The sequence below is a fragment of the Mytilus edulis genome, chromosome 13, assembly GCF_963676685.1.
Source record: "Mytilus edulis chromosome 13, xbMytEdul2.2, whole genome shotgun sequence".
NCBI lineage: Eukaryota > Metazoa > Mollusca > Bivalvia > Mytilida > Mytilidae > Mytilus > Mytilus edulis.
In genome coordinates this window covers 4,249,204-4,371,099 of record NC_092356.1, presented here as the reverse complement: position 1 = coordinate 4,371,099, position 121,896 = coordinate 4,249,204, and the positions used below count along the sequence as shown (strand labels likewise).

General features: G+C 31.8%; 2 protein-coding genes and 1 long non-coding RNA gene across 3 annotated transcripts; all 3 read left to right on the top strand.

Annotated features, from left to right (window-relative positions):
* The first annotated feature begins 14,555 nt into the window (after positions 1–14,555).
* LOC139500652 (cyclic GMP-AMP synthase-like receptor) lies at positions 14,556–64,293 on the top strand. Its single transcript, XM_071289408.1, has 2 exons — positions 14,556–14,682; positions 61,109–64,293. The coding sequence occupies exons 1-2, from the start codon at positions 14,676–14,678 to the stop codon at positions 62,284–62,286; spliced, it is 1,185 nt and encodes a 394-aa protein (XP_071145509.1). The 5' UTR covers positions 14,556–14,675; the 3' UTR covers positions 62,287–64,293.
* On the top strand, positions 52,543–55,784 carry LOC139502178 (uncharacterized). The gene is made up of 3 exons (XR_011658745.1): positions 52,543–52,585; positions 53,714–53,801; positions 55,099–55,784. It is a non-coding gene; the product is annotated as an uncharacterized lncRNA (long non-coding RNA).
* A 27,998-nt stretch (positions 64,294–92,291) lies between the features above and the next one.
* Positions 92,292–92,768, top strand: LOC139501970 (single Ig IL-1-related receptor-like). The gene has a single exon (XM_071291279.1). The coding sequence runs from the start codon at positions 92,292–92,294 to the stop codon at positions 92,766–92,768; it is 477 nt and encodes a 158-aa protein (XP_071147380.1).
* The last annotated feature ends 29,128 nt before the right edge of the window (positions 92,769–121,896 follow it).

Genomic DNA, 121,896 nt, shown 5'->3' with positions numbered 1-121,896 from the left:
ACCAGAAAAAAAATCAATGTGTATGTGCTATGTGGCTATCCACACAAAAAAACGGCTACTTTTTCGGAAAATTGCTAAATTTATCTGTTGCCGGTTAATTTCGCCATTTTCCGGGCAAAGTTGACAATTTTATCCAACGTGTAACAAATATGCAACAACAATTTGTAAACACTGTAATTAACGCAAGTTTTTATGCTGATTGTATATCCGTGTTCAAACACTTCATAATATACCAAATATAGCAATACGAACTCCGCAATTACATGTGACGTACTCACTTCTGTGACTCGTTCAAAATGTTTTTCCGCAGGAAACCCTGCTCACCAAGCGCCAGTGATGTGATTTCCGAGTATTATCACTTAATACTAATATCAGTAATACAATGCAATGCTCCTAATTGTACTAACTCTTCTACTATATCGCTGGTTAAGTCTTAGTACTTGTACTATACTCCCGCCAATACGCCAACTCTCGTTACCTGGTAACTATCCGAGATCTTATCCTGAGTTGGGTAGTTATCAATGGATCATCCCGGGAACCGGACTACGCGGTATATCTAACTACCGTTCTGTCTACATAGTAATGTCACGTCCATTATACTATATTACACAACAGTATGTTTTCGACTTATTAGTCTATATATTTGATTTTGGTGTCTTTCGCCTCTCTTGTTAGTTTAAGTTCAAAATATCTCGGGCTCCATTTTTAAGTCTCTATCGTATTGAAAAATTGCAGTTTTAATGTGCAAACACCTCTGCATAAAAAATTTGGATATGTTTATCAAAAGATTCGTTGAATACACAAGCAATGCTATTTGTTCCTTGGTAAGGACATAATTGATTTGGATATCACTTGACACATATAGTAAATCAAAATCAAATCATAACTTGGAGTTGAGATCTCCACATAGTTTATCATATATTTCCATTTCCCTAATTTATAGAGAAGATGTCATTTTTTACATTCATTGTCGCATATCGAGCTTTTTGCTAAATTGGTTTACATGTTCCTGCCATGTCGTTTGTTGATGTGGTTCATAAGTGTTTCTCGATTCTTGTTTTTTATAGAGATTGTACCGTAGTGTTTCCCGTCTGAATGGTTTTACTTTATTAAGTATTTTTTTGGGTCTTTTTTAGCTTGCGGTTCGTTGTGAGCCAAACCTCCGTGTAGAAGACCGTACTTTGAAATCGAACGGTTAACTTTAAAACTGTTTACAAAACTTTTGAGATTTTGAAATACTAAGACTTTTTGACCTCAGTAATATACTGCACAGTACCTAAGCTGTATTTCGCAAAACTTTTAGCAATTTTGGTACTCAACGTTCTTCAACTTCGTACTTAATTTGACCTTTTTAACTTTTTCGTGTATCCTGGTCAATACAGATGAATGGTCAATGGCACTGTCTCGAAGGATACGTTTTGTTTTAACCTCCTGTCGCCAAAATAAGACATATTGTACATTTACTTTATAACCTTTGTTTCGAAAAAATTATTTGAATTTTCCGTCTTTAACAACGTTCTACACAGACAGAGAGCTTGAAACTATTATAATCACATCGAAACTAACAACAAATTACCACATTGACAATCAATCTATATAAAGGAATCTGCTCTTCTATTTTCGTTCTAGTATCTACAACCGGTAAATTATAAAAGAATATTGAACAATACAAACGGATAGCTATGCAACTCAATATGCATTTCGTTTGCTGTTATATCACATCTTTTATTAGTCAAATACATATATTTAAATCAATTTGATTTTATCTAGTAGGTACATCATTATTTCGGCAGTTCAACTGAATTGACAGATCTCGTATTCAATCCAGTAACAACATTCTCCTCGTGGCAGAGTTGTACGTTTCATACAGGATTAATTATACAGACTGTTAGAATACTTCGGGTAAGGAGTCCTTGCCGCCCAATATTTCTAAATAAAGGCAACAGTAGTATACCGCTGTTTAAAACTCATAAGTCGATAGAAAAAAAAATCAAATCCGGGTTACAAACTAAAAAAGAGAGAAACGCATGAAATATTGGAGAAGGAGGAGAACAACGACACAACAATAAAATGTTCCACACAGAGAAACGAAGTAAGCACTTCCCAATAAAGTTTACTAAAAACCTTCTTCTGTAACCAGTTGTAGACCCTCATGAGAATCCTGATATTGTCTTACATTATTGACATGATAATGAGAAATACAAAGAAATAAATAAACATGCAAGTTGGATGAAAAAACCCTGATATATTCTATCCCTCCCCCTCCAAAGTTCGTCTGGTATTACTCTTATGAGATCTACCCACAATTATTTAGCAGATTAACAACACTCTTCTCTTGGAATGATGCAATTTAAGTGGTTGTAAATGGATATTAATGACATAAACTTGTATCGGTGAACTTTCACGGGAGCACATATTGATTTAAAAAAGCTGATGATGTTTAAAGTTTTATTGTATTTTTTTGTCTTAACAAAAAGATGCTACTTTTAGTCTTAGAAGCTTTTTACTTCCTGTTAATGTCTATGAACTAGCTGTCAATAACTGCGACTTCTGTTAGATCTGTACTGAGTAATCATTTTGTTCCATTCTCAATTTTGTATTGATTTGCTTTTTGCCAATGAGTATACATGCATCTTCAGTTCCTCACTTGTATTTGGTCTTTCACAGCCTTAACGGCGCTCGCGTGTATACATTCATATTTTTTTAAATATAGGATTTTACTATATTTTATATAAATGAACTTTATCATATGCTTAGTAGAAAAATAAAATAAAGTAGTGGAGTCACCGTTCATTTAAGCCCATGATCTGCCTTCGAAATAGCTTGCATTTTTGTGCAGGTATTCTTTTGCTATTGAGCTTATAGGCAAAATAGAGGTATTATCGAAATAAAAAAAGAACTCAATTACAGAAATCGTTAAAGTTTTACATTTGATTAGTTTAAGTACAGCATGTACAGCTTATTTGATAAAAAAAAAATAAAAAAAATATAGGTCACCGATGAGTTAAAAAGATATTTGAATTTTAATGTAAAAAAAAATACATTTTTGCACCAAAGGGAGATCCTTTAGAGCTTTTTCGATGATAAAAACAGAAATCTGTGCAATGCAAAAAAATGAATAGTATCAATTGAAAAAAAGCTATAACGACACTGTCCTTCATTATCGTTTCATGGCGTGATCCAAACATTTCCAGAAAATGTTATTTTCATTTAATATGTCTGTTTTACGAATGTGGTCGTTGGCGTCCAATGACATCATTTGAAGAACACATTGCGGTATTTCTGTTTTGGTTATATTTTCCAGGTTTATAACAATTATTCTTGCTTGTAATCCCATGAAATGTTCAATTCCAACAGTCGCTTCATAGTAAGCCCAATCATTGTTCACAAACTCTTTTGAAATCACTAAGATTATCTTTTTGCATTTTGGAATTGAATTGTTTAAGGCAAAAAGTCTATGTTCTCCAGCAAGGACATCCCCTCTGTCTAACAACAGAAGTTTATAATTTCGTCTCTCTTCGAGAAATATGCGCAAAGGTCCATATACAGCTACTGAACCACTCAAGTTTCCCGTTTTTCCGTTTTTGCTCCATGTTTCATTCGTTCCGTTTGCGTGTTTCGTACATTCCGTTTACGTGTCATTCATTCCATTCATTTCGTTCATTCCATTGCGTGTTCCATTCCGTGTTCCATTCCGTTTATACACGACATAGCATGATAACTAGCGTGTTGTTCGGTAAATTGTGAAGCTAATCATTTCGTTTTAGAACGTTTACAGCGTGTGTGAACGATTATATCATTCTAAAACGAAAGGTAATTGGGTTCGTTTCACAGATAAATTTCGTATTTTATAATCACATCATCACATGTATTTTTTTTTATTAAAAAAAAACGATAATCATCACATGATGGTCACTGGCTCAGGTCTGAATTTTAATTAAATGATGTGAAATTTTGTTAAAACTTTTTTGTTCGCAGTATATATAGTCATTAAAAACTTGTTGAGACATGGAAATATTATATTTTACTTTCATGCTGAGATTAAATGTATTCACAGGTTCATTATTTATTTTTTGTAAAAAGGATGTTTAAGAATATCCCTATATTAAAGTGTACTCTACACATGGCTTACTGGATATACCGAGTTGCAAATATCTACATGTAACTAATTTACAATAAAACGAATGTAGAAAATTGTAGTACGGTAGTTTGTAAATACATGTAGTCTTCTTTCTATTTTAAATGATTAAAAGTAAATGCTGAATAAAATGTATCTACGATTGCTTAAAACATAGGGACAATATTTCAGTAAGTCTGTGTTTCATTTAATTTGATTTAACAAGCTTTGTAGATTTATATTTTTTTAATACAGCTACTGTAATCTTAGTATTATAGGAAAATATTTTTTTTATTTGCATATCATAAATACAATGAAATATCATGCATATGAAACATGTATATGCAGCCTTGTGTTTTAGATTAGTGGACTATTGACAATAACATATTTCTGTAAAGCTAAAAAGACATTTTATTGCAACAGATGTGTATTAATTAAAGTGGTGACAACGTTTTCGAGGATTTCATACATTGTTTAATCAATCCAAATAACCAGCGGGCGTACTCTGCAGGACATCTTTTGAAAACTTGCCAGACATTTCACACTTAGCTTAGTTGTTTAACAGATAATTATTCTACTGCCAATCATCAAATGGAACTTTTATTTTTGTTATTTTTAGCAAATGAGACTAATAAAGATATTTATATATTTACATTGATCTTGATTTTTTTTGGTGTTTAAAATTTGTTCAGAAATATAATTCAGTATTTTTATTTCCTTTATTTGAAATGTTTACGCTTTCAGCTAATCTGACAATAACAGTGTAGTTATAACGTGATACCTATTAAGAGAATGATAAACGAAAAAAAAAGTCACGGGAAAAAGATCACAAAGTCCCTAGAAAATAAAGTCACCGGAAAAAAAGCCACAAGAATAAAAATCACAAGAAAATAATCACAGGGAGCTGACAATGCGGTATGGAAGGCCGTGCGGTGACCTTTATATATAAATTTGTTAAAATTTCTGTGTCATTTGATCTCTTGTGGAGAGTTATCGCATTGCAATCATACCACATCTTCTTTTTTTATATATGTGTTGTGCAAAAAAAAACACAAAACCATTACAAGTTGTCGATTTATTCATTGACAGTTGCTTTTTCAGTTAGTGAAACCGTTAATAAAAACAGTCACGTACTTTGACGTTTAAAATTAATTTGAATAAGCATAGCATACTTTGTAGGCCCTTTATAGCTTGTTGTTCGGTGTGAACCAAGGCTTCGTGTTGAAGGCCGTACTTTGACCTATAATGGTTTACTTTTTTCAAATTGTTAAGAGAGTTGTCTCATTGGCACTCACACCACATCTTCCTATATATATCTAAGGGCTGTATAGCCAGTCAAAGTCTTTGAAAACTTCCATCATCATCATCAATGGCTTTTTTTTGGGGGGGGGGGGGTAAAATTATAGATTATGATGATATTTCTAAAATCTTGTGATCTTTTTACAAATTTCCATTAACTAGAAATTAATATTCAGCCCTAAACGTTGCCGATGAGAGCATTTTAGAAAACCATAAATAATATAGTGTAGATATTTCAGCTTTGTCTTAAAATTTGCAATAAAAAAAGTACCTTCAAATATTGAATCAAAACTCTTTTGTAACAAAGACATTTGTCCAGATATATACATGTTGTATAAAGAATATATTTTCCGTGTTCTATTCCGTTTATGCACGACATAGAATTTTCCTTTCCTAATCAATTGTACTCATGACTTAAAGTAACGTGAAATTTTACAATAAATCATCTACAAAATTGTACTTTAGTGTAGGTAAGGACAAAAAGTCATATTTAGTGTAAAGTGCAAAGTCCAAAAAATGTAGTTAGAGTTATGAATTTTCGTTAATTCATATATATCACATTTTATAAGAAATATTAACATTAAACCGGGATAAAAAAAAAATCTCAATTATACTAAGAAAAGAATATTCAATGAATATGCTTCGTCGCAAATTCGTGTAAAACCTTAGACAAATAGTATAGTTGCATTTTATCGACTGGTCAGTGTTCGGAACTTATGATAACAAATAGTTATAGCGTATTAAGGACGAGAAAACGAATAAACAGCTATGTTTCGCAAGACACAAATATCCACCAGAGACAAAATGACTTATAGATGTTAAACTGGTCCGCCGTTCCATCTATACATGTAGCTTTGCACTTCGAGGTGAACACAACAGGGGTCCAGTTTGTATAGATGTGAATTATTAAAGGTCATCGTCTCAAAATCCTATGCACGTTTGAGTTTCAATCCCGCGATAATTACAAGGGTACATCAAAGTGACATATAATTAATATTCGTTAATTTTATATACTCAGAATGAATAGCTTGATCGTTTATACAGAGAATAACATAAATTTAAAATAAAAAATTATTTGGTATGATTGCAAACTAGACAACTATTAACCAGAGTAGATGACAGATGAAAGCAACCATAAGTAACCTATAGAAAATCCATACCGAATAGTAAGCTCTAAGAAGGTTCCAAAACAAAACAATTAAAACCAGGAAATAAGTAATCCTGTTGCTGTAAAGACTTTATAACAGTTGTGTTTATGAATGAAATGGTTAAAGAAAGCATCAATCTGTCGATTGCTTTCTTTTGTTTACTGCGCTACATTGATGAGTGTCAATTTCATTTTTCGCGAAAACAGAAATATTTTGTTAAAAAGAAAAAACAACCTAAACATCAGAGATACATTTAATTTTAGTTCTGTTCCTGTATCAATTCGCAGTTTTTCTTAAATATTTTTTTCTTATATATGATGAAAGGGATTTATCGACAACACAAAATGCAGGAAATAGTTGTGTACAAGAATTGAACCACGCTGAAGTACATCCATTATTCATAGTTCATTATCTATTAACTAATCAAATGGTCGCCTAGTTACAGTAACTCTAAGTAGAAAAGGGTATAAATTTACATCTGCATGGATAGTCAGGCCCAAGACCACAATTAATGACCCCGCTTTTCGTTAGTTCCTTTCAATTAGAGTGTGTTTTTCCTTATTTTTTTTTCTTTCCCTTCCTCACTCATTTCTTAGATTTTTTTTGGTGGAAATGAAAGAAGAGAGGTTAAATAAATTTTTGGATGTTGTATTTTAACTTATTTTGATTTGGAATGAGTGATTAGGCCAAGTGCAAAAAGGTTATATTTACAGTTTTCGGAACATCTCTTGACTTGTCAATAGGGGTATGGATGTGTATTGGCTAAACTTGTAAAAGTGATTGCTACAATCTTTCTGAATTTTGGATATATATTTGGACTAGGACTATACATTACACACACAAAAAATTGGACAAAAGTGCATGGTGCAATTTTTTTAATGATGCAAAAGGTTATAAAGAACTGATAGAGGAATTAATTGTGGTCTGTGGCCGTCAGATTGTACAAGTAAAAAGTAAAACACTGAGTATTCCACATGCCTTAGGTGTTAATTGACTTCTTAATTTATGACTTAATAGTATTATATTATGTAAACGAATTGAGAATCTGATTTATTCTTCCCGTAAAGTGGACAACCTTAGCGTGAATACAAGTACTTCTTCGTGACAATTACAGCTAATTTCTTTATTCATGCAGGGTAAGACTTTGGTAAGTTTGATTGCTTTGTTTGTATATTGACAATTGGAATGGGGATAACTTTCAATCAAATTTTAATTTAACATATACTTGTTTAAATAATGCCTGTCTATATTGTTTGCAGAAGTCGATCTTTATAATAGTGCACGAACTAACGTTAATACAAACAAAGCAAGCAAGCCAACTGAAGTTTTACTCTACAAGCATTAGGAAATTAGCTGTAATGGTACAATTAAAGCCAGGAGCATTTGAGATCGTAAATAAATTACTGCAACCTAAAACACAGTCGTAGTCCGTTTTAAAATCGTTTAATGTGTCATTGTAAATAACGTTGTCTTGTCAATATAATTTTTATTTCTTTTATTTTAATGATTCTCATATTGCTTGTTCATGTGAACTTAAACACTTAATCGGGAGAGTGTGTGTCTATGTCTGCGTGGTCACTGCTTATCAATCGTAATCCTCAACAATTTAGTGAACTTTCAGGAATTATCGCGTGATTTAATAGCTCGGATTTTTAGATTAGATATGCGCCTCTCAAATGTGAAACTGATCTTACAAGGATCATTTTTAGAATAAAAGTGCCTTAACCTTTGTTAAGTTATCGCATGCACGTGAGTAACTTACTTAAAAAGTACATGATTTCGTCTTCGCCGTTTTACTAAACATACAGCTTTTTAGTAATCACGATACTGCATATAAGATATATACATGTACCCCCCCCCCCCCCCCCGAAAAAAAGAACAAACAAAAAACAACAACACACCAGTACATCATCGTGGATATATTGCGCTTAAAAAGAGGGGCAAAAGATGGCAGATATCAGAGGGACATTCAAACTCATAAATCGAAAATAAACTGACATAGCCATGGATAATAAAGAAATAGATAAACAGACAAAAAATAGTTCACAGAACACAACATAGGAAACAAGGACTGAGCAACACAAACCCCACCAAAAACTTGGGTGATCTCAAGTGTTCCGGAAGGGAAAGCATATCCTGTTCCACATGTGGCACGCGTTGTGTTCTCATATTACCCATAATACCAATTTGATTTGATAGCTTTGTTTTAATTTCTGTTTCAGACGCGAATTATTCAGTTTTTGGTTAAAATGCACACCATTGATTTTTTTTTACAAAAATGTTTTTGAGGAGAATAAAATTATTAACTCGCATGCAAAAATTCTTAAAACATATGAAACATGGCATTATATTATAAACAAATTAAGAATGGAAATGGGGAATGTTTCAACAACAACAACACGACCTTGGAACAGACAGCAGCAGAAGAACACCAACAGGTCTGCAATGCAGCGAACAATTCTTTCAGACTATCATACGTCATGATATTATTATGTAGCTAGTTACTAAAAGGTATCAATACTTAACCAATTCAAATATAAAAGTAATCGAATAGAAGATAACACAAAAAAAGATTTAAAAAAATATTGTTATGGAGAAAACTTGACCAATCAGTGTAACAACCTTTTGACATACTATATCATGTTTATGCAAGCCCCCTTCACTGAACTCAACTTAAGTATTTTGAAATAAATAACGAGCGCTTATTTGTTCCATCCACACGAGCACAGGAAACTGAACAACTATGTGATAATAAAAAAAAAACCAAAATCATTATGTTGACACTGATTTTGCCTGTTATGATTGTTACAATTCAGACAAAGTGTATAAGATGGACGAAAGATACCACATAAAAAGTAAAATTCGTAGCGTTACCTTACAGTAGAATGTCATTTCTTTTATGTGCTTATTGATTATCAACTGATTGAATATCTTTGAATATCTAATAAAATTTAGAATTGAAAACGGGAAATCTTTTTGTTATTGAATTAATCATAAATAAAACCAAATTATTGTAAAATAATTAAATCCTCGTACATCAATTTCTAAAGCCCTACAAAAAGAAATGTTACAACTACAAACTGAATCAACATCTTCGAGCAGTTAAGGTATGAGATAAGTAGACCTGGTGTTTCAACTTTCTTGTTTTTAGTAAACCATATAAACATAAAATTGAATTGAAATTGTTTGGAATTGCAAATTAGTCTAGAAGAATCGAGAATATTCTTTGAAACAATTTGACAAATAACGTATATCTTAGAACCTCAAGTTTTAAAAGCAGTGCAAATACAATAACACCAACACAAAGTATAGATCTTTAAGAAACTCCAATTACTTAAAGGTGGTTTAAAGTCAAACATCTAATAATAAACAATGCATCCTAGGCCAAAATACCAATCAGCCCATAAGTAATAAATAAAGTTAAAGTCTTTTTATTGTTACGTCTGAAAAAAAAAAATTTTATGCAATTTCAAGTATATCACTGTATATTAGGACAAAACAAATGTAGAATCATTTAAATGCTCATAGCTGTACATCGAAATTTTATTATTTTTGAATCCATGAATAACAATTTCTATCTTTTTACCAAAATAAAACAATTTCAAAATTCCACCTACAGAGTTGCAAAACAAAATTATTAAAAGTATCGATAGCTTGGAACATCTCGATAAAGCCTAAGGTGTATATCTTGTTCGTAATAAGTCTTCTAAAGGAAAAGGCAAACTTCCAAACCACAATTTTGATCAATGAAAGTTTTTATCAAGGTTTTAATTCAATTGTGGTAACAAATTAAAATCGGTGAAAGGATATTTAATCAGTAGAATATATAACGTAATCAAATACACGGACAGTTGAATTTATTTGTTAATTACGCATCTCTACTAATAATAAGTCCGGAAGTTTCGTTTTTTTTTTGGATTAAGAACAGGTTGTCAGAGATATATTTAATCACAAGCTTTTATTATAATCTCTATGGAAGAATTCGCAATGTGATGGTAGAATCTTACAGAAGAGGAGCAAAATGTAACGAATTGTACCAAAGGGATCCTCAACTCATAAGTCATGTAATTTGAAAAACGAATTTATAGTTAAATGCCAATGGAACAAATTAAAATCAAATTAAAAGCACAAAGCCCACATAGAAAACTATCGACCGAGCGAGAAAACTTACACAAAAATCGAGAATGATGTCATGAGTTTTTGATAGGTGAGCCGATCCTGCACTATATCTGCCAACCTTTGTTTTGCTCCGATAGAATACGTTTGTATTTTGGCAGTTCAATATGAACCACGTCTGTCTTGATTAATATTGTTAAATCTGTAAACAGTACTGACATGAGAAATCAAAAAGTAGCAACAAAAACACGAAAATCTTAAGCAAAAAATGACATGCTCCCCTTTAGAAAATACTTGAGTTAATATCAGGTGCTACTCAAATAGAGGTTTTAGTGTCAACATTATCATTGAATTACTAGAAGTTACTGAAATGTCAGCTTCAGACGACATCATTTCATCTGAATAATTATATCATTATTTTCAAAATCAACCGTAATCCTTCCCCATACAGGTCGTGTATAATGCCATCAGACATCATTTGAGAAGCACATGCAAAAAAAATTTTGGGTTTTTTATATTCGATGCAAAAACCATATGAAGGAATACATATTAAGTCTTCAAATTCTGTGGTTGATATAGAATCTAACAATAGAAGAAAGGTTATTAAGTACATGAACGAATAAGATGTTTGCATGTTAATTTATATTTACAAATAATGTTATAGATCTTGTATTGATTATAAAAGTAAAACAAAAAGATACGTTGTTATATTAAAACAATGTCAACCCTTTTGTTTTTGCTTATTGTTATAGCATATTTATGGCAATATAATTAAATGTTTGAATATTATTTAACATTTGAGCATGTCTGTAATATCGAACTTTTTCCTAGCGAATTCTATGTATGATATGTTTTCTTTATATACGTTTAATTGAGGTCTTAATATGACATTTAAGTAACTACTAGTCGTCCCAATTCTGTTTATGTTGATCTTTGTCGTTCGACTTAGTTTTTTTTCTGTTAGCTATTGGAACATGGAGATTTCTGATAAACTTCTGTCTGCCATAACTGTTTAGACATACAGTTTGAACATATTTTAAACAATAGAGTAGACGGATACATGTCAAAAATACAGAGCCGTGTTGACCAAAGCCAGTGCTACGCACAAAGTACACAGTGAGGTCACATTTGAATTCTAAAACGAGTTCCCAAAATTAAAAAAGAATTTGGATTAAATTCAAGATTAGATTTGTATGACTTATCTGACTATAATTAGTGAAAATTACAATTCTATTTAATATATAATTGTAGTTCTGAAGTAATTAGCTATGTCGGTGTTTTTTTTATAAACAATTGAGATATAATGCGAAATTATGTAGATACATGTTTTAAATACAGAAAATATCTTAAAATGGAAAGAATTCCATGTATGCGTGTTTAAAAATGGTGGCATTCATTTTAACCTGTTGTTAGTATTTTATAACCTGATATATAAAGTAATGATTTACAAGTTAGATATGGATATATGTAAGTAGTATTTAAATGGGATAAATACAAAGAAACGCGTTTAACTTCACCTATTCTATTGAGCTTATATTGTATGCAATGTAATAACGTCCTTTTAAAATGTTTAATCTATATATAATCCTTTATATAAACAGAAGCATATGTTTTGTATTTTACAATAAAGCATGTCTGTCGTGTAAAATGATCTGATACATGTTTCCATAATATAAACTTTAACAACTAATGTATTAAGAGATTTATAAATAAAAGTATATCTTTTCAAATAGGTTGTGGTCTAAGTATTTTTATAGAGATACCTTAATTAGAAAGACCTAATTTTCAAGACGAAGTATATAAGATAAGAGCAAAAAAATATATCTTGCATCAATAGTAAGTTTTTTCGAGGTTTTCAAAATTATGATAATTACATTGTACTGGTTAATATGATATCGACATCTTTGAACAGAAAATAATCTGTTATCTTGGTGATGTCACCTTATAAATATCGAAATTAATCTTTTTGACTGTCAATACTATTTCATGAATATTTTCTGCTTAAATTGTATATAAGTACTTTATCGACAGCGATATGTCTTACATACTAGCATACCTTGTAAAACTACATTTTGTGATACATGTTTTGCTATGGTAAAATTGTTCCCTACTACTTTGATACAAGATATATTCAGAATTTCAAGATGTTTAATCCCATCTATCTTTACTTTATTTGTATTATTGTTATCAGATAGATCAATATTACCACGTGTATGTTTAATCCCATCTATCTTTACTTTATTTTTATTATTGTTATCAGATAGATCATTATTACCACTTGTATGTTTAATCCCATCTATCTTTACCTTATTTTTATTATTGTTATCAGATATATCATAATTACCACGTGTATGTTTAATCCCATCTATCTTTACTTTATTTTTATTATTGATATCAGATAGATCATTATTACCACGTGTATGTTTAATCCCATTTATCTTTACTTAATTTTTATTATTGTTATCAGATAGATCATTATTTCCACGTGTATGTTTAATCCCATCTATCTTAACTTTATTTTGATTAAATTGATTGTTGTTATCCGACATGTCTAATCTCCTCAGATGTTTAAACATATCGAAAAACCATATTGTTAACAACTGGTGAAAATCATAGTCATTGTTAATTAGCTGCCAACTCTCTAGACAGTATTTGTATTTCATCTTTCATCTTTTACATGTTTTGTGTTAAATGTTACATGGGGTTTTCAGTTGCTCCCTTCTTTTATATGACATATTCTTTTTGTTTTGTTCAACATGTTTTTTTTTACATAAACTCGAAGAAAAAAATTCTGTCCGGACTCCACACTCGGTGTTTGTTTTTGTTATATATTTCTTTTTCTCTGTAATGATCTGATGAGGTAAGCACTTTTTAGTCTTTTTTAAAATATTTGCAAACTTAGTGATATTCAGATATTTGGAACTCAGCATCACTGACGAGACAATAATTTTCGAAAGGTGCATCTTCCAAATCGGTATTGTTTTTCTTATATTCCAGAATAGATAAAGGAAGTTCAGTTTATCCCTTTCTAAGACAAAATATTTGTACCTACATTTGATTTAATCAGTTTGATAACTTATATGTAATCATTAGTTCGAAAGAAAAAGTGTTATCATCAAAATTAACAATTATTTATCTGTTTAAACCCACTTACTGCCTTCTCTACATTGTACTGATAAAAAGCTTAGCTAGTTTCAATTTGCAGCAAATGTTTACAGCCAACTCTTAATGTATTTATTCTTCTTTTTATGTAGTTTTTATGCCTATCAATCATAAGTACACTACGAAAAACTTTTAATTATTGATGATTTGTTTTAATTTACCTACTTCACACTCGAAACAAATTGAATATACGAAAAATAGCTAGTACCAAATAAAAGAAAATGCTCAAAGCATATTTTTAATGTTTTTATCCACATTCTACGTCGTTTTTTGTTCAGTTGAATAATATACTACGAATAGTTATAAAAAGTGCTGCTTATGTTACAAATAAAATAAAAATATGAAAAGAAACAAAAACAAAAACAAAATCAATTTACAACCAAAATCATTACGTGTCTACACTTTTTTATGGTACTATTTTACTATGTACCTTGGGGTTTTAAAGGAAATTATAAAAAAAAATGTGTAGATGATATAAGAACGTGTAATTTAATTGAAAAAGAAAGTTATTATTCCGGAATACAAGTTTCATATCAAAGGCAAAGAGGGTGACCTTTAATTGATTAAAATATTAAATCTTTAATATATTGTGATGTAATATTAGTAGAAACACACATTATATCGATTTACTATTTACATAATCTAATAGGCACTGTGTGTACACATTTTGTTATTAGACCTTATGTTTAATTTTTACCATGTTTAATTTACCAAGGTTTTTAAATGCAAATAATAAAGTATTGCGTAGGTGTTATAACTACGAGTAATTCAAATAAAAACGAAAGTTGATTTTACGGAAATACACATTTCATATTAAATTCTATAACAGGAGGATGGCAGGTAAACAATTTAATGTTAATTTACATAGAAAATATGATTAATATTGTGATAGAATAGTTACCAACTGCTGTTTTTCAAATGTAAAACATTGCAAACGTGTTAAATGTTATTTTAATTAAAACGAAAGCAAATATTACAGAAAGTCCAAACTTTAAAACAGACAAAGAGAATGACAGGTAAACCATAAAAAAAATTTCATATGCAAATATAATTTCATTTTATCTTTAAGTTGTCTGTTCTCGCAGAGAACAAAACCACGAAAATGATAAACACATCATGCACATGAACAATCTGGAATACATCATTATTTCAACCAGTCCTCTTTCTTTAATTGTGATATCAGCTAATTAGACTATACCTTCTAAGCTTATACCCAAACTTGTACTAAAAAAATATATAAACATAACGATTGGTACACATGTATTATGTTCTACTTAGGCCGTGTGCACACCAAACACCGTGTACAGTAAACATGTTTACAATTAGTTTAATGTAATGTACACTAGTTTCACATTAAAGTTGTTCACATCTATACACCTTGTTTAATTACCTGTACATAAGATTTGTTCACACTTGTAAACTGTCATTGTGTTATTCGATGTCGTTGTGCTATGGTAAATTTTAGTATTCTTGTTTTTCGTTGTGGCTGGTGTGCTTTATTTATATGCCTTTTTGTGTTTCTTTGATGACATGTTTGTTTGTTCTTACAGTTATACAGATTATAACATAATGTTGACTGATATACCCCTATTTCTGACATTTTCAGCTTATATATCTCTTCGTTTGTTCACACATCGTTGACACAATATTGTCATCTTTCATAAAAGTGACAAGTTTGGGTAGTTATAAAACTAGTTTTAATCCATCATTTTCTACATAAGAAAATATCTGTTCAATTCAGGAATATGACAATTAATATCTATATGTTCGATGTGTTTGAGGTTTTGATTTTGCATTTTGATTATGGACTTTCCGTTTTGAATTTCCGTCGGAGTTCTAGATAGGTCTGTGAATGTATTATATGAACATTAAAGCACATCTAAACTATGTTTTTATTCACTTTCGAATGGTTTTGTATACAGAAAGATAGTATGTATGGTACTTTATATTTCATATAAAAGAGAACTCGATTTTATATCTACAACTTTACAGTATTAAGATGATAACACAATATTGACTGCTGTACCCTTATTTTTGACATTTTAACTCTTTGAGTATGTTTGTTTTGTTAATGCATCGTTGACAATGTTATGGAATTCGACGCGACTGTCATAAAAATGAGAGGTTTAGCTAGCTATAAAACCAGGTTCAATCCACCATTTTCTACATTAGAAAATGCCTGTACCAAGTCAGGAATATGACAGTTGTTATCCATTCGTTTGATGTGTTTGGACTTCTGATTTTGAATTTTCCTCAGAGTTCAGTATTTGTGTGCTTTTACTGTTTACATATGAATTACCATGTATTTAAACACAATTATTTATATCTTCAGTTAGTTTGAAAAATACTCCATTTGCAATGTTTCTGGCCATTTATAACCAAATTACAAAGTATATTGCGTATTCTGAATTATCAGTACGTCTGTTTAAAATAGGAACGAACATAGATTTTACAGAAAACTACACATATCGCACCTAGATAAAAACGGGCTTTTGAAATTGTAGTTAAGCAACAACTTTAATTTGTTTATTCTTTCAAACTTTCAACTGAGTATGAGCAACATTTTATTTTATACTATTCTGTGTTCACATAGAAAATATTATTTAAAGGAAATTTCATCACCATAGCTTACAAATGACTTATTTATATTGTAAACAAAATATTAACAGGTTATGCTATTTTGAGATGATTTAACTATTAATTACGATGTTTGATTGTATGATAGCATTGATTAATAAGGTTTAGTTCTTTGCTTAAATCTGTAAATATTTTGACAGATTGGCAAACAATGTTTGACACAGTTTTTTAAACAATGAAACACAAGTGTTTTATGCAATATTTAAACTAGTATACTAATTAACAAAAGAAATGTTAGACGAATAAATTTATCAAAAAGTATAAAATATGAAACAAATTGAGATACACCATTTTAAAAAGCTTTCATTTGCAATGTATTTTCATTTGCAAGGCTTGGCATGCCACATAACCACGTTCAACCCACCATTGTTTTCTTTAAAAAATGTCCTGTACCCAGTCAGGAATATGGTCATGGTTATCTTATAGTTCGTTTCTGTGTGTGTTACATTTTAACGTTGTGTTTCTTGTGTGTCGTTTGTTTCCTCTTATATTTGAGTGTGAATTCACATTTTCATAAAATGTGTCACGGTAATTTTCTATCCCAAATTCATGTATTTAGTTTTGATTTTAAATTTATTATTCGCATCGGATTTTGTCTAATGCTTAGTTCGTTTCTGTGTGTATTACATTTTAATGTTGTGTCGTCATTTTCTTGTATTTAATGCGTTTCCCTCGGTTTTGGTTTATGACCCATATTTGTTTTTTCTATCGATTTATGAGTTTTGAATATCGGTATACTACTGTTGCCTTTATTCATGCACATACGATAATGACAATTGTAACCTGTCGGAAAGTAACTAAATTCCGTGTAAATGATCATAGGGTGCAAATTATTTTTGCGGAAAGTTGGATTAAAAATCGACACACAATTTTCTAAGTACTAAATGAATTTTCAAATTTGTTTAAAAATGTTCAATATGCTATTCAAGTTATGTTCATGTTGTAAAAAAAAAGTTAAAATAATGTTGTTTTTTTTAATTTTTGGTAAAAAAAGAGTTTTTTTGAAATCTCAAAAAATGAAAAAAAAAAAAAAAAAATCGCCTCAAATCAATGCTTTAGATATGAAAACAACACACTATAAATTTGGAACCATTCGGATTAGTTTTAAGATTGAAACCGTTTTTTGAATTTCACTTTACACATACTGTCCATGGTAAATCATTTGATAATGTATGCATTTTAACGATTTCTAAACAAATAAACGAAAAAAATGTATGATTTGAAAAAAAGTATAGATGGCACACATTGTCTTTACTTTCAATATGAGAATGGCATCATTGGTTGGAACTTCTGTTTTTCAAATTGTCGTTTTATGAAAATTTTGTCAAAAAGTTTAAATTTCGCCAAGTGACGTCATGAAAGCAAAACAAAATTTGCTTTAAACAGATTTGTATTACCATGGTCATTAAATATTTCTACCTTCAATATTGGTCCTATAAAAGGAAAACTGTATCTTTGATTTGAAAAAAAAATCGTGTGTCGTTTCTTTTATAGTACTAGTATATAAAAAAAAACTACAGATATTTGGTTTTAAAAAAAAATACTTCCAACTTAGCAATTCAGGGAGAGATTACTTTAAAACAAAATTTTATAAAAAAATTCAATCAAAGTAGGTCAATTTTTGCACGACTTTAAGTATAAAAATAAAAGGGTCATAAATACTTTTATAGGAGTTATGAAAAAAAGAATGGTAAAATCAATATAAGAGAAAAGCAGGAATCAAAAAAGTTTTTTACTGTACGAAAGAATAAATAAATTTTCAAACATTCCGTTTTATTCATGTCTCTAATTAATTCATGTCAATGTATTAGTCCTCTTATGTATTTAAGAGTTTTTCCCTGATCAATTTCAATTATTTTGAACTTTACTTTACTAATAAGTGTATAATACATCATCTGCATATTAATATCTCGTTTGATTTAAGTTTAACGTTCAAAAAAAATAATTGTTTATACTGTGGAGAACTTAACTGTCAATAAAACTAATGAAGGCATCATAACTGTAAAGTTTTCGATGATATATACCTTGAACAAAATTATGTTCTTACCATGTTTGTTTTAATTTTCTAATTACAGATATTATAACACCAAACATATCACAAGCTCTTTACCGCTATTTATGTCAAAATATCGTAGGAACGGAAAAGCATGTTAAAACAATCAGATTAATGAACATGATGAGAGATAATGTGTCGAATAACAAGGTGAAAACAGTAATAACAAGTGGAAGCATTGGAGAAGGACTTGAGATGCGAGGAAGTGATTTGGATATTATGTTTGTGAGCAAATTCTTTGAGGTTATTGAGAATGTACAACCTGACTTTGATACACGTAGAACTTATTTGTCCATGGATACCGACGATGTAAAGCCTGGTTTTACTTTATTAAGACTAGACTATAGCAGAGATCAGTTTCGTTTTTTTCATTTATGTAGAGAACATTATGGTAAACGTTATTTTTCTAGTGCATTATGTAAGGGAAGCATGTTATTGGTAATGAAACAAGGCAACCACATTCATGGACCGTGTATATCTGACAGTATGGGAATTTTTGATTATGCCTTTTCTTTACATGGTAAAACGTGGATATCTTCTGCTGTAAATTGGATAACAAGATCAAGTAGCTCATGGCCGAGTCATAACGTCACACAGAGTATTATAAATCACGGAGTACTTTTTGTACCGATCGGAGTTCACGGATCACCAAAGGAAGATCTAGAATGGCGAGTATCTTTTTCAGTGGCTGAAAAACTTCTAATTAATACATTTACTCACACCCAATTAATGTGCTATGCTCTCTTAAAAATAATTTTGAAAGATGTTATAGCAAATGATTCTGATTGTAAAGATTTACTCTGTTCATATTATCTTAAAACAATTATTTTCTGGATATCTGAAGAACTACCATCATCTGTATGGAAGCCTGATAATCTTATACATTGTTTTATGCGATGTTTCAGCAGGTTAGTCTATTGTGTCGAGCATTCAGTTTGTTCACATTACTTCATTCCAGAAAACAACATGTTCGAGAACAAAATAGAGGGCCGTGCTCGTGATGTACTTTTAAGAAAATTAAATACGTTACACTGCTATGGTTGGCGATGCATTTTATTTTCAGATCAAATATTTAACTTTGCTGTATCGATGTGGAATTTTCCAATTGAACCATTTTCATTATATATAAATGACGTTAAGAAAATAGTGAAATCTAATATTTTGTTTGCTGCAAATAATTTTTTAGAAACGTTTGATATATTCAACGCAGAATTATGGTGTCATCAATTTTCAGTAAAACACTTGTATGCATACTACATATCACAGAGGTGCAGTCAACTAGCTCAGCATTTACCACTTGATGGTGCCATTATCAATAATAAATACCAATACAAACAGTACAAATCCTGTTTAAGTACTCTTCTAACAAATGTCTATCATGACGCTGTTTCTGGATGGCTTATGGTTGCTTCAGTGTTTTACAAAACAAAGCAATACAGAAAAGCTTTACACATCATTAGGTATTCTATATCGAAATGTACTCCCGATAAACTATACAGAGGAATAACAATGTCAGATATCAACTACCAATCACTTAAACTGCAAACATTTGCCAAGAAAAATGTTGCTTATCTGCTGAAAATTATGTTCGTAGGTGATATTCGATTAACGGATGATTCAATTGTAACACCAGATGAACTTTCAATGAAGGGAAGGAATATTATGCAGTTTTTTCCATCTACAGCGTATGCATACTTCCTTAGTTTTCTTTGTCATCATCACCTCAATAATGTTAGACAGTGTCAGGATTCCTTAGAAGGTCTAGAACTTGTTATAGGAGAAAGTTATTTGATACCAAATTGGAATGCATCAGAAGCCTACACTTTATTAGGGATTGCTTTAGAATTACATGGCGACAAAGAATCCGCACGACAAGCATTTTTACAATCTGTCGAATTATGCTTCGATAAATCACACACTTTTGCCGCATGGAGACTTTTGTCTTTGAATTGAATAATTCATTTGTGCATTTATTGATCTGTCAAACTGATGTTTGTGTAGTTTTGTACCTACAATATACTAAACAATACCACATGAGTTAGAATATGCTAAAGATATGTATGTTGCTGATAAATTTATTCAAATGCTCAGCTCCTTCCTTTATCTTATGGAACATGAAATAGCTGTTGCAAAATGAAAATAAAAGCACATTTTGTTTACATAGTTTTAATTGTAAAATTAATTCTGTCTCAGTAATTTTAATACATGTAATATGAAATGAAAAAAAAATCGACATTTCTATCTATCATTCTCTCTTATTTCATATTTCATATTTTAGTTTTATAGATATCTTTTTCTAGACAAAACAAAATTAAAACAAATCGTACTTATCGAAGGACTTCAACAGTCCGTTCAATTGTATTACATGCAAATGAATCAGTTTTGTATATAGATCTCGATATAAAATGTATCAAAATATTAGAACATTTCTATATCATTTGTAAAGTCTGATAATTGCTATTCTCTGGCGCAAACGGAACCTCTTCTTCAGTAAATTGAGGGGTGCATGATTACGAGTCTAGTCAATGATGAAGTCGGGGAATTAAAACATACAATCAACGATGTGGCCCTGTTAATGAAATGTTTGAATTTGATTTTAAGAAAATGCATGTATAAAGCAAAAATTGATGCACATAATCCGATTAGCAGACACATTGCTGATTTGTATGCAACATTTTTTAATCAATTAACATCTTACATTTCATTATTGTAGTATTAAACCAATTTTTATGACGCTTCGGTCTTTGCCTTCTTCAGTTTCTTTATTTTTGTTATCTAAACTACATGGCAGATATTTGTTTTTCTTTTTCAAGTGATGGTGTTCGTCATTAAAGGAATTCAACGATGATAACTCTTTCAAGATGTAGGCTATTACAAAATATTAAAAGATCAACATCAGGTTTTACTTCCTTTTTTTTTAGAAAAAAAAGATGAAAAAAGATAGAAAACATAATGAAATTATTTAAACAAATATTCTAATGCAACCAAATATCATTAACGATACAGCTGTCTCTCAAGGTTTTGTTTGTCAAAAGCCATAGTCCTTTGCCAAACGTATTTCACTCGTACTATTGCATTAATATTGCGATTTAAAATGAAAACATTTTTAATTTGTTTATAAACCTTTCACGATTGAATTTTGTAATATCGGAATAAACCAAACATCAATTAAGGAATACTTTAAACTTCAACTAACAAGACAGGTGAACACCAAGTTTTTTTAGACGTATAAGTGGGAAACAAACTAATAATGCCAGGACATAGAAAAATAACCAATGGCCTAATAGAATAGACAGCAGAATGAGCCAAACCAAAACCCGGGGATGATCTCAGATGCTCTGTAGATCAAGCTTCATACGTGATGTTCAAATAAAGAAATACTTTTGCAAACAGTATTTTCTTTATAAAATGACTATATAATAGAAATACATGATCAAACCAAATCAAGCATATCTGTTTGACAAAATTATCTAATACATTTTTCCAAAAAATAAACAGTAACATTTTGTTAATGAAAAGTTTTATTAATGAAAGTAAAAGTTTTAAAATAGGTTGCGTCAGAAGTATTTCTCTGAAAATACATTAATCGGAAACACCAATTTTCAAAAGGAAGGGAAAAGAAAAGAGCAAAACAATTTGATATTAATATTAAGTTCACTCAAGGTTTTCAAAATTATGATAATTTTATTGAACTGGTTAATATAATCTCGACATCTTTGAACAGAAAGTAATCTGTAATCGTGGTGATGTCACTTTATAAGTACCGAAATTCACGTATTTGACCGTCAATGCCATTCCATTAATATTTTTTAGTTAAATTGTATATATGCACTTTATCGACAACGATATTTCACACATACTATTATACTTTGTAAAAGTACTTTTTGTGATACATTTTTTTTGCACATACTTGCGAGCATATCTAGTCTGATCGAATATTATCAGTTTCGTTTATTCCTTTGGTGAATATAGTGGGCATCATATTTACAGTTCGACCGTGCAGGTTTTATAGTTTTACTATAACTGCATATGCTTCTGACTGACAAAGCAATTGTGCGAGGTAAAAATTTTATTTTGAAATTGTCGAATAGTATCAATTAAAAAGAGCCATAACAACACTGTCCTTCATTAACGTTTCATTGCTTGATCAAGACATTTCCAGAAAATGTTATCTTCATTTAATGTGTCTGTTTTGCAAATGTGTTCGTTGGCGTCCAATGATATCATTTGCAGAACAAATTGGGGTATTTTTGTTTTGGTTTTATTTTGTAGGTTTATAACATTTATTCTTGCTTGCAATCCCAGGAAATGTTCAATTTCAACATTAGCTTCATAGTATGCCCAATCATTGTTTACAAACTCTTTTAAAATCACTAAGATTATATTTTTGCATTTTGGAATTGAATTGTTTGAAGCAAAAAACTGTATGTTCTCCAGCAAGGACATCTCCTCTATCTAACAAAAGAAGTTTATAATTCCGTCTCCCTTCGAGAAATATACGCAAAGGTTCATATACCCATTTATAGTCGCCATCGCAATAAGCTACATATGCATCATATGCAACTGCTTCTTCCTTTGACTTTCGGAAAAGTGGATTCGCCATTCCGATAAACAAACAAAAGTATTGTAAGTGCAACTTGTAACGATATCCAACTAGAATGAATGAATAAAAGAAACACACCAAATAATGTTGCAGAAAAAATAACCCATACTGTCGTGATACATCATAATTCGCAAGTGATTGCAATCTGCATTAGTTGTTGTTATATTTGCATTGTTTTCAACACACGAATAACTACCATTGCTGTCAAGTTTCACTTTAGTAGTAAGTAACCATTTTACAAAGTCCAATGAAGCACAAGAACACACAGGAGAATTTTTCTTTTATCAGACTGTCATTCTTCTATTTGATTTTACAAAAAGCACGTCGATGGCGTCAATCTACTGTATAGTTAAATAAGCCATCTTGTTGTTTCTCAGGTTAAGGAGACTAAGTCGATTAAAGTCTTTTAGGTTTAATGGAATACTTGTGAATAAATTTCCTTCAAGTATCAAAGATTTCAAACTATCAAGTTGACTTTTAAATGTTGAAATTCTGAATCAGTCTTCAAATGCATTTCTTGAAAAGTCTATATACTGCAGACGTTTGAGTCTTGAGAGGAATTTACTGCGGTGGATCATCATATAGACCGATACTAAGTAAAGAGCTTTAAATTAACAACTGTTCCAAATTGACGGCAGATTGAAGAAGGTTGTTATTTAGAATTCCACATTTGAAATGTGAAATATTAAGTATTACCACGTTCTGAAGACCATTTATTGTGTAACTGCAGTCAAACAATGCAGAGTATGCTAAATCAAGTATTTGCAAGTCCGCGGTTCTTTTCAATGTCAGGCTGTTGATTGGGTTCCCTACTACGTTGATACAAGATATATTCAGGATTCCCTACTACGTTGATACAAGATGTATTCAGGATTACCTACTACGTTGATACAAGATATATTCAGGATTACCTACTACGTTGATGCAAGATATATTCAGGATTACCTACTACGTTGATACAAGATATATTCAGGATTACCTACTACGTTGATACAAGATATATTCAGGATTACCTACTACGTTGATACAAGATATATTCAGGATTACCTACTACGTTGATACAAGATATATTCAGGATAACCTACTACGTTGATACAAGATATATTCAGGATTACCTAATACGTTGATACAAGATATATTCAGGATTACCTACTACGTTGATACAAGATATATTCAGGATTCCCTACTACGTTGATACAAGATATATTCAGGATTACCTACTACGTTGATACAAGATATATTCAGGAGTTCCTACTACGTTGATACAAGATATATTCAGGATTACCTACTTCTTTGATACAAGATATATTCAGGAGTTCCTACTACGTTGATACAAGATATATTCAGGATTACCTACTACTTTGATACAAGATATATTCAGATTCCCTACTACGTTGATACAAGATATATTCAAGATTACCTACTAGGTTGATACAAGATATATTCAGGATTATCTATTACGTTGATACAAGATATATTCAGGATTACCTACTACGTTGATACAAGATATATTCAGGATTTTAAGTGTCGAAGGAAACCATAATACAATATCAGAAGGATAAAATGGATTTGTTATCAGATAGATCAGCATTATTACGTGTATGTTTTATTACATCTATATTAACTTTATTTTGATTAAATTGATTGTTGTTATCCGACATGTATAATCGCCTTATATGTGTAAACAAATTGATATACCATATGGTGTAAAGCTGGTGAAAATCAAAGTTATTGTTACTTAAGTTTAAACTCTCCAGACAATGTTTGTTTTCCATCTTCTGAACAGCGTCTGTATTGATAATTTTTATGCCATTGAAGGTCAAAGATAATTTCTTTACACAAATGTTACCAAAATTATTGTTTAAATTTAGTTCATCCATTTGTCGATTTTTAAACACGTGCACAGCTGGCAAAGTATTTGATAGTTTTAGGAAACGTGCATTTGAAATTACAAGACTGGACAGAAATGCTATCGTCATTAATTTGCCGTTTATCTCTAGATATTTTAATGGCGTTTCTGCAAAGGCATGAAACGTACAGCTACGTAGAACATAAATTTGAATATGACTATGTAAATACTTCAGATTTTTCATCACAGAAAATATCTCTGCAAACGACCCATTTGACGGTCCACCATAACTAAACACTATTGTTATATTATGAAAATCCGACCACGACTCTTTTATATACGTTGACAGCAAGTCATGTGATATCTGAAGTACTTGTAGGTCATCTAGTGGTGTAAATATACTTCCTATGAAAGTGTTCATTGGATTAGCGAATAAATTCAGTTCTTTTAAATGTGATAAATTATCAAACGCTGATTGGTCGATTACTGTCACATGACAATCACTTATATCCAGATATCTAAGCTCTGCATTTTTCCTTGATATAATGTCCAGATTATTATTAGACAAATATAAATTTGTTATGTTTGATGGACAATGTGTTGGTATAAGTGTTAAATTCATTGAGCTGCAGTTACATCTTACTTCCTATTTATTGAATTTTATATCACAATGTTTCGGTCACACATCAGAACTGACAAATATAATCCAAAGAAACAATAACAACTGACAGAAAATCATTTCGAAAAAATCTTGGATGATCACTGTCAACTTATTAAATTAATAAGGATATACCAAATGTTTAAAGTTGTATTCAAATACAAACGAGTCATGTGAATTATTATAAAACATATATCTCAAGTTTCTTATAAAGGAAGTAAACAATAAAACAATTGTAGTACAACATATAAACACTTTAAAAAAGAAATTTCGTAAAGATAACAATTACTACTTTTTTACAATTCACATAGCATCTGACTACAAAAAATAGATGAAATACTTCCTGTCCATACGAGCCTTGATAACAAAACGAAAATGACTTCTTTTTACCTTTTCAAATAATTAAATCTACAGTTCATATCGACTGCGACAGATGAGATATGAGGGGTCGTTTTAGAACTGAAAAAATAGCATTGATTATTTTGGTAGCCAATGAGACAAATATTCTACATGACCATGATGACGTACATTTTTCTACAATTTCTGTTAATTTTAACTTCGGATGACTCAGTAGTACTACTTATTACTTTATTTCTGTTTAATTGACCAATTTGATGTTCAACTTCAAATCGATATACAGCGACAATGCGATTTAAATTTCGACTATTTTCTTCTGAACAAACGGCAACTAGATGTTGTTGCTGACCAGAGATAGGAGGAATCTGGTAAAATGCCTCGCCCTAATGATGTACGGCCACAACTAACTCAATGCAAGAAAGCGCCCATAATGAATTTCATCAGCTAGAGTACAATATATTCATATCAAATAGATATTAAGATTTCGAAAGGTCTCTAGCGGACGGACAAGAGTTCGGGTTCAATGTGTCTTCCGCAAATTCCATAAATTGCATTACGAAAACGAATTAATCGGTATCGGCACGTGGAACAATCTGCGTTGACAGACATTCGTATCTAAATACTCACCCAATCATAAAATTAGAGGAGAAAAAGAGGCATATTACGATGAGAATAAATAATTAAAGTTCTCAAACATGAAGGTAATGAATTACATATAATATGATATACAAACAACACAAATAACTTTTCAACTATAGTTATGTTTAATGCTAATGTGTGTTGTATCTGTAATTTGTATTTTTCCGTAGAAATACCTACAAGTATTGGTTAGGAAAATCAGTTCTGTCGAACATAGTACTTGCTTATCCTTTTTATTTTCAACATTCGTCCTGTTTGAAAATTTATCGATGACAAAATCTGATCCAATTTTCGTATTTTAAAAAACTAATACATAAACGATTTGTTTAAGTACTATTATAACAGCATACGTTTTGTGTGCATGCAATGAATAAAATAAAGAACTAAAATTTATTCTCGTTAGCACTATAGTTTACCTGTAGTCCGCTTAATGTTCTAATGTTCTGATCTGGATTTAGGAATTAAAATCAATGACGTAGAAATCGATCTAAAGTTCGTAAATATATGTGAAGTCTTGCAATCAAATTTCTATATAGCCTCTGGCCTTTGTTAGTCTTGTATTATTTTAATTTTAGTTTCTTGTGTACAATTTGGAAATTAGTATGGCGTTCATTATCACTGAACTAGTATATATTTGTTTAGGGGCCAGTTGAAGGACGCCTCCGGGTGCGGGAATTTCTCGCTACATTGAAGACCTGTTGGTGACCTTCTGCTGTTGTTTTTTTCTATGGTCGGGTTGTTGTCTCTTTGGCACATTCCCCATTTCCATTTTCAATTGTATTAAAGTACAGCTCTGTGCTCCCGCAAAAATGTGCACGAAAAAACATGCATGATCCGACATCAATAACATGTAAATAAAAAAAAAACCGTGAGCATTATCTTTATACATAAGTCTGGTATTGACGACGTCCTCCTATCCAAAGCAATTTAGTGTATCACCTTAGTGGCGTCACAACCAAACGATCTCCAGCGCGTGCCACCTAAAATTAAATATATGTTTTCATATTTACCAAAAGAATAAGAGATCACAAATATCCATGGAGGTCAGTAGAAAGTAAATTAACAAAAATATTGAATTCCGAGGAAAATTTATAACGAAAAGTCCTTAATCCAATGGCAAAATTAAAAGCTAAAACACATCAAATGAAAGAACAACTGTCACATTACTGACTTGGTCCTGACACTGGTCTGTCCCGATTTCCTTTAAATGCAAAATCTAACAAAATGCAAACACGAGTAAATAAGACACGAATTCCGGAACCTTTTGAAAAATGAGCAAAATCAGCTGGCCTCTGAAATAAAAAGGTGTACGATTTCATTGTAAATGTATGTATGTCATAACAAACTCCAAAACCTATGAATGAACTCAATTTACAATTCATACAAGCCGAACAAAAGCAAATATCATTTTTATAGATTAATTTACACCCCAAAAAAAAACATGTTTAACACAACATAAAGGAAGTCAAACATCAAAGAAGTGAGAAACTGAAAACATCTGTCACAATCGACATAAAACATGTTTTTTGACGTATATTAATCTATAAAAACAATAAACTGCACGGACTCCTAATCCGGGCTGTGCTTTTATTAGATTTTTTTTCTTCAACATTGTAGTGATATGATTAGTTGGGCACTTTTAAATCTTAAATCTTTGCAAACTTAGTGATATTCAGATATTTTGAACTCTGTGACGAGACATTAAATTTTGAAATGTTCATCATTCAAATTGTTATCGTTTATCTTATTTGAGAGACTATAAACATGATAAACGAAGTGACATTTTTAAAAAATGTTCAAATTATTTCTTCCCAAGGCAATATATGTGTACCTACGTTTGACATTATCACTTAAAGTACTTGTCAAGTAATCAATGGGTTTGATCAAAAAATTAACTTCATCATCAAAGTTAACAATTACTGATCTTTTCTAATTCACCGACTTCCTTCTCTGAACTGTAATTAAAAGAACGCTAGAAAATATCAATTTAAAGCAATTTTTTAAATCCAACTATAAAATGTCTTATTCACATTCTTAGGTAGGTATTAAGGCATTTCAATTATTAGTATACTACGAATATAAATCAACTGCCACCTATCTAAAAAACTATCCTAACAATTCGTAATCTCTGTTCGAATTTACCGACGTCTTTCTCTAAACTTATTACTTATAAGGAACCAAGCTAGCATCAAATTCGTGCAAATGTTCAAAAGTAACTGTTAATGTTTTATCCACATTCTTTGTAGGTTTAATTCATTTTAATCCTTAATATACTAAGAATAGATATGAACTGCTGTCTATGTTATAAAATATTGAGTAGTATCAGATGAAAATATGAAAAGAAACATTCACCAGATTAACCTTATCTACACCGTGTGTACACATTTCCTTATGATATGCTAGTTTTTACTGTCACCATGTTAAATGTACCTGAGTTCTTCATTTTAAGAGTAAACCTTATTCATAATGTGATAAAAATTGTTACATACTGCTGTCTATGTATACACACGTATCTAAATAGTATCAAAGTTTGATATAAAAAAATACAAACATACCCTTGATCAATTTACTATCTAGTTTGCTACTTGTGTACACAATTTCGTATTATATCTAAGTTATCATTTCAACGGTGTTTAATAGTTACAGTTTTTGAATGTAAAATATTGCGTACGTGTTTTATGTACATGTTATTTTAATTGGCAACACAAAGCAAATTTTACGAAAGTTCCTGTTTCAGACCCAACTATAACAGAATAACAGGATGACAGGTAAACTTTCTAATTTCATTTCATACAAAAAGTAATTTCATTTTATTTTTAAGTTCTACTGGTTTTCTTCGTTGCCCAAATTTAAAATCCAAATGATCATTTCATCACCTTAAGTGATTATTACTGATTTATATTCTAGCTAAACTGGTAAGCTTACGAAGATAACTAAAAGAAAACATTGAAATTATATTTGCAGAAAAAGAACAAGTTAAAACTTTAAAAAGATGTTCTGACAAGATTTTTTGTTTTGCTTTTTTTATGGCCGTTCTTATTCTGTTTGTGTATGTTTTATTATTGTACACAAGTTTTAGTATACAGATGATTAATTTTGTTTTCTGGTTTTCGTGGATTTTTTATGGCATGCCGTGTATATACTCTTCTGTTTTCATTTTTATTTCTATTTTGGGAATTGAATCTTAAATATGTATTTTTACTATTAGTTTTGTTTGTGCTGTAGCAGTCATACTTTCAACACGAACACACAAAACTTGATTGATCGAATGCACCTTTATATTGCAACATTGACCTAAACCATCCTTTATTCGTTTTATATTGATGAAGGATGTGTGGATATAATAGATTTAAAAAACATTTAGTATATCCACACATCCTGTATTTTAATACTAAACTTGTCTCATCTCATTCACTGTAAAATCATTTATCAAACGCTAATTTCGTCGTGAAATACTTTGAACACTTTCCACTGAAAAAAATAATCATCCAATAACCAATCAATCAAATGGAAAACAGACGTTCTTTTTAGATTGGTAAGGGAGATAAATCGAACGCATATATACGACATGTAAACAAACAAAACTCAACGTAATAATACGTTATATTCACATAACAGAAAATAAATTGGAACACATATGTCTAACCACCAAAATTAAATGCAAGGTTGCAAAAACACTATGAAATTGTTAACTGTTCTCTTTTAACACACTGCAATATCGTTAGAAATTTATCGTGGATTTTATTATAACAAAATTACTGCTCCTTAACGATACGTTCGTAAAGTTTCGTCCGTGCTTAATATGTTAAGAAACCTCAAATTAGACTTATCACCGAACTTGTACTAACAAATATCAACATAAAAACTGGCACATGTGTATCAGTTTCTGATTTCCCTGAGATAAAAAAGGACGAAAGATACCAGAGGGACAGTCAATCTCATAAATCGAAAATAAACTTACAACGCCATGGCTAAAAATGAAAAGGACAAAAAGACAAACAATAGTACACATGACACAACATAGAAAACTAAAGAATAAGCAACACGAACCCCACCAAAAATAGGGTTTATCTCAGGTGCTCCGGAAGGGTAAGCAGATGCTGCTCCACGTGTGGCACCCGTCGTGTTGCTTATGTGATAATAAATCCGGTAAATAGTCTAATTCATTATGTCTCATTCATTAAAGGGATAAACTAAGTGCCGATTTTCCTGTTTTGCAATTGTATTGTTAGTTTCTATCAAATTCAGGAATGTTTCCAGGTGATTATTTACTACTTTTAAATAGTACACGATGGTTTTGAAGTAAAGAATATAAGTACTGACGTAGTTTATCACCTCAATAACGTGTTATAGTATTCTTTTATTTGTATTTGTGTATATTATTTTTACTGTTAAGCCTTTTTTTTGTGGTTATAACAATTTAACGTGGTCCAATGCACCCTGTCCTTGTGTTATTATGCTATGGTAAAGTTTTGTATACTTGTCTTTCATTTTTGCTGGTGACTTGTCTTTATGCGTTTTGAGTTTTTATGTTGACGAAGATGTTCGTTTTATTAGTAAATAAGACTATAACACGATATTTACTGTTGTACCCCTACTTTGTCATTTTCACCTATTTTGTCTTTTTTTTCGCATATCGTTGTCAATATGATTGTATTTTATGAACCAATATTTTCTACATAAGAAAACCAAGTCATTTGAGTTTTTGATTTATGCTTTGAATATGGACTTTGCATCGGAGTACTACATGGATCTGTGAATGTATTTACGTCTAAACGAATCTTTTTATTCTATTTCAAATAATTTTGTATATGGAAATCGTGTGAATGTCTGGTTAATCTCAAACATGTGTATGGTATATTAGGCTGCATATAAAAAAATGACTCATGTTACATGTACTTATATATGCATAACTTAACATTTTGATAAACCACGTGTAACGCGTTCTATTTGAAAAAGAGAATATCTATTTTATTCTCTTTTTAGTGTGGTTTCAAATTCGGTAAACAAAAAGATTGTCAACGTTTATTGTAAAAAACATCTTTGTTTGAAGAAGGCAAGGCGATTCAGTTGCTAAAAATTAGTGAACATTTATCCAGAATAACACCTCATGTTAACTTTATATTCATGCAGGAACAAAGAATGATGAAACTCCTTGCTATAACATACATTAAATGTAAACATTGAAATTATTCCTCATCTATGCTCATAATGAATTATTGAAAATGGGAAAATATCCCCGGAATAAAAAGACCTTTAGACTGGGGAAATATCCCCATAAAAAAAGACCTTCAGACTGGGGAAATATCCCCACTTTTCTTCAAATATAATTTTAAGTTTAAGAAGTGTGTGTAAGTAATTGTAATTAACATCATCCATAAAGTGGGGAAATATCCCTACATTAAATATGACTTTCAATATGGTGATAAAAGAATACGAAATGGGGAAATTTCCCCATTAAATTACAAGTAGTGGGAAACATCCATACAGGAAGACAACACATACGTGAACACTAAACAATAGTGTGGAAATTTCCCCACATGAAAATAATCTTTAAAACAGGCTGTGTAATTGGTCATTTTCTATGTCGAAGAAATAAACAATATACACAGAATGGGGAAATGTCCCCATTATGTGTATTTATCCATTTCTACAGCATTTTGCAAAGATTTACCTTCCGTCTAAAAACGCCAATCTTGAATATAAAAATGACGAACATTTATCAGGTGAAGCATGGAAAAGCAGTGTGATTCTTAATGCACTTTTTGACTGAGTTTTTTTTTATTGCAAACAAGTAAAGCTAGTGAAAATACTGCTTTAAATTATTTTGCAAAGTTAGATAGCGGGCCTTAGATTTGAAGGTCATACTTAACACTAACTAATGTACATATACAAGTCTTTAAATGACTTTGAAACATTCAAATACGAAATAAAAGAGGAATCTTGGTGATTATGTTTGCTCCGCACTGTCCAGCGGTAAATAAATATGCATATTCAGGACAAGAACATTTAACAAGCTAATTCATAAAGGAGGAGTAAAAGATACCAGAGGGACATTCAAACTCATAAATCGAAAGTAAACTAACGCCATGGCTACAAAAGAAAAGACAAACAATAGTGAAGAAAAAACGTCAAAGAAATTAAAACCTACAAGCAACACGAATGCCACCAAAAGCTGGGGGTGATCTCGGCAACTCCGAAAGGGAAGAGAATACTGTTTCACCTGTGACAACCGTCATGTTGTTCATAAGATAACAGTCCATCGAAACGGACATAGCATTATCACTTCGAGCCAATCAATCCTTTAATCAAACTCCTTCATGCTGCGTGCTAAGCGGAGAAGCAACAAATACAAATTATAAAATCTCTGTTTTCATCCAGCCTGGTTTCAACCTAGGACCTCTCGCACTCGGGATGATCACGCTATCACGTATTCGTGAATCCATCAAATTAAAGGAAAGTAAACGAGATAGAAATCAATTATTTTTTCAAGAGAAAACATAACTACAAACTGTTTAATGTCAGTACAGCACAGGTAGAAAATTTAAATTCTTGAAAATTACATATTAAAGCATGCACATTATTTTGAATAAAACATAATTGTACTGTTGCTGTTGAAACCATATGTAACAGTTGTTCAACTGCTAGGTAAAATAGCCACAACAAATATGATAACTCATGTAAATAACAAATCAACTCATAAAAGAAAATGATTTCTTTTAATTCCTGTATTATAAAATAAAATATCTGTTTCTTTTGACATATATAGCCATATACATATGAGCTATATATGGTGCGTCTAGTTGTCATGTTCTTCGTATTTCCTAAAAATACAAAAAAAACGATTGATTTCGACTTTAAATGTTGTTGGTTGATGATCAAAGAAAAACAAATAAATATTATAAAGACTAAAAGTAGTCAATTACCAATTCCATGTTGAGTTTGCTAATAAAACGTCCAGATGTTTTGCTCAAATGAAAAATATTTGATTTGAAATGAAGAAAAATGTTTAGTTTTCACAGTAATATGAGCAAGCAAAGACAACGCGTTTGACTTACTTATTAAAAATACTTTTAAATCAGTTGAACTAAAACAATTCTATAAACAATATACCATATGCCAACCCCCTCCCCCTATGAATATTTTGAATATTCAAACAAACTAAAATATGTCCGGTTTTTTTTTGTAATAACAAACAGTGGTAATGATTGCCACCGGTAACGACATTGAACAAAATCGTCATTGCTCCTCCAAATGACACTGTAACAACAACTGTACAATAGCGTACCTTTTTTGCCTTTCTTCTGCTTTTTTAATTCAGGTCTGGTTTTGTCCTGTCCACTTTGTTTCCTTTTTCTTTTCTGTGTAATCTGTATCTATGATAGAAAAATACTAATGTTCTACTAGTATATAAGGTGTAAACAGATCAATGGCAAAGGTATTATTGCATACGAGAAATCATTTTTTTTATTAATATTAATTAACCATTAATATTTGACTTGAAGTGTATATTTCTGAATGTTTTATTACTAAATTTAAAAATTATGACGAAACTAGGGTTTACACTTCTCCAGGAAAAAGAATAAATGAACAACAAAATGAACAAGCGTTAGCCTTTTGAAAAGGCTATTCGACTCTTAGCTGATAAAAATGGAAAGCACTCTCGCTTTGTAGATTAATTCCTTTACTAGAATAGCCACGTGCATCAATCAACAAATTTTACAACACACGTGAGGTCACACGCTATGAAGTAGTATCGTTTAACGTTGTTTTTTAATCAAGAAGATTCGACTTTTTATAAATAAAGGTTACCTGTGTAAAATCTAATTGCTAAAATAGAGAGGACAAATCCGATACTCTACGAGATTGAAGGACATTTACTTAGTTTGGATTGTCCTAACCAATCAATAAACTTTGATTATTCACGTCTCGTAATATCTTCCAATCAGGTAGCATGACAAATTCACGCCCTAACTGTCCATCGTTCAATTCTTAATCTCGACTTAGAAATCGAGAACTAGGAGTCGAGAATAACAAATATATCAACAAACGACAAACACTGAATTAAATATGTTAGCGGGATCCGCTCCCTAACTTGGGACAGTGGACAGTAGTGTAACAGTACAACATAGGGAATGAACTATAATAACAATCAGTTGAATGAGGCTTAACTTTTCAGATGAATACAAGTAGAAAAACATTAAACAAAAACACAGAGTTAACGTGGCTGAGTACTTGTACATTCCGACAACATAAAGACACTAAGAACGGACCTGAGAGTAACTCTTTATCGCTCTAAGTCTGTATGTCATTGTATTCTACTCAAGTACTGAAAAATAAAAGTACCTAAATATTACAATAATTCTAAAGTAAAGAAATAGTACTAAATATTAAAAGTAAATTTCCAGTACTACAGATTTAAAGTAAAGAAAAAGTACCTATGCAATAGTAGCTGTGTAAGTCAGGAATCTGATGTACAGTAGTTCTCGTTCGTTTATGTAATTTATACGTGTTTCTCGTTTCTCGTTTTTTTTATATAGACAACGTAGGTTTTCCCGTTTGAATGGTTTTACACTATATAAAAAAGAAGATGTGGTATGATTGGCAATGAGACAACTATCCACAAAAGACCATTTTGGGGCCCCTTATAGCTTGTTGTTCTGTGTGAGCAGAGGCTCCGTGTTGAAGACCGTACATTGACCTATAATGGTTTACCTTTTTTTATTTTTAAATTGTTGTTTGGATGGAGAGTTGTCTCATTGGCACTCATACCACATTTTTCTATATCTATATAGCATGTATAGTATATATTTGACATTTACACACTGTAAGGTAAAATATCTTTGTGGTTTTAATCAGAATCGGCTCAGTAAAAGGTCTAATACGAGTTGCATTTACATTCTTTTTAAATGTATCTGTAAAACTCACGCAACTCTATTTTTTTTCTCGCGAAAATGTAATGTCCGTTAATTTCTAATTCCGTACAAACGTGACACACCCAAACATGCATATTCGATTAGCAATAATCAAGAATTATAATCATATAGCTCATTGCGGCAATTTGAGCTAATTTTAAACATATTTTCCTAAAGATATATATTAATTGTGAGTTCTATAACACACCAGAAACTATTTTAGAATTTCCAATGTTTCTGTTGTTCTTATCGGTTAGTTCAAACATAAAAAAAACAAGAATGTGTCCAAAGTACACGGATGCCCCACTGGCACTATTATTTTCCATGTTCCATGGACCGTGAAATTGGGTCAAAAATTTAATTTGGCTTTAGAATTAAAAAGGTCATAATCATAAGCATCAAGTGTACTAAGTTTCAAGTTGATTAGACTACATCTTCATCAAAAACAACCTTGACCAAAAACTTTAACCTGAAACTCACACTTTCATTTTCTATGTTCAGTGGACCGTAAAATTGGGGTCAAAAGTCTAATTTGGCTTTAAAATTAAAAAGATCATATCATAAGCAACAAGTGAACTAATGTGCGGGAATTTCTCGCTACATTGAAGACCTGTTGGTGACCTTCTGCTGTTGTTTTTTTCTACGGTCGGGTTGTTGTCTCTTTGTCACATTCTCAATTTTAAGTTTCAAGTTGATTGGACTTCAGCTTCATCAAAAACTACCTTGATCAAAAACTTTAACCTGTGGACGAACGAACGAACGAACGAACGAATGGACGAACGAACGAATGGACGGAGCCACAGACCAGAAAAGATAATGCCCCTCTACTATCGTAGGTGGGGCATGAATATATATTCAATAAATAAAAAGTTAATAAACAGTATTTATATAAGTAAACAATCATGAGACACATGACATTAAGCTTCAGTCTATAATGCGGTCAGTCAAGTTTACCTCACAACGTCCTTTTAAGATCTTTTAACACATTGGATAGTTTAAACATCAAATTAGAATCTGCATGTAGGAAACACATTTTGATTAACTCTTAATTCATAAAATAGATATCGTTTTCGATAATAAAAATTATCAATATTCTTTTTTTTTAACTGACCACGAATTAGAATATGAACCACTTTTTTTTTTTAATTGGAAAAGTCATTCCCGACTACTTATAAACTTTGAAAGATCAAATTAAAGTTAAACATGCTTACCTCTTCTCCATCCATATTGTCATTTTGTTGGAATTGATTGTCTAAGCTTGGTGCTGTTGATAGTTTTATGCAAACCATCGTAATTAAGAATAATTTGAAATGAAAAATTTCAAAATAACACTTTTGATTGAACACAACTCTCATTTAAAGAAAGAAAGCGCGCGTTTTCCGGCTCCAAGTTTCCTACTAGGGTGTGCGATTTTTCACATTGATTTACTTCACAGTTCAAAAGAATTCGCACAGACTTGAAAGGATATCGTGTTACATTTAACAAATTATCTTTACCGTTGGAATTTCATCTAATTAGACTTTAACCATGCAGAGATCCTGGACATTAATATCTGATAAGAATATTTACATAACAGCGTATTTACTTTCAGATCTGTAAATGTTACGTTATTTCTTGTCTGTTAGGTTTTGAAGTTCTTTCGGATTTAAGCATGCCACATGTTTCATTCAAAATTAACAGAAAAATAAAATTTTGGTCACACAAAGAATGTTATATATGCCGATTAAAAAACACATGAAATTATTTTTTTTCAAATGCGATGTTAAAAATAACAAACAATTTTTAACAAGACTGTATAAAATTTCCCTATGCAAAAAACATCATTATATATTGTACTATTCTTTTGCTACTGAGGCTGTGTGCTGTTATCTCCTCGAGAGGGAGGAGGCAGACACTTACTATATAATTAGTGGTAGGGATGAGCCGCTGTAATAGGTCACTTTTACATGCTCTATGATATATGAAAAGGGTGAGAAATTCAGATTCAATATATCAATAAGTTGATATTATCACTTGCTTGATTCTATCATAAGTATCTGAAGTTAATCAGATGTCCGTATTTATTTTTGATGCGGTTAAACCACAGTCGTAAATGCATCAGTTATTTGTCAAACCAATTAAACTCTTTTTATTCTGATGTGGTTTTTCCACTGATGCCAGTGATAGATGCAATAAATCCAACCATTTTGACATTTGCACCTATTTAACATTAAAGGGTTTGTATACTAAAACATAATAACAATAATTTAGAGAAATTCCATTATGACAGTGTCCTTGAAGAGAGAACGGCAATGTAACTTTTAATTAGTTTTTAATTATTATTGAACATGTTAAAATCAGTGAAAGTATTACTCTCTAGGGTGATATTAAATTTATCTGATCATAGATGTTATACCATCTATGATCTGACCAAACGTCTTTTACATGTATTGTATTTTGGAATTGAATGTCTTTTATATTAAAGGGGGCAATAAGAAGACAGTGTTTAAAATTAGACGAATTTATTGAAAAGGAAGGTTATATTATTGCGCTACTACGTTGCTTAATAACAATGAACGTGATGATGAGCGGGACAAACAAATTTATACTAATGTACCAGAAGATGAAAAATATTCAAATATATCTATAGGTCTTATTTTTGTTAATTGATATATAACAAGGTAGGTATATATTTTTGATAAACAAAAAATATGAAAAGGGTGGGGTACTCGATGTCCCAGCTGCTCACCCCTACCAAAAACAAAATTGAAGTGCCCCCCCCCCCCCCCGAGGTTTTCTCTAGAAAACCTTCTTTAATTAATAGTTTGTTTATATGCATCAGGAAATTCACACAGCTACACATACATTCGAAATAAAAATAAATTAATTGATAAGCATGATTCGTATTTAAAAAAAAAAGCCAATTGTACACACTTTGGACAAGCATAACATAATTTACTTTTCAGGCTTTATCAGGGAGATATAATTTTTTTTTTTATCAAATATCTGATGCATTTACGTCGCATCTGGTGATCTTGGTGCCAATGAATGGTCCCTTTCACCATCCCCGAAAGAACGAGAGCAATGTTTTATATTAATATGCATAATTTCGTTGTTACTAGTGGTTTGTAATAAATCTAGCTATTTATAACAGCCTTTGCCAGGTGTGAAAACGTAAAATATTGTTGCATATGATAAAAGATTCAGAATTGCGACTTGTTATCTGGATAAAGACACTGTTGATATAGAAATGCACAAAAAAAAAGAGAATATGATTCAGCAATCGATGGACAAACAAAAAAAGACATAAAGATTCAACAATTAGTCTTCAAGAATCTGTAAAATAGAAACAACAGAAGATGTTGCATGATTGGCAATAAGTCAACTCTTCACCAGAGACCAAATGTAAGAAGTCGGAAGCATATTGTTCAGTGGTTGTCGTTTGTTGTTCTGAATCATACATGTATATTGTTTCTCGTTACTCAATATTTATATGTATTAGACCGTTGGTTTTCCTGGATGATTTCAAGTTGAAAAAAAAAAAATCAGCTTCTCCTTTTCGTGTGTAGTTTAGACTAAATGTTTTATATTATTATTATTATTAGCATGATTTCCAAAAAACTCCATCAGGTCATACTATACAGATACGGGTGACATACAGACTAAGAGATAAAATCGAATAATAATTTCATTTCTTAGAGCTGATTTTTTAAATTTATTATAATCATCCATATCCTAAATATATAAACAAAATCATAGAATTTCAAGTGGGTTAATGTATCAAATACTAGTACTATATATATGTCAAAATATTCAACACAATCTTCCTAAAATGCTGCAGTGAGAAAACAAGGATCCAAAAAGAAAGATTTTGAAAGCAGAGAATACTGTACACCTTTAATATATGATCAGCACGACTATATCAAATGAAAATACGAAAACTAAGAATTCAGACTACAAATTGGGCTTAGGAACTTTAATAAGTCTCTAAACCGTGATGTCGCCTATGTGTTTTGAATTTTCTCGATGTGATGAAGACTCATTAGTGCATGGCCTTTGGCAGTCCAGACCTGTTCTTTGTCGAGTTGTTGTCTTTTTGACTACTTTCCCATTTTCATTCTCAATTTTATCTAGTATTATATTCTATATAATCATTTCCGCAACTCATCAAATCGATTTCAGTCATAAATATTTTAAGTCATTCGACTATTACGTCTATAATCAGGCACCTTGCCATTAAGTAACATTGCATATCTTGAATTTTTATTTGAAATAACTGTATCACGTATTATGTTTACAGCGGATGACCTTAAGGGCACTCCGGTGTATTGCTATCGCCTTGATTTCCATTACGTAATATTCGTTTTGGTTTAAGTTTTAACCGATCTATAAACATGATAAGTACGTAAACATTCCTCGCTTGTTGAAATTCATTTCTTCAATGAATACTCACCAAATACTTTTAAGAAGATAAATTAATAATATTAAAATGTTTTGTTGTAAAAAAAATCATAAATATCTATGCACACGCTTGCGGAAAAATATATCAAGAACGTTTGCAACTCAAGGAACGATAACTGCATGGATAATTAAACAGTGTTTGCGGGTAAAATACGACATTGTAAACGAAATCCGGAAAACTATCATGGTTTTCCCAAGTCCGAGTCCGTAATTAGTTTCAAAAACCGGAAGTCGGTCATTTGCAATGTTTTTGAAGCACCTGCTGTGCAATTTTCTTGGATTTTAACCTATTAAAATACCTTTTCACATTAATAAAATGTTTTACTGAATTTCTGTGTTAGTAGAAGCAAGTTAGATAAATTATTATGTCGATTAACAGAAGCCTTTGTCAAAAAACAGGGTCGGTTGATATTTTTTTTTTTTTTTTGAAGATCCAATAAAAAAATTAGGGTCGGGGCTTAAAAAAAACCAGGGTCGATCGGGTTACAGGAAACTCAAATTCTTTTTTTCTCGGCCCTACTCAAATCCATTCTATAAGAAAAATCGGAATTATTACAGAACAGTGTCCACCATGCACTTGCACAGGTAGTTGCACTATTATTGATAAAGTAGAATAGAATGTTATACAAAAGCATGAAAATAATATATACATGTAACTGTAATGTACAATTATTAATATAACAATAAACCAGTCTAAGAGTATACTGATTTGTATCACTACAATATAGTAGTCATTACGGTGAGGTTGAATTCCCTGTCATTTATTTATCATCCATGCACGAACTTGTCTCATATTTTTTTATATCTGAACATTTACATCACTTTCAGGTATAGAGACGTGAGTTTTTCAAATGAAATATTCAAGTTTATATATCCATAAATAAACACATGAAAAATGCCGATGAATCTTTATCCACTTAGTTTTTCACAGACGTACTGATAATCCTTCAAATGTCTTGTTGTGTCGTTGGGTTTTTGTCTCAATGACGTTAACATCGGATCTATCTCCTTTCATTGGTACGGTTAAACACCACATTCACGGTCAATCGTGCCACTTAATATATTAAATAATATACTCTTGAAACCAAAATTCAGGTCAATATCAACCATTGTCAACAAGATAAATGGAACATAAAAGACAGATTTATTTTTTAAGCTTTGTTCAAATTGATGAACATTGGTTGCTTCATATACGGTATCCTGTTACGGAGTGGCCGAGGCCCCATGCCACTTAAAATTGGTTGCTTCATATACGGTATCCTTTTACGGAGTGGCTGAGGCCCCATGTCACTTAAAATAGTATATAAAATGTTTATGCTACTGGTATATCAAACACATTGGAAATATAGGTACAATGTATACAACTGTAAAAACATTTTTGTACAATTATGTAGAACCTGCGTCATTTCGTGGCGGAACAGAGATTTGACATTCATTCATTCCGTCGTAGATGTCGGTAATATTTAAGTGCAGTCTATTGTAAAAAAGTTGGACATCGATAAATTTGTCAAACCGTCATTTTATGATCAAAAGACAATATTCAGAGAACATGTTTGGAAATATTTCTTTTTTTTCATAAACTAGTTATACTTCTAAAGAGACTTAATATGTTTTAATTAACATTAAGATACATTTTGAGATTAACGTTTTAAGACTTCCATAAACTTTAATGACGCCTTGGTATAGAAGCATGTTTATGATTTATACGGACTGATTGATTGTTGGTTTCATAAAGTTCAGTGGCAAATATTAAAATTGAGAATGGAATTCGGGAATGTGCCAAACAGACAATAATCCGACAAGAGAGCAGGCATAATCAGGACGACAAAAAATTACAATACAACCACTATATGTCGGTCCTTAAATACAGATTCTGATCGGACGTGGTTGTGTACTTATACATCCGGCACAGTCAAATAGACAAACCACTTAACAAGAGTTTTACTGTCGGTCGAAAGAAAACCAAAGTGACCATATTTCTATTCTTAGTTTAATATGATCGTAAGTTATGATGAAGACAATATCTGAATCTAAGATTAAAATTTCAGACATTTTATGACTTGGGCTATTTATTTATTATTTTTTTGGGGGGGGGGGGACTTCAATGTTTAATTGATAGGTGGTGCAGCTATTATTTATAAATGTTTAAATTATAAGACATCTTTCTTTTGTTGAAACTCACTTAACAGACCTACTACATTTTTTCCATTTAAATCAGTATATTATCTGTCTGTTTGTGGTTTTCTTTTTTAGCCATGGCGTTATCGGTTTATTTTCGACCGTGACAGTCCCTCGTATAAATATCAACTTCCGCTAGTGTCATTCCTTTTCAAAATTCAATTACTGACTAATTTGTATATCCATCCAAGTAATTAAAGTGTGATTATTTTATTTTACAAGGTATAAGGTTAAATTTCCTACTTTGGAAAAATACAGTGAATAATGTTTTTCAAAAGGTTTTATTCATCACCATGATCACTAAAGCATTGAAAAAAAATATTCAAATTTCAATAGTTTTAAATTTGAAGGGATTCAATTTGAATGCATTACATGTAGTTTTATTTTTCTTCTCAAATATAAAAATATGATTTTGTAATTTATTGTATTATTATTTAGTTAGATTATGATAAACGCTAATATGCTTGTATTATTGATTTGGAACATACATATCTTAATTTGTGTATTTAGGTGATTTTATCAGTAGTCGTCCAGACGTGAAGTTCTAATATATCTAACAACATAATCATTTAATTATTAGTATATATAATCAATTGCAGGGTTCAACGCTGAACTACAGACAAAATCACGGATGTCAGCATGTCAATAAAAACAGATGCTTTAAGCTGTTGTGAAAGTGGAATAAATAAACTTAATAAGTTATTAAAGAAATCTGCTAGGGTTATAGTAGAAGCTGACATACTGACATCATCCAGTTTATTGTTTAATAGTTTACGCTGGTTAAATGTGGAAAAACGCATTCAATACCAAAAGGCAATACTTGTATTTAAATCATTAAATGGTATGGTTCCTAACTATTTACAAGAAAATTTTCATTTTACTGATAATCAAAATTATAACTTACGTTCAGCTGATGAAAAAGTATTAAATCTTCCAAAACCAAAAACTAATTTTTTAAAGAAAACATTTACATATTCAGGTTCTCAAATATGGAACAGTTTACCAAATGAAATAAAAATGAGTAATACACTTGTATCTTTTAAAACAAAATGTTACAAATTTTTCATCAATTGTGCAAATTAATATGCTTTTTCATTATTATTTAAATACAATTGTATATTGTGTATAATATAACTTTATAATACTCTATGTACTTATAAATATGTTATTATTATTTTGAGGACTCTCAGGAAGATTAGTTTTAACTAATGGGATCATCCTCTTGAAATAAAGATTATTTATTTATTTATTTATTTATTTCCTGTAGATGTGTTAAACGATAAAATGAGATCAATTTATATTTCTAATAAACACAAGTTATTGCATATCACAAGAACCATAGAAGATTAACTTCCAATAGAAATTGTATATCTATAGTAATTTATTCCATCCGGTTAAGTTCTGAAATTACTCAACTCTTTCAAACCAGTTGGATCTATCTCGCGCCTTGTTTTAACAATGAATTGTGAAAGAGTTCACTCAATTTCTTTAATTTGTGTGTAAACAATCTAGTCATTTCATTGTTTTTATATATAAATTAGGTCGTTAGTTGTCTCGTTTGAATTGTTTAACATTTTCATTTCGAGGCCTTTTATAGCTGACTATTCAATATGGGCTTTGCTCATTGTTGAAGGTCGTACGGTGACCTATGTCTTGCTAAAGTACTTAGTTCCCTTCACATTTCTCATATTTCATTTAAAAAAAATGAGCTACATTTTTTTGTACCTGAAAACTTTTCAGTTTGCAAATAGATATACAAAAAGATTTAAGGAATATACTTTGCTATATTGACTGCAACATAAAGTAATACAGATTTAGAAAACACCGTCTTCAACAAAAGACAAATAATTATGGCTAATATATCATGAATTTATTTTACATTAAGTGTCATATTCCAAAAAGTATATCAGTATTCTCTTATATTCACAATATAAAGGTCCGGCATGTGTTTACTGAGGATTCTAACAATATGTCGTTTTTCAAAAACAAAACGTCCGACGTGGCTTGGTTTATACTTGTACATTCCAACAACTAAAAGAAACGTAAGTACAGATCTAAAAGTACTCGCATTTACTGACAGCTTCTTCAAAGCAGATAGTAAATAATGTAAAATTAGGCACCTTGGACTAAATTATCATTCAGTACACATCCAACATCCAATGGAGTTACGGTACAAACGTCGTTAACAGTCAAAGAAAAATAGAACCTTGTGTAATGCAATGAATCAGAGATTTAAAGTCAAGTGATGGAGATGTAAATTCAAGCGCCGGAGATGTAAAGTCAACGCATGATATTAAATGTTCAGCGTAAGACTTTAGATCTATAGCGATAGACAATGACTGGAGCGGCCATTCTTAGGTCAGTCAATTGACCCACTCCTTAAAAAAAGTTCTGGGTCCGCTACTGTTAGGCATATCAGTAATGTCATTGTAACCAAAATATAATATTCTCTCTTCTCCATATCAATCAAGTTTGTTTAGTCAAAACGATATCTAGAAATAAGAAAATTATCTGTCACTGTATCTTCTGTGCTTCAGAGAAACTGGTCATCTCACTATAATGTGTCACGCTGTATATAATGCAAGCGCTGGAGATGTGAGGTCAACTGCTGTAGATTTAAAGTCTTAGGCTGTAGGTTTAAAGTCAAACACTGTAGATTTAAAGTCTATCGCTGCAGATTGTCTTGCATTAGTGATTCCCTATATAGCCAACACAATGTATTCCTCAGAAGGGCCTCCATCCATTGATCCGCATATGCCTATATATATAAGCAACTTTATGATATAAAATACTGATATGATTGACTATGGAACAACTATACCATTTGAACATATATAAGGTGAATTGAAGCAGTTATGGGTCAACTTTAAAAATGAGCTAAAATGAAATCAAAGCACTGTTGTGTATCATAAATACTTACAAAACAAGATATCATTGAGATGGGAGCCATGACATTGACCCTTGACGTACATGTAGGAAGTTGTACATAAATTATGACACACTCTCTGTTGTTGGTTTATATACATGTCAAGTTTAAAGTTTGAAATCATAAAGGTTCTTTAGATATAGAGTGGTCACAATTTGTTACTGGCGGACGGACGGACAAATGGACAGACGGACGGACAGATTGAACACTATATGGGGTTCGACATTCGGCGGGGCCCCAATTACTTTCTGTGTTTTAATGTTTCAAAATTCAAACTTAGTCTATGTTTTCAGGTAATAAGCATTGTGTTGAGGGCAAACTAAAGTAAGAGAATGGAAACATATTTTGGGACGTACGGACAAACGTACATGTAAAACTTAATGCCCCCTCCGTCGGGGTGAGACCATAAAAACTATTTTGATCTGAACGAGACAGCTTAACTGTACACTGCATAACAAAACAAACACGGAAACTTGTATATGCAACTTTTCAATGTTGCACTGGTAAAATATCTTTAAGATGTAAAGTTTCCAAATTTGGTATGTTCACAACTTTAATAAATGAAGTTATAGTGGCGTCACACATCAGCGTATAGCAACGACATACGCTGGGCGTGGTAAAAATAACATGTACACTGACCATACGCTAAAAATGTTGGACACATTCAACTTTTCAATCACATTTGTTTCGTGTGCACAACGAGCTTTATTCGTATTTAGGACGTACTAGAAGCGTACATAAGCGTTTGGGCGTTCCAGTAACGTATGATAGTTTATGTCTGTCGTGTCTCTAACGTAGATGCAACTATACATATAGCAAAAAAGTCATTTGAATGTGTATGAGATGTGTCTCAGTCGTACCGTGCCGCCGGCGTGTCTCGGACATGTAATTATATATGGGTTTTTGTACTACTTCTGTATCCATATGGTCTTGTAAATTCACGGACATATGGCCCTATAAATGTCAGAGCAAGTTTCGTTGAATATTAGAGTACGTTTTAAATATGAATGTCAGAATACTTTTTGAATACGCCACATGTGCGTTTTATATAGTACGTTCTGTTCATGGAGCGCTGAAACTACGACAGGCGTATATATATGTTACAAACAGGCCCTGCATTCGTCCAAGTAAAAGTCAAAGTATAGGTCAAACGATCTTGTCGCGTAAACAACGTTCCCTAAACGTGTTTCAAACTTATATATATATAGCGTTTTCCAACGCCCTTGTAACGTACTTATTACTTGTGTGTAGCGAACAGATATACTCTTGACCAACGTTAGAGCTAGATGAAAATGTGTTTGCTGCATAAAATTTTTCTGGAGTTATAGATTCTTCCAAGCGTATACTTTTATATTTCGACATGCTTCAAACTTATGCAATGCGCGTCTAACGATTGTGAAGCGTTCATCATGCGTGCACCTCACGTATACGAACTTGGAGTGCATTTCTTTCTAACCAAATTTTTTTAAACGTTGTGTGTCGTTTTTTATCGTTTGCTAAACGCTACAACAGTATAGAAACAAGTACAGCGTTTAATTAGCGTTTACTGACCCTATTTGAACTTTCAATAATGCATGCATGCACATGGTGTTGGTAAACAGACTTATTACAAAAGCTGTACAAATACATCGTTTAATCAGGCTGAAGTTAAAAACAAATGTAGCATTTGTACTAACAAACGATGAAGGACAAACTGTAGACGCATTTTTAGCGAGTGTATAGTTTGTCAAAGCTTATGTTAACTTTGCAAGCGTATATATATAAGAAACAAATGATCAAAACATGTGCGCGCTTAGCCGTTGGCATCCATGCTATGTGTTAGAAAATGATGCACTCTTGGTAAACTTTCTCTGTACGGATACAGTTACAGGGGAGGTAAAGCCGTTGCTAACGTAAAATGTTATTTTCGCGACGTCAAACTATGACATATCGGGAAAAGATGCATTTTTGGACTGATTTTTGTCATTCAATCTGATTTAATTTGAAAACGAGTGCATGGAGCCCTATTTTTAAAAACGGCAATTTGTTTTATTTTGCAAGGAGATTATGTGACCAAAACTTTATAAAACTGTAAATAGCGTAATTTTTTGAATTTTGATAAACATGCAGCAAAAAATTACGTTTTTCCCCTATTCATGAACATTTGATATATATGAGTTTTTTCTGAATAAAAATTGCATAATTTTAATGATACTTATAAAATACAGAAATTACCGATTATTGAAGAAAAACCTACTAAGAAACTTGTAAAACAAAACAGTGTTTGTTTCTTAAATGTTTATTTTATATCGATTACACAAAGGATCTTGAAACATGCATCGGATCTTGTTAATACCACCTGTGGGGAAAAGCCGTGTGAATGATCAAGTATGATATTTGACATGTTTGTCCATCTGTCACGTGCATCGACCACATTAGTATATATATTTATCTTTATATCATATTGGAATCAATCATCTGACAAACAAACTGCTCGTTTTCGACATATACCTCTGTGACAATGGTGAATTGGAAAATTGATAATGGCAAACTGAATATCCAAGGGATTGAAGATTTTGAAGAACAAATTGAGTATGCTAAAAGCTACTTGCAGTATAAGAAGATCGAGGTAATTGTTTTTATAATTGTTTTTAAGGCATTGGCTAATTTTCAGGCGTCGGCAAAATAACAAAATATGCTATTTTATCAGCCTTGGTTAAAATGGCGAAATAAAGTCGACACAATAGCATATATATACGGGGTTTTAAGTTGGCTCTATCAAAACAGTAAATACGTTATTTTGCCGGTCATTTGTAAAGAATGAATTTAAATATTTTCTTTATAAAAAAAAGTACTACGGAAATGTGCATTGTCAACAAAAAATAATCAAAATTATTACTAATTTACATTTTTAGTTAAATGAAATAACAGTTACAATATTTTAGATTTATCAGGATAAATGAAAATAAGAATAATTAACAAAAGCATAAATTATATTGCAATGAAATAATATTAAAACTTGTAGTTGAAATTACTTGTACAAACTGTCACATTCCAATGCTTCATTAATGAATAAGAATAAAATCTTTGATTAAGAGTAAAAATCACATTGGATACAAATTTTAGAAAACCCACACTTGAATACATGTATATGGTCCGAGACCACAATTGTCGTCCCTTGATTTTCGTCCCTAGTGTTAACAGTGGGTTACTTGGCAATAATTTTTATACCCCTACCAAATTTATTTCTCCGAGTTTAATGCCTCAAATTGTAAGTAGGGGGTGAAATTACACTGTAAAACAAGTTGGGTCCAGAATTTTACAGGAAAGTAGTGATTTGGTTCAGCTGAAAAAGGTTAAAAAATAGCACTTCGGAAGCTGTCAAAAGATTTCAAGACACCCTAAACACAAAATTGTCCATATTTTGAGTTAGAGGCGATGAAGTTTTCTATAATTTTGATAAAATTTGTCCCAAAAGTAGTACAACAAACTGTAAAAATTTCATTGAGAAAGCGCAGGTGAGATTTTTTTTTATTTACATTTATGTTCTAAAAGAAATGCACTACGAATTAATTGTGTACAGAAAAACGTGTTTTACGGGGAAAATTTGCTTCCTGGAGCATAACATTATTTTCTTTTTTTCCGGCGACATTCAAAAGATGCAGCCAAAACCGCACTATAATTTAGATATAGAAAGCCCAACTCCAGGTGTAGGATTTTATTATTGCACTGAACAGGCGCGGATCCAGAGGGGGGGGGGGTCCGGTGGTTGGAACCGCCCTTTTTTTGGACGATCAATGCATTTGAATGGGTACATGTAATTTGAACACCCCCTTCCTTTGTCCTGGGTTAGGACCCCCTCTCCTTTTTAAAATAGCTGGATCCGCCCTTATAGCTCGTTGTGCACACGTTACAGATATGATTGACAGGTTGAATGCATCCAAAATTACTAGCGTCTTGGCAGCGTACATGATTTTAACACGTACATCGGAGCTATACGCTGATGTGTCACGCCTCGGTATTGTTCTATATAAAAAGCGTAGATTGTCAGGTTAAGATTGAAACTAAAAGTAATCAAGGATTTCATAGAGAGGTTCATTACATCATTGTCCATCCTGACATAAACATGATAAATTAATATTTATTTGACAACATATGACTTGAATTGACTCTTCCTGTACGCTTAAAGATATAGACAAATAACTGAACTACTGAGTATAACATTAAAGATACGGTTGTCCATGAAGCTCACTATAAATAATATCTTTTGAGGACACATTTCTTGTTTGTATGACCGGACAATTTGGACAGTGCAATGAAATTAGTTTTTAAACAATATTTTTGTAATTCAATGTATATTTAGGTTTTGTATTTATTTAATATTCTAGACTTTGTCGTAAATTTAGGCATAAGTGTTTTACACGGATTATATGTCATAATCTTGGACAAAGGTCTTAAATGCATTTACTCTATTTATTTCATTATTCATTCTATTTGACAGTCTGGACTATAATTTACAAATACGTGTCGGACACTAATTACTCTTTTAATCTATTGTTATTTCTAATTTGTCATCTGTTAATCTTCTTAATCCTTTAATTGACTGTGCTTATGTATATTGTTATTGTTTGTATGTTACTTTACATTTAGTTTGGAGTTTGTTGTTCGGTCTTGCCGGACTGCTAAAATAAAAGTTTAAGGAGCGAAATCTTCCTTCTTGATTTACATTTAGTCGAATAGCCATTTTACCCGGCTATATCTGGTGTTAGGACGTACGGGCAACGCATCTTTCAGATACCTTGTTCTACCTGTGAAGCTGATCCCCCAGCAAACAGAAAAATGGATACGCAGAGAACCAGAAATTTTGGCCGAAACTGGAGATACCAGATGTCTGATAATGGAACTACCTTTCAGACCAGAAATTCAACACAACATATGGACAACTGCCTATGTAAGTTTTGCGGAAAGACTGTGGACAATCAATTTCATTTTAGACAATGTATGGCAAAAACGTCATTTTGCTATAAGTGCAGAAATTTTGGACATTTCGCCAGAATGTGTAACTTTCATCGACAACCGGACGTGAAAGTTGTCAAAGTTAAATCGAAATCGAAATTACGTCGCGATGCAGAAAGGATGAGGATATTTAAAGAAAACAAAGTTATGTCAATGTTTCCATGTGCGGAACTGAATACAATAGAACTGATGGACTTCTTTCCAAGCTTAGAATATAACAAGGAATTTATAGATAACGTAAGACTCCGGCACGACCGAATGAATTCCGAGAGAGTTAAATTCAAAATTAAAAGTGTGCATTATGAGAAGAAGTTCAAAGATATAAATCAAAAGCATTCCAGTGTCGTTAGCAATTTAGAAAAACTTCAAAAACAAAACGCTGATGACCAAAAAGAAATAGAAAAATTACAGGAACGCAATACGGATCTTAAAGCAGTTCATTCTCGGATAAACGATCAAAGATGTAAAGCCATCGACCAGCAATTCCAATTACAGCGCGACAAAGAACGTATGTTGAATCGAATCACAACACTAGAAGACGAACTGGACAATATTCGTAAAAATACAAAAGAAGATAATCATCCAAACCAAAACTATCGTTACAGAGGACGCTACAATCACAGAAGAAACTTTAGGAACAATTTCAATTGAATATAATATTAAGACCCGGGACGTGTCTTCAGAGGCCGCGGGAATATATGACCGGACAATTTGGACAGTGCAATGAAATTAGTTTTTAAACAATATTTTTGTAATTCAATGTATATTTAGGTTTTGTATTTATTTAATATTCTAGACTTTGTCGTAAATTTAGGCATAAGTGTTTTACACGGATTATATGTCATAATCTTGGACAAAGGTCTTAAATGCATTTACTCTATTTATTTCATTATTCATTCTATTTGACAGTCTGGACTATAATTTACAAATACGTGTCGGACACTAATTACTCTTTTAATCTATTGTTATTTCTAATTTGTCATCTGTTAATCTTCTTAATCCTTTAATTGACTGTGCTTATGTATATTGTTATTGTTTGTATGTTACTTTACATTTAGTTTGGAGTTTGTTGTTCGGTCTTGCCGGACTGCTAAAATAAAAGTTTAAGGAGCGAAATCTTCCTTCTTGATTTACATTTAGTCGGAACGCCATTTCACCCGGCTATATCTGTATGACCTCGCCCTTTTACAAATTTAAAGAGTTGAATTTGATTAAACATGCTTAATGTGAAAATAATTTTTTTCTCTATATTTTAATTCCTCAGGCTTCCGAGCTCATCTTGTTAGAATAGCAAAAAAATGACTAAGCCGAATCGCTACAGCACTATCTATTTATTGAGACCATGGAGAAAGATGTAACCATTAATTAGTTCTCTCAAAAATGTATAAACCAGTCTATGTTGACACTTTTAGCTATATATGAACTTATATGTAAATGAAAGGGTTAAAGTGTTGCATGTGATACCCTTAGTGTCAGAAACAAAACAATTAAATAAGAGTCTAGTGTTCATGGCCAAAGTATTTTTAATCATGTTTAATCGTGACAGAAAGCCGATGCATGCCTTATGAAAAGAGGTACACTGTTTGATCACCAGTTCACGTCTTTATAGTTTAAAAAATTGCTTAAATGTTTTAACTGTTAAGAACAAAAAAATGTTTATTAAATTATTCAATAACAGAAAAACAGAAAATAATAGATTAAAAGCTAACTAAATATTACAAGTATGTTATATACATATACATTTTCATCTACAATCTGTCGATACCTGTAACTTGGCATTGCACAAGGTCATTTTTCTCTGGCTGTTTATGACGTCTTAACACTAAATCCATTGTTTGTTGGATGTGTACGGATTGAGTGTTTAGTCTTAGAGGCATGATTTTTTTATTAGTTGTTAGTGGCTTTGAACTAGCTGTCAGATAACTGCGAGTACTCTCAGGTCTGTTCATTGTGTCTTTATGTGTCGGGATGTATAAGTACCCGGCCGCGTCCACTTGTATTTTTTGTCTATCTGATGATTTAAGTCTTTTTCAACTTTAATTCGTTCTTATGTTGTACTGTTATACCACTGTCCCAGGTTAGGGGGAGGGTTGGGATCCCGCTAACATGTTTAACCCCGCCACATTATTTAAGTATGTGCCTGTCCCAAGTCAGGAGCCTGTAATTCAGTGGATGTCGTTTGTTTATGCGTTACATATTTGTTTTCCGTTCATTTTTTTTTACATAAATAAGGCCGTTAGTGTTCTCGTTTGAATTGTTTTACATTGTCTTATCGGGGCCTTTTATAGCTGACTATGCAGTATTGGCTTTGTTCATAGTTGAAGGCCGTACGGTGACCTATAGCTGTTAATGTTTGTGTCATTTTCGTCTTTTGTGCATAGTTGTCTCATTAGCATTCATACCACATCGTCTTTTTTATAATTTTAATTATTTTCAAAGGAAATAAAGACACCTGAGAATCAGATAAACATCAGATCATTGGAAGTAAAAAATGTGAGTATGAAGTATGAGTATGTTTTATTTGTTTCTGCGAGTCCCATGTCGTGGATTATGAAATAATTTACTGAAACTTAGATTACAAAATTGTAATGCCTTGGGCAAAGTGAATCAGTGAAATCTATAATATGTGTATGCAATGTAGTTTTAAGCTATCAACCGTTATATTTCTGTCTTCTCCGCAAAATATCAACGAGCACCCAAAAGAAAACATGTATTTATATTATTTTTAAGTTCAGATTTGCACGTTGTGTAACAGTTCAGCTTTTTTGGAAAACCGGTTGGGATCCAGTTCGCGGAAAAGGTGAGAGGGGGTGTAAACCCGGAACATCATGATACATTTGCATTTTTTGCGAACTTCAAAAATAATCTAAAAGTTATTTCCAGCCACGTGTCATTGCTTGAACGATTTCACACTTAATTGAAATATTTGTTTGCGTTTTACTTGACGTTAAATTGGGCCACATTTGTTCATGTTATATGTCTGTCCGAAATCAGTAATTTAGTGGTGGTTTTGGCTGCTGTTTGTGATCTATGATTTCATTTCTATTTATCGGTCGTTGATATTCACGTTTAAATTTTTATACTCCACCTACAATAGTAGAGGGGCATTATGTTTTATGGTCTGTGTCTCCGTTCGTCCGTTTGTTCGTTCGTCCGTGCGGCCATTTTTCAGGTTAATGTTTTTGGTCAAGGTAGTTTTTGAGGAAGGTAAAGTTACATCAACTTGAAACGTAGTACACATGTTCCCTATGACTTAATCTTTCTAATTTTAATTCCAAATTAAAGTTTTGACCACAATATCACGGTCCACTGAACATAGAAATAATAGTGCGAGTGGGGCATCCGTGTACTATGGACACATTCTTGTTTGACATTATGTTAAATCGTATTTTATAAGCTTACACTACGGCATATGATTGCTTATTGTTGAATATTGTACAGTAAAATATAGCTGCTTACATCCAAATCAATTTACGTCTATGTGATAGTGTCACTAGAAATCATACCACATCTTTGTATACCTATCTAGTTTAAAACATAATATTTTAATAAAATTTAAAGCAGCATTCAAACAGAGGTGACATTCTAAAGATGATTACATTGTTTTGAATTTTTTCTCAGGATTTCGCAGTGAACGAAAAAGTAATGGGCTTCTGGAAACCGGAAAAGAAATGGTATAATGCAACAGTCCTAGAAAAAACTTAATCAGGTAAACCATGATATAAATTAAAGAGAGATTACAAAAGAACGATAATTTATGAATTGATTGATAGTCAGGTAGTTTTTTTGTTGTTTAAGGCCATATTGTGCACCCTAGGCTATAGCATAGATACTAGAACACACCCGTGATATCGCGGGTCCGTGACTGATTTAAAGTATGTGTCTATGCGCAAGACTTATATTTGTATTAGTATTGTCATCTGATAAAGTCATGCCGATTATAAGATAGTTTTCACAGTTTTCTCTGCTTTCAAATCATTCTGTTTTAACCCGTCTAACTGGAACTTATCAATTATTGGTAATATTAATTATTTGGAAAACAAAAGGTCCTGGGATGGAGTATTTTTTTAATCAACAGCATTGTCCTATATTAGTTATAAATTAAAGTTGAATTCATTGATTCGCTGTTTTACGTCATGCCCGCTAACAAATTGAAAACTGTACCTATACGCCTTATTTTTAGTATTCGTATTGTTAGCTGATTAAAATACTACAATAGGTAACAATTTGACAATTTAGTAGCGTCAACCCTATGATTATGACCCGTGTATATAGCATATCCTGAATACACCGTTTGGTGGTGCGCCTGTCAAATACGGAACGTACAGATAAGGTAAGGTAACAGATGAATATACTATTGGTATCGGTATCGGACTCGACCCGGAACTTCTTCATTATTGGCAATATTATTTACGTGGAAAACAAAAGGGCCGGGAGTGGTGTAATTTTTAATCTACACCTTTGTACTATATTAGTTATATATAAAGTTGAATTCTTTGATTCGTCGTTTTTACGTGATGACGGCTGACAAATTGGACCTCGTAATTTTAGTATTATAGATAGGAAGATGTGGTATGGGTGCCAATGAGACAAGTCTCCATCCATGTAACAATTTATAAAAGTAAACCATTGTAGGTCGAGGTACGGCTTTCAACACGGAGCTTTGGCTCACACCGAGCAGCAAGCTATAACGGGCCCCAAAAATTACTAGTGTAAAACAATTCAAACAGGAAAACGAATAGCGGTCTAATTTAAAAATGACCGTTTGCATTTATTGGCTGAGAAAATTGGCGTATCTGGAGAGAACATAGAGCATCACATGTCTAATCAACAGAAACAATGTACATAGCATTCGAAGTAAAAGACTCAATAAGGATTCAACATTTCGATAAAGTCAGGGGAAACATCGTATGAAAGGAAAGATGTAGATATATTTGATTTATTTTAATATGCTTAATTTATGTTTTGTTTTCTGTCCCTTTGATTGGATAGTCTCTATTTTACAGGTTGCAAAGTCGTATTTGCAGACGACAACTTAGTAAGAGTGTTAAGTCTACAGAATCTACGAAAAAAGACATCGTGATGAATTCAGCTGAAGGTGTTTTGTTTAACAAAACACTTTCATATATATATGAACTTACAAGAAACTCACAAGTCATCTGATAATGTTCTCAAAACAGGATATAATAAACAATATCAACAACATAAGGAGGCTGTATTTCCTTGTCCTTGAACAAAAGACATTTCACATCAGTCAAATGATCCTATATATGTATACAAGTATACAAGAATGAATAAGGTTATATATATTGTTTAATTTATATTGGGACAGTATCATGATATCTTAATGATAAAAAACAAACATTCACAGAATAAGCTTGTTTGGTCTGAATGTGCTTGTAATTTAATATGACAAACTGTATGTAGAATAAGAAGTAATTATCACACCATCACTGAGACAACATCAATGACGAAAATAAATAGATGAAAAAGTATGCAAAAATCATCAACAACAGATAGATGTGCATAGAATAAATTATAAATCGCCAAGTGTGATTATATATTATGCACATAAAGCTGTTCAATATAGTTGCAAAATTAAAACATGTAACAATGTGTCATAGAGCACTTTTTATAGTCATTAGTAAACACAATCTTAGCATATCAAAATTTATGATGATGTACTTACAAACATTTTTTTATCTTTGTGCAAGTTATTGAGTTCCATCATCAACAGAATTACTTTTATAAATTCATTAAAACATCATCAGCGTTTACATACAGGATAGATATTTTCTGAACATCAACAGCTTCAGGAAAACTATTTGAAATTTGATAATATTGATATTTGGTATAACAAATTGATTGGAATTGAGTTTTAGTAGGGCGGTCGGTTGTGTCTGCTGATTAAACAATCATAGATTTAAATTCCTTGTTTGTGTGCATTTTGTGTTTTTTGTGGTTTCGTAAGAATATAACAATCCCTTGTGTTTATGTGGGTTTTTGTTACTTAGTCTTTGGTTTTCTATGTTGTGTTTTGTGTACTATTGCTTGTCTGTTGGTCTTCTTTTTAAACCATGGCGTTGTCCGATTAATTTCGACTTATGAGTTTGAATTTTCTTCTGGTATCATTTGCCTCTCTTTTAAGGAGGTTTGTTCCTAATGGTGACGATTTAACGTAAGCTCCTCGTGTTTTAAAAGAATCTGTATTCAAAACATTCAGCCTTCTTTATACGGATAACAACAAAATATTCAAACATTTTGTCAGGAATCTGATGTTCAGTAGATGCCGTTTGTTGATGTTGTTCATAAGTGTTTCTCGTTTCTCGTTTTTGATATAGATTAGACCTTAGGTCTTCCCGTTTTAATGGTTTTGTGCTAGTCATTTTGGGCCCTTTATAGCTTGCTGTTCGGTAGGAGCCAAGGCTCCGTGTTGAAGACCTTTTTAATACCTATAATGTTGTTTTGTTTACAAATTGGGAGTTGTCTCATTGGTACACATTTGTTTCATAAGAAGTCAACTGTCTAAACACTGTCTAAATTTCACGACTTGGGATGACAGTTTTAGTACATACAATTATTTGATTTTAAATTTTAATCTTATGAGATTATGGGGAAATTTCCCCAATTTGTAGTCAACAATATCTAATATGAACACGATGAGATTATGGGGAAATTACCCCAATTTGTAGTCAACAATATCTAATATGAACATGATGAGATTATGGGGAAATTTCCCCAATTTGTAGTCAACAATATCTAATATGAACATGATGAGATTATTGGGAAATTACCCCAATTTGTAGTCAACAATATCTAATATGAACATGATGAGATTATGGGGAAATTACCCCAATTGATAGTCAACAATATTTCTATGATTTGAACATAATGAGATTATGGGGAAATTTCCCCATTTGATGGTCAGCAATATTAAAGCTTGTTTTTTCCAATTAATTATCTTATCGTGGGGATTTCCGCATTCTGATGTTTTTGGTTGTATATGTGAATGTGGGGATATTTCCCCATTCTAATGTTATTGGTTTTATATGTGTATGTGGGGATTTTCCCCACTGGTACATTTTTCAATTCAAGAAGACTATTTTTCTTCATTGAGTGGGAAGATTTCCTCAAATTTGATAACATCAAGTAAGCGCTTTCCCATTATCTGATAAATTTGTTGACAAAAAGTGTTTATTTCAATTCACATCGTCAACCGAATTTGAAACCACCAAAAAAAGAGAATAAAATAGAAATTCTCTTTTTCAAATAGAATGCGTTGTGTGTAAATACAATTATTTTGTAACTTGAGGTAGAGTTTGGAAACATATTTTAGTTGCAATGTACCTGGCCATTCATTATCAAATTATGAAGCAAACGTTTTGCGTAGTCGGTATTACTAGTACGTTTGTTCTAAAAAGGACGAACATAGGCTTTACAGGAAAACATGCACATCTCGCATTTAAATTTGAACAGGCTTTCGAGATTGTAGTTCAGCAACAACTTGTATTTGTATATTCTCTCAAATTCTTAAATAAGTATGAGCAACGTTTCATTTTATACTATTTTGTTTTCACATAGAAAATGTTAATTAAATGAAATCCCATCACCATAGCTAAGAAATGACTTATATATATTGTAAACAAAAAATTAACAGGTTATGCTATTTTGATGTATATTAACTATAAACCACGATCTTTGGTTGTATAATAGCATCACATAGTAAGGTTTAGTTCTTTGCTTAAATCTGCAAATATTTTGACAAATTGGCAATCAATGGTTGACACTGTTTTATAAACACGAAAACACAAGTGAAGTATGCATTATTTAAACTATTCCAAAAAAATACCAGATGTCTGATTTTGTAAACAAAACCTTTATTACTTAGCCATTTTGGGAGAGAGAACTGCTCTAATAGAAAATATTGTTAAAAAAAATAATCAAAATAGGACATTTTTGCACGACTTTTAGTGTGAAAAAACGCACGGTCCCATATACTTTTATAGGAGTTTTCAGGAAAAAAATAGTAAAATAAAAACTATGGAAAAGCATAAAACCTTTTCTCCTTTTTAAAGGAAGATATAAAGGAGTAGGTGCGGAAAAGGCCGATTTTGGTCTCAAATGTCAGGTTCATCTTACCAAAGATTTTTTTATACTTTTTAAACACTTAAGTGACTATTTCAATTGATTCAACTACTGTATGTGAAATATTTTAACTTATGTACTATTTAAAAACGCTCCGATTTAAGCTTAAATATGAAAAATCTATCAAATATGCCCAAAAATGTAACTTTGCAGATGGTTTTTGTCAAAAATTAAAATGGCCGCATCCGTGTTCATCCTCAATCTTTATACATATTATGTATAATCATCAAGCACAACTTACATTTTAGTATTAAGAAAGAACACAAATGCGGCCACTTTCATTTAAGAGGGAAACCGTCTAGATTTTAACTAAAATGCTTTATGCATGATGAATACAAAATATACGAAGATCAAACCGGCTGGGACGTCACCCGGGTTACCAAGGTCCTCTTTTGCTGCACGGGATCTTCCCCTAAGTTCAGTATTTTTGTGATTTTACTTTTTATGCTAAAGTTGTGAACATTTCAGTAATTTAGCATGACTTAACGATGCTAGTTCCCAATTAATGTGCATTGTATTGTCAACAACAGCCCATATTTATGTAGCAGAAGCATTCTACTTTCCAAAAAATATCTAAAATTTTACATTAAAACAATTTTTTAAAACTGCATATTTTGGGGCCAAAAAGCTAAGGGGTCTTACTGGACCTACTCTTGCAAACATTATGTTTTATGAATGTGTCTTATTAATTCATATTGAGTTGTAAGGTCTTTTATGTGTTCAAGAGCTTTTTAATTATGTTAGACTTAACGTTACTAACAACTTAATATAACATTTCATCTGCATATTTGAATCTCGTTTGAATTATTTATTGTACATATATACTGTGAAGATCTTAACTGTCAACAAAATTACCAAATGCATCATAAATGTACAGTGTATGTTTATACACCTTGTACAATGTGTTTACCATGTTTGTTTTACTTTTCTATTTATAGACATTATAACATTAAATATATCAGAAGCTCTTTACCGCTTTTTAGGTAAAAATATCGTAGGAACGGAAAAGCAATTTCCCTGTTTTGTCATTGCATTGCTGTTTCTTTCAAATATATGAGTTTTGAATGTCTCCTGGTTATTATTCACTACTTTTAAATAATACACGACATATGAAAGTAACTGACATTGTTATCACCTCAATGATGTGTTATATTATTCTTTTATTTGTGTTTAGGAATATTACTGATACTGTCTTTAGAAACATACATGTTTGTCGATGTCGTTGTGCTATGGTAAATATTTGTATATTTGGTTTTCATTTTTGCTGATGTGCTTTGACTTTTTTTGTGATTCTTTGTTGACAGATTTATTTGTTCTCACAGTAATACAGATTATAACACAGTGTGGACGGTTGTACCCCTATTTTTGACTTTTTCCCCTAATATGTGTATGTCTCTTTTTTTTGTTCACAAATTGTTGTCAATATAAGGTATTGTGTGTAAATATCATACAAGTGAGAAGTTTATCAAATCATAAAACTAGGTTTTATCCATTATTTTCCACATAAGAACATTTCTGTACCAAGTCAGGAATACAACAATTGATATTCATATGTTTGATGTGTTTCAGCTTCTGATTTTTGCATTTTGATTATGGCCTTTCCGTTTTGAATTTTCCTCGGATGGGTCTGTGAATGTATTACATGTAAGCTCATCTAAACGATTCTTGCTATTCATTTTCAAATAGTTTTGTATACAGAAATCGGTGTAATCCGCTGATTACGCTCAGATATGTGTATGGTATTTTCGATTTCATATAAAGAAGAACTCGTTGTTATATCCACAACTTTACGTATTGATCAACCATGTTGGTAAACATAATTATTTATATCTTGAAAAATACTCCAATTGCAATGTTTCTTTATAACCAAATTACAACGTTTAAGTTCATTGCGTAGTCGGAATTGTTAGTACGTCTGTTTTAAATAGGACAGAACATGGGATTTACAGAAAACATATATCATATCGTACCTTAACAGAAAAGGCTTTCGAGATTGTAGTTAAGCAAAAACTTTAATCTGTATATTTTTTTGTCTAATTTCTAAATGAGTATGAGCAACGTTTTAATTTATACTATTCGGTTTTCACATAGAAAATGTTATGTTAATGAAATTACACCACCATAGCTTAGAAATGACTAATTTATATTGTAAACCAAAAATTAACAGGTTAGGCTGTTTTGAGATATATTAACTATAAATCACGATTTTTTGTTTTATAATAGCATTACATAATAAAGTCTAGTTTTTTTGTTTAAATCTTAAAATATTTTGACAGATTGGCAATCAATGTTTGATACAAAATATTTTAAACAAGAAAACAAAAGTGTTTGATGCATTATTTAGTCTGTTTAAAAAAAAATACCAGATGTCTGGTTTTGTGAAGGAAAAACTTTCTAACTTAGCCATTGCGGGAGAGATTACTGCTCTTATAGAAAGTATTATTAAAAAAATATTCAAAATAGAACATTTTTGCACGACTTTTAGTATAACAAATAGCACGGTCACACATACTTTTACAGACGTTTTCAGAAAAAAGAATGGTAAAATAAATATTTGGGAAAAGCAGGAAAACTGAAAGAATATATAAATTTGCAATTCGCTACGTTTTATTAATATCTCTTATTAATTCATCTTGATCTGCAAGTCCTTTTATGTTTTCACCAGTTTTTTTTCATCCAATAGACTTGTCAACTAATATCTTAATAAAACACTCAATCTGCATAATCAAATCTCGTTTGAATTATTTATTGTACATATATACTGTGAAGATCTTAACTGTCAACAAAATTACCATATGCATCATACATGTACAGTTTTTGTTTATATCTTGTACAAGGTTTTACCATGTTATTCTACTTTTCAAATTTCAGATATTATAACACCAAACATGTCACTAGCTCTTTATCGCTATATATGTCAAAATATCGTAGGAACAGAAGATCATGTTAACACAATCAGATTAATGAACACGGTGAAAGATAATTTTTCAAGTAGCAAGTCATTTACATTTATAACAAGTGGAAGCTATGGAGAAGGACTTGAAATGCGAGGAAGTGATTTAGATATAATGCAAGTAGTAAAATATATTAAGGTGAATGCGGATAAACAACCCGACTTTGATCCAGGTATAACTTATCTGTCCATGGATACAGACGATGTAAAACCTGGTTTTACTCAATTAAGGCTAGAATATAGCAGAAGTCAGTTTATCTTGAAATGTTGTGAAGAACATAATAGTAAACATTATTTTTCGAGTGCATTATGTAAGGGAAATTTGTTATTGCGTTTGGATAAAGGCGAAACAATTCATGGACCGTGTATATCTGACAAAACAGGAGTTATAGATTTCGCCGTTTCTTTACATTGTAAGACGTGGATTTCTTCTGCATTTAATTGGATAACAAGATCAGGTAGCTCATGGCCTAGTCATAACGTCAAACAAAGTATTATAAAACATGGGGTACTTTTTGTACCGATCGGAGTTCACGGATCACCAAAAGAAGATCTAGAATGGCGAGTATCTTTTTCAGTGGCTGAAAAACTTTTAATTAATACATTTACTCACACCCAATTAATGTGCTATGCTCTCTTGAAAATAATTTTGAAAGATGTGATAGCAAATGATTCTGAATGTAAAGATTTACTATGTTCTTATTTCCTGAAAACAATTATTTTCTGGATATCTGAAGAACTCCCATCATCTGTATGGAAGCCTGATAATATTATAACTTGTTTTATGCGATGTTTCAGTAGGTTAGTCTATTGTGTCGAGCATTCAGTTTGTTCACATTACTTCATTTCAGAATACAACATGTTCGAGAAAAAAATAGAGGGCCGTGCTCGTGATGTACTTATAGAAAAATTAAACACGTTACACAGCTGTGGTTGGCGATGCATTTTATTTTCAGATCAAATATCTAACTTTGATGTAGCGATGTGGAGTTTTCCAATTGAACCATTTACATTATATGTGAATGACGTTAAGAAAATAGTGCAATCCAGTATGTTGTATTTAGAAACGGTCTCTCAGAAACTTATTCTGAGTTAGATACTAGTATATTCAACACGGGATTATTACACAACATATGGTGTCACCATTTTTCACTAAAGCAATTATATGCATACTACATATCACAGAGGTGCAGTAGACTTGCTCAGCGTTTACCACTTGATGGTGCAATTATCAACAATAAATACCAATACAAACAGTATAAATCCTGTTTAAGTACTCTGCTAACAAATGTCTATCATGACGCTGTATCAGGATGGCTTATGGTAGCTTCATTGTTTTACAAAACAAAGCAATACAGAAAAGCTTTACACATCATTAGGTATTCTATATCGAAATGTACTCCCGACAAACTGTTCTTTGGAATGAGTCTGTCTGATATCCATTACCAGTCAATTAAACTGCTGTCATTCAACAAGAAGAGTGTTGGTTATCTTTTTAAAATACTGTTCGTAGATCAAATAAAATTAAAAGTGAATTCAACGTTAACACCAGACGAACTTTTAATGGAGGGAAGGAATAAACATTGTGTAATTCCATCCACAGCGTATGCTTATTTCCTTAGTGTTCTTTGTCATTATCACCTCAATAATGTTAGACAGTGTCAGGATTCTATTCAAGATTTAAAACTTGTTATAGGAGAAATATATTTGATGTCAGATGTGAGGAGTACATCGGGTTCCTACACTTTATTGGGAATTGCTTTACAATTACTTGGCGAAACGGAATCCGCACGACAAGCTTTCTTATAGTCTTTGGAAATCTACCCGGATGAATCGGACAATTCTGCCGCAAGGAGACTTGTGTAATGCTGTTAAACTGATAAAAGTCACCACCATTTTGCGAATGAATTAATAAAAAAAATATATATTTTTGTTTTGAAATGATATGCGCATGACAATTCATGGACAGTGTATAACTGATGAAAGAGGAACTTATGATTTTGCTTGCTTGCTGCATTGTAAAACGTGGGTATCTCCTGCAGAACATTGGATAACACGATCAGGTAACCCATGTCCAAGGCAAAATGTCAAGCAAAGTATTATATACCACGGGGTAGTTTTTATACCGATAAGAATTCATGGATCACATAAAGAAGATTAAGAATGGCGAATACCTTTTTTAAGTGACAAAGATGTTTCTTATAAACACATTTACGCACACCCAATTACTGTGTTAAAAAATATTTCACAAGATGTTATTGCAAAATACTGTGAATGTAAAGATTTACTCTGTTCTTATTTCTTGAAAACAATTCTTTTCTAAAAAATTACCATTATATGTATGGAAGCCAGATAATCTTAGACCTTATTTTGGGCTAGCCTATTGTGTCGAGCAATCTGTTTGCTTACATTACTTCATTTCAGAAAACAACATGTTCGAGAACAAAATAGAGGGTCATGCTCGGGAAATACTTATAGAAAAATTGTATACATTGATTAGCTATGGTTGGCGATGCATCTTATTTTCAATTCAAATATCTAACTTTGATGTGTCGATGTTGAATTTCCCTATCTTACCATTAACCTCATATGTAAATGGTGTTTAGAAAATAGTAAAATCCGAAATGTTGTTTTATGCATATAATTCAGAACTTTATTTTGAATCTGATATATTCAATACAGGATTATTAAACACAATATTGTGTCAACAATCTTCATTCAAACACACATAGCATATCACAGTGGTGCAAAAATCAAGCTCAATGTTTACCACTTGATGGTCCAATTGTCAATAATATATACCAATACAAACAGTACAAACCGTGTCTAAGGAATCTGCTAACAAGTATCTATCATGACGCTGTATCTGGATGGCTATTACTAGTCTCGTTTTTTTACAAGAGAAAACAATACAGTAAAGTTTTACCCATCATACGGTACTCTTTATTGAAATGTACTTCCGAAAAACTGTACAGCGAGATGACCTTGTCAGATCTCCATCATCAATCATTTAAACTGCTATCATTCCACAAGAAGAGTGTTGTTAATCTGTTGAAAATAATGCTTGTGATTGTAAAAGATGTACCGGAGATTCAACATTAACACCAGAGGCCGGTTGTTCAACTTGTCGTTAAGTCTAACGCTGTCGTTAAAATATGCTAACGCTTCGTTAAAATTTAACGTATGGTTAATCCTGTTGTTCATCTCTACGTTAGATTTAACGCAACGTTAAACTGTCGATGATATCTATAAAATCTAACGCTGCTATAGACCTGCGTTAAATACTTAACGAAGTGTTTTAATTGATAAAATGGCTGCTCTGTTAATGGTACCTAGGCACAGAAAAGAGAGAATCTTCAGAGGAATGGTTTCACATCTAAACAATTTGACTGACAATGAAATGAGGATAAGATATAGGTTTGGAAGAGACTCTATAGCCTACATATGCAACATTGTGGGAGATAAATTGAGAAGATCTACAGCAAAGGAAACTGCTCTAACAGTGGAGCAACAAGTATAAATAGCCTTGAGGTTTTATGCCTCTGGGTCATTTTTACAAGTAATTGGAGATGCAATGGGCTACGACAAAGCAACTGTATCTAGAGCAGGGAACGATGTTACCAATGCTTTACTTGATGTGAAAGACAACTTCATCCAGTGGCCAAAAGACATCAATTCTAAAAACAGGATGAAGTGTGGTTTCCACAGACAAATGAACTTCCCAAATGCACACACATCAAGATGCAAGGGCCATCAGAGGACGAGGCAGCTTTTGTCAACAGAAAGGGGTTCCATAGTGTGAACGTGCAGGCTGTGTGTGATTACGGAGGTACTTATTTAGTTTGTTAATCTCATGTGTCTGATCTCCTCTTCGTCTGTTTATTTGTTTACCTTTGTTATTATCTCCCTTAAACTTTCTCGTCAGTAAGCCAACAATTCGGCCCTCGATCTTATACGACCCAAATATTACAAGTGATCGATCGACAATCGGGTCATTGTGTGCTATCTTTTCCAATAAGACCGCGCACCTGTGACTCCAAACAGTGTGGTTATACGTGCCACTTATATGTGCTATGTCTAATCTTTACAATGTTGATGAAGGAAAGCATAATATTAGTGTTGTATTTTTTCTGTAGGGGATCGGGTGTTTTTAAGCTCGAGATTTCAAAAATGACACTTTTCGGGATTTAAGGAATGACCCTTTCGGGATCCGGGAATTCTTTTTTAGAATTTCTGGATCTCGGGACTTTGTGTTTTAAAGCCCAGGATTTCTGGATCTGGACCCCCCCCTTTAATACTGAAGGAAACACATATTTTTTTCACTGAACAAGATTTTGAACATTCCTAAATAAAATTATTGGATATACTAATAGTTTCAATCATCTGTATGCATTTTTTAGGGCCTCAATAAGCCTCAATGAAAATTAGACTAGTTCTAATTGAGTTACACTTTTTAATTGAAAGAAATATCAATTTTAACTGGAGTCCCGATAAATTCCTATACCCCCTCTTATTTGTCACAAGTAGCAAAAGACTGAGTGACCTTTCTTCAAGCTGCAGTTAACTGTAACATTAATTAGTACTCTTCATAGAATTAAATTAGTTTGATATTTTTTTCAGGCCGGAAATTTACCAATATATCTGCTAACTGGCCAGGGTCAACCCGTGATTCCCACATCTTCAACACATCAAACCTATGTCACTACCTGGAGACAAACAACAGAGGACTTGCAGACGGTTTGATACTAGGAGACAGCGGGTATGCATGTCGCCCTTTTTCATGACACCCTATCTAAATCCCAGAGAAAGACACCAGCAAAGATTTAATAGAGCACACTCCAGTACAAGATCCATTATTGAAAGGGCTTTTGGAATCTTAAAGAGAAGATTTCATGTTTTACACTCTGAGGTAAAAATAATTATAGAATACTCTAAAATATGATAACAAAAAAGTGGTTTGATTGCCAATGAGAATACTCCAAACTAGAAACCAAATTACTTGGAAGTTAACATCGATAGGTAACTGTACAGCCTTCAACAATGAGATAATCTTATATAGTGATGCATAGCTTAAATGGTTCATTAACCTCAGCAGTTTCATACAAAAAATGCCCAAAAAATTTCAGCCATGATGAAAAAAATATATGGAGTAAAAAGGGACACAAAAAAGAAACTATTTATAAAAAGGATACTAATTAGGGAGCTACCATTTATTGTTTGAGGGGGAGGGGCTAGTATGGAAAATGCCTTTTTATTTTTCACACTTTCATCCTGCCTCTTTTTTTACTCGGAACTCTTGTCCTGACTTTTTTAAATTTCATACAAGCGACACTATCCCCATAAAAATTAAATGGAAGCTTTGAAAAAATAGAGACAATTGTTACAGAAAGAGCCGCAGTTAATAGGGATTATGGTGAACCTGTTATTTAAGTAACTATCGGTATTGGTTTTTTTTTAGAATGCAGTGCAAATAATCATTAAACATGTTTTTTTTTGTTAAAGTTGATATCTGCATGGGTAATTTTCCAGGAGACAATATTGTAGATGGGAATACACTTCTGAAACAGTTTTTTTTTTAAATTGAAAGATATCTTCCTGCCCACAATTATGAAATTAAATTTCAGGTCAGAATGAAACCAGAAAAAGTCTGTCGAGTGTTTGGTGCTTGTGCTGTTCTACATAGCATAGCTTTAACAAGGAATGAACCTTTGGAAGATGTTTGTGGTGTACATGTTCAGCAAGACCAGCCAGTGCAAGTTCCGAATTTTTAAGGAGAACAGGATGGTAGACACATTAGAGAGCATATTGCAAAAGTTTTCTTCCACTGAAATACATGTTTAATACACAAGAGTCTTCATTTTTTCATCCAATATAAAATTGTGATAAATAATACAAGTTATGTTTTCTCAAAACACATGCATTCGACATGTTGAATTGAAGGCTTAGCAAATAATAAGTTCATAAATACAATTGCGGTAATATGAGTTATTGGCACTACGAAGTGTCGGTCGTCACGCTTTTTTAAACATCATCTCATTGTTAATTGTACACTGAATGACATTTTACCCCAAGGCTTGATTAAGGTATACATTTAAAGTCATCCTTTGGAATTTGTTCGTCTAATCAGTGAAATCCTTGTCGCAAAGTGGGTCTTCCATAGACTGTTGGGTGTGTAAACACGCCGGCACATCCGGTTGGAAAGGGGATGTATAATCTGATTGCATTGTATGGATAAGTGTAACGCTATGCATATTACAAAATCGTGTGAGGGGTCTGATTATACATATTGTACTCTTTGTTAATTTGTTCTCATCATGAACATGCATGAAATATTTGCCACTGGATGTAAAGCAAACGATATGAACGAATATAAACATACAAAATAAATGCATAGCCAGAATTAAAACAAGAGTACACACGCTGAAATATCGCCTTCTTTACTAATAATTGATATAATGTGGATAGTCCTTAATATAAAATAGAATAGAATAGAATATTTTTTTTCCCAAAATTACAGGGCCCATAAAGGGCATAAAATCAGATACAATTGATTTACATAATAAAGCTATATTACAACTGTCACATAAATTTAACATTAACCAAGAAGACTAAACATCGACCAATGAACCATGAAAATGAAGACAAAGTCAAATGACACCTGCCAGTTGTACATGAACACCTTACAGTCCTTTCATACACCTAATATACTATACCTATTGCTGATAGTATCTGAGATATGGACTTGACCACCAAAACTTAACCTTGTTCAATGATTCATTAAATGAGGTCGAGGTCAAGTGAAAACTGTCTTGCAAAGAATTGTTAATTGATAAGAAAAATAAATATTTTAATTCATTAAAAGTTGAGAAAATGTTAGTGGAGTATTCTCTTTGTCTTGTTTCATTAATTCCAGCAACTCTATCTGAAGGTCTAATGTCCTCGTCTCTTTTGTCTGCTTTGTCATTTCACCCTTCAAATACAGTACCATAAATAAAACTGATACATATAGATCCATATGATTATTTTAACATATATCTTTATATGTGTTTGTATACCTTACAACTCTTGTGGAATTTACAGAAGTATTGTATGAAATTGAGATTTTCAGATAAAGTGTATGACCTGTTGGACCTATGCTTTGGCCAGCAGTTGGAAGACCATAAATTTAAAATATTTATATTAGAAGATTTTCATAAAGATGTTGATTTTGTGTAATTTAAGATCGATACACGGTCTCACATCATTGCCTATACCAGTGGTAGATCCAGAACTTTTTGTAAGCTGGTACTGACTGACCACAAAGGGCAAGGGATCGACCGGGTCCCTAGCCCCTTGGATCTGCATCTGTATGATACAAACTAATCGATGGGGACCAAAAAGTCAACTTTTTTTAGTGTTAGTAATTGATTTTTACCTTTTCATTTTCCCGAGTATAATGACAGTCTTGAAACTAACAATTTTTAACAATTAACTAATTTAAAGAATTTGATACCAAATTGGAATGCATGGGAGGCCTTCACTTTATTGGAAATAGCTATAAAATTATTTAACGACAAGAAAATCTATGCGGAAAGAATTGCATCGGTCTGTTGAAATTTTTCAAATGCATTGCGCAAATTTGCTGCAAAGAGACTTTTATTATTGAATTAAATATTTGTGCATTCTGTTGAACTTATATTTGTGCATTCTGTTGAACTTATATTTGTGCATTCTGTTAAACTTATATTTGTGCATTTTTGTACCTATAAGTTAAAATAAAAGTTATTAGAACTATGTTGGTGATAAAAGAGATGAGAGATGGAGCATACGAAAGTCATATTGAGATGCGTAGATCGCTTATGATATACACTATAACTTGCAACCTACATGTCATTGCTGCTGTAGAATGAAAATAAATAGCTCATTGTTAAACATGGGTTGATTGTTGAGTTATTACTGGGTGCTATTATCACATGTCTTGATCTGTGTAAGAAACAAATTTCTCATCAATACTGAAATATCTGGTCTGTGTATTACGATATTTTTCAACTCTCAATAGTTAAATTTTAATTATGTATTTCAGGAGCTTTTCTTAACTCAAATTCAAATATTTTGAACTTAGTTTTACCAATATTTTTGATTTATCACATAATTTGCATATTCCAATTTCGTTTGATTTAAGTAAAATGTACAAAGAATATATATTGTGAGGAACTTAAAATGCTTTTAAAATGTACAGTGTTTGTATACATGTATATGTTGTGTGCAATGTTCTGACAATGTTTGTTTAACTTTTTTTTTTATTGCACTGTAACTGGCGCGCTAGAGCATGGGTTCGAATCATGGCGATGGAAGAACAAAAAATTTGCGAAAGAAAATTTACAGATCTAACATTGTTGGGTTGATGTTTCGACAAGTTGTATACAGAATGTACACATCCATGTATCATCATCATTGCTGGTGATCCGATGGATAAATCTGTTGTAGAGTTGTCACTGGTTCAGACGTACTTATAACTATAATTATTTTCTGTGACTGTATCTTGCATTAATTTGTAGGATCCTTTACTATAGATAATTGAGCTGATTTGTAACAATAACATCTTCATGTCTTATATATCATGTACTGTATTACGACGCTAGATTAAAACTGACGAAAAAAGGTAACACCCGGCCCGGAAAGATTTATTATTGTGAAGTCAAGGTGGTCGTGTGGTCTAGCGCACCAGATACAGTGCAGGCGATTTGGTGTCACGATATTGCAGTAGCATGGATTCGAATTCCGGCGATGGAAGAACAAAAAATTGCTTTTTTTGGAGGGGGGGACTGCTATCCATGCAGTTGTAACATCTCAAATGTTACCATCTTTGAAAATTTAGAGTTGTGCCAGTCCACATCCCAAAACACTTTTCTTTATTTTGGCATATCTTTGTAGTCTTTGCGACGTATTTGAAAATTTTAAAATTGTACCAGCGTCTGTGATGTTCGCTTGAATTGGATAAACTTAAAGATTTTGATAGTGTTTTAATTTGAACATATTGAAATGATTTATTTTAAATCGTGATATTACCGAAGAAGAATATATGTTATTTGAAATATCTAATATTTGTTCATTCTAAAGTTATTTTTATGGTGATGTGTACCCTTTTAGACTTAATATTTATTATATGTTGTACTATACTGCATCATAATTATTTAATCTATCGCCCCGTAAGATTTATCGTCGAAAAAAATATTCTCATGAATTTGACAGTGTAATTAATCCTACATTTTATTGCATTTAAAACATTTCTGTGTCATAAAAATATGTCTTAGGTATTTCAAAACACGATTATTTTTTATTTAGGATTTCTATAGAATATTTTGTAATTTTGAGGTTTCATGGTGACTAAACCTTGATGGCTATATGCAATGAAATGTTATGTGAATTATTTCTTTAGAACTTGACAGGATACAACTTTACTCATGCCAAATAAAGGCAACAGTAGTATACCGCTGTTCAAAACTCATAAATCCATGGACAAAAAAAAATCGGGGTAACAAAATAAAACTGAGGGAAACGCATTAAATATAAGAAAATAGTTTTGAAAGATGTTATAGCAAATGATTGTGAATGTAAAGATTTACTCTGTTCATATTTCCTTAAAACAATTATTTTCTGGATATCTGAAGAACTACCATCATCTCTATGGGAGCCTGCCAATATTATAGCTTGTTTTATGCGATGTTTCAGCAGGTTAGTCTATTGTGTCGAGCATTCAGTTTGTTCACATTACTTCATTCCAGAAAACAACATGTTCGAGAACAAATTAGAGGGCCGTGCTCGTGATGTACTTTTAAACAAATTAAACACGTTACACAGCTATGGTTGGCGATGCATTCTATTTTCAGATCAAATATCTAACTTTGCTGAATCGATGTGGAATTTTCCAATTGAACTATTTACATTATATGTAAATGACGTTAAGAAAATAGTGCAATCCAGAACTTTGCATTTTGCTAATGGTCTCTTCGAAACTTATTCTGAGTTAGATATACATGTATTCAACACAGGATTATTACACAACATATGGTGTCATACATTTTCATTAAAACACTTGTATGCATACTACATATCACAGAGGTGCAGTAAACAAGCTCAGAGTTTACCATTTGATGGTGCAATTATCAATAATAAATACCAATACAAACAGTACAAATCCTGTTTAAGTACACTTCTAACAAATGTTAATCATGACGCTGTTTCTGGATGGCTTATGGTAGCTTCATTTTTTTACAAAACAAAGCAATACAGGAAAGCTTTACACATCATTAGGTATTCTATATCGAAATGTTATTCCGCTAAACTGTTTTTGGGATTGACTCTGTCACACATCCATTGCCAGTCACTTAAACTGCTGTCATTCAACAAGACGAGTGTGGCTTGTCTTCTGAAAATACTATTCGTAGATCTTATACAATTAATAGAGAATTCAACGTTAACACCAGAAGAACTTTTAATGGAGGGATGTAATAACATGCATGATATTCCATCCACAGCGTATGCTTATTTCCTTAGTGTTCTTTGTCATTATCACCTCAATGATGTTAGATATTGTCAGGATTCTATTCAAGATTTAAAAATTGTTATAGGAGAAAGATATTTGATGGCAGATGTGAGGAGTACAGTGGAGGCCTACACTTTATTGGGAATTGCTTTACAATTATTTGGCGACAAGGAATCCGCAAGACAAGCTTTCTTACAGTCTTTGGTAATCTCCCCGGATGAAATGTACAATTCTGCCGCAAGGAGACTTTTGTAATACTGTGAAGATGATAATAATGAACACTATTTTTCGAGTGCATTATATAAAAAAATATATATATATTCCTGGTTGGAAATGATATGCGCATGACAATTCATAGACCATGTATAACTGACAAAATAATTTTTGATTTTGCTTGCTCTTTACGTTGTAAAATGTGGATATCGTCTGCAATACAGTGGATAAAACGATCAAGTAACTCATGGCCAAGTCAAAATGTCAATCAAAGTACTATACAAAATTTGGTACTTTTTATACCGATTGGAGTTCACAGATCGTCTGAAGAATGTCTAGAATGGCGAGTATCTTTTTTCAGTGGCGGAGATGTTTCTTATTAATACATTTACTCACATCCAAAAACTGTACTATGAGGTCTTACAAATTATTTTGAAAGATGTTATAGCAAAGTTCTCTGAATGTTATTTACTATATTCTTATTTCCTGAAAACAATAATTTTCTTGATATCTGAAGAACTACTGCTATCTGAATAAAAGTCTGCTAATATTATATCTTGTATTATCCGATGTTTCAACAGGCTAGGATATTGTGTCGAGTACTTTATTAACATTACTCTATTCCAGAAAAGAACATGTTCGAGAACAAAACAGAGGGACGTTACAGAATTAAACGTGACGTTCACTATAAACAAATATACATATATATATACCTTGCTTTGCTATGGTTTGCGATGCATCTTATTAAAACCAAAATATCTTACTTTGATGACTTAAAGTGGAACGTTTCTACCGGACAATTTACTTCATATGTCAATGACGTTAAGAAAATAATGGTATCCGACAATTTGTATAATGCAAATCTTTCTTAATATACTTATCCTCAGTTAGAAATATATATTTACAGGATTAATACACAAAGTATCTTGTCAGCAATCTCCATTAAAACACTTATGTTGTAATGATATTGTAATTATGTTATATAAATGATATTGTAATTATGTTATATAAATGATATTGTAATTATTATATTTATTTATGTGGGCCTGATTTGTGTTGTGTGGCCTGATAGTTGTTTACAGAATAATCTTAGAACTGTGCAGTTTAGAAAACACTGGAACAATTAACCTACCGAATTAGACTATTTACCGGATTAAATTTTGTAATCACATAAGCAACACGACGGGTGCCGCATGTGGAGCAGGATCTGCTTACCCTTCCGGAGCACCTGAGATCACCCCTAGTTTTTGGTGGGGTTCGTGTTGTTTATTCTTTAGTTTTCTATGTTGTGTCATGTGTACTATTGTTTTTCTGTTTGTCTTTTTCATTTTTAGCCATGGCGTTGTCAGTTTGTTTTAGATTTACGAGTTTGACTGTCCCTTTGGTGTCTTTCGTCCCTCTTTTAAAGAATGATTGGAACTTTCCAGAATGATCCTAATAAAAGATGCGTTATATAAACTTCTACATTTGACTAGAAACTTCTGTTGTAACTTTCTAGGATGTTCCATTAAAGACTGTTCTGGAATCTTCCATGACAACTATATATATACAGACACTAAAGTTAAACACACTCTTGGACTTACACTTATACTTAGACATCGATAGACATTAGTATTCACCGCATTCGGATTGACACTTTAATTCTACAAACAACATCATACTGGATTTTGACCTTAGTAGTGAACGTAATATTCAGATTGGATTCCGAAAGATATCCGGATACAGATAAAAATAAAAGATTGGACTCATATTTTGACAGTTAAGTTGACAGTAATATTTGTGTAATACTTCTTGTAAACTTTTGTATAATAAATCTTGTTAATTTTTATAATTGATTTGTGTCTTTTGTTGGCTACAATTTAAAGGCGATTTCTGGCCGTAACAATGTGCATACTACATATCACAATGGTGCAGTAAACATGCTGAACTGTTTCCATTTGATAATTCAATTATCATTAACAAATACCAATACAAACAGTACAAATCTTGTCTATGTATTCTGCTAACAAATGTCTATCATGACGCTGTTTCCGGATGACATATGGTTGCTTCATTTTACATGGTTTTCACATCACATGGTGTCGCTTGGCGTTCGTCGTTCGTCGTACGTCGTCGTTAACTTTTACAAAAATCTTCTCTTTGAAACAACTTGGCAGAATTTAACAAAACTTGGTCAGAATCATCAGTGACTAGGCCAACCAACCAAGATGTCCACCATGGCTAACATAGAGCATAGGGGTAAAATGTAGATTTTGTTTTATATCTCAGGAACCAAAGCATTTAGAGCAAATCTGACTCGGGTAAAGTTAACGTTGTTCAGGTCAAGATCTATCTGCCATGAAATTTTCCAGAAAAAATATTTTTGTCTTAGTAGTATTATCACAAGTATTTCTATGTGACATTTGTAATTTGTTGCCCCAATTTAAAAAACATAAAAAATTCAGGGCCAATTTTAACCATTCTTGAACCTTCTTCTTTGTGTAATCTTTTACAAAAGTATTTTCCTCTGAAACTACTAGGAACAAATTTGATCAAACTTGTCCACAATAATCATAAGGGTATACAGTTTTAAAAATGTTTCTGGTGATCCAGCCTGCGAACCAAGAATGCCGACACGGCTAAAAATAGTACATAGTGTAAAATGCAATTGTTGCTCATATTTCAGAAACCAAATCATTTAAAGCAAATCTGACGAGGAAAATTTGTTCGGAAGGTCAAGGTCTCTCTGCCATGAAACCTGTTGTTGGGTTGCTGCTCCTGAATTAGTAATTTTCAGAAAATTCTGCAGCTTTTGATTATTAACTTGAATATCATTATAGATAGAGATAAACTGTAAACAGCAATGATGTACATCAAAGAGAGTCAACATGATCAAAATTGTAAACTATAATGATCATGGAACAGTAGTTAAACTATTTTCTAACAATTTGCAAAATATACAAAATTTATGAAAATTGTTAAAAATTGACAATGAAGGGTAATAACTCCTTTACCTTAAGATCTACAAACACATCACCATCACCAAAACACAATTTTATCATCAATTTATATGTGTCCTTCGTTTATGATATGCACATATACCAAGGGGAGTGACACGGGCTATTTAAAGCCTCTAGATTATAAGACAAAACACTATAGTAAAGTTTTATGCATCATCATATATTCTCTTTCGAAATGTACTCCTGCTAAACTGTACCATAGAATCAAAATGTCAAATATCCATTACCAATTACTAATATATCAATCATTTCACAAGAAGAGCATTGTTTATCTGCTGAAAATAATGCAAGTAGATAGTATACGATTTAAAATGAATTCAATCTTGACTCAAGATAAACTTTTGATGGAGGGCTGGAATAATGCAAATATTTTGTCCATCCGAAGCGTATGCATATTTCCTTAGCTTTCTATACCTATCAGCTCAATAATTTAAAACAGTGTCTGATATCATTGAAGGGTTACATCTTTATGGCAAGCCAAAGTGGACAAAAAGATCTATTTTCTAATATTAGAAAATCATTTTCTTACATCAGAAAATCATTTTCTTACATCAGAAAATCATTTTCTTATAACAGAAAATCATTTTGTGATATTAAATTTTTTTTTTAAATCATCTTTTGATATTAAAAATCATTTTCTAATATAAGAAAATGATTTTCTAATATCAAAAAGGAAAAACACTATTTCTTTATATTAAAAAATGATTTTCTAAAATTGAAAAATGATTTCTTAATATTAAAATATGTTTTTCTAATATTAAAAAATTATTTATTAATATTAGAAATTCCTTTTTCAATATTAGAAATTCCTGTCTTAATATCAGAAATTCGAAATAAATTTCTTATATTATAAAATTCATTTTTTTAATATTAATAAATGTTTTTTTAATATTAGAAATTCATTTTTCAATATTAAGAAATCATTTTTTAATATTTCAAAATCATTTTTTAATATTGAGAAATCATTTTCTAATATTAGAAAATCATTTTTCAATATTAAGAAATCATTTTTTAATATAAGAAAGTTATTTTTTAATATTAAGAAATATTTTTCTAATATTAGAAAATAATCTTTTAATATTAAAAATTAAAATCTTCATCATCAAAAAGTTTTGGCTTGATGCTTTATATGCAGTAACCCCTCACTGTTTACAAACGGAATTAAAAAAAAAAATGTCCGAATGAGCTGAAACAGATTTTGCTAAATGATACAAATGACAATACATTTAAATGCCAAATACCATTGATCTAACATTAGCTGTTCATCTTAAACGGATCTAGTCACAAACTAATATGTATATGTTAACTTATACAACAGCAAAACAAATACCATTGAACTACAAATGTATCATTAATGATGTCGGACGCAGGACATTTTAGCGAAATTTTTTAAACTACTATGCGACATTTTAGTGCCGACATTAGAGCCCATTTTAGCACTGGATTAATTCCTTCACCTGTTTTATTAGCCCATTTTAGCGAAAACTTACCTGGTTGAATATTACTCTATACCCATGAACAGCAATTTTTATCTGACCGAATACTATGCAACTGAAAATTCTATGTTCCCACTTAAGCTTTGGGCAGAAATTTCATGTAATTCTTAGCAAACAATTAAGGGAAGATCATCGTTCCATGCCCATTATAATAATCAATTTTATAGTTCTCACCTAGCTATTCGCGTTTTCTTGATAATTATCAAATTCCAAACAACAGCATATATAAAGATACGAAGCATAATAAACGAATTTGCACCACAATCTAGACAAGATACGAAGAAAGAACCGTTTATAATGCAATTATATGCACAGTATTATACAGGAGGTATATCCAGAGCCCATAAACCGTACGTTCTCTAAGATACAAATTCTAGACTAGAACTTACTTTTAACCTTTGATCCAACCTTTTAGACTTTTAGTGCTGTATTTTATCTGGTATATTAATTCGACTAGAATGGACTTTTAACATTTGATTTAATTTTTAAGTGCTGTATTTTTTAATGAACATGATATGTTTTATATTGAGCAATCTTGAAATAAACCTTTTTTTATGTTTATGCGTAAAGTTTTTTATGAAGTTGAAGTCCAATCGGCTTGAAAATTAGTAAACATGTTCCCTATGATATGATCTTTCTACTTTAATGCGAAATTAAAGATTTTATCCCATTTTCACGGTCCATTTAACATAGACAATGATAGTGCGGATGGGACATCCATGTAGTGGGGACACATTCTGTTTTATATATTATTTGTTAGAATGGGTTAAAAAAAGTTTCTCTAAAATGGGCATTGCCAAATTTAATTTTCGCTTGAATGGGTTTAAAATATGGCCCTAAAACGTCTTTTACTTTGGCGTTTAAATGTCCATGTTTCCCGCTAAAATGTCCTCCGCCGAATTGTTCCCCCTAAACTGAAATAATTACAAGCTAATACATTTGAAATAAGCAAAAGTTTCAAAGTCAGTAGACATGACTGAGGGGGTAGGGCCAAAAAATCTCCATTTTTGAAGGACATTTTAAACCTAAACAATGGATGTATTAAAGTCTTCGAACTATTGGCTGAAAGGAAAGGAAACAACAAATTCATTTTAGTGGGAAATTATACAGTTACGCTGGTAGGAATCTGACCCAACTAGTTTTATAGGCAGATTCAGTTTACCGTTACAGTAGATGACCTTAAGTGACAGGACTTTAAGAGAGCAGAAAGCAATTTTTTTATCGAATTGCTTAACAGAAAAAGGTCGCCCCGATATTTCGACACCCCATTAGTCTGACACCCCATTGGTCCGACACCCCAATAGTCCGAGTTCAGCAGGGTGTGAATTGAGATTTACAGAACAAGAAAGTAATGGCAAAAATATAAAGAATAACAAAATGGGCCAAAAAATGAGGTTCTAAAATAGTAATATTATGAAGGGAGTAATGGACAAAGTGTACCAATAATAGGGAAAATGGATGCAAATATATCCCCTTCCCTCCCGCCCTAATTCAGACACTCATTTGTAGAATCGTTGACAAGTTATTTGAACTACTCTTTTTTTTTTTATTATATAACAGAAACAGATAATACTAAATATGAAATGTCATCAGCAGGGCAGTCTCTCATCATAATGAATAATGTTCACGTAATTAGGTTTCTGATACAATCATGACTGTAAAAAGTGTCATTTTTACCATACAGAGAGACTCTTATTTCCAGTCATCTGTACTGTACATACGATCGAAAAATAAAAAAAAAGAAAAGAAAAAAAAAGAGAGCTATCCAGTTGTTAATTGATAATAATTACAATAGACATTTGTTAGATGTATGTTATATCATAATACGTTATTCTGATTTGCTACACTGCAATCTTGCGTTATTCTTTAAACAAAATGTGCTACTGTCAACGCTTTTTCACCCCAATGAAGTTTAAAAAAAAAGCATTCATTTCTTAAAAAAACTCGAAAATTGGCGAGTTTAAGTTTATAACATCGATATATAAAGTAAAATTGTTCAATCGATGATAATTTTTCTATGTCAAAAAGACTTTTGTAAGTTTTAAACTTCGATAAAAATGAAAAAAATGTGCTGTAAGAATGAACTCGAACATTCTAAGTTTGATATCATTCTGGTGGTACAATTCATCCATTTTCATCGAAGTTTCCACCTTAATAAAGTCATGAAACATTTGCCACTAGACATAATATAAACAAATAACTACCAATCATTTACAAATAGCCATGTGTATGATCTATTTAAATAAACGATGATATATGTAAATGCAGATTCATGATACAACAAACTTTGTTTCTGTTAAAATATTTTTATTTGTGTTTTTTTGTCTCTTAAACACAACTTATTGGTAGGACTCAAGCAAACAGGCACCATGAAAAAAACTCTCGCAACCAGTCCGACTCCTCTTGGCATTGACACTGTCACACTAATGTACCTGTATTCATTGTTTTATTCACTAGCACATTTGCTGTTGTTTTATGCAAATTACATGCATACTCAGGACGAGAAAAAATTAATAATAAATACACCAGGTAGGTTCTGTAATAGTTGCCACCGGAAATTAAGTAAAATTACAATATTGTTAGTACTTTGTGAATTCATGTATGTTATTATTATTTTAAGGACTCTCAGGAAGGTCAATTTTTAGTAATTGGATTAACCTATTGAAACAATATTATTTATTTAAAATATTGTTCAATTATTCCGTGTTGGACTATTGGAGTGTCGGACTAATGGGGCGTTGGACTATTGGGGTGTCGAACCAATGGGGTGTCGGACCAATGAGATGTCGGATAAATGGGGTGTCAGACTAGTAGGGTGTCAGAATAACGGAGCTGCCCCAACACAAATCAAGTGATAAAACTGTTCAGTCAAATACAAATAAAGGAGAAATGAAAAATAAAACAAAGCTGCGCCATGAGCGCATGATACGCCCGTCGGCTTGGGTGCAATAATCATAAATACTTTCTGAGATACAGCGTGACATGTGAAAACACACCTTTTTAACAAAAAAACTCAAAAACATCTCTAAAATAAATGTTCGAATCATCACCAGAAAGTATACAGATTTAAAGATAAATATAACTAAGAAGTGGGTAAAGTTTTAAACAATAAATTGTTTTTGAGATACAGTGTGACATGATGTGAAAGCCACCCTTTTTTCTAAATCAATATTTCTAAAATAAAATTTTGAATCATCCCCCACAAATATACAGATCTTTAGATTAATATAACTTAGAAGTGTGTACAGTTTAAAGCAATTATCATAATTGTTTTATGAGATACAGCGCGACATGTGAAAAAAAACACACCCCTGTTTTAGTGACAAAGTCCCGTAACTCAAAAGTGTTCATCTTATTTTCACCAAAAGGTATACAGATCGTTTTACCATCACAAAGAAGAACCACTAGAATCACTAAATACCAGTATGTTTTTGGAAATTTATTTGGAATAAATTGAGGCAACTTGCCGTTATGGAAAAGGAATAACTACAACCAATCCTTACTTTAAGGATTCTTTATTTGCTACATCTTGAGGGAGACGTCCTAACATTGGTTGCATTTAACTAGCACATGTCTTGTTACATGTTTCTAAATATACTTTTTTTTATATAGGTATATCACAGACGACACAAAGGGGAATAACCAGATAACATTTCTAAACAATTTTATGATACATGTACCTTTCAATAAAAATGCATTTCATTAGAAACTATCATTTGCTTTTTTTTTATTTTCCTATTACATGTATCTTTTAGTAATTCTGTTATGTGGTTTGTTTTTTTTGTTTTTTTGTTTTTTTTTTGTCTCTCAATATATATATATATATATATATATATTTCTGAGTAATTCAGTCAACCATGTTCGCCAAAGCTTAATATAATAACTCGCCAAAACGTAATACTAAAAATAAATTAAGGAATGAAAGTATATATACATAATACTTATGTTATATGAATTAAAGGCGCAATTACTACATAAGTAAGTCGCCTACCAAAACCAATAACAACAATAAGGAAGAACTGTATTAAGTTTCATGAAATTTGGATGAGTCGTTCTCAAATTACGGTGCGACATGTTAACACCAGACAGACGGACAGACGGACGCCGGACATTTGTATACCATAATACGTCCCGTAAAAATTTTGACAGTCGTACAGAAATTAAGATATGTGATGTACTGCATCATGACACATCTTGTACAACCTTAGGAAAACAAATAGTACTTTTGTTGCAGTTCTTCATCTCAATGACACATACAATAACTAGTATTTGATCCTGAAGCTTAAAACAACAATCACATAACTATACTGTGATATATTTTACTACCTGTACGTCTGAAAAGAAATACAAACTGAGACGAAAATTGTTATTTTAATTCAAATGCAATTTATTACATGTATGTTTAGAAAAAATATTAGCAAGTGTCAATACTTATAAAGCAACTATCAAACAAATAGCTGAGTATGTAAATGTACAAAGAAAGACATAAACGGCCATCTTTACAATCTCTGACTTGTTAATGATGATCTATATTTTTTTTTTGCTGGAACCGTTGAAATTCCATTTCAGGCTTGTTGGTTTGACGCTCACTGATATATTATTTTTAACTATAGTTCAGAGTTAGTTGTAATGCTGAAATCATGTTTCTAATGCAAATTTTATAAATTAAATAATCAAAACAACGACGTATGCATCTTTATTTATTGTCAACATATACAGTAACAAAACTAATGTGAATGCGTGATAAAAAGCCATTGTAGATACACACAGAAAAGCAGACAAAAAAAAAATAAGCAGTGCCTTTTCCTATCCTAAAAAAGTGTCGTGCGCTCCATTGGCACCCTACCCTTTTTGATCCCTAGCTGGAGCACTGATTATTATACATGTATCTGTATTCATTTTTTTTTAAATCGCAATAAATAATTTCCCAAGTTTTGTCCATTCTTCAAAATTTATAATATTAATTGCCATATACACATTCCTCAACAACGAGCAAAGCCCAGACCGCATAGTCAGCTATATTGAAAAAAAGTAAAATGTTTGAGAAGTGTTTTCCTGAGGGCAATAGATTTAGGTTTGATTGATTTTCAAGATATATACATATGAACATTAATGATGCATGATGAAGGTCTAGATTTGGGAGAGGGTTTAATCTGATAATCATTTTCTCCGTATTTTTTATTTTATTTATTGTGTTAATAATAGGAGCTAATATTTGATTTTTATGGGAATGGAGGGGGGACTAACCTGGTTGAAAATATCTGCCCTTTTTCTTTTTATTTGTTATCTCTGTTCTGGCTTTTTATTTTTCACTCTATTTGGTCCTGCCTTTTGTTATTTAATTTATCCTGACATAAATTGTCATCTTGCCTTTTTTTTACCTCTTGTCGATGTCTACAAGATATAGAGGCCGCACATGCACTTGTCTCAGATCCCCCCTATGTACCTTGATATTACACAGTCGTATATGAAGGTATACAGGAAAACTTTTCTGAGACAAGCACATGTGCTACAAAGTCGTTTGTTATTTCATAAAACATGATGAGTCTAGCTTCTTTTTTTTTTCTTGTTTGCAGACTTTTTCATCCTAATTTCGTAATCATATTGCTGTCACTTGATCTGTTTCTATGTCTGCTGGTTACAAATCGTGTAGCACGTTTTTTGTACTTTTTTCCATTATATCAATGTGGTATTGCTGGTACGGGTTCCATGTCGTTACGTTTTCCATTTGTGGTTTGTAGTACCACTTGATTGATTTTTTTTGTTTGTTATTGTGATGACGCTGTATTTTTCAGGGTGGAACTCCATTTTTCAAACATTTTCTCATTTCGGCAGTTTGTCTAGGACTTCTTGTAGTTCGTGGCAGTCGTTGTCTGAGGTCGTCTGAGGAAGTGGCCAAGTAGACAACAGCATCATCCGTAAACAGTCTCGCTGTTTAGTGTGGACCTTCAGCGTAGGTTGTATATGTAAAAACAAAGAAACTGGGGTCCTAGGACTGATCCTTTGATACTCCAGATTCTAGCTCTTCATTCTGTCTTATGTTTCGCATTCCAATAAAAATGAACACACTGTTGTATCATGTTGTTCAAATAATGAAATATCCACTAATATCATTTGTATTGTTTCAATTCCCGTGGAGACAACATCGAAGAAATAAACTTTTGAAATGCAAGTTTAAGCCGCATGTTGACGTCATTTAAGTAAAAATTAAAATGCTTATGTAACGATCTTAAGTACAATGGCGTCACTTGCGTACTAAATTCCCTGAAAGATAATTATTAAATGACGTCATAAAACGCTATTACTTTTCATTCAGACGCTTTGAAAAATGATTTTCTAATATTAAAACACGATTTTCTAATATTAAAAAATGGTTTTCTAATATTAAAAAAATATTTAAGGAATGACTGTAATATTTTTCTGTCTATGAAAAAATAACATAAACAATTTGGTACACACCGAATAACGCGCGTAGCGGGTTATTTAACAGTGTGCATCACATTTTTTATGTTATTGTTTAATCGCACAATAATTCTCTGTCTCTCTCAAATAGCTCGATATAAAATATACAAAACTATTAGAACAATTCTATCAGGTTTACGAGTTTACACAATGATGATGAAATAAAATCAACGGTTTTGCCCTTTTAATTATATGTTTGAATTTGATGTTAAGTTAATATATGCATTCGTATGCTTATAGCTTTATACGAAAATTAATGAAATTGTTTCACTGACGTACTAAACCAAACATTTATTTACTTGAATACTTTAAAATTCATCTGCAATAAAACTTAAAAAAGAGATGGAATATTTTAAGGAAATATTCAAACTTTTCAGTGAAAAACAAACTGACAATGCCATAACAAAACATGTTAATTTACTATCATGACAAACAATTGAACAGCAGTACAATGACTAACCGAAATCCAATGATGATCTTTGATGCTCCAAAAGGTTAACAGAACCTGCTCCTTACGTGACATCTTTTACTCAGAAACGGTACCGAAGAATCGACCCTCCCCAACCCCTTTTCCATCTCCCGAACTGTTTTACTCCAAAAAGTAATAATAATTGAAGAGTAGCAGGGACTTTGATAGTCAGACGACAACATTACACTCAAGTATTTCACAGAAATTACTCAAATTAAAAAAAGAGGAACGAAAGATACCAGAGGGATAGTCAAACTAATAGATTGAAAATAAACTGACAACGCCATGGTTAAAAATAAAAAGACAAACAGGCAAATAAAATTACAGAAGAATGATACAATATCGAAAACTAAATTATAAAAACTAAGCAACACGAACCTAACCAAAAACTGGAGGTGATCTCTGGTGCTCCGGAAGAATAGGCAGATTCTGCTTCACATGTGGTACCCGTCGTGTTGCTTATGTTATTACACATCTGGTAAATAGTCTAGTCTGGTAGGTCACGTTCCTGAAAAGGTACGGGTAATGTAGTTGCGACGTAAGGAACATATCCGATATCATTTGTGAAACGGTTATTCCATAACTGTCAACCAACTCGTGATGGCGTACGCAAAACTTACGAAGTGATGATTTCAACTTCACCATTTGGAAGTTTATTTGATAGCTTCCTTGTGAGCAACCTCTATCAAGGAAATCATGATAACAGATAATATGTAAGAACTAACAACAATATCTTCGAAGCTCATTTTAAAACAATTGGTACTGCAACCCAAAACTTTCTGAACCACAATTACTTCTACGAATCAATCGTTCCTTTTCATTTTATTTTAGGAGACATATTACAGTAGATATAGGAAGATGTGGTGCGAGTGCCAATGAGACAACTCTCCATCCAAATAACAATTTAAAAAAAACTTAAACCATTATAGGTCAATGTACGGCCTTCAACACGGAGCCTTGGCTCATACCGAACAACAAACTATAAAGGGCCCCAAAATTACTAGTGTAAAACCATTCAAACAGGAAAACCAACGGTATAATATATATAAAATAAAAAAACGAGAAACGAGAAACACGTATACATTACATAAACAAGTTTGTTTTACATTGATATAAAGTATCAAATACATATAGAGCAACTCGGTAAACATTGTGTAAATCTTCACCCTGAAATGTAGGTGAATATCACACTGAACAGATTTTTTTTTAAGATGGATTCATTCAAAATGTCCTACATTTAAATGAAGTAATTGTATTTAAAACAGAAAATAAATGTCTTTTCTATATCGTATTTAAATTGTGTCTCTCAATCGTGTATTTTGATAACAGAGAGTTTTACGCTTGAGTAACGTTCATGCAAATTTAAAATCATTTTACTGAAGTGACCATTCATGAATAAGAAATGTTCACTTAATTTTACATTATGATTGGAATTATAGTTTTCGAACTGTTTTCGTTACAGTTTAAGAACACAAACAATGTTTAAACGTGATATTTTTCTTGTAACCAACGGAAATAATGAAGTGGCATCTATATAGAGAAATATATAGAGAAATTACAAATGAAATCAATCGTATTACTTTACTCAATACGTTAAACAATTTATTTGGTATGCAATAGTTAAAATAACTTCCATTTTACATGTGTCATGTTTATTAAAACAACAATGCCTTGAATTTAGCGTAATTGAATGAACTTGCACGTATACCATTTGGCATGCCTGTTTGGCAGCATAGTGTGATTTTGTCAAAATTACAAGTAGATAAACTCATCATAGATACCAGGACTAAATTTAGTATATACGCCAGACGCGCGTTTCGTCTACAAAAAGACTCATCAGTGACGCTCGAATCCCAAAAAGTTAAAAATGCCAAATAAAGTTCGAAGTTGAAGAGCATTGAGGACTAAAATTCCTAAAAGTTTTGCCAAATACACCTAAGGTAATCTATGCCTGAGGTAGAAGAGCCTTAGTATTTCAAAAAATTCAAAAATGTGTAAACAGTAAATTTATAAATATAACTATATCAATGACAATTCATGTCAGCACAAAAAGTGCTGACTACTAGGCTTGTGATACCCTCGGGGAAATAAATCTCCACCAGCAGTGGCATCGACCCAATGGTTGTAAATAAACTCATCATAAGTAGGTGATGTTTGTTCCTGATATGTTTTACTTGCACATTTTCTTTCGCTGCAAAGCCTAGTGTTGGTTGTTGTGCGATCAATTTTACTATCCAAATTTACAGAAATTCTTTTCATACATTACACGTATTATCAAAAAACAAATAACCAAACAAATAATCACTTAAATGTTAAACCACCTTCGGCATTCGCATTGTTTCAACTTTTTTAAAACTGTCGTTACAAAGAGGAGAAAGAAACCAAATCAGAAATAAAAACATTGTTGCTATATACCACACAAAAGGATAAGAAAAACAACTGAGGTGCTCAAGAATGTTTGCAGATCCTACTCTGCATGTGGAATATGTTGCTACATAGTACCACGGTACCTATATAATCATCAAGGGTGATCAGTCGTGCTCCAGAAGTGTGTGAATACTCTACTCAACATATGCCATTTGACATAGGTTGTGTTACTGCTAAGTACCATATAACCTACAAAAAATCGAGGGCAATCACATGTCATCCAGAAGTGTGCTGCTCTATATGTGGCATGGATTGTGTTGCTCATGAAATTTCGAATTCAGTCATTTTACAGTCGAAGAAATAAAAAGGAGATTGTGGCTGTGATCTTTTAAATATGTCCTTTGTTATCCTTCATAGAGATACTTAGGGTGGGTAACCAACGCATGCTGGTATTCGTAAATTTTTCGAGGTAATGACGAATTCTTTATTATTAAAAAATTATTTGTACCAATAGCTTCTATATCCTGTAGGTATTTTCCTCCTTGATAATAGTGTCGTCACAAATGTTTTAAAAGAAAGGTTTTTGGTATACGTCAATACGAGATTTTGGGTAGATTCAAGATATTTGAAAAGTGTCGTGATTCAGGTCAATGGGATATATATATATATATATATCACGGAACATATTTTGAAGATTTCAGGCTAAACAATCAAATAACACATGAAATTGATGTTTTCGCCGATCAAATAATCATCAGGCGAGAGAACATTTTGCAAAATATTAACGGATACAACTTATAAAAAAAATGAAAATCATTTTAATTGAGAGAAAGATAACCACTCACCAATAAATAAAAGAATATATTACTGAAGGTAAAACATTTATAAATAAATTGTGTCCAAAGCAGTTTACCTGAGTTACAAATAAACTCATCATAGAAACCAGGATTAACATGTTATATTTACGCCACCGCACAAAAGACTCATCAGTGACGCTCGAATCAAAAGTAAAATAACAAAAATACTGAACTTAGAGGAAAATCAATTAGGAAAGTCCATTATCACATGGCAAAATCATATAACAATACGCATCAAAAACGTATAACAATACGCATCAAAAACGTATAACAAAATCATATAACAATGTTTAAAAGGCAATATAAAGTACGAAGTTGAAGAGCACTGAAAAAATAATTTTCTAAGAGTTTTGCCAAATACAGCTAAAATAATCTATTCCTGAGGTAGAAAGCCTTAGTATTTAAAAAAATTAAAGTACAAATTCAAAATGTACCTTTATCAAGAATATTTATATGAAAAAAGGTAAAATGAGAGCATTATATTAATCTCTGTTATAATAATAGTAAGGTTAATCAAGGCATTCAACATTATCACGGTAGTTATAGTGTTCGGCTAGGATCGTGGTTTTTTTCGAGTGTCGTTAGTGTTTTTGGAATTAAAAAAAAACCAATACGATAAGGCCAATTAACCTTTATAAGTAATAAGTAACTATAACAGGTGTTTTTATGATTACCCAACCTATTTTTGATACTTTTGATATTTTGATCAATAAAGAAGGACAATGTTCTTGTATCGAACAAGGATATCTATAGGATCCTTTACTATAGATAATTTATTTGATCTGTAAAAATAACATCTCTATGCCTTATATATCATTTACTGGAGTACGACGCTAGATTAAAACTGACGTAAAAAGGTAACACGAGGCCACCAAAAGCTTCATTTTTATGAAGCCCATGTGGTCGTGTGGTCTAGCAGGACGGCTACAGTGCAACCGATTTGGTGTCACAATATCACAGTAGCATGGGTTCAAATCCCTGCGAGGGAAGAACAACAAAAAACTGCGAAAGCAAATTTACAGATCTTACATTGTGGGGTTGATGTTTAGACGAGGTATATATATATTTAATATATACAACTTGAAACATTCAAGTGAGTTAGTAGGTACGATAAAGTCTCTATCACCACTCGGGTCTAGGACATATAAACTGTAAACTATCATGAACATTCTCAGTTGATGTTTTAATTTATTTTTGTGTCATGTTTCATCATCTCCGAATGAAGGCCGTTGTAGTAAAATTTATCATATACCATGAAAAAGACATGCAGACACGGAGAGAAATAGGTAGAAAGAAGAAATTAATGACACCTAACCTGTCTCTAAAACTTAATTTGTCGAGGTGTAATTTAACGTTGGAATTCCTATAGTAGGCAGAGAAGTGATGCGAGAAAGAGTTTTTTTTATGATACATGTTACAGATTACAGGTGTTTTAGTGTTAAAGGAAGTTGTTGTTGTTTACTTGACGTGTACGTTTGTTTTAATTTGATTGGGGACTTTCCTTTCTTGAATTTTACTCGGAGTTCAACACTCTGTACTCTATACAAGTATCAAGCTAATTGTCATTTGTGTTATCTCTTTCACAAATTTCATAGATCAAGATTGAGATATTATATACACAGTTTTAAAGCAGAAAAGTAACCCAAATTTTATTCTTTAACACAATGACACAAACAATCAAATATCTTCTTCTGGTTTGTACTGCAGATGCACGGATATGTTGTAATTGTTATTACTACATTCTCGTCCTCATGTCCTGCAATGTGACGTACCGAATAAGAATGATCACCAGATTTGTACTAATGTGATAAATACAATAGATGCAACTTATGATGCAATTTGCAAACCCTTTAGGAGCCTCTTAGATAAGCACCAGATACCTATGAGGTTCGTGTTCTCAGTCTTTGGTTATCTTTGTTGTGTTTTGTGTACTTTTGTTGTTTATTTTTTTTTTTAATCATGTCGTTGTCAGTTTATTTTCGACTTATGATATAAAAAAAGAAGTGGGATAAATTTCTCGCTGTGACAGATGTCAACAAATTAAAATAGAAATTTAACGGCCTGATTTACGTATACAATTATAAACGAAAAGCAAATATGATATGCAGCAACAAGTGATTAACATTTAATTACCTACACCTGACTTGTGACAAATATATAAGTTTGAAGGCAAAAACATTCCCTCTAACCTTGGACAATAGTGTCATAGTACAACATAAGAACAAATTATCAAAAAATCATTTAAAAAGATCATCAGATCGACGTAACAGAGCAGAAATACATCTTACGAAAACAAGGACAAGACGTTTCAGGATACTTATACATATAATAAATTAAAAAAAAACATTTAGTACAGAATATAGTTTTAATATCCTCTGCCTCTATTTTATAAGTATAAATTGACAAAAAATCTTTTAAATTATATTAGGTAGATCCCGGTACTTTTTGACTTTTTGCTATACATCATTTTGAAAAACATCATTCATTTGTTATAGTCAGAGGTTTTAACGGATACGTGGTTTAAGACTTAACCTGATCTCAAAATACCCACCTAAATCTTGTTGACTTAATTTTTTCTCAAATGTGACATCTTTGAATGAAATTTAAAACGAGTTTGTCATCAGGAGAATATAAGGTTTTCATTTCCGAAGCATCTGCTATAATTGGAGTTCATTTTATTCTGCCTAAAGTTGTCCTTTTCGGGGATTTGTTCATGATATTGTCAGTTTTTATTGATGATTATGAATACATTTTCTGAAAACGACAATCATAACTTAGATTATAAACTTTATTGCTTCCAATTTTGTATCATGAATAATCATCAAATGAAGCTTGAAAAAGGAAAAACGTCGCATTCTTATACATGAAGAAAGTTTGAACCATAATTCCTTGAACACGTGTTATTATTAATTGAATTGATTTCAGTTTATTTCTGAGATAACAGATCTGTGATCAAGAAAGTAGAGAAGAAATAGTTTTTTGGGGTATTTTTTATAAAAAAGAATGATAATTTCTTTAAATAAACATTTTGAAGACAGATAGAGGCAGATCATGCATCCTATTACAATGACCGTGTTGCTTCGTCAGCCTCTTTCTGTCGTAAGATTCCTCATCAAAAACCGAATTCTTACTTTTCTTGATAGTTAGGCTTACACACATATACATATATAAATTCATTGTTGAATGCACCATGTGAGATATTTTTTTTTTAATTCCGGTTGATTATATGTGAAATTACTTTTAAATATGTTTAAGAAACCGACGTTATAATAAGAATAGTTTGGTCAGGTAGATGGGTGTTGCACTGTGTGAGTGATTTCTTTTAAATTTTGTTTAATGATTCTGTAATTACTTTTAAATATGTCAAAGAAACTGATGTTATAATAAGAATAATTGTGTCAGGTAGTAGGGTATTGCACTGTGTCACGTGACATGTTAAATTAACCGACAAAAGATGTATCAGGTAGTGGGAATTTCTATTTCCTGTTATCACACGCACTTCCTGTTTATCTTCGTCAAACAATTATAATATAGTAATATAGTAACAATAAACTTTAGATATATATTTAATTATTCTGATAATTGCTTGACTGGCCCCATTTTAAAATGCTTTATATAAATTTAGATATTTAAAAGTTTGACGAAAGAGAGAATATTGCTTAATACTGTGGTCACGTACTCGAAAATAGGGATATAAAAAGTTAAAGATTTACAATTGATTTGAAAAATGCTGTTAACACAACGTTTATTCTTTCTTTGTGTTAAATGTATTCTTTCGTTTGCTTATTCTAGACATTGTGATATTACAATACGTGTGAATGACATAAGATGTGACTGTAGTTCAAGGAATGTAACATTCATACCGGCAGAATGTCCAAGAAATACAACAGATTTACTTCTGATGGAAAATAACTTTAACAGTCTAGTTACGGAAACGTTTACTAGATATACACAGCTTAGATCTCTGGATATGAGCAGCTGTAACATAAGTGCAATAGATAAATCAGCTTTTGAACAATTGACACATTTAACCGAACTCAATTTATTCGATAATCCAATGAAAACGTTTCAAGGGAATATATTTGCACCACTAGTTGACCTACAAGTACTTCATATATCACATAACTTGTTGTCAACGTATCCAAGAGAGGCGTGGTCGGATGTTTTAAATTTAACAAAGGTGTTTACTTATGGTGGACCGTCAAATGGATCATTCGCGGAGATATTTTCTGCCATGAAAAATCTTCATTATTTTCACTGTGAATATGAAGATGATGTTATACATAACTATACATTTGATTCATTTATCAGGACGCCATTAAAGTATTTACGTATCATTGGCAAGTTACGAGCGATAGAAATCAATACTTTTGCACCTTTAGAATTACTGTCCAGTCTTATTATTTCATATAATAGATTCCTGAAACTATCAAATACACTACAAGCTTTGCACGTGTTTGAAAATCGACAAATGGTTGAATTGGATTTGAGCCAAAATTTTAAAAATTACGGTGAATACGTAATTTCGGCGGATCTATTTGCATATATCGGTAACATATGCTTAAAAAAATTATCTCTAAAAGGCAATGGTATAAGACTGATAGATGCATCCGCCTTCCAGAAAATTAAATACAGAAACTGTCTTGAGGATCTAGATTTAAGTCACAATGAGTTAGATTACCACCAGGATCTTATTATCTTATATTTTAATGTCTTTATTAATATTAAGAGAATAGACATTTCTTTCATTACTAGTAAATCTTTTTATAGTTTTCCAGAACAAAAGAGTGATGGTAGACGACCTCGGAATCACAGATTTATATTTGATTCCCAAGCAAATTTGTCTCTCAACCTCCCTTCTTCACTCGAATTTCTAAATGCCTCATTAATAATCGGATATGATAATCGCATAAACAGTATAACTTTCAAGGGCATCAAACGATTGAAAATCATTGACTTTGCATACACATCACTTGACGACTGCAATTACACAGTGCATGGACTTCAGAACGTGGTAATACTTAATATTTCACATTTCAAATGTGGTCTTTTAAATCCAAACCTTCTACAATCTGCCGTCAATTTGGAACGGTTGATAATGCAAAGTTCGTCACTAAGTATTGGCCTGAAATTTGATCATCACAGTAAATTCCTTCATGGACTCAAACGTTTGCAGTATTTAGACTTTTCAATGAATTCATTTGAAGACCGATTCAGAACTTCAACATTTAAAAGTCAATTAGATAGTTTACAATGTTTGATTCTTGAAGGAAATTTTTTCAAAAGTATTCCCTTAAGTCTAGAAGACTTGAACCGTCTTACTTTCCTGAACATCAGAAACAACAGAATAGCATATTTGACAACTACAGAAACTGACGCAATTGAAGTGCTATTTGAAAAATCAAATAGAACAATGACAGTCTTATTAGAAGGAAATCCGCTTGTTTGTACTTGCGCTTCGTTAGATTTTGTAGAATGGTTATTAACTACTAAAGTGAAACTTGACAGCAATGGTAGTTATTCGTGTGTCGAGAACGATGGAAATATTACAACAACTAATGCAGTTTACAATCACTTGCGAATTAGGAGAATACGATGTATAACGACAATATGGTTTATTTTTTCTGCAACCTTATTCGGTGTGCTTCTTTTATTTATTCTAGTTGGATATCGTTACAAATTGCACCTTCAATACTTTTGTTTATTTATCGGAATGGCCAATCCACTTTTCCTGAAGTCAAAAGAAGAAACACTTGAATATGATGCATATGTAGCTTATTGCGAAGGCGACTATAAATGGGTATATGGACCTTTGCGTTCATTTCTCGAAGATAGACGAAATTATAAACTTCTTTTGTCAGATAGAGGTGATGGGGATGTACGACCTGGTCAAAATAGACTTGCCATAAGTAATTCCATTTCAAAATGCAAAAAGATGATCCTAATTATTTCAAATGAGTTTGTGAACAATGAATGGGCAAGCTATGAAGCTACTGTTGGAATTGAGCATTTTATTGGGTTGCAAGCAAAAATAATTGTTATAAGCTTGGAGAGTATTACAAAATCAGAAATACCGCAATGTGTATTACAAATGGTCTCACTGGATGCCAATGACCACATTCGTAAAACAGACACCTTAAATGAAAATAACATTTTCTGGAAATGTTTGGATCTAGCCATGAAGCGTTAATGAAGAAAACTTTGTCATTTATAAATCATAAATGATAAAATTATGATATCAAGCAATTTTCGAATTCATACGTTTTTTACTTTATGTATGCTTGAATATTTAAATAAGGGGGCTTTGTATTAGTAAAAAAGAAGAGCAAGACATCAATATATTAAATTTATCATACTTTTTTGTTTAATGGGGAACACCAACCCCTAAGAAAAATAATTGTCGAATATTTTTTAAATCATGTAGAGTTTAAATTTTACATTTATTTGGAAGTATAACTGTTATTTATCAAAGTCTTCACACGAAAAAGAAAAGAGGAAGTACCAAAATTCAACGCATCAATCACAAACATCCAGGTACCAAACGAAAAAAGGAAAAGAGCAAGTACCAAAATTCAACGCATCAATCACCAACATTCAAGTTACCAACGAAAAAGGAAAATAGGAAGTACCAAAATTCAACGCATCAATCACCAACATTCAAGTACCCAACGAAAAGGGAAAATAAAAAGTACCAAAACTAAGCGCACCAATCACCAAAATTGATGTACCCAACGAAAATAAATAAACAAAGATCACGTGACTGTTATTGAAAAATGTGAAATTATTTTGTAAAATATGTGTTTGGTATAAGTTCCTTGTACCGTGTGGCATGCAAACCATGTGTCTTTTGTTCAATAAAAATTAAATATTCTAACAGGAAGTGACAACGTTGCTACAATAGTAAAGTTTCATTTGAATTTAAAAGATAAGGGATTTCTTTCATTTTAAATACCACTTCCTTATACCTAAATCTATTTTGTATAAAATTACCTATTTTAACAGGTAAAAGAATTCGAACATATCGAAATAAAGGTTAGAAATAGTGACACCATTTAAATGCATAGATAACTGACATTTCTTCTATTTAAAAAATGTAACTGCTTGTGTCTTCTTATTAGGATCATGATAACATACTTTACACTACCACCAAATATCATTTGGAATATCTAAAGCAATATTTGTAAATAGCCATAACTGTTGTTATACCTATATATGTAATGATAGTGTATTGATCTGGGGACACAAGCTACGAGATACATAAACACTTTTAATCTATCATTTATTAAACTGAAATACAATTCGCTTTTATTAATCAGTATGCTTATATTTTGTTAAAATAAGCTAAAAAAAATATCGTTGATGAATTATTCACTTGCAAGAGAATAATAAGACCTCATTGAATTCGTATTCAAGTGAACTTCAATTTAACCCCTTAGCAACAGATGGATTATACATGATAAATGATTGTTAGGATATATAAGTAAAATATTGTCAAATTTCATTGAAAGTGAAACAGAGGTGAACCATTTGATTTGTCTGATTCGATCACCTAAAAATCATTCTAATACAGGTAAAATCGAAAATGTACATCAGTTTAACCTCAAAATTGAAATCATACTGACATAGAAATATCCATTTGCATAAGGTCCATATATCTAGTTATATTTATGTTTATATCGTGTTATTTGACCGTCAATTGTTTTATTGGTCATCTCGAAAGTTATTTAGATGGCGCCTGGACTAAAATTTACACGATATATTATCAATCGCAGGCCTTCTGAAATGCTTTATTTTGACTTTTTTATGAATTGGATAAATATTTTATATGTTTTTTATATTATAAATCTAATATTCGAATTTGAGTCAAATCGATGAACATGACTTTGAGAGCTAATGCCCTTATAAAATGATGCTCAGCTATCATAAAGTCATCTGCTAAAGAAAAGAAACCTAAAAGACTGACAATGTTTATGTTCGAATGGCTACACTTCGAATTCCCTCGATAAAAAAAGTTTGAAAGCTAAAAAAATATATTTACATTAAAACTTTATCAATTATCGAAGTAAATCAACAAATTTATATTCAAGATGTCATATCAACACTCATTGACACTAGAATTGTGTTCGCTGTTAAAGATAACTTCTCATTCTTGAAAACTAGAGTTTGGAAAAAAAATTAAAGATATTTGTGCATACTATTTTTTTCATTCCAAAAGAAAAGTATTGAAATAACGTTTCGCGTATTCGCTCCAATTTATATACATCGAGTATAAATAAATAGTTTTAGCATAGCCTTAGTTCAATAAACATGATAAACATGATTATTATAGAAGAACTTTTTTTGGCGATGAATGAGCCGCATCTTTAAAAATTCACGGCCGACACTCGGCTAACCGAGAGATTGGTAGGTTAATCTATATTGAGTATGCGGCTATATCGTCGGTTGGTCTGTTAATCGGGTTGGCTAAAGTCTGTTAATCAGGTGTTATCGAGAAAATCATTGAAAGTTCAGCATATTTCATTGTATAACTTTTTAAATATATTTTTATCATAAAAATTATTCATGTCTAACAAAACAATTCAATGTACATGTACTGAATACAGTGATGTAATTATTATTTTTCTAGCTTCGATGTACGATCTATAAATGAAAAGGCGGGTACTCATCAATAAATGTATACACATTTTACACACACAAAATGTACACAAAATGACACGTTGGTTGAATTTACTTGCATGCATTATTTTGAACATCGAAAAAAGACAGGCATTATGTTTGTTAACCATATTGATATCATTGTGTGAAAAATCTACACGAAAATCTTTATTTTGGTGACATAAATCAATCTTTATTTAAAAGCTGGTCTGTTAGTGGGTCGGATGTATAAAACCCGGTCTGTTAATTGGTCTGTTAAGAGTTATGAATGGCAATAAAAGTATAATTTTATTGCTATATGGGGTGTTATCGGATCAAATGGGTAGGCTCAAGACGAGCGGGTAAAATATACGGAAACAATACATGAGCAATGAAACATATAATATACGGAAACAACACATGAACAATGAACAATTTAGACAGTGGAAATTGAAAATTGATAAAAATTGTTTCAAAAAGTGTAATATTAAAGTAATATTAATTTCATCCAAGAATGGTCGCATATATCATGTGGATTCTGTTTAACTGTCATGAATGACACTAATTTGTCATCTACATTGCTAACCAGTATATAAATCAGAGGTAAACGTCGTAATGTAACTAAACATCAGTAAGTAAAATATATTGGGATTTTAAAAAATAAAGAATAGAGAAAGAATAATAAGTAAGATAAATAAAATGTAGAGAAAAGTAACATAACAATTTTAAGAATACAGAAATAAAAAAACACCCCCAATCCGGACCCTCATGGTATACACCAGAATCTGGATGGAGAAACAGAATATAGAATAATAGATATGGGCAGTAGAGAGTGATGCATTGGTAAAAAAATTGAGAAAAAATAATAGTTGTTTAAGAATACAGACATGAAACACCCCTGGGTGTTGAAACAGTAACGGATTGTGATGTACTCATATTGGTGAAAAATGCTAGAAGTTTACATGCGGACAACTGCAGTTCTCCTCTGCACTTATGTAGAAAGGAACTAAACGGAGTAAAATGAATTAAAACTTAAGATAACTAAATGTAGCTGCATTCGCTCCTTTCCATTTACTTCTTTAGAATGATTTGTAAACAACATATGATTAGGTAATAGAAGAAAAGAACCAATTGAATGATGCTGACGAATTGGGTTTAACGTCCAGTGACAAATATCATGTGCATATGAGAACGACAACACATTATATGTACCTTGTGTTGTATTAGAAAGACACTTTCAGTCGGATTTGGGAACGTGCTACTTTGAACAGGCACAAAAATTAAGGCTGATTGAAAACGTTAATAATAAATTCATGCATATTCCAGCGGCCAATCCATATCACCCTATATTGAAGTGACACACCTTTCAATAAAATGCAAAGCAAGTCAAAATAAAAATGCTCTTACTATAAGGATACTGTTGCACCGTGTTGTATTTTTTGTCACTCAAGAACATCTCATTCTTAACTTTTTCAATGGGAAAATATAAAGGTAGCAAAACTATTGTCGTGGCTAGATAACTCTAAACTGACACAATTATTTTTTAGAACCAAAGTACTATTTTGTGTCCTTTAAATGATATCTAAAATTGTCAGTTTCGCCTTTATTAAAAAATATTGCTATGCGTATAAGCATAAATACTACATACTTGCGCGCCGCCTTTTAGTTTTACTGAAAACTGCGCAGATATCCCTAACACCATGAAAAAAATGCCTTAAAGAAAATTGTCGTAATCAAGATTTAGATAAGTCTAACACTGGTGATACTTTATTTTAAAAAAAATCAGGTGTAATGTGAAAGCCAAATTTGTAAATGAAAACTGAGTAGATGAAGTTATCAACTACAAACAATCAAACTGTTGAAATGTGAAGAACTGTACTTATTGATACTACAGAATGGTCAGAATATTTCATGATAACAAAAAAGTCTTGTAGAGATGCTTATTAAAGAACCTTTCAAATTAAAAGATACCAGGTTATGTACATTTTGTAAACTTTGAGAAGAAACCATTAAACACCTGTTTTTTTTAATGCCCAATAACATTTCAATTGTGGCAGTCTTTTTCAAATATTGTGAAACTTTTTTTTGTAAACTTTGATCTCAACAAAGAGAATGTGTTTCTTGGTTGCAAACATGAAAGTTTATTATTGTATCTGCTAATCATAATAACAAAGAATTATTTATATCAATGTAAAGTAAATGAAACAAAACCAAATATGATTGAAATAAAAAATAAAATAAAGAAATATCAATTTCTTGAAAATCATATTGCAAAGAAAAATGATAAAGTTCAAGTTTGTGGTCTTCTTTACATATAATATTTAATAAACAGGCAGCTAGAGAGAGAGAGAGAGAGAGAGTCACTAAGCGTGTTAGTGTAAAAGATGACGAAGAGGGCATTGCTAGTTAGATGAATGGATTACAGCAGCTGAAGGAAGCCATGAGAGATACCAAGAAGATCAAAACTCATAAGTCAAAGGGAAACTGGCAAACATTAATTGTCTTTCAGTTTTTATTTTCAAATTATTTGCAATTGCGTTGTCATTTGTTTTGCGACTTATAAGATTAATTGTCCCTTTGTTGATCTCTACCCTTTTACTCTACACAAGAGACTATTGGTAACCATACGGCCTTCAACAGTATGTGAAACCCTTAGTGTATTCAGCATGTTCATTTCATATAATCTATTCTTTGATCATGTCCTAATTATCACATTGTGAAAATGTTTCATTATCTATAAGAATAGATGAGTTTATTGATCAAAATGAACAAGATATACATCGTATTGTAACAGAAAAGTAGCTACACTGATTGGTCAACCATGGTCCTTGAGAATATTAAGTTTCTGTCAAAAAATTTCTATTTCTATTTAAATATCGTTATTCAATGTTTACCCAGTACCTAAGTTTTTATTTCTCCAGACTAAAATAGTAAACACCAATTTGAATTTAATTACTCTTATTAAAGTGGTGTAAAAGTATGTATAGACACTTTTGTTGTTGGTATACCCGAACTTAAATGTATATCATTGTACACACGTAAGGTATCTTATATGTTTAAAGAGGTTTAACTTTTCCATCAACAATGTAAAAAGGCTTGCTCTTATTCAACAAGCTGTTAAACGATTTGTTTAAGAAACAGTTGATGCAAGTTATACATAACTATAGAGAGTCACTAAGCGTGTTAGTGAAAAAGTTGACGAAGAGGGCATTGCTTGTCAGATGAAGGGATTACAGCAGCTGAAGGAAGCCATGAGAGATACCAAGAAGACCAAAACTCATAAGTCAAAGGGAAACTGGCAAAGATTAATTGTCCTTCAGTTTTTATTTTCAAGTGAGAGAGCTGAAAGATAAATCAAATACAATTTATATGTAACCTAAAATATTCTTATTGTTAAAAATTAATTAGTCAGAGATACATTTTGTTTATTGCTTTTTTATCTTCTGTATTTACCCCTTTGCTCGGGAGTGTACAGGCATCTTTACTCAATAATATGAACTTATAAAAAAGAAGATGTGGTATGATTGCCAATGAGACAATTATCCACAAAAGACCAAAATGACATAGACATTAACAACTATAGGTCACCGTACGGCCTTTAACAATGAGCAAAGCCCATACCGTATGGTCAGCTATAATAGGCCCCGATAAGACAATGTAAAACAATTCAAACGAGAAAACTAACGGCCTTAGTCTAGGACAGTATTAAGAATTTTTACTGGCAATCATACTTTTTTTTGTTAAAATAAGAATGTAACGTCTTTTTTTATCATGTTCGTCATGCATTTAGAACTAAGACTTACCTATACTGATAACTTGTCTTGTTCTTAGGACTACTATTACATTTATTGACGAGAACAAGCAAAATCGAAATGCATATTATAAAGCAATAACTGAAAGGTGACATGAAATTTATTTATGATTTTTCCTCTTCGAATCTTGAATATTTTTTTCAAGTCTGTGAGATTGACTGCAACCGAGGACACTTAAGATCTTACGTGGTTGACTCAGTTTAAATGCAGCAATAATTTAGTAAATTTTGAATGATGAAACTTTTTTTTAAGCTTTCCATCAATTTTCAACAAGCGAGTTAGAAGAATTTGGAGGGCCTATACATGTTATATGAACAGAAAGACTGTTTGTGGTGTTCTTCAAAAGAGTGTCAGTTTTTTTTATTCTTCTATAGCATATGATATTAATTTTAGTCTGTATCTATAAGTATGAAATAACAACCTTTGGCTATGGAAGAATATTGGTTTAAATAAACAAAATGATATTCGAGTCGTACTTTCGAGATTTTGTATCTATCGCACTGCACAAAAATAGTTATACTGTTAAAATAAGACATTTCAGATACATTTTTGTAATACAGAAAAGATGAAAATAGGGGGTCTTATAACGGTAGGATTTTCTTTTATGCGTGTATTAGAATGGTGTCATTCATTTTAACCTATACTTCAAATATTTCGTACTTGTTTACATAATATATAAGGTAATGTTCAAAAACTTAGATATTGATCTGAATATTGATATAAGGAAGTAGTATTTAAATGGGAAGAAAAACAAAGAACGTCGCTCTACTTCACATAATTTCTTAACCTTGTATTTAATGCAGTGTAGCTACGTCCTTTTAAAATGTAAAACTATTAAATTTTTAAATAAACAGATATGTTTTGTATCATACACAAATATGCATACAATCAAGCATTTTTGTTTGAAAAAATGATCTGACATCTTTTTTTTTCATAACTTCAACCAGTTGTAACTAGTGATATAAAATTTGTATAAATGAAAGTAGAACTTTAAAAATTGTATGCGTCTGAAACACTCTTCTGGAGTTACCTGCATTATAAACACCAAATTCCAAAAAGAAAGACATGAAATAAGATCAATGAATAAGTCTTTGCATAAGTAGTCAGTTTATTCAAGGATTTCACAATTATTACTTTTGTGTTAATTTTAATAAACATGTTAAAATAGTCTCGATACATTTGTACAGAAAGTCACATGTGATGGCATCTTATAAAATATTGAAATTTACGTATATTGACCAAAAGATGTCATTCCAAGCATAGTTTAAAAAAAAGAAAAAAAAAACAACATCCCTGTCTTTATTCACGTTGCATGGCTTGATCTAGACATTTCCAGAAAATGTTATTTTCATTTAATGTGTCTGTTTTACGAATGTGATCGTTGGCGTCCAATGACATCATTTGAAGAACAAATTGCGGTTATTCTGTTTTGGTTATATTTTCCAGGTTTAAAACAATTATTCTTGCTTGTAAACCTAGGAAATGTTCAATTCCAACAGTTACTTCATAGTATGCACAGCCATTGTTAACAAACTCTTTTGAAATCACTAAGATTATCTTTTTGCATTTTGAAATTGAATTGTTTAAAGCAAAAAGTCTATGTTCTCCAGCAAGGGCATCACCTCTATCTAACAATAGAAGTTAATAATTTCGTCTCTCTTCGAGAAATAGGCGCAAAGGTCCATATACCCATTTATAGTCGCCATCGCAATAAGCTACATATGCATCATATTCAAGTGCTTCTTCTTTTGACTTCTGGAAAAGAGGATTGGTCATTCCGATAAATGAACAAATGTATTGTAGGTACATTTTGTAACAATACCCAACTAGAATGAATAAAAGAAGAACACCGAATAAAGTTGCAGAAAAAATTAACCATACTGTAATAATACATCTTATTCTCATAATTCGCAAGTGATTGTAAACGAAATTGGTTGTTGTAATATTTCCATCGTTTCCGACACACGAATAACTACCATTGATGTCAAGTTTCACGTTAGTAGTAAATAAACATTCTACTAAATTTAAAGAAGCACAAGTACAAACAAGAGGGTTGCCCGCTAATAAGACTGTCATTGTTTTATTTGATTTTCTAAATAGCACTTCAATGGCGTCAATCTCTTTAGTTGTCAAATATGCTATCTTGTTGTTTCTGTTAAGGACACTTAGATAGTTTAAGTCCTCCATACGTAATGGAATACTTGTGAATAATTTTCCTTCGAATATCAAAGTTTGAAAACTGTCTAATTGACTTTTAAATGTTGAAATTCTGAATTGGTCTGTAAATGCATTTCTTGAAAAGTCTATGTACTGCTAACGTTTCTGTCCAAGGAGGAATTTACTGTGATGATCAAATTTAAGACCGATACTTAGTGAAGAGCTTTCCATTATCAACTGTTCCAAATTGATGGCAGACTGAAGAAAGTTGTGATTTAAATGTACGCATTTGAAATGTGAAATATTAAGTAATATTACGGATTACAAATGTGTCGAGGTTTGTGTTTGGATAACAACACAGAGATGTCAGTATATATTCAGGAAACTGCCGGGGTATATACGACGTTTTATTCCCAATTGAAATCTCAAACACGTCATCATAACACCGGTTACTATGTGACGTAGACAAAAGCTATCAGACTGTCAGAGGCTCACAGAGGGAAAATAATGTCGTGCTTCAGTCAATAATACATTTTTGATACAAAATCACGCATTTTACACTTTTAATACTTAAATTTAATGTTAAAAGTGTTGTTATAAATTATTACATACACGATAAAATTATGTTCACAGCAAATTAGAAAATCCTTCACCTATGCCGAACATATCAGGTTGGGTTTTTCAATATATATGTGTTGTCAACAAATACCGGCACTGGAAAATAACATTAAGTCAGGGATAATCCGTAATATATGTGTAATTCAGGTCTCAGAAAGGGTATATACTGTGACATTCCCGGCTTAGGGCTTATATCCCCTTCGCCTTCGGCTCAGGGGATATAAACTCTTAGCCGGGAATGTCACAGTATATACCCTGTCTGAGACCTGAAAACATACATTACCAAGTTCTGAAGTCCATTGAATGTGTAATTACAGTCAAACAATGAAGAGTATGTTAAATCAATTATTTGCAGGTCTTTAGCTCCTTTCAATGTAAGGCTGTTAATTGGGTTCCCTACTACGTTGATACAAGATATGTTCAGGATTACCTACTACTTTGATATAAGATATATTCAGGATTACCTACTACGTTGATACAAGATATATTCAGGATTCCTTACTACGTTGATACAAGATATATGCAGGATTCCCTACTAAGTTGATACAAGATATATTCAGGATTCCCTACTACGTTGATACAAGATATATTCAGGATTCTCTACTACGTTGATATAAGATATATTCAGGATTACCTACTACGTTGATACAAGATATATTTAGGATTCCCTACTACATTGATACAAGATATATTCAGGATTACCTACTACATTGATACACGATATATTTAGAATTCCCTACTACGTTGATACACGATATATTCAGGATTTCCTACTACGTTGATACAAGATATATTCAGGATTCCCTACTACGTTGATACAAGATATATTCAGGATTACCTACATGTACTACGTTGATACAATATATATTCAGGATAACCTACTACGTTGATACAAGATATATTCAGGATTCCCTACTACGTTGATACAAGATATATTCAGGATTACCTACTACGTTGATACAAGATATATTTACTCAATTTTATCATCGGTATAAAGACATCATTCGTAAATATAGCTCAACTTGCAGACTTCTAATACGTTCAGGTATTTCACATCCAATTTTTTATGGAAATATTCTTTATAAAGCACAAAGGTGTCAGTTTTCACCTCAGAAACTTACAAAACCTTCGAATAGACTTATGAAGATGGGATATAATTACGATAGTGTTGTCAAGTCATTAAAGATTGCATATTTTGGCGTTAATATTGAGTCACTGATAAGGTCTTTGCATCGGAACTAAACACATTTATTCTAAAAACAGTTGTTGGCATGACACGGGTTATGTTCTTCTCATATATGTTATGATGGTATGATACTAAACCCCTAACGGGAAGGATTGTGCCTGATGTTCATATGATGAAATCATAATCTTTCAGTCAGTTTAATTGAAGTCTGGAGCTGGCATGTCAGATAACTGCTAGTAGTCTGTTGTTATTTATGTATTATTGTCATTTTGTTTATTTTCTTTGGTTACATCTTCTGACATCAGACTCGGACTTCTCTTGAACTGAATTTTAATGTGCGTATTGTTATGCGTTTACTTTTCTACATTGGTTAAAGGTATAGGGGGAGGGTTGAGATCTCACAAACATGTTTAACCCCGCAGCATGTTTGCGCCTGTCCCAAGTCAGGAGCCTCTCTGGCCTTTGTTAGTCTTGTATTATTTTAATTTTAGCTTCTTTTGTACAATTTGGAAATTAGTATGGCGTTCATTATCACTGGACTAGTATATATTTGTTTAGGGGCCAGCTGAAGGACGCCTCCGGGTGCGGGACTTTCTCGCTACATTGAAGACCTGTTGGTGACCCTCTGTTGTTGTTTTTTATTTTGTCGGGTTGTTGTCTCTTTGACACATTCCTCATTTCCATTCTCAATTTTAGGATTTCCTACTACGTTGATACAAGATATATTCAGGATTCCCTACTACGTTGATACAAGATATATTCAGGATTACCTACTACGTTGATACAAGATATATTCAGGATTACCTACTACGTTGATACAAGATATATTCAGGATTACCTACTACGTTAATACAAGATATATTCAGGATTACCTACTACGTTGATACAAGATATATTCAGGATTACCTACTACGTTGATACAAGATATATTCAGGATAACCTACTACGTTTATACAAGATATATTCAAGATTTCAAGTGTCGAAGGAAACCATAATACAATATCTGGAGAATAAAATGGAGGAACAATGTTAAAGGATTTGTTGTCAAATAGATCAATATTATCACGTGTATGCTTTATTCCATCTATCTTAACTTTATTTTGAGTATATTGATTGTTGTTATCCGACATGTCTAATGTCTTCAGATGTGTAAAAAAATTGAAAAACCATATTGTTAACAGCTGGTGAAAATCAAAGTCATTGTTACTTCAGTTTAAACTCTTCATACAATGTTTGTATTTCATCTTTTGAATGGCGTCGGCATTTGTCATGTTTATGCCATTGCAGGTCAAAAATAATTTCTTTACACAAATAAATCAGTTGTCATAATGAATTCACCATGTACTCTAAAATCATTGTTTAAATTTAGTTCATCCACTTGTCGATTTTCAAACACGTGCAAAGTATTTTATAGTTTCAGGAAACGTGCATTTGGAATTGCAAGACTGGACAGAAATCCTAATGGTGAAAAAGTATCTTTTTCTATCGTCGTTAATTTGCCTTTTATCTCTAGATATTTTAATGGCGTCTTTGCAAAGGTATAAAACGAATAGTTGCGTAAAACGTGAATTTTAATCTCACAATAAAAGTACTCAAGATTTTTAATGACAGATAATATATCTGCGAATGATCCATTTGATGGTCCACCATATGTAAACAACTTTGTTATATTTAAAACATCCGACCACACCTCTCTTGGATACGTTGACATCAAGTCATGTGATATATGAAGTACTTGTAGTTCATCTAGTGGTCCAAATATATTCCCTACGAAAGGTGTTCATTAGATTATCGAATAAACTCAGTTCTTTTAAATGTGTTAAATTATCAAACGCTGATTGGTGGATTGATGTCACATGACGATCACTTATATTAAGCTGTGAATATTTAGTGTAAAGATTATTATTAGACAAATCTAATTATGTTGTGTTTGATAGACAATCTGTTGGTATATGTGTTAAGGGCATACGATACAGTATTGAACCTGTATTTACAAGTTGATGAAAATTTGCATATCGGCTATTTTTAACCTCATTAAATCAAATATGTAATAAAAAATATACCTTCATGTGCTACTTTTTGAGTAAAATGAGTTCGAAATTTTGTATATTTGCTCAAAATTCAGATTTGTGTCCGTATTTTCTTTTTCAAAAGAAAGACATAACTTTTTTGTTTTAAAAGATAAACACAAAATGGTTTTTGTTAAATAATCGGTAATTTCTGTATTTTATTAGAATCATTAAAAATTATGCAATTTTTATTCCGAAATAACTCTATATTTATCAAATGTTCATGAATAGAGTAAAAAATGTCATTTTTTTGCTGCATGTTTATCAAAATAAAAAAATTGCGCTATTTACAGTTTTATAAAATTTGGGTCACATAATCTCCTTGCAAAATGAAACAAATTGCTGTGTTAAAAAATAGGGGTCCATGCACTCGTTTTCAAATTAAATCAGTTTGAATGATAAAAATCAGTCGAAAAATGCATCTTTTCCAGATATGTCAGAGTTTGACGTCGCGAAAATAACATTTTACGTTAGCAACGTCATTAGATTCCCTGTAACTGTATCGTATGCCCTTAAGTTCTTTGAGCTCCAGTTACATCTTACATCCTTTTTGATTGTCACCATATTTAGTGTACATGGTGTAAAAGGATTTTAAATGCAAATAATAAAGCAGTGCGTAGGTGTTCTTAGTATATTTGATGGAATGAAAAACGAAAGCTAACAAAACGATAATACACGTTTCTATCACAACTCTATAGCGGGATTTAGAAGATGTCAGGTAAATAATTTATCTGTTTACTTACATAGAAATCTGAAGTACAATGTGATGAAATGAATTTTGCTTGCATATTATCATAAGGTTCTTGTTTTACGTTTACAATAAACAAAAAAAGTGTATACACATACAAAAAAGTGTATGAGTACCAATGAGTTACAAAACTCCATTGAAGGCATAATGTATACAATGTAAGAAAGTATTAGATTAAAGCACGATTTTTCTAACAAATAGCTTGGGTTAATAACTAACAGATGTTTTTTTCAGTAGTAATTGTTGGAGCTCCTCATAGCTTGCTATTCGTTGTGAGCCACGGCTCCGTGTTGAATTACCAGAAAAAGATAGGGTATATCAGGGTAGCGACTGACGTCTGACTAAATAGTAGAATGGGGCTGAATATTGAAGTACTACTTTTAGAAAAATATCCCTAAAGTAACGAACTAGAGAAGTTCTCGCTCGGACACACACTCCATAATCTAGTATATTATAAGAGCATAAACCTGAAGCACGGGGAGGCACTACAAGTAATCGATGCCTTGTTAAGACTGTTTAAAAAAAATACCAGATCCCTGGGATTTTATTTAACAAAACAAAACTATCCAACCAATATATTCAGGGAGAGATTACTCTAATAGAAAATATATTTAAGTTAATTCAAACAAAATAGGAAAATTTTGTGCGACTTTTCCAGTTTGAGTATGAAAAATAGTACGGTGACTAATACTTTAATATGCGTCTTGTACATTGTTGTAGAAAAAAATCTATATTATGGAAGATTTTGAAGGAAATACGTTTTCACCAACGTTACGTTTAATTTGTGTCTCTTATTTCTTTGTTTTGATTTGTAAGTCCACTTATGTATTGAAGAGGTTTTTTCCTGACGCAAATTCATTTATTTTGAACTTTACTCTACGAATATTTTTATTATATCACATCATTTGCATATTCAAATCTCGTTTAAGTTTAATGTTCAAAACAAATGTACCTGCGGAGAACTTAACTGTCAATAACATTAGTAAAGGCATTATAAATGTACAGTTTTGGATATAAACCCTTGAACAATGTGTTTACCATGTTTGTTTTAATTTTCTAATTACAGAAAATATAACACCAAACATATCACTAGCTCTGTATAACTATCTATGTCACAACAACGTAGGAACAGAAGAACATGTTAAAACAATCAGATTAATGAACACGGTGAGAGATAATTTTTTAAGTAGCAAGTCATTAACATTTGTAACTACATTGTAGTGGAAGCTATTGAGAAGGACTTGAAATGCGAGGAAGTGATTTAGATATAATGCAAGTAATAAAATCTATTAAGGTGAATGCGGATAAACAACCCGACTTTGATACAAATATAACTTATCTGTCCATGGATACAAACGATGTAAAACCTGGTTTTACTCAATTAAGGCTAGAATATAGCAGCAGTCAGTATGATTTGGAATGCTGTGAAGAACATAATGGTAAAAATTATTTTTCGAGTGCATTATTTAAGGGAAGTATTTTATTTCTTGGAGAAAAAGGCGAAACAATTCATGGCCCGTGTATAACTGACAATAAAGGATTTTTTGATTTTGCCTTATCTTTGCATTGTAAAACGTGGATATCTTCTGCTGTAAATTGGATAAATAGGTCCAGTAGCTCATGGCCAAGTCATAATGTCAAACAAAGTATTATAAAACACGGAGTACTTTTTGTACCGATCGGAGTTCACGGATCACCAAAAGAAGGGTTGGAATGGCGAGTATCTTTTTCAGTGGCTGAAAAACTTCTAATTTATACATTTACTCACACCCAATTAATGTGCTATGCTATCTTGAAAATAATTTTGAAAGATGTTATAGCAAATTATTCTGAATGTAAAGATTTACTCTGTTCATATTTCCTTAAAACAATTATTTTCTGGATTTCTGAAGAACTACCATCATCTGTATGGACGCCTGGTAATCTTATACCCTGTTTTATGCGATGTTTCACCAGGTTGGTTTATTGTGTCGAGTACTCTGTTTGTCTACATTACTTCATTCCAGATAACAACATGTCCGAGAACAAAATAGAGGGCCGTGCTCGTGATGTACTTTTAAACAAATTAAACACGTTACACAGCTATGGTTGGCGATGCATTTTATTTTCAGATCAAATATCTAACTTTGATGTAGCGATGTGGAATTTTCCAATTGAACCATTTACATTATATGTAAATGACGTTAAGAAAATAGTGCAATCCAGTATTTTGTATTTTGCAAATAGTTTCTCAGAAAATTATTCTGAGTTAGATATATTCAACGCAGGATTATTACACAACATATGGTGTCACCATTTTTCACTAAAGCAATTATATGCATACTTCATATCACAGAGGTGTACTATTCTAGCTCAGCGTTTACCACTTGATGGTGCAATTATCAACAATAAATACCAATACAAACAGTACAGATCCTGTTTATGTACTCTGCTAACAAATGTCTATCATGACGCTGTTTCTGGATGGCTTATGGTAGCTTCATTGTTTTACAAAACAAAGCAATACAGAAAAGCTTTATACATCATTAGGTATTCTATATCGAAATGTACTTTCGACAAACTGTTCTTTGGAATGACTCTGTCAGATGTCCATTACCAGTCAATTAAAGTAATATCATTCAACAAAAATAGTGTTGGTTATCTTCTTAAACTAATATTCGTAGGTTTTACACGATTTATGAATTCAACGTTAACACCAGACGAACTTTTAATGGAGGGATGGAAAAAACCATATTTCATTCCATCCACAGCGTATGCTTTTTTCCTTAGTGTTCTTTGTCATTATCACCTCAATAATGTTAGACAATGTCAGAATTCTTTTCAAGATTTAAAACTTGTTATAGGAGAAAGATATTTGATGTCAAATGTGAAGTGTACAGCGGAGGCCTACACCTTATTGGGAATTGCTTTACAATTATTTGGCGAAAAGGAATCCGCACAACAAGCTTTTTTACAGTCTTTGAAAATCTCCCCGGATGAATCGAACAATTCTGCCGCAAAGAGACTTTTGTAATTATTTGAAGATGATAATGGTAAACACAATTGTTCGAGTGCATTTCTTACAAACAAATGATATTCTTGTTTGGAAATGAACTGCGCATGACAATTCATAGACCATGTATAACTGACGACAAAAAATATTTTGATTTTGCTTGCTATTTACATTGTAAAACGTGGGTATCTCCTGCAGTACAGTGGATAACAGGATGAAGTTGCTCATGGCAAAGTCATAACGTCAAACAAAAGTATTATAAATCACGGGGTACTTTTTGTACCGATCGGAGATAACAAATCGCCTAAAGAGGGTCTAGAATGGCGAGTATCTTTTTCGGTGGCTGAAAAACTTCTAATTATTACATTTATTCACATTAAATAACTCTGCTATGCTCTCATGGAAATTATTCTAAAAGATGTTATAGCAAACTACTCTGAATGTAAAGATTAACTCTGTTCTTATTTCCTTAATAAAACAATTATTTTCTGGATTTCTGAAGAACTACCACTATCCGTATGGAAACCTAATTATACATTGTTTTATGCGATCTTTTAGCAGGTTGGTTTATTGTGTCGAGCATACAGTTTGCTTGTAGTACTTCATTCAAGAAAACAATGTGTACGAGAACAAAATAGAGCGCCATTTTCGTGGCTTACTTTTAGATAAATTAAATTGGTTGCATAGCTATGGTTGGAGATGCATCTTATTTTCAGATCAAATATCTAACTTTAACATATCAATGTGGAATTTTCCTATCGAACCATTTACGTTATATGTTAAAAATGATGAAAAATTAGTAAACTCCGTGATAATGTTTTTTTGCAAATAATGCCTTAATATGTTCTATACTAAACTAAAACGTTTAGCAACAAAAATGATGAATTTTATTATAAACCTATATAACTCTAAAAATAACAAAATGGAATTATGACACGTTGGAAGCAATATGCATGTGTATCACTCACATTCATTGGGATTGTCTTTGTATGGAGCGCGGGAGGGTCAAAAGGCGAAATGAGTATATTGTCATTTAAAATCAATTTCTCGGCCAAGCCCGAAGTGCATCAATGAAGGATTGACAGGCACACCAGCAGCTGCCCTTAGTCAATGCACTCCTCTTCTTGCCGGAGACAAACTTGCCTCGTGTTGACGTTAAGTGAAGGTAGCGCTCCTCCCTTGACGATAGTTGTTTTTGGTCTACGACATATCGACCTATTAAGTGCAGTTGCAATTTGTCGATATCTGTTTGCTAGTCTCTAAACTGTTGTATTATGCACATTAAATCGAGCAACAACGCAAACAACACTAATTCTGGCATCAACCATTCAAAGAGCTTTCGTACGGTCATTTTCGAGGAGAACTGGTTGACGCCCCTTGCAATTTTTTTTATACATTTATGTGTTTTTCTTATAAATGGTGTGTTTCAGAACGTTAGTGAAAAAAAGTTTAAATTTCGTTGCAAAAGTACAGGTACAGAAGGTAAAACATCATTTACACTTGCAAAGCCCAAATGGCGGGAAATCAATCACCCGGAAAAAAGGACGGCTGTTTAAAATTAAAGGTAAAGCTGAGGATTGATTATATCAATGATGTTTGCATATTTCTTTTTCCAATAATAACAAACAAAAATGAAAATGGCTCAGTATGCTTAGTTATATTTGTTAAATACAGGAACAATACTGAAAACATCTTGTCAGCAAACTTCCAAAAAGCGCTTATATAGATATTTGATGTCATTATGGTGTTATAAACAATCCATGCGTTTAACATTGAATATTGCACTCAGCTGCTCTAATAAACACAAAAACAAACAGTACAAATCCTGTCTTAGTATTTGCTAACACATCATGACACAGTGTCTGGTGGCTGATGATAGCTTCGTTATTTTATAAGACAAAACAATACGATAAGGCTTTAAACATCATTCGGTATACTATATCGAAATGTACTCCCGATAAACTGTACTACGGAATGATTATGTCAGATATCCATTACCAGATGGTATCACTAATCATTCCGCAAGATGAGTATTGTTGATCTGCTGAAATAATGTTTGTAGATAAAATACGATTTGAAAAGAATTCAATATTAATACCAGATGATTTTTTTAAGGACGGATGGAATAACACATACCTTTATCCATCCACAGCGTATGCTTATTTTCTTAGTTTTCTTTGTCATTTTCATCTCAATAATGTCAGACAATGTCAGGATGTCATTCAAGGTCTACACAGGTTACAGAAGAAACTAATTTGATTCCATATCTGAATGTTGCAGCGTATGCCTTCACTCTTCTACGAATTGTTCTACACTTATTTAGCGACAAGAAATCGCACGGGAGGCAGTCTTACAGTCTTTGAAAATATTTCCTCAGACATCGTACAATTCTGCCGCTAAGATACTTGCATTCATGGGTTGAATATGACATCTATACATTCAGTTGAACTGTCGACATGATGATGAATGTGCATTGTTTAATCTACTGTACAAATTAAAAAAGGTAGAATAGGTTTCTGATAAAGCAGATGATGGATGGAGACACTTGAAACTATAAAAAAGAAAAATGGTTAATGTATAGATATTAAATATATTTAAACAAGTCTTAATCATTGTTAATTGCACCCAACGTTAAAACCTATGATTGTGTTCGATAAAAACCACCATTTTTATACGTGTGCATGCAAAAACAAATTCGTACTAGACGGGTATAAATACAGCACAAGCAACATTTTCTTTTAGGAATAGGTGGTCCTCGATGCTCTTAAACTTCGTTCTTTGTTTTGCCTTTTTATTTTTTTGGTTATTCGAGCGTCCCTCTTGAAAATTTCAATCCTTTATAAATTTCATTTAAAATACATAAGTAAGCAATGAATGTGGTTGTTAAATTTGGTAGATGCCTTTTGTGCTTCTTTGTAAAATATTTGTTTGTTTTTATTCTAATTGAGGGTGTAACACAGTGATGACTGCTGCACCCTATTTTAACAATTTTACCTATTATGTCTATTTTGTTCACGCATTTTTACAGATATAATGAAATTTGATGCGACTGTCATACATTTAAGAGGTTTAGCGCTAAAAAAATCGAGGTTCAATCCACCATTTTATACATTTGAAAATGCCTGTACCAAGTCAGGAAAATGGAAGTTGTTCATTCGTTTAATGTGTTTATTCATTTGATTTTGCCATCTGATTACGGACTTTCCGTTCTGAATTTTTCTCAGTGGTCAGAAATTTTGTGATTTTTCTTTTTTGTAGACAAAACGCGCGTCTGGCGCAAATTCAAAACCCAATCCTGATATCTATGATGATATAAAAAAGAAGTTGTTGTATGATTGCCAATGAGACAACTGTCCACAAGAGACCAAAATGACACAGAAATCAAACAACCACAGGTCACTATACGGCATTCAACAATTGAAAAAGACGATATCCCATAGTCAGCTATAAAAGACTGCGTTACTTGAATCCTGTTATCTATGGAGAGTTTATTTACAACCAATGGGTCGATGTCACTGCTGGTGGAGTTTTGTTTCTCGAGGGAATCACCAGCCCAGTAGTCAGCACTGCTGTGCAGACATGAATTATCATTGATATGGTTACATTTATAAATTAACTTTTTTTTTAAATTCTAAGGCTTGTCTACCTCAGGAATATATACAACTCGGCAAAAGTTAAGCAACACCTGATCATTTTCCAGGATCGTTTTTTACTGAAATCATAACTAATCGAAATATCTTGACAATTAACAGAGTTTGTGTTTTTTAAGATAACTTATTATTATCAATTATTATAAATTAAGGATTGTATCTCCCTCATGCAAAGCTCTGATTCCTCTAAAGGATTTGACTATTCTTTTTTGACCTTTTGGATTATCATGATTATAGCTCTTCATCATTTTTATAAGCTTTGTATTTCAAATATTTTGGCCACACGCATCACTGAAGAGACATGTATTGTCGAAATGCGCATCTGGTGCAGGAAAATTGGTACCGTTAATTCTATTATAGAATGTTAATTGACAAGAAAAAAGTGTTGACTGTTTTCATGATTGAATTTTTGACTTTTTCATTTTGGGCAAATTTTACAAGAAAAATGTTCACCCCATTTCACTTTTTCTTTTCAAATTTCTTAGATATGTCTTTTGTTCAATCATGTATAACAAAAGAGTTGAAATAATATGCATTTTGTTCTTTAAATTGAGAAAACTCACAACTTTACAAAATTGGCAACATGATAAATTTGACGCGAAAAAGCATCAAAATATGATAAAAGGTTCTTATATTAACACCTACCTATATTTTGTTTTAGTTGAATTTATTCGGATTGATCCACTTCATCTTTATTGAGAGTATGAAAAAAAGTTTAATTGTGGAACTGTGATTTTTTTCACGATAATAGCCCAAAAATGGGTAAAAATTGATGAAAAATGGGAAAATCATAAAATTGTATACTTTTAAAGGGTCGTAGCAGAAAAAGAAGTTCACCACCATATGATTTTTTCTTCGCCAATTTCTTTTTTTACAGTCTCATAAACCCAACAATCAGGTTTAGAAAAAAAAGTTTAATTCTAGAAATTTTTGGCTCCTCAGAAATGTTTAACATTTTATCAAATATGTCATATTGGAATCTTCTATGGCGAACTTCGTGTACATTTTCTCACTGTCTATGTGCGTCTGGGCAATAACAACAGTAAGGGCTATGGAAATATTGATTTAAAACAATAAAATGCTATTCGGGTGGTAAATTGTGTCTTTTATTATATCCCACTGGACAGAAACAATTAGGATATATTGAAAGATAATGTAGATACATTTTGCTATTACAGAAAAGTGCTGCTCACAAGGAAGCTATTACACGCATAGATGGAAGAAATTCAATTTATGCGTGTATGAAAATGGTGACATTCATTTTAACCTACATTTAGAGTTATTTGTACATTGTTGTACTTGTTTTAAAGTAATGATTTACAAGTTAGATATGGATATAAGGAAGTAGTATTTAAATGGGTTAAATACAAAGAAACGCGTTTAGCTTCACATATTCTCTTCAACTTATATTGTATGCAATGTAGTTACGTGCTGTCTAAATGTGTTAATCTATATATGATACATAAACAGACGCATATGTTTTGTATTTTGTCAAACAAAAAACGAGCACACTTAAAGGCAGCAGTAGTATACCGCTATTCAAAATTCATAAATCGATTGAGAAAAATTACAAACTTTTCAAACTAAAACTGAGGGAAACACATCAAATATAAGAGGACGTCTACGACACAACCAAAATACAACATTAAAATGTAACACACACAGAAACGAACTATAATATAACGATGGTCATTTTCCTGACTTGGGACAGGACGTTTGAAAATGGTAGGTTGAACCTGGTTTTGTGGCTTGCCAATCCTCCCGCTCTTATGGCAATGTTAGATATAACATTACATGAAAGGACTACAATACAAATAAATTGGAGAACATATAGGACAGAGAAACACGCTAATAATAGCTAACAAAATACTTCAGGTTTAAAATTTGATATGCCAGACGCGCGTTTCCTCAACACAAGACTAACCAGTGACGCTCAGATGAAAAAAAATCAATAGCCAAAACAAGTTTAAAGTTGAAGAGCATTGAGGACCAAAAGTTCCAAAAAGTTGTTCCTTTTACGGCTAGTGTTTTCTGCTTGGAATAAGAACATCCTTACTATTTAGAATAATTCTTACTTTTGCAAACATTATTTAAAAAAAAAATGACTATATAATAGATATACATGATGAAACCGAATCAAGCATTTCTGTTTGACAAAATTATCTGAAACATTTTTCCAAAACAAAAACAATAACTCAATTAAAAGATTTATTAATGAAAGTAAATTTTTAAATAGGTGGCGTCCGAAGTATTTCTCTGAGCAAACAAATGGATATTGCAACAATATTAAGTTTACTCAAGGTTTTCAAAATAATGATAATTTTATTGAACTGGTGAATATAATCTCGACATCTTTGAACAGAAAGTAATGTGTGAACAGGGTGATGTCATCTTATTCATATCAACATTCACGTATTTGACCGTCAATGCCATTTCATGAATATTTTCTGGTTAAATTGTATATAAGCGCTTTACCAACAAGGTAATTTTACACATTTTAGACATCTTTGTGCAAATAATCTTTTTGCTATGGTAAAATTGTTGCACAAACCTGCGAGCATATCTAGTCTGATTCAAATATTATTAGTTTCGTGTATTCCTCTGATAAATATAGTGGTCATCATATTTACAGTTCGACCGTGCAGGTTTTTAAAGTTTTACTATATCTGCATATGGTTTAGCCTGGCAATGCATTTGTGCAATGAACATAAATGAAATTGTTGAATAGCATCAATTGACAAAACCATAACGACATTGTCCTTCATTAACGTTTCATTACTTGATCTAGACATTTCCAGAAAATGTTTTTCTCATTTAACATGTGTAATGTGTCTGTTTTGCGAAAGTGATCGTTGGCGTCCAAAAAACATCATTTGAAGAACCCATTACGGTATTTCTGTTCTGGATATATTTTAAAGGTTTAACAATTATTCTTGCTTGTAATCCCAGGAAATGTTCAGTTACAACAGTTTCTTCATAGTATGCCCAATCATTGTTCACACACTCTTTTGAAATCACTAAGATTATCTTTTTGCATTTTGAAATTGAATTGTGTAAAGAGAAAAGTCTATGTTCTCCAGCAATGACATCTCCTCTATCTCGTAAAAGTAGTTTATAATTCCGTCTTTCTTCGAGACATATGCGCAAAGGTCCATATACCCATATATAGTCTCCATCGCAATAAGCTACATTATGCATCATATTCAAGTGCTTCTTCTTTTGACCTCCGTAGAAGTGGATTGGCCATTCCGATAAATAAACAAAAGTATTGTATGTGCAATTTATGACGATATCCAAATAGAATATACAAAAGAATAAAATTGCATAAAAAAAATAACCCATACTGTCGTAATACATCTTTTTTTCTTAATTCGTAACTGATGGTAAACTGCATTAAACTGTAATATGTCCATCGTTTATGACACATGAATAACTACCATTGTTGTCAAGTTTCACTTTTGTGATAAATAACCATTCTACAAACTCTAATGAAGCATAAGTACAAATAAGAGGATTTCCCTCTTATAAGGCTGGCAATGTCCTATTTGATTTTCTAAATAGCACTTCAATGGCGTCAATTTCTCTTATTGTCAAATAGGCTATCTTGTTGTTTCTGATGTTAAGGAAACTGAGTCGATTAAAGTCGTCTAGTCGTAGTGGAATACTTGTGAATACATTTCCTTCAAATATTAAAGTTTGCAAACTGTCTAATTGACTTTTAAATGTAGAAATTCTGAATCGGTCTGTAAATGCATTTCTTGAAAAATCTATGTACTGCAAACGTTTGAGTCCTGAGAGGAATTTACTGAGGTGATCATCATAGAGACCGATACTAAGTGAAGAGCTTTCCATTATCAACTGTTTTAAATTGACGATAGATTGAAGAAGGTTGTGATTTAAATGTACGCAGTTGAAATGTGAAGTATTAAGTATTTTCACGTTCTGAAGTCCATTAATTGTATAATTGCAGTCAAACAATGATGAGTATGCTAAATCAAATATTTGCAGGTCTTTGATTCCTTTTAAAGTAAAGCTGTTGATTGGGTTCCCTACTACGTTGATACAAGATATGTTCAGGATTACCTACTACGTTGATACAAGATATATTCAGGATAACCTACTACGTTGATACAAGATATATTCATGATTACCTACTACGTTGATACAAGATATATTCATGATTACCTACTACGTTGATACAATATATATTCAGGATTACCTACTACTTTGATACAAGATATATTCAGGATTTCAAGTGTGGAAGGAAACCATTATACAATATCTGGAGGAAAATATGAGGGAACAATGTTAAAGGATTTGTTATCAAATAGATCAGTATTATCAGGTGTATGTTTTATTCCATCTATATTAACTTTATTTTGATTAAATTGATTGTTGTTATCCGACATATGTAACCTCCTCAGATGTGTAAACAAATTGATATACTATATTGTTAACAGCTGGTGAAAATCAAAGTCATTGTTACTTAAGTTTAAACTCTCCAGACAATGTTTGTATTTAATCTTCTGAACAGCGTCGGCATTGATCATTCTAATGCCATTGAAGGTCAAAGATAATTTCTTTACAAAAATTTTACCGATATATGTAAATAAATCAGTTGTTATAATGAATTCTTCGTGTACAAAAATTATTGTTTAAATTTAGTTCATCCATTTGTCGATTTTCAAACACGTGCAACGCTGACAACATTTTTGATAGTTCCAGGAAACGTGCCTTTGGAATAACAAGTCTAGACAGAAATCTTAATGGTGAAAAAGTATCCTTTTCTATCATCATTAATTTACCTTTTATCTCTAGATATTTTAAAAGCGTTTTATCAAAGGCATGACACATACAGATACACATATTGATTGATTGTTGGCTGCTTAACGTCCAGTGGCAAATAGTTCATGCATATTCAGGACGAGAACAAGTTAACAATAAATACAATAGGTAGGTCTTGTCATAATAAAGGCCGTTCGGGATGATAGTCGGGGGAAATTTGGACTGCCACTGGAAAATGAGGGTATATTGGATAGGGACAGAAATTTTGCCTTGCAACAGGCCACCTACGGACCCCTCAAAGAGTTGTTGCAAGGATTCTTAACGTGGCATCGGATTTAACGTCCCCAATCTGACCGGACGTGACTGCGAACTTGATACATCCCGCACAGCCAAACGGACGCCTCACTTCGGCAAACGTTTTACTGCCGGTCGGAAGAAGACCAAGTGACCATATTTTTATACCCAAGTCACCCTTGGGATCCAGATACACAGAACATGAATTTAAATATCACTGTGTAAATACTTCAGACAATTAAGCACAGAAAATATCTCCGCAAATGATCCATTTGACGGTCCATCATAAGTAAACACGTTTGTTAAATGTAAAACATCCGACCACGACTCTCTTGGATACGTTGACAGCAAGTCATGTTATATATGAAGTACTTGTAGGTCATCAAGTGGTGCAATTATATTCCCTTGAAAGTTTTTCATTGGATTATTGAGTTCTTTTAAATGTGGTAAAATTATCAAACGCTGATTTGTCGATTGATGCCACATGACCATCACTTATATTCAGATATTTTAGCTGTGTATATTTACTGAATGCCTTCTTACATATAATTTCCAGATTACTTAGATAAATATAAATATGTTGGGTTTGATGGACAGTCTGTTGGTATATGTGTTAAGTTCATTGCATTGCAGTTGCATCTTAATTCCTTTTTTGTTAATGTAATATGTTAATGATTCGGTAACACATCAGAACTGACAACAATTATCCAAATAAACAGTAAAAACTGATAAAACAACATTTTACAGAAGAATATAACAATAATAATGATATTTTAAAAGTTTAAAGTTGTATTAAAACTATAACGAGTAATGTAAAACATTATAAAACAAATAGTAACTTATGACTCAAGGTTCTCTTGATGAAGTAAACAATAAACAATTCTTGTACACAATACTGACATGCAAGTTCCAGACTACAAGTATTCAATTTAAAGGTTATCGTTTTTTTTATTGTACAATCATTCGTAACTTGATACATTACCAAACATGAGACTTCATTCGAGATAAGCAACAGCAGTATTGTAACATGTAGAGATAGATTTGATTTCACGTCATAAGCCACAAGTGCGTTTTGATTCGGTTTAAGTTTGCTATTTTGACCTTGTAGACTGTATTCATTGGGTCTTCTGTTGATTGTCAAATGAGGTTTAATTTTTCTCTCTGCTTTGATATATGACATCTTTTATGGTGCGTCAAACATGTTTTTATTTATGTGTATTAACCTATAAAAATGATAAAAGAGGGACGAACGATACCAAAGGGACAGTCAAACTCATAAATCTAAAACAAACTGACAACGCCATGGCTAAAAATGAAAAAAAGACAAACAGAAAAACAATAGTACACATGCCACAACATAGAAAACTAAAGATAAACTTCGGACTTCACTATATTCGCTTGCTAAGAGTTATGATTCACAGTTCTCCGCTCCAATCGTAGAGGATAAAGGATGGGGAGGAAGGGGTTGGATCGTAACCCTTGGCTCACGAAGATGGGACTCCATATCAAGTCTGTGTTTTAATTAGCTGTATTTTATTCTTTGTAATAATCTGATGAGTTCGGCACTTTTGAATATTAAATATTTACAAACTTAGTGATATTCAGATATTTTGAATCCGAGTATCACTGACGAGACATTTATTTTCGAAATGCGCATCATGTGCAGACAATTGGTATCGTTTATCTAATTTCAGAAAACATGAACGAAGTGATGTTTTGAAAGGTTCAATTCATCCCTCTCGAAGACAAGATGTTTGTACCTACGGTTGACATTATTTATTATATGACTTGCCATGTTATCAATAGTGTGACAAACAAATTAATTTGATCATACCAGTTAACAATTGATGTTCGGTTCTAATCCTCTTAAATGTAATACTTATAAGGAACCTAGCTAGTATCAGTTTAAGGAAAATGTTTAAATCCAACTCTTAATGTTTTATTCACATTCCTAGGAAGGCATTTCAATTTTTAGTATAATACCAATATGTATGAACTGTTACCTATCTTAAAACCAAGTCGAACCAATTATTAATCTTTGTTCTAATTAACCTACTTCTTTCTCTAAACTTATAACTTACAAAGAACTAAGCTAGCATCAAACTAAGGCAAATGTTCAAAACTTACTTTTAATGTGTTATCCTCATTCTTTGTAGTTTGTATTCATTTTAATCTTTAATATACTACAAATAGTTATGAACTGCTTTCTATGTTACAAAATATAGTAGTATCAGATACAAATACGAAGAGAAGCATTAACCAGATTAACCTAATCTACCCCATGTGTACACATTTTCTTATGATATGCTAGTTTTTAATTACCGAAATTTATGACAAGCGCGATGATTTTAATTTTCCTATAGTCAACTTTCCATAACTGTGTAGCAACATCCCAGCGGCACCAGCATATGGAATATATGTATCTCAATTAATGCGTTACTCTGGAGCTAGCTCAAAGTACGCTGATTTTGTTGAACGAGGAATACTACTTTCTCAAAAGTTACTAAGGCAGGGCTATGAATCAATCAAATTAAGGTCATCACTCAAGAAATTGTACGGTCGCCATCATGATCTGATTGGCCATTATGACAAAATTGTGTCAGAAATCATATCTGATATTCTTCCTCAGTCATAATAACCTTCCATCTTTACCGAACTAAACAAAGAAATAACACGGCGGGTGCCGTATACGGTGAAGAAAATCCTTACCCTTCCAGAGCACCTGATTTCACTCCCGGTTGTTAATGGAGTTCGTGTTGTTATAACTGTTGATGTAACTTTGTTTACTCCTTGGTTTTGATTGTTTTTGTCTTTTACTGTTATTATGTGTAATGTACCTGAATTCTGCAATGATATTTACAAAGTATTTCAGAGGTGTTTAAAGTACGTGTAATTAAATGAAAATGACAGTTAATATTAGGGAAGTTGTGATTTCATATCAAATCCTATAACAGACTAATAATAAACCTTATTGATAATGTGATAAAAATTGTAACGTACTGCTATGTAAACACATGATGAAAAACAAACATACCCTTGATCAATTTACTATCTAGTGTGTCACATGTGTACACAATTTCGTATCAAATCTAAGTTATCATTTCAACGGTGTTTAATAGTTACAGATTTTGAATATAACATATTGCGTACGTGTTTTATGTATATGTTATTTTAATTGGCAACACAAACTAAATTTTTCGAGAATTCCAGTTTTAGACCTAACCCAACAGACTAACAGGATGACAGGTAAACATTCTAATTTCATTTCATACAAAAATTAGTTTTCATTTTATTTTTAAGTTCTATTATCACGCAGTTAATAAAACCACAAAGTAGATAAACATATAAATAATCTCGAATACATCAGTATCACAACCCGTCCTCTTCCTTTTAATGTGATATCTCTTAATTAGACTTATCCCCGAACTTTTACTAAAATGCTCAACATAACAACTGTCAGATGTGTTACAGGTTCTGATTACCCTGAAATAAACTCAGTGTCGATTTTCCTGTTTTGCCATTGTATTGTTAGTTTCTATCCAATTCAAGATTTTTGAATGTCTCCAAGTGGTTATTCACTCCTTTTAAATAGTACACGATGGTTTTGAAGTAAAGATTCTAGGTATTGACGTAGTTTATCACCTCAATAACTTATTATAGTATTCTTTTATTTGTGTGTGTGTATATTATTTTTCCTGTGAAGTCTTTTTTTTTGTTTTGGTTATAACAATGTAACGAGGCTCAATGCGCCCCGTCCTTGCGTTAAGATGCAACTTAGGTACATTTATGTTGGTGTGCTTTGTCTATGCCAATGAGAGAACTCTCCATCCAAGTCACAATTTATAAAGGTTAACCATGATAGGTCAATGTACGGCCTTCAACACGGAGCCTTGGCTCACACCGAACTAAAAAGCTATCAAGGGCCCCAAAATTAGTAGTGTAAAACCATTCAAACGGGAAAACCAACGGTTTCATCTATATAAAATACGAGAAACGAGAAACACGTATAAATTACATAAACAAACGACAACTTCTGTAATTCAGATTCCTGACTTAAAACAGGTGCACACATTTGCAGCGGGATTAAACGTGTTAATGGTAGCAAACCTTCTCCCTTTGTCTGAAACAATAGCATAACATCATAACATAGAAAACCAAACGATAAAATATGTATTGGAAGGCTTAAGGTGGTATGGAAGTCTAAAATAAAAAGATAGAATTTGTTCATACTTTTCCAAAACGTAGTATCTATTGATATATGTTGAAAAATATCACAAAAATGATAGGTCACCGCGCATTTTCTCAAGCTACTGGACGTGACAAAATGACAAATTTTGTATAGATTATACAAAAATAAACACCATTTTGTGATT

Bases quoted from the DNA above. Each gene is read 5' to 3' on its own strand.
- LOC139501970 (XM_071291279.1), top strand. From the start codon at position 92,292: ATGGCCAATCCACTTTTCCTGAAGTCAAAAGAAGAAACACTTGAATAT.